The sequence below is a fragment of the Haliotis rufescens genome, unplaced genomic scaffold (assembly GCF_023055435.1).
Source record: "Haliotis rufescens isolate VD_foot unplaced genomic scaffold, xgHalRufe1.0.p SCAF_6, whole genome shotgun sequence".
Lineage (NCBI taxonomy): Eukaryota > Metazoa > Mollusca > Gastropoda > Lepetellida > Haliotidae > Haliotis > Haliotis rufescens.
Window position 1 is genome coordinate 8,795,702 of NW_025964334.1, and position 136,655 is coordinate 8,932,356.

Below are 136,655 nucleotides of genomic sequence, written 5' to 3' on the forward strand. Positions count from 1 at the left end.
CAATCTGGGCAACACGCGTCGTAAAATCTATTTATCACTTTGGGATATTACTGCGCAAACATGGTTCGGTAATCTTGAAATTTGTTAAACTGTACGAGTTCATTGGGTATGGTACCGTCCGGTTTAATAGGTGTCATTGTATATACATATCAGCTGTGCATATGCATGTAAAATGTGTCTGTGGGAATCTCAGAATGACGATTTTACTTCTTTAGACTGCCTCTGTTTTCTAGTGGTAGAGCGTCCGCCTGGAGAACGGAAGGTCCGGGGATTGATCCCCGGTCGCGTAATACCAAAAGACGTTAAAAGATGGTACTTGTTGTTACCCTGCCTGGCGCTCGGCATTAAGGGGCTAAAACAAGGACTGGTCAGCTCGGAGTCAGTATACTGTCTCTGAGTGGGGTATTCATGTTTAACTGCGGTATGGTATCTCAGTGGGCTGGCACTGTAAATCGGCACCAGTCCGGACAGACGTAGACACAGACACACACAAGGACACACACACACACACAGACACAGACACACACACACGTGCATGCAGGTCGCTATATAAGTGCAATAATCTTGGACGAAATATTAAACCCCATTCACCTCACCTCCTTTTTTAATTATCATATTGGTTGAACTCGCCCATGAGACAAGTGTACACGAATAGACTGAGTGAGTGAGTGAGTGAGTGAGTGAGTGAGTGAGTGAGTGAGTGAAACTCTGCTCAACCAACTAATGGCTTGGTTGGGTGGGGGGCGGAAAACCTTTTGTTTTGTAGAACACAGAGCATGTCCCAATGTCTTATGTTAACCGTGTCAGCTTTGAATATTGCAGAGTGCGGCGTGAAAAAAACATCAAAAATATAAAAAGAATGTATCTAAAGGTCCGGAAACCAACAAGCATACAGGCTAACTAGCTATGTAAAGATTTGACCCAACGTTAATGAGAATTCTTTTTAGACGAGGTCCAGTATTTTAGGAAAGGTGCAGATAATATCCAGACTTTTTAAAATTAATTTCATGCCTCCGTGACCCAGGGGATATAGCCCGAGGTCGGTGGTTCGATACCCGGTCGCCTCGCACCCAAATGCATACAAAATGGTACTACTTGGTTACCTTGCCTGGTTCTAAGCATTAAGGGGACAAAACTGGGGTATGCATGTTCAACTGTAGCATGGTATCTCAGTGGGCTAGCTCCATAAAACCGACTTAGTCCGGGCCACGTGAACTCGACGTGAAACACTCGGCTCGTTGTTTAAACATGAGACAGCACAATCATCCAAATTTCATCGCTTTTCCCATAAATGTTTCATGATGGCTGAAATTCCGGCTTTCGAGATATTAGTTTTCCTTGATGCATATTCATCACAGTATGTATAACTAAAATCCCTATGAAAAAACATACCAGCGTGTTTTGGTATCGTTTCAAAAATATATCTTATTGACCAGCATATCCAGTCTGATTCCTTCATACGTGAGTGAGTGAGTGAGTATAGTTTTACGCCGCTTTCAGCAATATTCCAGCAATATCACGGCGGGGGACACCAGAAATGGGCTTCACGTATTGTACCCATGTCGGGAATCGAACCCGGGTCTTCGGCGTGACGAGCGAACGCTTTAACCACTAGGCTACCCGACCGCCCTCATACGCTAGTAAGCTATAGCTGTGGATTGGGTGGTCAGGCATGGTGACTTAATTGTTTGCATGTCATCATGACCCGACAGCGCCGGACGTTGTGGATAATATTAATCACTGGTTTGTCTGGTCGAGACTCGGTTATAAACAGGCATTAAACAACAAGCATAAAATGTATGTTACATTTAACTTATCACCACTATACAGATGTATGGATGTATGCATGTTGAGCAATTGGTTTTGTATGTTTGTTTGTTGTTTAACGATCGATATTGTGAGCTACGATCGCCGTCGGTGTCGGAGTCCGTACAAACGAGGTTTGGCTGTATATCCCATTCTGCCTGTAAGGTACTTGATTAAGGCATTCAGCAAATAGAGCAGATAAAAATAGGAAATAAAGAGGTGACATGTCTGATCGTGTGTCATTGTGGCCTGATTGATGTTCTTGCTATCAACCACTCGTTTCCCTATTCCATGATACTTACTTGAGTATGTGATATCGATGTATTATTTTCCGCGGCGGCGTAAAACAACCTTCACTCTTCATTCACATATAACTTAAACAACAGGATAGTGCTCCATAGAAAATTTATTTCCTTTTAATCTCCTCACAAAGTCCTTAATATTGTCGGCATACATTTCATTGTGTCTACACTTCTGTTTTCATTACATTGTTAATATTTTGTTAATTTATGCCATCACCTACCTAGTATCTCCTACGCAAGACTTAATATCTCGAACGTAGGACTTGGTATGGCCTAGAATTACTATCTCCTACGTAGGACTTAGTATCTCCTACGAAGGACTTAATATCTCCTACGTAGGACTTAGTATCTCCTACGTAGGACTTAGTATCTCCTACGTAGGACTCACTATCCTTTACGTAGGACTTAATATCTCCAACGTTGGACTTAGTATCTACTACGCATGACTTACTATCTCTTACGTAGGACTTAGTATGGCATAGAATTACTATCTCCTACGTAGGACTTACTATCTCCTACGTAGGACTTAGTATCTCCTACGTAAGACTTAATATCTCAAACGTTGGACTTACTATCTCCTACGTAGGACTTAATATCTCCAACGTTGGACTTAGTGTGGCCTAGAATTACTATCTCCTACGTAGGACTTAATATCTACTACGCATGACTTAGTACCTCCTACGTGGGACTTAATATCTCCTACGTAGGAGATAGGAAGTCCTATGTAGGAGATACTTATTCCTACGTAAGAGAAACTAAGTCCTACGTAGGAGATACTAAGCCATAAGTAGGAGGTAATAAGTCCTACGTAGGAGATACTTAGACAAAAAGACATTTCACCTTGGCCCCACTACGCTTCCGTACTCATCTGCCATGGGTCATACGACTGGGTCATGCATCGGGTCATAGCTCTCACCAGTTTGCATTCATTGATGTTCTTGTACAGGAAGGGCGGTAGGGTAGCCTACCGGTTAAAGCGTTCACCTGTCACGCCGAAGGCCCATTTTCGATTCCTCACTTAGCGCAACCAGTACGTCTATATGTACCGTCTACCTGGTACAATCTGTAAAGCCTATAACTGGTGTATCCCGCTTTGTTATTGCCGGAACATTGCTGAAATCGGCGTACAATCATTATGTCACTCGCTCAGTCCTCTCTTGCAGTAAAAATACTTCTGAACTGCCACCCTCATTATACCAAACCCCTGCAGCACCGGGCAATACAATTGAAACGTTATTCCGCGTGTCACTTATTTATTGTATTTCTTTTTATTTCATAAGCATTCGAACCGATTTAACGGAGACAAATGAAATATATTAATACAAATTTCTTTTGATGACTGCCTTTTTAAATCATTTTTTGGGGGTGAGTATATTTTTACTTCTGAAGAAACATCTGGAGTTGTGTTACATTTATAAGACATTAATTTCTGAAGAAAATCCTGTACTATATTGCATTTGGAACATGCATACGTCTTAAGTAGATAATATAGCATTTGGAACATAATACCTTCTGAAGAGTGTTCAAGATTGTTTTGAATTTGGGACACATTTCCTTCTGAGGGAAATCTTGGAACTATTCTGCATGTGAAACAAATTTCCTTCTGAAGAATGTCCTTGCTTTATTTTGAATTTGGAACATATTTCCTTCTGAAGGAAATCCTGGAACTATTCTGCATTTGAAATATATTTCCTGCAGAAAAAATGTCATAGAATAATATTTAATTTGAAACAAATTACCTTCTGAAGAAAGTCCTAGAATTATATTGAATTTGAGACAAATTACCTTCTGAAGAATGTCCTAGATTTATATTGAATTTGGAGCATATTTCCTTCTGAGAGAAATCTTGGAACTATTCTGCATTTGAAATGTAGTTCCTTCTGAAGAATGTCCTAGAATTATTTTGAATTTGGAACATATTTCCTTCTGAAAGAAATCCTGAAGCTATTCTGCATTTGAAATATATTTACTTCTGAAGAAGGTATTTTTGCATTTGTGTCATGTTTACTTTTGAAGTAACTTCTAAAATTATATAACATTTGTATCATAACCAATATATATTTATACTTCAAATCCTGCAGCTCTCTCATGCACTATATATTATCTTCATCTATACAGTGAAACCCCGCTAATCCTGACTGTACCGTTCGAATGAAAATCTTCCGGATTACGAAAATTTGGGATCAATGAACCTTAACAGTAAAGCCCCCAGAAGCATATACAGACGTTCCCAACAATAATCGACCCGTGTAGATCTGGGTTACAATAGGCCCTATGGTTGTCTCAAGAGTCAACTAACGGAATCGGGTGGTCAGTCTCGCTGATTTGGTTGATACATGTCATTGTATCCAAATTGCGTGGATCGATGCTCATGGTATCAATCTCTGTATTGTCTGGTCCAGGTAGTCGATTATTTACTGAACGCCGTTACATAGCTGGAATATTGCTGAATGCGGCGTTAATCAACAACCAAACAACCAACCCAACAATAGTTGTCCAGACTGCGGTGTTCCGGATTAACGGTGTCCGGACTAACGAGGTTTCTCTATATTGTGCAAGGATAGCTAATGCTTCATATACTGCATGGACGTTCTCCGTCTCTGTGAGCAGCTGATCTACAGATAAGTCCTCGGTAGCCAAGGACATCTAACACGTAGCGGCGACGTGGAACTCATTGCATGTCTTCGGGGATTTGGAACAGAAAGACTTGAATGCAGATGCCTTGAATTTGGTGATATACACTTTCTTGGCGGCAGCCATGTCGGTTTGGTCCTGACAATCGGCGACAGCAGGGAGAACGTCGGGATTTGGGCGACTGGTCATCTCCTCTGAAGAACAAAATCACATGTGTCAGCGAGACATGTATTATGTCGGTTTAAGTAATATTCAAACAATTTTCAAATGATATTTTGGCGTGGATTCCCGGAATGGGTTGTACATATCCTACTGATTATAGGGAATCGAACCCGAGTTTATTGCGCAATGCGAACGAGGTAACCACTTCCCAAGTCTCACATGATAATACATCATTGCATACACCCATTCAATAAAAATTTGTCAATCTTATCTATTTGATCAGTGGAAGTTGGGCTTAACGCTGCTTTTAACATTATTCCAGTTATATCACGGCGTGTCAGCTTAATGTGGGAGGAAATCCCGAAGTGATGCAGGTCTCAGACGTTTACCACTTTGGTGAAACCACGAGCACGGGTATGGTGCTGACAAACCTAGAAACATAATCATTGCAAACCGTGTCCAAGGGATGCAACTCTGCACAGCGAATTGCGGCGCCTTAAACGATTGGACCATGTGCCCCAATACATTTCTTTTTAAAAATACTGAGTAACTGTTCCTCGCGAATGTTTACACCAAAGGAAAGGACCAATAATATAAGAAATGTTGTTTATCAACCCCTTTGATAACAATGGTTAAGCAAATATTAAAAATATTCTTTATTTCGTTTCGCGAATCACTCCAACATAATTTCACACTTGTACCAAACCAAAACAATAATTTAAAGAAGTATACGAGAAGAAGAGTTCCATGTGGCCTAAGTTACAAAATCTGAAAGAATTGCATCAGCACAGATTAGATCAAAAAGAGTGAATTCGTTGTTGAAAATAACTGTGGAACGGAAACAAAAGATAGCATGCCAAATATGAAAGAAATTGGGATAGGGACGATTTGTAGGTTCGGTCAGTGTTGAGAAACAAGAAATGCTTCATGTGGTTTAATCGATAAGTCCGTATTTCTGGTCATTCGCACCGACTGGACGATGCCAAATATGAAATAAATTAGGATGGGTCGACTTTTAGGGTCAGTTGGTGTTGAGAAACAAGAAAAATTTCATGTGGTTTGATCCGTTAGTCCGTATTTCTGGTCATTCGCACCGTGTATATGTACAGACAACTGGACACTCCTAGTCGATATATATTAGTTGAGCCTAAATTGAGAAGCAGTTGGGATTTCCGGTTAGAATTGGACCTTAGCAACCTACGCTGGTCGTAAGAGGCCATTTAATCTACAGGGTGGTCAGGCTAGGTGACTTGGTTGTCAACGCACCTCGGCGAGTAACGATGCTCACAATATCAATCACTGGATTGTCTGGTGCAACAAAAACTCAGGTGGTAGTAACGGACATACCCTCGCACATGTGGGGCAGTTGGCCGGGGGTCCAGTGTCCACTGCTGCCACACACGATCCACTCCCGCCCGTCAAAACTGTCCGGTAGGGTGAAGCCTCTGTTGCAGCCCACCAGACAGAACCGACCAAACTCCTTGCGCCAACTGTTGCACATGAGGTAGCCGTTTTGAGGGGGAGACAACCCTGGGCAGCTCATTGCTAGAATGACAAAGATCAGATTATAACAGCTGAAAATACAAATCATACATTTTGGGATTAATATTTTATTTCATGTATCCTTGAACAGTGTGTTGAATTGGTTTAATCTGTTGGGCTTTGACATTCCATTCATGGTATTATACAGGCCGTCGCTTTGTTGCTGGAATATTGCCGAGTGCGACGTTAAACAACAATTAAACCAAACATAAAATAGAGATCGTTTAAGTATGAAAGAAACACGGATAGATTTTTTAGGAAAGTTGGTTGTGGGGATGGTGTTTTTTTTGGCGTATGTTGTGGCATTTTGTTATCACACGTTAACCTGCAAAAGTTAGATAAATTATAATTTAAAATCATACATTAATATATATGTTTGTCAGAACCGTCTGTTGCTTAGTTACAGTGGTTGTGATGTTGGTGTTGAGTGTTTTTTTATGCGCACAATATGGATCAGAATTTGGAAACTATCGATTCGGACTGGTCAATCAGAGGTATCAAATCTTCATAAACACCTCTGATTGAAGCAGCCGATTTGAGATTTGAGACTACACCTTTAGTATTTGTGGCGAATGACTTAAGGACATCCTACATCAAATCAAGGTGCCCATAGTGTCCACTTGTTTCACAAGTATTCTTTTTTAATTCACTAAGAAAGCCTATAAGGTGAGGTGCGGTGAAATGGGGTTTAACGTCGCTTCCAAGATTACTGCACTTATATAGCGACGTGCATACACGTATATGTGTGTGTGGCTGCTTGTACCAGGCCGGACTGATGCCGATATATAGTGCTAGCTCCCTGAAATACCATGCCGCAGTTTAACATGAATACCCCACTCAGACACAGTATACTGACACCGAGCCGACTAGTCCTTTTTCAGCCCCTTAATGCCGAGCGCCCGACAGGCTACAAACATATTTTAAAGTCTTTCAGCATGACGCGGCCGGGGATCGAGCCGGGCGGACGCTCTACCGCTATATCACGGAGGCGGGCCAAGGGAGACTATTAGCAGTATATGTACATCAGACCTTGACCCATCTTACCGAAGCAAGGGAGTTAACTGACTTTAAAAGTCGATTTTCCACCCTTGCCGAACTAGGCTGTAATTCCTGGGCTCGATCGTAGCGCCACCAGTGGTTATTACGAGTCATGGACCTTCTGAGCCTCTCCTATGGACCAATCAGATTCCACCTCTCGCACCACTTGCATTTGTATCAAACAAAATGGCGGCGCCCAGTTAAGACGATCTGATCGATAATCAAGTTCTATAGTGTGATAAAACGGGTCTTACATCGCGAAGTGCATCAAAAAATGGGTGAGCACCTTGATTTAAAACATGAAAAGATTTGGAAAATATCTGTTGACAACGAGTTGGCGGTGTACATGCTTTGTAAATCCTGCAATCGACCGAAATCTACACGACAGTTTACCTACCGGATTTCGATTTCGTTGCACTATTTTGATTGGACTATTCATAGACTTGTTAGTCCAGCCAAAATGTAACTCCATTATACCAGCCTAGTTCGGCAAGGGTTGAAACTGGACTTTTATAGTCAGTTAACTCCCTTGCCTCGGGAAGATGACCTTGACCTCGAACTCTATATATCTGTCAAAAGAGGATTGAGATGTTTCCTCTTATTGTCTTGTTTCAGAGTTGAAGCGGAAAGCATCATACGTACGTCTGACCGTGACATTGAACTCGCATTTGGCCTTGAGTCCGTTGACCCTCTTTGTTCCCACGTACTGCACACCGAAGTCACCCCACGGGAAGTCAAACTTGTTGCCGGGGTAGTTGGAGGTGACGTCAACCTGCGTCCCCTGGGGGTCTGTGAAGGTGGGCACGACCCAGGTGTAAAACTTCTTCCGAGAAGTGATGTTGAGAGTGACGTCAGAGGAACAGTTCACAACTTCAGGGGGTGAATTGTCTGAAGGTAGAAATGTATGTTGCCTTAAGTCATTGTAAATTCTTACCCGGGAATGCGTTCAAATGAAAATGTCCCGATAAGGTAACATTGATGAATGTAATATTATCGCGAGTACAGCGGGTTTCTCAGAGTTCAGCTAGCGACAGTTCACTATACGTAAGTAAACATGGTTGAGCAAAACTGCAGTAATAACTATTATAAAGTGGAACCATTATTTGAAACGAAACCCGGGGCGGTCGGGTAGCCCAGTGGTTAAAGCGTCCGCTCGTCACGCCGAAGACCCGGGTTAGATTCCTGACATGGGTAAAATGTGTGAAGCCCATTTCTGGTATCCCCCGCCGTGATATTGCTGGAATATTGCTAAAAGCGGCGTAAAACCACACTCACTCACTCACTCACTCACTCACTCACTGAAATGAAACCCCGTTAATAACCGTTTTAGCATTTTAGATCGATTTTGAGACGCAATGCATGACATAAATTCGAATTTCGCTGACAAAATGTGTTTTTCATTAGGTCGGTGATTACATTTTTAGGATACTATAAGAGAACGTCTTTAAATAAACAGAGGATGGTACTGAGCCTCTCTTCAAATCACCGTAAGAGGCTTTTTTTTTGCAAAATGCCACAAAGAGGTTTTTGTGTGTGTCCTATTTCCAAAAAATTCTGAGAGAAAGTTTTGAGTAAAAAAACTTTTTTTATGATGACCACATAATAACTAGCAGCAGTGAAGTAGTAACGTTGATTGATTTACGAGATGAACATAATGTGTTTTGAAATTCGTGTGAAGGTTGAGTATTATACGCCTGTAAATGTAATTTGAAAACAACGGCATCGATAATGTCCCGTACGTTCATAAATTATATTGAGAAAAATATGCCTTTAAGAAATGTATTCATGCTCAATAAAAAGTATGAAATATTTCCTTGATCCAATCCCATTCATCAACGTTTTCCAACCAATCAGTTTACAGCACACACGCCCATTCATTTTATGTTTTATACACATCCATTACAAAATGATGTGAAGAAACAACACATCTTTTGTGACGTCAATACATATCACGTCGGAATGCCTGTTTGTACTACGTCAAATATGACATTCGCATTACGACTCCAATGTTGTACAGCGTGACATCTTCACGAAAAAAAGATAATATGCAGGCAAAAATTCAATTCTTTGCCTTCTTCTCTCAAAGAACTGTTTTGCATGTTTTGAAGCAGTGGCTGAAAAATATATCACACAAAATAAAAAATACCCCAAACAGATACGCCACACTCTACAGCCAATAGTGTTAAATTACACCATATTTGATATTAAATGATCTGTTCCTTTTAAATGTGGACCCAAATAGAGTAATACCTATCTGGCAATTGATTCCCGACAATCCTTCTGGACACTGACAATGATACCCCAGGTCATCCTCCACACAAGTCTGGCCCTTTGGGCAGGGGTTATTTTTGCACGGTCCTGTAGCTGTAACAGGAAGCAAATTTGAGACATGGCATTCATGGCTCATACAGTTTTACATACATTCATTATGTATGTCCTCTCAACTGACGCAGTAATGTAACTTGCACTGCGCGATATTTCGCAGTATCATAATGCCAACATGAAAAACAACCCACGTGGAATATAAAGTACAGCGAATTTATTTTTCCAAAACGTGATGATGACGTTTGCATAATTACCTTGATCAAGTCTGCGGTCAAACTTTCGGGATAAAATGCGGTGGGTGGCGGTGGATTATGGGTGGGGGGTTGGGGTGGGGGTGGGGGGGTGGGGGGGGGGGGGGGGGGGGTTTGTCAAATAAATGTCTAAGCTAATTGAGGTGAGTTTACTCAATTTAAATGTGGGACACTCATTTAAAGGTATCGGTAATCTGATTAATTAATTACTGGCTAGAGTAGGTGAATTGCACACAGGTTGTGGCTCAACCGGCTTGACACCGTTATAGGTATGACCTTATGCTGCACTGCAGGCGATAACGACATCTGGACGGAGACACCCTGTACGTACTAACGTAATCATGTCAAATAGTTTGATTAGCGTCATTTACATCTAGAAATAATATTAAAATGAATTGTGTATGTTTCATTCCATTTCATTTCACACACTGAATTCATCAAGCGTATAAACGTGAACACACTTGTACAAAGGTAAACAGTTGTTGTAAATACAATTTATAATTTTTAATAATAAATATTACATATATGTATGTCTAAATGAACATAAATTTATGTAAATACATGACCACCTTTACATACATTTCTACAAATGTATGCCAAATTACAACCTTGTATTTTTTTAAAATGTTATGTTTTCTTCAAGTGACGTCCCTACCGATGTCGTTTCACAATCGTAACGGTAAATTAAGTTCCTCACAGACACATCTGGGCACGACGCCCTCCCAGCCGGAGAGTCCACACGTCAGCTGAGTCTTCCCCACGAGTTTGTAGTTGTTGTTGCAGGTGAAGCTGATGCCGTCGCCGTACTTGTAGTCCGAGCCGCTCACGTTCCCGTTCTCGAATGTTGGTGTTCCGCATTTCACATCTGAAAAAAAGATGATGGGTGAGTTAGAGTTTTACGCCGCGGGGACTCCTGAAGAATTACGTCGGGGACACCATACACGAGCCTCGAACTTTTGTACCCATGTGGGATTGAACCCAGGCTGGGTGGAACTAAGTTTGGGGATGATGAGTGTTGCTTTTACTCTGATTTCATTATAGTCGCCCAGTTCGAATCCCGCTTTGCAATGATTATGTTTCTAGGTATGTCAGCACCATACCCGTGCTCGTGGGTTTCACCGAAGCGGTAAACGTCTGAGACCTGCATCACTTCGGGCTTTCCTCCCACATTAAGCTGACACGCCATGATATAACTGGAATACTGTTAAAAGCGGCGTTAAACCGAATTCACTCACTCACTCACTCGCTGGTTTCCCCAAAGTGGTAAACACCAGTCATTCTGGTACCTGCATCACTTCGGACTTTCCTCCCACATTAAGCTGACACTCCGTGATATAACTGGAATACTGTTAAAGTTAAATGCAACTCACTCACTCACTCATGAGTTCTATACTCCTCATGGAGCTGAGAATGACATCTTTACCACGCAACTCTATACTGCGACCTGGGCCACCCATACCTCCTCAAAGTATCGCCTACATAAGTAACTTCGCCTGTCACAGTGCTTGTTCACAATGGTAAATAGAGAAAGGCACCCGAGTGTCTTCGCATATTAAATATATTCTATTAAAGTAGGGATAGTACGCATCATCAAGACATATCTTCTGATCTAATTGGTATTGTCAAATGGAAATGATATGATCATATCTGCTGGGGAGTAGGCGATCAGATCTAATGGGTTCTAATGGTCGGTGTGATGTGATGGTGGCGCACTCGGACGTTAGAGAGGTCCAGGGTCAATTAGAAATTTGCATTTTGCAGCCAACGTCATCACTTCCGGGATCTAGTGGAACGAGCGTCCGCCCGTACAGCGGAATATGATAATTGTTTGATATTCCCACCAACTCATGTTCATACCCATCGGGCTCTTATATACTAGTATACTGGACAAAACAAGTTACGGATCATGAATAGCTCGGGCGATATTTTTTGCACAAAGGACGAGTAAAAAATATCCCCAAAATATTAATGATCCCTAACTCATATGCATATAGCCCTAACAGTATGTGTAACAGTATAAGCCAAATGGGCCGGAATGCTGCAGGATCCTTAAACAGTTAAACGCCAAAAGTCGACGAGGAATGACGACTCGGAAACAAATGACTGAACCTGCCCCCCTGCCCCTACCCATTTGAGTGGCCACTTACGACAGGCAGAGAAATTTATTGACTCACATATTGACATATGGCTAAGTCATATTTAACATGTCAAACGACCTTTTATTCAACTGACCTTTCAACGTCTTTAAATAATTGATGATTATCTTTAAAATTTCCATGGCACGAAAGGGTAGAAGTCAAGTTGGTTCTAATGCCTTTGTAGTTGTAGTTAGTAAAAAACCAACTCTAAATCGTATGCCAGTATGACCTTATTAACTGTTGCCAAAATCAATTGCTTATTTAATTCCACAATACAGAAGACATGCAACCCCAATTTTTAAGTTATTCATCATCTTCAGATACCAGGAATGTTCATACAAAAGGGAAAATATCCAAGATGAAACTGGGAATGCCTTTAAAACTTTCAAAGCATGTGATGCTCTGCAAACGTCAAATGCTAGCCTTACGTCATTGAATCCATCAGAATTTTATGAAGTCGTGAAGGAACTGGTATATTGCCCACTGCCGCGTCAAACAACATTCACTAACTTGTTGATAACTAGTTACAAGTAACCTGTAACTTTGTATTGTTTATAATGAACGGCAGTTAAAACGTTATACAGATTCATGGTGTTATTTCCGTCATGGCTGTATCGCTACAGGAATCTAATTTTAAATCGCATCCATGACGTCACTCTTTAGTTTAAACGACCCATAAGTATACACGAACACAAGTTGGTTATTAACTATTCATACCAAAATTATTTTGAACCCACAATGTACGTCTAGGAATTGACGGAACTATTTTGGACGCTCAAGTGATCGAGTTCAGATTTTATCGATAACGTATCGATCGTGGGGCAAGAACCGGCATCGAATGATTTGTGGAAATGTAATGGGCGACCTTCGCTACAGCGACACGGAATGGTGAAAAGTTGACGAACAGATATTTTAAATATTCATACAATCCTTAAGGCTTAGAAAGTAATATGTATAATGTTGTATTGCACCCAACTACCTCTATCGATGTTTATGTGAAAGTGAGTGAGTGTATGCCGGTAGTGGCACTATTTCAGCATTATCTCAGCTTCGGACACCAGAAAATGGGCTTCACACATTGTACACACTAAGGGAATCGAACCCGTGTCTTTGGCGTGACGATCGACTAACCCTACGACCATGTAAAATTATACTGAGGGATAAAAGAAACTATACCTCTCAGTTGATTTGTTTTATTATTTTTTTATATTAAGCGATAATATATCCAAAAAATGTGAGTACTGGCTATTAGAATATTTCTACATGGTTTTATTTTTTCAAAGAAATTATTTGATTATTAAAAATAACCAGTTATTAATTAATTTTTTTAATCGCATAATGCACAACTGCTGATGGGTATCTTTTAATCTTATCTTTGAAATAAATCAAATTGCTTTTTTTCGGCACACGTTAAAAACATTTCAAACGTGGTAGTGACCATGTTGTTGCAAATTTCTTACCATAGTCTTCGTTGAACCAACTTATGTTTTCACACACGTACCAGCCAAAGGTTACTTTTTACAAACTGTAGCAGAAATGATTTACAGTTAACACATAATCAAATTCAACAACGGTTCTTTCCCTTTTCAATTACATAAAAAATAAACCATCTCGGTAGAATTCTGTTGCCTCAAAGTTTAATTAGATAGCCCTTTGATGAGAAACACTAAACTACAGGAGAAACATACGCTGGTATGTTTTGATTCTATCTCTATGTTTCCCTATCCCCATGTTTCCCCGTCAAGAACCGACAGTTTCTTCTTTGATCACCCTCTACGCAATATCCGGTTAATTCCTATCCAGCTCCAACTTCCTGTATCAGTGATGACGTTTTCGGGAAGGCGATATTCAAGCGAGGCACCGTGACATTTGTAATCTCCAACGCTTGGTCTTGTGAAACAAGAGTTGGCATCATGACGATAAATATTCATAGTTGTCACGATATTCAAAGATACTGTTTGGTATTTAAGAGGAAGTAAAGCTATAACCATGTTCTTTATTGTAATATCTTTTGAACAGTTTGCAGAATTAATATTTCATGAAACCAACTCTGTGGAACGACGTCAATGGAGGCTTATTAGCATTTATTAAAAATATATTCCTAAAATGTCCCGTCCCGATGCGGCTTTTAAACTGACGATTTCTTCCTGAATAAACATGAATTATCCATGATAATCTATTGATTACCTTTGATGGCTACAGTAAACACTACAAATTTAAAATAACTCTCTGTTCCAGCTTCTTTGCGTTTTGGTCCAGTATCGCCACACTGTTTGTCTCGAACTACGGATGACTCGACTTCTAAAATCGATTCGCCCTTTGGATCTGGAACTAATGAGCTTTCACCATTTATATAACCAGTATGTTATTATTCACAGAGATCGTATTGTTCGGTGCTGACGTCATGGCACATGTGGCTCATACGTCTGAGGCGCCGCAATTCGCTGGGCAGAGTTGCGTCCCTTGGGCACGCCAAAGCGGTAAACGTCCTTCATCACTTCGGGATTTCTTTCCACATTAACATGACACGCCGTGATATAACTGGAATACTGTTTAAAGCGGCGTTAAACAAAGTCACTCACTAACTCACTGTACAGAATCGTTTTCGTCGGGCGTGCTAGAAACTTATGATTGTGGGATCGAATCCATGTTGGCCCTCCACATTGTTCATGTAAACTGAGTGAGTGAGTGAGTGAGTATGGTTTTACGCCGCTTTTAGCAATATTCCAGCAATATCACGGCGGGGGACACCAGAAATGGGCTTCACACATTGTACCCGTGTCGGGAATCGAACTCGGGTCTTCGGCGTGACGAGCGAACGCTTTAACCACTAGGCTACCCGACCGCCCCTCATGTAAACTGATTGTGAACATGTCTATAGCTAATAATGCTTCCCCACAGGCGATGTAACACTGCCATTGATCAAAGGAATGAGTAAGTGAGTATGGTTTTACGCCGCTTTTAGCAATATTCCAGCAATATCACGGCGGGGGAAACAAGAAATGGGCTTCACACATTGTACCCATGTCGGGAATCGAACCTGGGTCTTCGGCGTGACGACCGAACGCTTTAATCAGAAGGCAACCGACCGCCCCTTGATCAAAGGAACAGAACGTAAACAAAAATAAGGGCAAGGGAATACAAGGTATTGAATATTATGCACTTTGAATACAATTAAAGTCCCACCGTATATGGTCATATAAATTAGCCATTTAAAACAAACCAACCTGCCGAAGTACACTTGTTTCTGTTCACAAAGTGTCATATTCATATCAAAACACAGAAACGACAATTAATTACATGTATCTGATGACATACAGTAAACTACGTTTATAACGAACACGCTTATATCGAACTGACCGATATAACGACTTATTTTTTAGTCCCAGACATTTGTTGTATATATGCTGTAAATATGCTTATAACGAACTACGGTTAATACGAAGTAGAATTAGTGGTACATTTGAGTTCGTTATAATGGTACATGATTTTTGTGCTACAGAATCAAAGTACCGTTGTGCTACTTGTATATATTAGATGTTACGATGATGTGTCATTCCTTAATCAGTACGATGTATAGCATAAGTATATACACTTAAAACTAGACACATGGTAACGATAATAATGACAGAGAGATGAATAAACGCAGGTCGGGTCAGTATAAGTTCATTGGTTAATTATAAGTTGCCATTTTGTAAACAGTTGTTGAAAAGATGAAAGAAATGATGTTGCAGAAGAAAGACTAGCAATTAACACTATAACCGTGATGCAATCGCGTTACTCAATACAATCCACAAAGAACAATATATAGTTTTTACTATTTATTCCATATTTTATATCAATAATTCATTTTATGGGTACCAAAGAATGAATTTATATCACAAATATGATATTATTATACCATGAAATGTTTATTGATACCGCAAATCGATTTTTAGATATCAATAACAGAATTTATCAAATAATGTGTTTTATCATCTAAAAAATTGAATAAGGTGTGATATCTATAGCCTTCGTCTCCGTGACCTTATGCCCATTTTTTACAGTTCGTGTAGATAGGTACAGTATGTTAACATTTACATATATAGTCATATTCAGTCGATGTATCTACATATGTGTAAGGGCAAGCTTCTTCCCTTTATTTAATCAGTTTTCCGCCTGGCTCTGAATGTGGAACACAGGTTTTAGAATTACATATGTATCTTGTTATAATTGTATTTTTATGCGATTTGAATATTTATATTTACTATTGTACTTTCTACGTTTTACCTGAGACGTTTTATATTTACATGTCACCATATATTACCACTATTGCTTGTTAGCTAAACACAATTGACAAATACTCAAAAACAAATGACCCAAACCACATTATCTCATGTGGTAATATTATTTTTCACTCCTACCCCCTAACTGGTTGTGGATCATGTTGTCTATGTTTTAGACGGGCATATCAGTTGTAGGTACACTACACTTGGATTTACTCATGAAGGAGCAGTGCAAGATAATCGTACCAGTTAATTTAAGGATCAGTAAGCGAAATATATATAATTATATACAGACGAAATTAGAACAAACTAAATCTATTTTAGATATTTAATTCGCAAAAAGGAAAGGTTTGTCAACCACAAAAGCCAATGTTCAAAACATGCAATGTTTCATTCCCTGTTCCTTCCTTTCATACACAATCTCATATCCTAGTGCCATCATGAGTGTCATCAAGCGCATGCTATCGCCAAAAAGTATTACCGTATTGGACGTAATAAGCGCCCCTCTCTAATAAGCGCCCACTGCGATATTTGCTGATATATTGGCTGTTGAACAATCCCATTTAGCACCCCTTCCGATTGATCACTGTACACAAGACTTATTTATTCGCGTATAATACGCACTCGTGTGTTATATGCATTCTTAATTATGGGCAATTAAATTCTGGAAAAATATATCTGCGCATATAAACATTTTAGTCTGTCAGCATAAACCACGAAATTTATCTTTCAACTCTGTTTTTCCACCAATATAATATTCTAATAGGAGCCCCCTATTTCTAATTTTGGGAGCGCCCTGGGCGCTTATTACGTCGAATATGGTAATACAGTTTTCTAAGTGTCAGTGTTTTTCTCTCTCTCAATTTACTCTGTGTCAGACTCGGATGCATCGGTGTCTACTGGAGAAAGTGTCAAGGGATTTGCCCAGAACAATCAATCCTCATCAACCCAGGATGTGCAGGCACGGGCTGCAGTACATGGTTGTCCATTGTCCAAGCAGCTGCTCCACATCCACACTGAGTCATGGAAGTTCAAGATCTGTAAAGGGCCTTATGTGACCTCATTACTTGTATTTGTGACCCGTGAAGATCCGGGGTAGAATAGATCTTCAGCAACCCATGCTTGCCGTAAAAGGCGACTATGCTTGTCGTAAAAGGCGACCAACGGGATCGGGTGGTCAGGCTCGCTGACTTGGTTGATGCAAGTCATTGTTTCCCAATTGCGTGGATCGATGCTCATGTTGTTAATGACTGGATTGTCTGGTCCAGACTCGATTATTTACAGACCGCCGTCATATATATATATGTGGATATTGCTGAGTGCGGCGTTAAACAACAAATAAACAAACAAAACATGTATTTGTATTCTGGAACCGATGCTTCAGTCGACATGGATTTATAATAAACAAAGACTTCTCGAAGCTGTGGATCAACTATGAAACATTAATACCTTCGCGAGATGCGATTGCGTTTGCTCAACCATCCGTATGTAGTGCCTACAATAATTTATACAAAATTAACTCACAAATCATTTTTATTGACGTAAATGATTAGATTATGTACATAGTTTCAAAGGAAATGTAACAATTTTTACCGCTCATGTACACATTGACATTCAGACGGAAATAACATTTTAAATAATGAATAATCTCTGCCAAGGAGAACCTATGAATGTTGGTATGACTCATCTCGGGGAAGGTCAAATTTAAACTCAACACAGTTTGGTATTAATATTAACAATTTATCATCCAAAACTGGCTCCCGTGGGAGATATCGCTTGGGTGAGATCAAGCGATATCTAAGCTGTAGATATCGCTGCAATGAAATTGCATCACAATGCTTTGCAGACCATTGTGACGTCATTGTTACCATGACGTCACAATCAAATGACATCACATGGCTCTGCTATTGAAGCTGTTAGCAGTATTTTTTACACTTAAGACACTGCTTATTACTGTCTACAAACTGAAAAAGTTGGAAAAATGATGTTGGATGATAAATCAAATCTCACCCTCGTGTCTTTTGATATCACTCACACACTCATTGATAAAAATGGAAAAAGAATCCTCGGAAAGCCTCGGAGTTTTTTATCAACTCGTGTTGATATATTTGATTTCAAAAGACACTCGGGTGAGATTCTCTATATATACCATATGATAGTCGTAATATTTTGAGAACAGAGGCTTTCACATGTCGTTGTTTTGGGATGGTAAAATCCTGTATTGGAAATAAACATTGTATACAGCGGACACCTTGGCAAACACATGACACGACGCCGTGTTTGTTTGTTAACACTGAAATAAGCATCTACCTGACCTTTTTTATTTGCATATTTATCTGTAACTGACAGACACCGTTTGTCCAGAGGCTTTATGCTGACGACAACCTGGTACTCATTATGTAATACAAAACTAAGACTAACATCTAGTCTCTGAAATGAACAAATTTTACAGAAGAAAACAGTGGTTAAATAATACACTCTTAAAAAAAAGACACGCATAGGTGTTTTGAGAATTAAAATTAGATTTTTGTCCCCGCAATCGTCATAAAGACGATTCTTGTGTTTGATTCCAGTTAATCATGTCATGTTTGTTGTGCATTGCGTGCAAACACATCTCAAAATGTTTTTTTGTAAACCTTTATCAGCAATAATGAATTGAAAAAGGATGAACGGAAATTGCTTTCAGAAAAGGTTTTCAGCACAATACACGTGCAAAGTGTTGAAAACAAGAGTAGAGACATTGACTATAAAAGACCGTACAAAATTCATCAGTTCATCACGAGTTTTCTGGCGTGAACGGAGATCGAAAAATGCCACGATTAACTGCGGCTGACCGAAATATCACCATTGGACGTTTGGAAGCAGGGGAGTCCAAGTCGGCCGTTGCAAGACACTTCAACGTTCACCAAAGCACCATATCTCGACTATGGGATCGATATACCCGCACTAATTCGACTCAAGATCATCCAAGAAGTAGAAGACCAAGAGTAACCACCCCTGCTCAGGATCGGTACATCCGTTTGCATCACCTTCGGAATCGATTTGTTACAGCAACGGACACTGCAGGACAAGGGCCTGGTATGCGAAGAATTTCCGACCAAACCATCAGAAATCGTCTGAGCGAAGTGGGAATTCGAGCGAGACGACCAAAAGTTGGCCCTGTCTTGCGACGTCTACACCGTCAACGACGTGTCCGGTGGTGCAACATAGTTCAGGCATGGGATCTCAGGAACTGGCGACGAGTTTGGTTCAGCGATGAGTCACGTTTTCTTCTTCAACGACGGGATGGAAGACAACGTGTATACCGACGTCGACATGAACGCTTTGCGCCGAAATGCGTTCGACAGGTACACCGATTTGGTGGAGGGAGTGTCATGGTGTGGGGAGCCATATCCTACACGGGTAGATCACAGTTAATGGTTGTCCAGGGCAATCTTACAGCAAACCGATACATAGACCAAATCTTGCGTCCTCACCTCCTCCCAAATTTGGACCGCCAGAGGGAGCTGTTCCAACATGACAACGCTCGGCCCCACACAGCACGTGCAACAGTTAATTTCCATGTTAATGAGAACATCAATGTCCTTCCATGGCCGTCCAAATCGCCTGATCTCGACCCGATTAAACATTTGTGGGATGAACTTGATCGACGCGTCCGTCAACGTCACCAGCGTCCCCACACACTGGCACAACTCGCCAACGCCTTACAGGAGGAATGGCGAAGAATTCCCCACGAAAGAATCCGACGACTTGTGCAATCTGTGCCAAGGAGGTGTCGAGCAGTGACGGCTGCAAGAGGTGGTGTGACCAGGTACTGACCATGACGCCCCCTTGTGGCTACACATGTGCAATGACTGAACTGAATTAATGCTGACAACGACGACAATGCTTTTTGTCGATCTCTGTGTCTAATTTCATTTGATTGTGTTCACGCATATTCTGTGTAGATACTTTTACATCCACTTTATAAATATCCTTATGTTTTAACTATGCGTTTCTTGTTTTGAAGAGTGTAGTTATAAAATATATTGAAAAGGAGCCCAGAGACTTTGATACTGCAGCAAGCTAGACTTGCCAAACATTATAGTCTTGCATGGGCTGTATTGGATATATTTGTTTCAGGGTCTGTGTGACAGACTATACCAAACTATATCGGTCATTTTTCGAAGCAGTCTCTATGTGCACTCAAACAATCGCACTCAGCACTATTCCAACTATATATGACTGCGGTCTGTCAATAATCGAGTCTAGACCAAGCAATCCAGTGATTAAAATCATGAGGATCTATCCAAGCAATTGGAATACGATGACATGCATAAACCAAGTCAGCGAGTCTGACCACCCAATCCCGTTAGTCGCCTCTAACGACAAGCATAGTCGCCTTTTACGACAAGCATGGTGGCTGAAGACCTAGTCTACCCCGGATCTTCATGGATGACTCGGGGGCACGGGTGGCACAGTCGTCTAAAACGCCGCGATTCGCTGTGCAGAGTTGCGTCCCTTGTGCACGCCAGAAACCTGTGATTGTGGGTTCGAATCCCGGTTAGTCCCGATTATGTTTCTAGGTTTGTCAGCACCATACAACAACAATTGAAGGCATAAGCTTCCCACAAAACACTAAACTGAACTGTGTTTGATAAATATAACTGACGCGATACATCGTGGATGCGATATTCATATCGTCATGGTGAATGTCATGGCCTGTTTTTGAATCTCAATAACAGTATTAATAGCCAGTGATAAATACAAAAGATTTCCTGGCTTCAAATACCAATTAACAACGTTTACAAACCAATTATATTGCGGTAATGAATATTCATAGAGGCGATCAATAAATGATTATTTTTATCAAATAAAATAAAATGAAACTATTTAACGTGAAATCGTTTTAGTCGGACATGTTACTCGGTGATCAGCCCCAGCATTCGTGACCAACTCGTGTTATTCCGGGTCATCTTGCAGGTTACGGAAAGGGGCGAGTGGTGACGAATGCAGTCCCAGAAAACACTCGGCTCCCCTCGGGTCCACTCCGCCACCTTCATAACACCTCGGGATCTAGAGTATCGATATTGCTTGAAATCCCTGACAACTCATGGCCCATCCGCATATTATAGGAATAATATGACGGCCTATGTCGAAGACGGATTTATTCTGTGTTTTAACAGAAATTAGGCATACACTCTGATTCAAGGACACAACCAAACGTAAAACAGTTTGAGCTGTAACATCAAGCTCATATTACGCTGTGCCTTGTAATAGTCGCGCGCAGGAAACTAGTTCCGGTATGGTTTACTCCCAGTGTGAGTAGAGGTCCTGTTGGTCCAGGTCCAGCCGATTGCCCGTATGTACCATTAACATCCGCATTCGTACAACACGTTCAAAAGTCAACATAATGAAAAGAATCTAATTTCTAAATATAATGTCGACAATTAATAAAATAGAAGCAAATAACTGTGCCGAAAAGGAATTAAGTGGGTGAGTATGGTTTTACGCCGCTTTTAGCATTATTTCAGCAATATCATGGCGGAGGACACCAGAAATGGGCTTCAAACATTGTTCCCATGTCGGGAGTCGAACCCGGATCTTCGGCGTGACTATCGAACGCTTTAACTACTTGGCCCGACAATTGTTAAGATATAATATAGTCTTGTGCTATGAAAGACGTTAAGAAACCTTTCTTCATATTGGAGAAGAAAATATGAATGCATTCATAATTATGGATTTATATGTGTGCAGTGTGAAACTCATACTGTCGCGTAACGGGACTTGGGTGACATCATATGTTTGACGATCTATCGCGCCAATTGACGCGGGGTAATTAACAGATTTCTAAATGTTTAATTTTTCAAAAATGAAATAGATGAAGTACATGCAATTTGACTGCAAGATGTGATAGGACTTCCCATATAAATAATGATGTCCTCTCAGAAATGACCTTTGTACTTATATCAGGTCGAAAGATAACAGTTGTAAAGAAAGATAATAACTATTAATTATGCTGCAAAACCGTTATGACAGTGAATGATTTCAGTTTTGCCGGTTAAATTTGATACCCAGAAATGTTATTTGGAACTGACGGCGTCAGGCACGTTTTTCCAAATTGTGATTGCGGAAAAGATATTTATGAAGACAATTATTCACACGCAGTGAAAATCAGCAGAACAGTATTGTTAACATATCCTTACAAAGATGAATGTGACGTATTATATGACGGTCACCGAACACCACACTACTATCTATGACGTCACAATGCTCAATCAATTCAAAAGGAAACGAGCTGGCTATTTTAAACTGATAAACTGTATCTTTAATATTTTACGTATTTCTATTTGCCATATGAAGATAATTTAGAAATGGAAAACAGAAGGTCGTATAAAAATAAAATGTTCATATAAAGCCTAATAGTTCTGAAATAGGAAGTTGTCGATCACAGGTGGACCTTTTCTCCAAGGCGCTAAGGCGAAGCGATTCGCTGTGATGGTCGGTTCAAATTCCAGACTCGGCCACCATCACAAAGTGCCGTCAAACAACAAATAAACAACCATACATTTAAGCCTCGCCATACTTTTCAAATCGGTCTCAATCCTGTCTCGATAACTTTTGTCTTGTTTTTTTTATTTAAAGCAAAATTTTGACAGGGAACTTCAGTTCACTTACCTTCATCACAGCAAACGCCAAACTTCCCTTTCGGGCAATCGCATTTCTTCCGCTTGTCGTTCCACTGTCCGAATGTGCAGTTTTCGTTGCACCGTCTGGTTGCTCGTGAGTTTTCTCCAGCATCGCAAGCCGAGTAACCCGTACACTCCGGTTCGTTCCGCTTCCACACAGGCCTGTAGCGAATCTGATGTCCATAGCACTTCTTGTTGCATTTAGACCAAGCCGCCCAATCTGCCCATTTACATTGACACGAATCCCAAGTTTCTGCCTTTTGACTCATACACAATGGGAGAAAGACAATTAAGCTCAGCAACAACTTTATAAAAGTCATTACAAGTTTCTAATGCTCTTTAACGTGTAATATTTCACGTCTTGACACACCAAACGTACGCCTATGTATGACTGGTTCCAAGGTTATATTTCAGATCATTAAGGACATCTGGTATTCTTGGTATACATAAAGGTAGATATTAAGCCTTCGTCAAGCGTGGGTAGAAATCAATACGGAGTCAGCATCAGTTACCGCAATCGATATCTACCCGCCGGCTGACGTAGGACTTGACTGGTTTTGAAGACACACAAGAAGCAGAGAGATTAGCAAAGCACACAGGCTTCTGGGAGACAATTCAAGAGTACCCACCTAAAGACGATTTACCAATTACGACACCCAAAAGAGGTGAGTGTGCACTATTCCTAATATATTTGATGATCCGTGGAGCCATTGAACATTATTCCAAATTTGGAATTGAAAATGGTGAGAATGCAGTTATGATATGTTAGTTACAGGAATATAGGCAGATGTTCATGACAAAATACATGCCAGAAACACATATCCAGTTCGACATTTATTAAGAAGAATGGTCTAAAACGGTTCTAAACGGGCAGTATTGTTGTGTGTTACAAACTCTTTGAACCAGGAAGGATGATAATACTGTGTTCAAAGTTTAATTTTATCCATATAACGTATGTACTGGAGATCAATTTTATTTCATTTCCATCACTATCTTGCCTTTTACGCACAATGGAGTCTGTATCGGCAGATAATAGAGACTGGTGAAACTTTGCTGTTGACGTTTTATATTTTATACCTAAATTTTCAGTCGGTTGAAGATCGATGAATCGTTTTGATGTTAAGTAAGGATAAGAATTTATGGATGAACAACTTCTTTATTACAATCAAGAGCGACGTTTCGGTGTAGGTTCTAACACTGTTATCAAGCAAATGATATACAGAGTGTGGTTGGCACGTATATATACACGTAGGAGGCAATGTTTATACAGTAGAGTAGTAATTGTTATACTGTAGTAGAGAAGCCTGTTATGTACACACAAGGGTAGTGATGACAATCATCGGTGAAGTCAGTGACATAAACAAAGGATGGAGCCAGTAATATAAACAACGGGATTATGGCTGATTCGGGTAGTAGTATAGGTAATGATGGTTCTGCCGCAACTCCACTGGAACCGGATTTATATACCTATACTGCTACTACAGAGGGATTTTTTTATGTGTAAATGACTATGCGATTCAACGATCGTCATGAGATTAAACTAAATTGACTCTAGCTCACCACCACCTGGAGTCAATCAATGCTTCTATGATATAATTTTTTATAGGTAATAGGGGTTCTGGACCACTTCCACTGGAGCCAGATTTATATACCTATACTGCTACTACAGATGGATTTTTTTATGCCAAAATGATGATGTGATTCAACGATCGTCATGACATTAAACTAAATTGTAATGAAAATATTCTCTATTATTTTTACTAATACGTATACCATTATTTTTAACAAAGTGATAGTCACCATTTTTACTAAGTTCTTCGTTCATTTTACTAGGAGACCAGACTATATACTCTTCTTGGTAATTGGAAAGAAACAATTGATGACCATATTTGGTTGGTTTGACATCACAAATATAATATATACCTTGTGGTAATTCTCTCCATTTGATAATTTTGTCCCTGAGCATAAATGTTTCAATAGCTTTTTCGAGTTCTTCCTTTGTTGGTTTGTAATTCTCCATTATTATATACTTACGTAAGCATTCGTTTAAATGTGATCTAATGATAGTAAGCAATCTATTTTTAATCTCCCACCAGTTCTTTGGTTTTGGCACGGAATAATTGACGCGCTTGTTGTCTCCCCTGTTCTATGAACTTTTTTTTCTCGTCTTCGCTAATACCACTGGTCTTACGAGAATTAGATCGAATCTCCTGCTTCATTGCGTTGTATTTGGTGAGTTCCGACAACACTAAACGAAACTCCTCCTCGGATATCTTACAATCAGCCATTGCTGTTGAAATATGATCCTCAATGCTGTTCAACTTTGCTTTGGCGAGTATCCAAATATTATCGTGTTGTAATGCTTTCTTTTGCAACTTACGAGAAATGAATTTTATCGTTATTCCTGCCAGTCCTGAGACTCCAGCGGCTATTTCCATGCCAAGTACGATAGGCGCGGCGATTATAGTTGATAATAAACCAACACCGGCTACACTGAGTCCCATGCCAGCTGTCACAAGTGCGGTGTCAACTCCGTCGAGAGCATTCACGGCTCTGCGATACTTTTTAATCAATCCAAGTCTAAACTCCCTCTCCTTTTCTATTCAATGTTTTATGTCGCTTATTTGATGTAATCAAAATCCATCAACAGTATCCATCTTTTCAGATGCCTCATTGAGCGCTGGATATAAACTCATAGTGTATATTACGATCATATAATAGTCTTTAATTGATCTTGCTTAAATGATTTGAGAGTATACATCAACCTTATCAAATGTATATTATACGGCAAGAATATCTTAGTAAGAGAAATGCTGTCACTCTTAATAATTTGGACCCCCTCAAGGGTTGCAACGGGTGATGCTTCAATATGAATAATACTGCAACGTTGACGTTGGTGTTTCTTGAGCCATTTAATCGATAGACCTGGTAATATTTCGAAAGCATCTACCGGTGCATCTCCGAACAAGACTTCAATATTAAGCGTAGAAATACTAGGTATTGCACTCAAGTTCTGTTTAATATCATTGAATTCAGTAACCAAATTTAAACTAACATTTTTTTATGCTGGACGACTATATAACATATGACCTGGGTTTTCTGGCAGGGGAGAGACTAACACACTTGTTCGTTTTGACAGGATATAAGCCCCGAGTACGATGCCACTATTTATTTTCTTAGTTAAATTATGTGCCTTACCCATCATCACATACGGTGGGGTAATGACGATATTCAGTAGCCACTCGATGTTTGCTTCGACCATAGTCCATTTATTATCATCGCTGTGAGTGAGATTGTACGAGGTGTTTTTTTTAAGGAGTCTACTAACAACGTCGACATCGCTTAAATCACCTAGATTACCTGTGAATGTAACTTCTTTCCGCTTGTATACATTATCTTGTAAGTGTAAAGCGTATAACTTACCATCGGTACCTGGGTTTACCGAATCCTTCTGTGTCTCCGAGATCGAAATGCGCATTTGTATTACATTGTCTGAGCGTTCCAGGGCCTGATGAATCAACCATTATTTATAATATGGAGTGTTACACTTAAGTATCCTATATGTACAGGTTGGTGTTTTACATCTAATACAGAAATTTTGAGGTCTGAAATAATACCACACTTCAATTTTTTATATTGTAATGATGAGAAAGATTCCGTTCTACCGCTATTATATTTTTCATTTTTGACTGGAACAGCTCTGAGTAGAGTTGAAGGACTGTCTAGTTGAATATTATCCGTCGTACTTATCTGATCAAGATGGATGCACAACTCTTTATAGGGAGCTAAATCGGGTAATCTAGGTCCCTGTGCTGATGCATCGATTACTTTTATTTCTCCTCTCTATCCAATTGTAAATCCTAATTTCGATAAAATCTTTACACCCTTTTTCCAGCGCTTAAATTCACTGTCCCATTCGACTCATTTTCCATTAGGCTTAAATTTTTTATCATTGAGTGAGCATATACTGTAATACCCATCAGGTATAATAATGGGTTTGTCAATAACATTGTAGTCATTTTCATCTAATATATATACCTCATTATTTCTTTTCACAGCATTTATATTGGTCCACCGCGGGTAATAATTTACATTACATTGCATAGGGCGACTTCAAGTTGACCATCCGAGTTATTGATAGTATGAAGCAGTTGAATAGACTGACCATTTGTTATTCCCGGGAGTGTAACAAACATATTAAATATACAATGATACTATATCATAACTTAAATATGAAATCAACTTATATTACTAATCAGTCGATTTTAGTAAGTGCCTCTGGTGCTATTTTTTTTGTTAAATTCCCTGATATCTTTGAAAAATACAGGTTCACGGCAACTAGCGATAAAATGGTGCACGATTGGTTTCACAATCCAATGCAATTTTGGCAGAATCAGTTAAACTTTGCCATATGGTGTGCAACAACGGGATGTAGTGTATCTCTTTATGCTCCAGGATTTGAACTGAATAAGTCTGTTTTATCGTTTCACGTGTACTATCAGATTAGACGTATACTTAAAGAAATTAGTGCCCCATTACCGCAGGATCGAGCATGGAATGCATCAAATAATCCGTACAATAGGTGGGCATTCGAACGTATTCGTCAGGAATTTAATATTTCTATGAGTAAAGATTGGCATATTAAAGGAATTAACCATGGTCTAGGTGTTCCGTACAGCGGTCAAAAAACTGTTAAAGAAGAAAGCGATGATTTAGTTAATAAAAACTCATAAACCATTCGATCCATTTAAGTTGTTACAGAAAAAAAAATCTTTTTGTAAGATTGCATAATCTTAATCATGGCTGGGAACTTTCGAGTAACGATTGGAGATGTTCTCTTATGAGTTTTAAGGGTGGTTTGGCTTATATTGTTACAAAATTTGTACAACTGAACGATACCGTAAACACTTGGAAAGAATTTCTTAATGATAAAACGGAAAATAATTTTACTAACCCAGGAGTTGTAAGAGTTAATGAATCAATAAGAACTTATGTATGGGCAATTCTCGGTGCACAATCGCAAACACAAACGTCCATTATTGGTTCTGGGACGGCGCTCGATGCACAAAAACAGTTTGGCACAAATGTTGAGGACGCTATTAATTCACCAGTTGACATACGATCTTCTATAAAGCGTTATCAAGATGTATTACAGTACACTCAATCCAAAGTGGACTACGTTTATGCGCCGGGACTATACATATCTCCGAGTAATATGGAACTTAAGATCGGTAAAGTGATAGGCTATAATAATAAAATTGTTATTGCTGCCGATCAACAAAAACCAGGTATAAATTCAGATATTAACACCGAATTAATAACGCAAACAAACACAGGCGAAACGGGATTAGTCAAGCCACAGATATCTACTAATGCTCAACCATGTACTATCGCACAATCACAAGTGCCACCACATATTGCGGCTAAAAATCAACAACATATCGATGGAAAAACAGCGCTTGTAGTAGGTGGAGTCGCGGCTGGTTTACTCATGATTTGGTTAAATAGTCTTTAGCGGATACGTACAACAGCCCTGCAATTGCTACGATCAGTGCCCACAAGTTTTGACTAAGCCAAGTGGTGGTCTTAGCTAATAAATTCAAGAGCCAGGAAACTATACTCCCTATTATACCGGGAAGTGCAGATGCGGCTTTCCCAGCGAGCTTTCCCAGTGCTGAAGCTAATGCTTTTTATCAAGCATCCCTAGGCGATAGGTTAGAATAGGAACTCACTTTTAATGACTACAGCAGAGTAATCAAAGTCACTGGAAATGAAACGGCTAGCTATTCCATTGACAATATCTCGCTGGAGTATGATATGATAACAGATCCCGAATTAGCCAGACAAATTCGTAACCAGTATACAGGAAGTTTAGCCATTTTGTACGATCACGTGCTTCGACATCGAAAGATCACCAGGAACAAAAAAGATACGACACGGCACCGGTAGGAGAATAGAAAATGCCAGCGAGGGTGTCACTATACAGATAACAAAGCTGCAGGAAACGGCTGTGAATTAAACATATATTTGTACGTGATTATGGATGCGCAACTTAATATACAGAATGGACGATTCGTGCAAGCAATCTATTGATAATCTTTTACCTAAAGAACCACACTGCGCTATCATATGCGGGCAAATGGTTTGTGGAAAAACAGCTTTTATTCTAGATATTTTACAAAATCATTATCGGAACGTTTTCTATCATATTATTATTCTGTGCCTGACTATAAGCGTTAATAAAACATACCTATCGAGAGATTGGGTAATGAATGACGACGGGGTACACAGAGATGATCCGGGCGATCGTTTACAAGACTGTTTACGAGTATGTCATGAAAAATACAAAGGAGAATCAACCCTTTTCGTAATAGACGATTGCAGCGCGAGTAAAGAACTAACCAAAAAGAAACATATGCTTTCGTATTTAGCATTCTCCGGACGGCATACTCAGCATAGCGTTTGGGTACTTACTCAAAAATACAACTCTGTCCTGAAAGATCTCAGAGGGCAGACCAAATGGGTAGCCCTGTTTCATTGCAAAGACCGAGATTCATTCGAGGAATGTCTACGTGAAAATGATGTTATTTATACCAAGCTCGAGCGAGATAAAGTCAGAAAACTGTTTGCAGCAACGAAGCACTGTAAACTCGTATTAAAAACCGATCAACCAGCTGCTTATGCAATTGCTTAGTAAAATATGGCAAAATTATAGCAAATATAGCAACTGCTAGGCAAAATTATAGCAAATATAGCAAAAAGATAGCAAAATGTGGCAAAATTATAGCAAATATAGCAAAAAGATAGCAAAATGTGGCAAAATTATAGCAAAAATTGCAAATATAGCAAAAAAATATGATAAATTGAACATTAGCGGTTAATATGACATAATGTGGTTTGAAATCCTCATTCTTTCACAACAGTTTATTATTACGGGATGTATTGGATATGTCATACTATATTATGTTAGACTTAAATATCTCCTTAGGTATTACATTATGGAATGCGACGAACTCATCGAACAAATGATCAACATGCAGAAGAACCTATGACAGATAAATCTTTAGATAAACATAGAGAAAGACTCGTCGCTTTGGTAGCTGGGGGAAAATGTTCCCAATATTTTGGGGAAAATTATACCATCGAAAAAATTGATAACATGACCGACGAAGAAATTAAAAAACTGTACGTGCGTTATGAGTCTAGACTGGGAGCTTCCATGACTAAAACGATAGGTTCGGCTATATTACAACTATATACAGTCGTAGCTAGTACGTTTCTTCCTATCCCGGCAGAACATCGCATGTATTTATGCGAATCTCTCGAGAAAGACCCATTCTTCAAACACGCTATAAGCTCAGTGAGCTGTGAGTTTTATCATAGATACGGAATGTTCTTAGCTCCACTCACCACAGCTATATAACGGCTAGGTATTGTCAATTTAAACATACGTGCCCACTTAATAATAATGGAGACTCAACAGGTGACACCACAACAGATTGCGAACGAGGAAATAACCCCGATTGCACAAGAGATAGTGAATGAGGAAATACCACAACCACAAAAACAAGCCAGAGTTACAAGGAGGAACCCCAAAAAAATTGCGGCTGGAAGGATGGGCGGGCTCAAACGCAAAGCGAAACTAATGAATAATTCAAATATTGATCCGATTAAAACTTGGGCACTAGTAGGAGTTGTTGCTATAGCAGCTGTATGGTTGTTTTATAAGACCGGAGAAGAGAAAACGGCACCCCCGATGTCACAACAACAAGTTCAATTAGAGGTTAGCCCCCATATAATGCTATAAGTAGCATGGCTACTCCAGTTACAGACGGTCAAATGTTGGTAAATGCAACGTATCATTCAGCACTGGTCAGCAGCTTGGCCATTGGCTTTGCCCGTTTAGCTAAAATGATCACTAAAGCCACACCTCCCAAGCTAGATTTTAATGGTTATGATATGAGTATGATGATTCTTCATATAGGATTGGCTATGTCAACAAAAGATGTGCTCATCAAACAAGGGCTTATCCCGGAAGATATAATGAAGTAATTAAACATTTGAATATTTTATATTCATATAAACATGGCATCAATTGCAATGATGGTTGATTGAGCTGTTGTTAATGCTCTAGCCTTTTCGGGGAGTATTTTTTTATTTTCTAGTATGAGAGGTTCTGAGCAGAAAAGACATAATAAAGCATTAGAACAACTCGAAGCCGCCCAGTCACAATGGACCAGAAATAGGATATTAAGATTAGATTTTATTCATGAAGAACTACGTAAACAAGGACATTCAAATCAAACGTTTAAGGATGTCCAATCTGCCATGCACGAATACTTCCTCATTTATGGGAAAAAACTTGACCCAATGCCGAGACCAACAATGAGTCAGTTTTATACACCGTCAGAGGCTCAGAAAAACCGCGAGGTAAAATTTATAATATGTGGGTTGACTGCTGTATTGATTTTCAGCTACACAATAACTACGCATAAACCATGACCTAGTTAGAGCTGACTCGAGTGACTGCTAATCAATAAATCGCCATGACTGCTAATCTATAAATACCGTTGACTGCTGATGTTAGGCTGGCATGCATTTAGACAAATGATACTAGAAGTGTATATTTATCACAATGGTGAGAGGCACATCAACATGTAAATTCATACGCATGGGCCGATCACAAATTTGTGGAAAGAGCTGTATGTCGGATTTTTGTGGAATCCACTCCATTGCAATTAGAAAAGGGCACATTAATTATTCATGTTCTGTATGTGGGATTGGGATCAAAGGTAGTTACTGTTTATGGAAGAGTCACGGTGCTGACAAGAAACGGTTTCAAATTATTTATGAGAGGAAAAAGGCTTACCGAAATGAGATAAATAAATTTGGTAGAATTCAAACCAATTAGACATTAGTTCACATGTATTTATATATCACAATGACTTTTGGTGTCAGAGAGCTGAAAGCTTTAGCAAAGCAACATGGTCTACGTGGATATTCTCGAATGAGAAAAGCTGAATTGATCGATTTACTTAGTTTGGAATACAACAAACCCCAGACTGTTAGAGAACTCAAAGCTCAAGCAAACAAACAGTGGGCAGAGAGGTCATCTCGAATGAGAAAAGCTGAATTGATTGCTTTACTAGATAATGATAATAATCAACAAGATGATGTTGAGAAAAAACAACAAGAATTAAAATTTGTATCCACATCCGCCGGCATTGGTAAATATCTAAGAGGTTGGAAGATGGATATTAATTCCAACATGGATGTTAATGATGTTAAGCCCATCATATCGAGCAAAATTAACGAGGAGTTAGATGATTTACATAGTATAAAATACCAGCTGACAATTAAAATGTCATTGAGTAAAGTAACACAGACACTGAATATATCGAACCATATTTCCGAAGCAATCAAGAAGTTATAACCGAATCCGATACTATAAACGCATCATTAGATCATCAATTCAGAGGACACAGGAAACTTTAGAACTCTGAACTAATAGATGTTCGGGTTGGGGTGTGGATAAAATCGATAGTTTATATTTAGATATAGCAAATTAAATGGCCTTCAAAGGTGGATCTTATATAGATTTACCCCTGTATTATAAAAAGAAAAAAGACATAATTAATGTAAAAAATAAATCCGATGACTGTTTCAGAATGATGATAAGATCTGCATTGTTCCCCGTAGATTCTAAAATTGCAAATAGACCTTCGAGCTATCCTCAAAACGATGGATTCAACTTGGATGGCATAGACGGACCTACACCAATCTCACAAATTGATAAGGTGGAAAAGCAAAATAATTTAGCTATAAATGTTTTCGGACATTCTAAAGGATTTGTTGTACACAGGATAAGCTCCGCTCTTGGACATATTCCCAGAATCAATTCATTTCTGATCGAAAAAGATGGAAAATATCATTATACATGGATAAAGAGTTTAAACAGGCTATTATACGATCAAACAAAACATGCTAGAAAGAAATATTTCTGCGAAAGATGCCTGCATGGGTACAGCAGACAAGATCTATTACAAGTGCATAAAGAAGACTGCAGAAGTGTTGGACAGACTGCTATCAGGATCGATATGCCTAAAGAGGGACAAAATATATTAAAATTTGAACATTATTGTAATCAAATGTGAGTACCGTATGTAATTTACGCCGACTTCAAAGCGCTTATCAAACCTATAGAAAATAATCCAGATAATAATCAAGATAGTAGTTTTACGTACAAAACTCAAGAACATATTCCTTGTGGGTTCGGATATAATAGTTGTAAGGTATGATGGGAAAACAAACCCGCCCATGATTTACAGAGGTCCCGATGCAGCGGGAAAGTTCCTAGAATATCTACAAAATGAAGAGAGAATAATCAGGGAAAATTTATCGCGTAAGAAACCCATGTGTATGACGAGGGATAATTGGAGGGCCTATAAGAGGTCAACGAGTTGTCATGTTTGTAATAAACCCCTGAATGGGGATTCCGTAAGAGATTATTGCCACGTCACGGGTAATTATCGGGGAGCCGCGCATAACGAGTGTAACTTGAAACTAAAAATGAATTCTCAAACAATACCCATCCCCGTTGTCTTTCATAACCTTAGAGGATACGATTCTCATCTCATTATGCAAGCTATCTCAAAGACCGACGGCGGTTTAACATGCATTCCTATTAATATGGAAAAATACATATCGTTCTCGTTGACTAATACTATACATTATACGGACAAGGATGGGAAAGCCAGAATAAAGCAAAGTAATGGACTTAGATTCATAGACTCAGTACAGTTTCTGTTATCTTCCCTGGACAATTTAGCTAATGCGAACAATCCCGATGACTTTGCGATAACAAATCAATATACCGATAGGTTAACGCATCATTTGTTGCTGAGAAAAGGTGTATATCCTTACGAATATATGGATGATTGGTCTAGATTCGACGAAACTAAATTCCCACCCCTTGAATCATTCTATAGTAACTTAACAGAATCTTAAATAACCGATGCCGATTATGAACACGCTCTGACGGTGTGGGATAAATTAGGTTGTAAGAATTTAGATGATTATCACGATCTGTACTTAAAAACTGATATACTGTTACTCGCCGATATATTCGAGATATTTAGAAAGACATGTTTAAAACAATACGGCTTGGACCCGGCATGGTACTATTCCAGTCCCGGACTATCGTGGGATGCATTGTTGAAGAAGACCGTCGTAGAACTAAAACTACTCACCGATTACGATATTCACTTGTTTATTGAGAAAGGATTAAGAGGTGGTATATCGATGGCAGCGAAAAGGTATTCTAAGGCTAATAATAAATTAGTGGAAGGATATGATCCGAGTAAACCCGACAGGCATATATTATATCTCGATGCCAACAATTCGTACGGATGGGCTATGAGTCAACCTTTACCCACGGGTTGTTTTGAGTGGGTCGATGATATTGAAGTGAATGATATCCATGATATCAATGCGAATAATGCGAATGATGCGAATAAAGGGTACATACTAGAAGTTGATTTGAAATATCCAAATTCGTTACATAAAGACCATAACAGTTGTCCCCTAGCTCCCGAAAGATTAATGGTTAATAAAGATTGGATGTCGGAATATCAACTCTCCTTGATGGGTAATACAAGGTTAGCTAACGTAGAAAAACTCGTACCAAATTTGATGGATAAGACAAAATATATAGTTCACTACAGAAATCTCCAGTTATATCTATCGTTAGGTATGAAACTAAAGAAAATACATAGAGTTCTAAAGTTTAATCAAAGCCCTTGGATGGAGTCCTATATAAGGCTGAACACAGATTTAAGAAAGATAGCTACCAGCGATTTTGAAAAGAATCTATATTAGCTCATGAATAACTCAGTACTTGGTAAATTATGGAGAATCTAAGGAAGCGTGTTGATGTTAAATTAGTCAGATCTAATGAGGAAGAAAGACTCAGGAAACTCATAGCCAGTCCGGCTTTTAACAGAAGCAAGATATTCAATAACGACTTAGCCGCGTTGCATATGCAGAAGAGTAATATAAAATTCAACAGACCGGTGTATGTCGGTATGAGTATTCTCGACTTGTCAAAACACTAAATGTATGACTTTTATTACAACAAACTTAAGAAGCAATACGGCGATAGATGCGAGGTGTTATATACTGACACAGATTTTTTGTTGATGGAAATACAAACCGAGGATGTGTATAAAGATATGGCAGAAAAAATAGATATGTACGATACTGCACAGCGTAGTAAATAAAAAGGTGTTAGGTAAGATAGGGATGACTGTGCTGGGACCCTTATAGCGGAGTATGTTGGATTAAGACTTAAGATGTATTCTATAAAGAAGTCCGATAATGGAGAGATAAGAAAAGCTAAGGGTGTTAAAAAGTATGTCGTAAAAAAGCATATCAAACATGAACAGTATAAAGAAGCATTATTCAACGGTAGAACTCTTTAAAAAGTTACAATCACAGGATATATGGATTAAGAATGAACAAGACATCATTATCCCCTTTAGATACAAAGAGATGGATTGATGAGGATGCTGTAACTACCTATGCTTATGGTTATTTAGGGCGGTAATACTGTATCGTCGGGAACTATGAACAACTCTTCTCGTACAAATGCCCTTCCCGGTCCATCTCTAAGATAATAAAGAATAGGCTCTCCTTCTTTCATAACCAATCGACTAATATTATATGTCTTAAGAGACCAAATCGGATCTGTTGCGCGACGTAGGCCTCCTTCGAGTTCACCGGGCTGGTATAAATATCTTACGCTTATTTCATTTTAATCGCATCAGATGGTTTATTCCCGATTAATCTCGTTACTTCATTATTCAGCGCTGATACAACAGCTGATAATCGTGTCACCCATTCGGTTGATCTCAATCGTTCGGATTTCATTTCGATCCCATACTGATAGCCAAACAAACGTTCCGCTAATGTCCTGTTAAATCTTTCAACGATAGCTTGACTACGGTGGGCCTCTCTTTCACCACGCCTGATTTCGACATCGTGCTTTTTTAACAGTTTAGTTACCGATCCCATAAACTCACGACCAGGATCTACTTGAAATAGCTTAGGCCATTTTAGTGGTCCCCGTTTATATATGCGACTCAGTGCATTAGCTACTTCTGTTGAATCTTTCGAGGTTAATGGCTCAGCCTCTTTGTATCGACTAGCCACATCCAGTACGGTTAAAGCGTATTTATACATTTTGCGCCTAACCTTATCATGGGGAAGAAACAAGAGGTCAGCCTGATGAACTTCATTCGTTGTAAAAATATCAAACTTCTTCCTCGGTATATAACGCGGTGCTGGTAAGTATATTTGCCACATAGCTTGTTTCTTTAGCCAATCCTTGGCCACATCTTTAGATACCTTAGCCGCGGTGGCTATTTTCTTTAATGCTCCTATACCTTTCCAATATCCTCGTGGAGTATAGTAAATTTTATCCATTATTAATTAATATTGATGTTTCTTTTAATACGACTCATGACGATCGTTGAATCACATCAGCGTTTTGGCATAAAAAATTCCATCTGTAGTAACAGTATAGGTATATAAATCTGGCTCCAGTGGAAGTGGTCCAGAACCCCTATTACCTATAAAAAATTATATCATAGAAGCATTTATTGATTCCAGGTGGTGGTGATCTAGAGTCAATTTAGTTTAATCTCATGACGATCGTTGAATCGCATAGTCATTTACACATACAAAATTCCCTCTGTAGTAGCAGTATAGGTATATAAATCCGGCTCCAGCGGAGTTGCGGCAGAACCATCATTACCTATACTACTGGGGTCTTTGATGAGTTGATGGTACCCCGGGGGTATGTTATAGCCTTGGTCACGGTTGATTGACGGGGCACGTTTTAATGTTTTTTTGCTGGTAAATTATGCTGAACCATCTTACCACGTGGTATTTATATGTCTTAGCTACTGCATCGGGAGGGTAAGATCGCTTTGTGCCCAGTAGGGTTAAATATGAACTCTCGTCGGTCCTGACCTCGTTAATCTGGACTGCGCTGATACGGACACAATTCAGTCCGCATAATTATTAATCTGGACGTCTTGTAACCGGTACTGCTCACGGTTTTTCAATACTGAAAATACTGACTTACATCGTACTAAGAAGTGTATCGATTTTAGTTGATAATGATATTTTTAACTTGACTTCAATGTGTAACACCGAATTCTGGGCACTTGCGATGCTTCGATATACCGTTCATTAAGTCGTTAAACCCCCAAATAGTATTTTTTAAATTTTAAAATTCACCTGTCTATAAGTTTATTTAAATACTATTTCTTTCGTAGCTATATTTTCAAAGTGTACATTATGTCCTCAACGTTTGCAAAGGTTCTTTCTGATGTTTAATCAAGATAATTTAACAATATGTAAGTAAAGCAATTAACTGCCTCATAGATGATATTAATGCAGTATTTGTGTGTGAAAAGAGAAATATGATACATCACGAAAATAATTTAAATTTAAATATTTATCACATCACATGTTACCATGGTATCCAAAAAAGAAGCATTTATTATTCCATTTCCCTTCTTGTATGTAGTAGGTGATAACGCTTATCATATATATCAAGGCATTGGAGAATAGATATTTCGACATTTGTAGCCATCCTACGTTAATTTTAAGCTATGCTTAATCTCATGTGGAGGCTGGCAGTGAATATCTGACTACGAACTTGCATAATTTTAGCTTTGTGCAATGTCGAAACCCACATCCTCATGGTGTTAGACACGTGAAGATCCGAGCTAGAATAGGTCTTCAGCAATCAATGCTTGCCGTAAAAGGTGACTATGCTTGGCGTAAAAGGCGACTAACGGGATCGGGTGGTCAGGCTCGCTGACTTGGTTGATGCATGTCATCGATCCCACTTGCGTGGATCGATGCTCATGATATTAATCACTAGATTGTCTGGTCCAGACTCGATTATTTACAGACAGCCGTCATATAGCTGGAATGTTGCTGAGTGCGGCGTAAAACAACCAACCAACCAACCACCAACCCTGAATTTTGACAACTGTAGAACAAACTTAACATTATGAGGACAGTCAATTCTGTTTACTTCTGAGTCTGTTGTATATTTAACAAAATGACAGTGTCACAGGTGTACGTTTAGGCATAGATTTGAGGCCCGTAAACGCAATGTTTGTTTGTTTGTCGTTTAACGCCGCACTCAGCAATATTCCAGCTATATGACGGCGGTCTGTAAATAATCGAGTCTGGACCAGACAATCGAGTGATTTGCATCATGAGCATTGATCCACTCAATTGGGATACGATGACATGCATCAACCAAGTCATCGAGCCTGACCACCCGATCCCGTTTATCGCCTTTAGCCGTTAGTCGTCTTTTACGGCAAGCATGGGTTGCTGAAGACCTATTCTACCCTGGATCTTCACGGGTCCGTGACATGGTATAAGTGAGTGAGTATATATGGTTTTACGCTCCTTTTAGCAATATTCCAGCAATATCACGGCGGGGGACATCAGAAATGGGCTTCACACATTGTACCCATGTTGGGAATTGAACCCGGATCTTCGCATTTAACCACTGGGCTAGTGATTGAATAGCTTCCCATCCGATCTTGTGCGGAGGTAGACTCAGTCGGTCGAGGGTTCAAAGCATGCTTCATCATGACTGCGAAGACGATTCTAAGTTCCAACAGGGTAGGAATAGGTAGTACACAGCCCTGCCTTACTGAACTGTGGCTGGCGAAAGCTTCAGAGGACGGGCCGTCAAACCGCAAGATGCAATTTACGTCAGCGTGGCCTGATTTTCGAGATTTGGTTCCAGGGTTTTCATGCGTGTAAACAATTACTCAAGGATTTGATTCAAATCTATTTTACGGGTCTCTGAATGACTAATATGCAAGTTGAGCTGGGCCTCTGGGCCCGTTTTCAGAAAACTGTTAATGAAACGACGACACCGTTTCTTGTTAATGTATCAATATAACCCCCTGTCTGTTCTATCCACGACGTCTTTAGTTCTGGTCAAGCAAGATCTTCGCTACTGATACAAGTCGGAGGCAAATTGTTAAGAAATATCTGCTCACTCACAACTGAAGCTAATCAGGATGTCTATGGAATTGTTTCGGAAGGGATTCTTAAGAAATATTCTACCTTTATTTTCTGTCGGTGAAAGATGAATTGTATGAGGAAGGAGCTAATGACAACTGATTTCCAGTTGCCATTCCATTCTCTAGACAGGCAATAAGTGTATCGCCTGCATATTTCTTAAGCCTTAGGAGTCACAATTCATGGGTAAGGATGAGTACCGTGTTGCTGCACCTGATACTGACTGTATGGCATGTGTATGATATGTCTTGAAGTTGGGTCATCTTGCCACCAAATGTATAATAATATATTCATATAATTAATCTCTCATATCCCAAGTTGAGCAGAGTTCATTTTGTATTTACTTACACATGTTAGTGTGACAACAATGATCACATAGTTACTACTACTACTACTACTACTACTACCACTACTACTACTACTACTACTACTACTGCTACTTCTACACTACTACTACTACCACCGCTTCTACTACTACTACTACTACTACGACTACTATTACTACTACCACTTCTACTACTACTACCACTACTACTACTACTACTACTACTACTACTACTACTTCTACTCTGCTAGTACTGCTGTTGCTACTGCTACTGCTACTACCTCGACTACTATTAGTTATAATAATAATAATAATAATAATAATTCAGCTGCCGGTAGACATTGAATATATGACTTGCGCGCAAAAGAAACGCCCCCAATATAAATAATGGTCCTCAGTTTTCAACAAATTTGACAAATAGTACGAAAACAGTGGGGAACAATTAGCTTGAATGCAACTTACCTATTCACCGAACATGTGCACGCGCTTCACGTGATTTGCGAGAAAAGTGAATTTAATGACTGAAAATGCAAAATGTCCGTATGACATTCTGGTATAAAACATGAGCAGGATTGTACTCTCTCACCACATGAAACCGTTTAAAACAACGAACATGCATATGGCTCGACTAACCGCAGAGCAGAGGGAGGAAGCCATCGGTATGTTGGGAGCGATGCAGGAGCATGTTGCCAGGATCATGGGCTGCTTCAAGTGCACCATCGCCAGACTTGTCACACGTCACAGGCAAACTGTCAGGACTGCAGACAGGCCGAGGAGTGGAAGACCCAAGGTCACGACCCCACATGAAGACCGGTATTTACGGGTGCTTCCCCTAAAGTCCAGGTTCCTAACTGTGACATCATCATCCGCAAACAGCCTTGGACATCCGGTCAGCAGAAGGACCGTTGCTAGACGACTCCGCCTGTATGGTCTCCGTGCCTATCGACCCTTCAAGGGCATGAAGTTAACGTTTCTACACCGACGTCACAGACTGAGATGGGCCAGGACTGTAAAGCAGTGGCAGTAGAGACATTGGCGAAGAGTGCTCTTCAGCGACGAGAGTAGGTGCCAGCTCTTCAAGTCTGATGGACGGGTTCGACGACGACGTGGTTAACGGACGGCACGTTGTTGCGTCCAAGAAGTGGAGCCTTATGGAGGTGGTAGTGTCGTGGTTTGGGGTGGCAGCCGCGGGGACCAGAAGACAGATCTGGTCGTCATCGACGGAAATCTCACTGCTCGTGGAAGCACGGGTGGCCCAGTCGTCTAAAGCGCCGTTGCGGAGTTGCGTCCCATGGTCGCGCCAGAAACCTATGATTGTGGGTTCGAATCCCGGTTCGCCCCGATTATGTTTCTAGGTTTGTCAGCACCATACCCGTGTTCGTGGGTTTCACCGGAGTGGTAAACGTCTGAGACCTGCATCACTTCGGGCTTTCCTCCCACGTTAAGCTGACGCGCCGTGATATAACTGGAATAATGTGAAAAGCGGCGTTAAACCCAACTCACTCACTAACTCACTCTCACTGCTCGTCGTTACATTGATGGCGGCCTTTGGTACTGCCTTTCCTGCAACGACACCCACGGACAACGGTTTCAGCAGGACAACGCCGAGTCACAAAATGACCGTATTACAGCGACCAGCCAGATCACCGGACCTGTCGCCCATAGAGCACCTCTGGGACCAACTTGGAGGCAGGATTCGGAAACGTCAACAGCCGCCATTGACGAGGGATGCCTGGGCAATTACCCTGCAGGAAGAATGGCGTAGGATCCCTTATCTGGATGTCAGGAGACTCGTGTAGTCAGTTCGACTTTGTGTCTGGGCCTGCATCGTAACTGAAGGGGGTCACATCTGATACTGAGCCATGTATGTAGCACAGGAGAGATCGACGTCGATTCTGCGGGTGTGATCGAATACTGGACAATGCACCCAGCCCGATAAACCTGTCTGCAGAACTATAAGTACAAGGTTTTTGATCTTGTAATTTTCTAATACCGTTTTTACATAATTGTTTGTTTTTTCTAATAAAACATCAACTGTTACTAAGTTTTGCGTCTGTTTTGTTTTCGACCAGAAAAGTGTTTGGTTGCGTTTCTTCTGCCCGTTAATTTAAAATGGAAAGGACAAGGCATGGCCCACACCATCTGCATAAATAAGGAATTGGACAAATAATAGAAATTGTTATACAGTAAACTACGGTTATAACGAACTCAAAGGGACCACTAATTTTAGTTCGTAATAACCGTAGTTCGTTATATGCATATATACAGCATATATTCATTAAATGGCCGGGACTAAAAAATAAGTTCGTTGTATCGGCCAGTTCGTTATAAGCGTGTTCGTTATAAACGTTGTTTACTGTAAAAGGTATTAGATATGTTCATTAGATAGGAACTTGACTTTGTTTATTTCATTTCAGTCCTAATAACAACACTATATGCAAATGTGCCAATATAGATCATTAAAGGTTTTGAGAGGCGTTTACCCAAAAGCTAAACATAATCAAGTCCTTGACTAAAAGTAATTGTCATAGAAGATGCAGATTACAGCATTACAGAGATATATTATAAATATTCATCTTGGGTCAGGGACTTGCTCATACTTACAGAGCTATTTTGTACTTGTACCAGATGATCCCGTGTTTTTAAGGTGAAGAATTGACTTGCCTTTGCATGTGTTTGTGACGGTTGTCACCGGTAGGGAAGAATAATTATGCTCACCTTTTCGCAAACACCTGGCATCATTACTATTTGATAGTGCTTCATGAACACAGCTTGTGATATAATCGGAATCGTCGGAATCGTGCAATGGGGATTTCTTGTGGCAAAGGAAAGTTTCTGAAAAGCGATATGGGTTTTATATTATTAGTTTTCTAAACAACATACACACAGTTTTAGACTCTCTATTAAGCTTAGTGAAGATATTAATGCCCGTCACGGGTTGAACAAGAAAATATCTCAAAGAATGTCAACATGTCAAAGAATTATATAAATTTGTGGAGAAATGGACTTGTAAAACTTGCCAGACAGTGTATTATTACCTTTATGACACTTGAACCTCGCCCCAAACAAGAATTAAAAAAATTGGAAATATCAGAGATATTCTAACTAAATCTGATTATCAAAGATGGAACAGAGAATGGTGGAATGACCGAAATAATGTAAATGACAGAAATCTTCGAACTTACAGGTAATTTAAGACGCAAAATGTTGTTGAATCGTATGTTTAAACTTTGAACGTTAGGGACCACCGTCGAATTTAAGCTTTGTTTAGATGTGGATCTTTACCCACTGAAATAGAAACTGCACGTTTTAACAAACCACAACATATATTCCAGATAGAATTTGTCCACAATGTTTTAACCAGTTTAAAACAGAATTATTCGAGATGGATGACCTTATTTAAATATCATTTTCCCTGTACGAAGATTTAAAATAGGCACATTCTAAAATATGTATGTTGTTAAAGCCTACCTTTACAAATCTGACTGATTTCAACCAACTTGTATTGATTCTATATGTTAAATTTTTAATTATAAAATACATAAACGAAATCAATTATTTAATTCACTACATTATACTAACGCGATACGTATATTACCATGTATAATATTGTTTTGTGCAGGATGCAAAAAGTATCCTTCTTATGTTCTATGTATGCATGTAATTATTGTCTTATTGTTTCTTATAAGCCTTATGACTGGTAATTCCTTTTAAATTATATGTCCAGTTAGTGTATATACACAGCTAATTATGTAATTTGCGACGCATATTCCTCTATCTAATTAGTACAGTATCAAACGCGATTTACGTGTTCATAGTAGCATTTACACGGCGAATGTCCTCATCCCTGAGAATTATTCCTGTGAATATTTATGTGTCATCTGTGATGTGTGAATTTAAGAAAACAAAGACGAGTGGGAGTTGTTTATCGTACAATAAAACACAGCAGGGAGAATAAGCATGAGGGGCCCAATTTGCCCGTTGCACCTGATGGAATCGATTGCGGCGGATAATCGAGACTGGTTATTTTCTGGCCTTGACGTTATATGTTACATTCATTTTGGCATTTTTGGTAACTCTGGGATACGACCCCACGCTCAAAGGTTTATGACACGCCTAATGTGTGTAACTCGGCAAAGCGAATTGCGATTATTTAAAGGGAGTCTTCATATCCCGAATGAGGCACTAAACAACAAAAAAGACAATAATTTCATTTTACAATTAGTTAAATTCTAAAATGTTTTATCGTTCTTATACATAATCTCCATTAACCGACCTTCACCTGGGACGTATGTACCTGTAGCGTTTTAAAGTAAACTGACATAGCCATAAAGGACATCCGATAGGAACGACATCTAGGAATCATTGAATATTAATAGGGTATTGAACAAAAGATATTTAAGGCATGACCTTCAAAGACCAACTTGTCAAACCTCTCATTGCCCGCACACAATACACTTACAAAGGTGGTGGCCCAAAAGAAGCTTAAATATGTATGTGTAAAACTATCCTGATTCATTTTAGACTATTTTCACATTTGAAAATCCCTTATGAATCGTATATCAAGCAAATTGAAACCGAAAACCGAAAGATAAACGTTTTGTGTAAAAAGGATCTGAAAGGAAAGACCCTGGCGATAAAAAAGCAGCCATCACCACAAAAAGCAGGCCTATTGAAATTGGAAAAAAACATTTTCACATTGACCTTTTTCAAGTCATAATCTGCATAAAACTGAGGTTCGAATCAGACATGAAGTTACTTACCAAAATGTCATGTACAAAAAAAATATGAATGACTAATGGACCTGATCTCCCTCATTCCTTAACCTTTGTATTTTATAATACAAATCCTCTCCTAAATGAAGCACAGTCTTATATTACACGGCATTCAGATATATATTTGTTTAAACATATGATGATGCTTGTTGAAACTACCATTATCAATTAAGTATCAAATCCAATTGCAAATTCTGTGTAAACTGACTGAACTGATCGGTGATGAGAGAGGGAGAGAGAGATTTTTTATTTCCTCCAGAAGTTAATCCGAAGATTATACATAATTAGTCAAACGTATTCACACAATCTCATATTACCTGTGTATATACAATACAAGACAGTAGCACCAGTGTTATGCCATTCACACAGTACAAAAGGTTAGATCAGATGACATAATCAAGGTAAGGCTTTAGTGTAAGTACATAAGCGGAAAATATCAGTATAACAGATTCCCGTGTAACTATATCAATACATTGTGAGAAGTGAGTATCAGCGCAAAAGAAAAATGACAACATATCTTCTTCATCTTGTAATTCCAACTGGACATAGGTTTCAGCATCAAGCAGATAAATGAAAGTTGAAAACAGTTCATTTCTTTCCTGCAGTAGAGCTTCACAATGTAATATGATGTGATTATCATAATCAAAAGCATGCTTGTTACACAATAAACAATCCCTGGAAGTTTTGTTTCGTGATGAAACTCTAACACAAACTTTTAAACTTGACCTCTGTTCTTGGTACAGATATGCTAGTTGCCATAATATATGGTGAGTAAGCTTTGTGTGTATTAGCATGAAGCGTGAAAGACCTGTATTGACAGAAACTTTTCTGCGCACATTTTTTCTTCATATTCATAAATGGATTTATTAACCAGTTGCTTCCAGTGTCTCTTTGTAGGAAATACACCACAGCTTACATATGTACAAAGGTTGTTTCGTAGGTTGTACTTGTTAAGAAGTGATAATAAATCTCCAGATACTGATTTAGGAGTAGTTGGATTTGCAATGTATGCCAGAATAAGATGTTTAGCAAAATTGTTACAGTTACATAAGCGGCCAATCAGCTGAAGTTTACACTTGTCGATATAGCCGATCATTGTCCAATACTTTACTTTATCAAAAACAAAACAGGTAAAACAATACCAATTTCAATTGCGTTCTTCAGGCAGATCAAATACCTGTCCTTTGCGATACAATGAGGATGCTGGTTGCCCATATTATGCAATATGTGGGGAATTACATTTCATACATAACTATCGCACATTGCATTCAATGAGCTGATAATTGTTTGCACATTGCGTGCATTGGGCAAACGGCCCGCCCTGTGAACGCAAAGGGCAGTTGCACAGATTGGGTGTAACATACATATGTATCAAAACAGCTTAACAGCTGAATAGGACAACTGAAGTCAAATTTGTAGCATTTAGTGCCGCTACCAGAAGTCAAGTAAATTCCAGAAATATTTAATATTATAAGCACTGATTAAATTGAGGTTTCTGCCAACAAATAGATAAAATCAGAATGTCTTGAATCTTCTTGAAATAGGACAGAAGATCGAAGTACGCTCTGTTGAGAAGTTTAATTGTGTTAACAGCCTGGCACGTTTTGGATCGGTTTCGTTTACAGTTGTATGAAGTATGACATGACAAATATACGTACGATCACATGGAATCACAGTAAATGTTCCAAATTGGCTTTTTGACAAGTGAACCAGACGTATTGGGTGATGAAAGGAAGTTTGGACAGTCTGTGTTGCTTGCAATCAAGCTTTCTGTGGAACAAAGTCACTTTAACTCTCTTATCGCTGAGAGAATCCCAGAAGGACGTAGTCATGAGGTTTTCAAAAGTGGTAGTTTTGTCTGCTTCAATGACCAAGCTTGTACCAACCCCGAACTTGCCAAATAAAAGAGAGGCCCGTCTGTTTGATTGACATACCTGGCTTTCTCACACATCAACTTAATCCCTCGCTGTAAAGTATAGCCGAAGCGAATCCCATTAATAACACAGAAATACAACTAGCCAAAAGCTGCTTTCATTCCAATTTTCAAAAGTTCACTTCAAGAACGCACACTATTATTAATATGTTTTCAAAACACGTTTTATTTGTGAAACTTGATACGATTTTCAAAAGGCGGCATACAAATACAAATGGACAGCGAATAATTCAGGATTAAAAAAATACTTTGTTTTTTTCGTCTGAAGGGAAATGATGCGGCGGAAGATGAGAAACACAAAACTAAGTAAGGACGCCCTAATACTAACACAGATCTATAAAACATCGGATAGCAATATCACTTCTTTGGAAGAATTCGTTTAAAAGAATATATATTTCAATGTTTCGCGTACAATTTCTTAAGTATATTTGAAGACCATGCGCTCGTATGTTTGGGCAGGATCTTGAAGGACACCAAGGAACAGGGAGATGCTCGAGGCTAGATGGAGAGTACAGCTTCTCCAGATTCTCCTGTGCTTCATCATCTGTGGCTGCACCCCAGACAGCGATGTACTACAGAAAGTCGTGAGTACACAAAACTGTTCGTTGCACCTGTTCAGAGAAATATATATATTTAAAGGCAATGGCCGGAAAGGAATAACTTGTATGTTGAGATGTTCTTTTCCTCTCAACTTGTTGTACTTGTTGTACTCCTTCAGTGCGGAATGAAAAACAAAGTCAGACACTTCCAGAATAGCTTTATATTAAAAAAAAACACAGAACATTTACGAGGCAGATCTGAATCTGAAATTATTTTCTAATTTAATATTTATAAAATGCATAAAGATATAAAAAAGAGATGCGTTTATATTTCCATGCTTCTAGACATCACATCCGGATCATAAGAACAGGACCGCAGTTACGTTTGTGTTTAAGTATATCATTTGAAAATGCCATGGAAGATTTATTTGGAGAAGACATATGTTTGAAACTGGCCATATGGGAGATTTGAAAGATTCACAATTTTTTACCAATGGTTTTTCCAATCCATGATTTGTTTCAGCACTAATAAATAGTTATTCATAAATACATCATTATGATATAGACCCGTGACGATTGGTTTTCAGCAACCCATGCTTGTCGGAAGAGGTGTCTAACGGGATCGGGTGGTCAGGATCGCTGACTTGGTTGATACATGTCATCGTATCCCAATTGCGTAGATATATGCTCGTGGTGTCAATCACAGGACTGTCTGTCCAGATTCGATTACTTTCAGACCGCCGTCATATAGCTTGAAAATTGCTGACTACGGCGTTAAACAAAAAAACAAACCAACAAACTCATGATATAGTCGCAGTTTTACAAATGAGATTGCTGGTGATTATAGAAATGGTTTCAACGCTTTTATTGTCATACCTATGCTTGTGTGTACCTATGTCATACCTATGCTTGTGTGTACCTATGTCATACCTATGCTTGTGTGTACCTATGTCATACCTATGCTTGTGTGTACCTATGTCATACCTATGCTTGTGTGTACCTTTGTCATACCTATGCTTGTGTGTTGCACGTAAGCGACAATGCCTATGATCTGGGCCATGTTGGACTTTCACTCCATTGGTATGAAGTCACAAACCTGGAACGCTGTTCCAAGGTCCGTTAAATCACACTCACACTCACTCACTCACCCGTTCGCAATGGAGACCTTCGTGGGGTTGAAAGTGTCCCCAGGACCCCATTGCAAGTCGTAAGGTGACAAAAGACGTGGGGATTCCTGGTCAGAATTGATCTCTAGCCATCAAGACTGGCCGTAAAATGTGCAATGTTTCAACAATACCACGGCGTGGGACACCAGAAAGTGGCTTCAAAAATCGAACACGAGCCTTCGGCGTGACGAACTAAAGCTTTTAGCACAACATGTAGACTACCCAGTGTAACTAAATTATCGGTTTAATCTATACAGGTCGGTTTTACTTAAACTAGCATTTACCCTTAAAGTGAGTGAGTTGTTTTTAACGCCGCTTTGAGTGAGTGAGTGAGTTGGGTTTTACGCCGCTTTGAACAGTATTCCAGTCATATCACGGCATGTCAGTTTAATGTGGGAGGAAATCCCGAAGTGAAGTGATTCAGGTCTTAGACGTTTACCACTTCGGTGAAACCCACGAGCACGGGTATGGTGCTTATAAACCTAGTAACATAATCGGGGCAAACCGGGATTCGAACCCACAAGCATAGGTTTCTGGCGTGCCCACGGTACGCAACTCTGCACAGCGAATCGCGGAGCTTTAGACGACTGGGCCACCCGTGCCCCCTTACCCTTAAAGAAGATCATTCTAAAACAATAAGCAATTATTAATTATGAATGTATTGAAATCCGATAATAGAAACCTAGTTAACTCACGAAAAGGTTACAGCAACCTGGTACAAGTAATTACTGAAAGTGGATGTCCAATCTTCTATTTCTGGAGTTATTTCTCCGCCATTGTCTTCCAACCATTCAAGCAGCTATGACAATACACTTCATGCGACAGCATGTGGGTTATGACTGACCAATTGTATGCCGTTCCTCCAAGCAACTGTTGTGTGGTAGTTTCACTGTATAATCCTGATTCTATCCATGTATCGTCAAGCCCAGATGACTCGGTTTTTTTTGTCAGGTGACCAATTGACTTGCCTTTGCACGTGTTTGTGACGGGTGCCACCGGTGGGACGGGATACGCTTCTATTGTCGCGAACACATGGTATTATCACTGTTTGATACTGAATCACAAACACATACTCATGATATAGTCGGTATCGTAACATCGATTCTGTTTTTGGCAGAGATTCCTTACTGATATAGAAAGGGTTTTGTTGCTGCAGCCCTCCAAGTCTGACTATGACTACTGAAAGCCTCTTTTCAGAGCCAAAGTAACTCCCTCAGTTTACAAATCAATGCCAGATCTGCAGGTATTAGAGTGTATCTCTGTCCTATCTTCCGTGAAATGTCTATACATTGTAGGGCGGTCGGGTAGCCTAGTGGTTAAAGCGTTCACTCGTCGCGCCGAAGACCCGGGTTCTATTCCCGACATGGGTACAATGTGTGAAGCCCGTTTCTCGTGACCCAAGCCGTGATATTGCTGGAATATTGCTAAAAGCGGCGTAAAACCAAACTCACTCACTCACTATACATTGTATGGTGGCAGTATTCAAAGTATCCTATTCATGGGCAGGCTGTTGTATGATGGGAAGAACGCCAGAATTAGTTATCTGTGAACAAACCAATGTATGTATTTATGCATGCATGCATTCATGCATGTATGTAAGATAAGAAAAATAGTCAGGACAATTGTCAGAAAAAAAGTGTTTGGCTCACAATGAATACTTTTAATTTATATTGATAAATTTCAAGAACTTTGGTCATTCGTTCATACAGTTTAGCCCTCATTCTATGCAGGTTAATACTCCAATAAAACTCACACAAAGCGAAAGTATATTCACACATGTGTAAGTAAGTGATAGACTCGCTTGTTTACAGCCGGTCGTCATATGTCAGGAGTATTGCTGAATACGGGTTACAAAACAATCAAAACACTTACTTTTTGGACCTAAAATTCCATTAAGTGTCGGATGATGCTTCTCATGGAGCAGGACATGCTTACCCTTTACGTTGACACCAGGTGTCATCACTCCTTTTTAGGGATCCATCCATATAATTTTTATCTCTTTTCCATTTACGCCCCATGGAACCAGTCGCGGCAGATTATCCCTGATAGAGTAGTGGCCAGACCCCCAAACTGCAGAAGTACCCCTCCCCATAGTAAAACAACGCAAACTGAGATTTTTAAAATGTTTTTTTTTTATCCAACGCACTAGAACATGGTGGTTGTGGTTAAGGATTTTGGTGGCAGATACTGTCTTTGGGTCTAAATGCACATTTCTGTTGTACAAAAAGTCAAAATGAAATAAGATCCTCTTAATAAGCATTGTATCCTCTTTCTATCATTAATATGACTATTTACACATAGACGACGTGAACAATATATATTTTTAAACTATTGCCTCGAACAAATTGTGTTATCAGCAAAAATAACTTTGGTTCTATTTTCGTTTTTCAGTTATTGTAAAATGAACTGCAATGTACTTTCGGCTTTATCAACCGAGCTACTTGATATCTCAAAATGTACCGACACGTTTTTATAATGAATTGGCAGCGTTCAAACTCCACATAACTTTTTTTCTGTTGAAAATATTGGTGATATGTTATCCCACCAGCCATTCTGTCAAAAAGTACCATTTTTGGCGCCATTGTTGATTTAATTAAGAATAGCTTTATACAACGCATACATGTCACCGCTTGTGGTGAGTGAGTTAAAATTTTAAGTCACATCGGCAGTATTTCAGCCATATCGTGACTAACAATAGTTAAACATAATACATATTGAAATTGATATAAAAACCTGTCAACGAAGGACAGTAAAATAACTTGATTTATCACAGAAAAAGATATAAAACTAGTACGAATCATAAAAAAATAGCACTCTACATAACGATACAAGATAAAAACGGACAATAGATCGTCAGCAACTGAAGGTAGACCACCATACTGGGGACCATGGGGACTTACAGTACCTTTGCTACCTGCATTGACCCCAGCACGATTTCCATCATCCTTTCAGCAACTGGCGATGTATGCAAAGTTAGTCACAAGTAAAAATACAAAAAAATCTACGTTTAAAAGAGAATGACATGGACTTACGATATCCTTTCAATAATTGTACACTACGTCAACCCCCTTTTAGGATTCAGCCAGTAACAAACTCAGATATAATTCATTCTACCAATTTTAAAAGGTCATTCATATTATAGCAGACATATTATCAAAATTTATTGTACAATTCTATTTGCTTTAAAAAAAGCAAAAATTAAATGAGAATTAATATTATTAAAAAAATCCTTGAGAGATGATGATTTGAAATATTTATCCCTTGTGATGGCAAAATCAATACCGTCAAGCAGGACATGCTTGACCGTGATTCTCTCATCACAAGGGATACAAAATGGAGGATCTTCACCATTTAATAAATACTCGTGAGTATATCTATTATGGCCAATACGACATCGTCGTAAAATGACCTCTTCAAATCTGGACTGACAAGGTGTAGGTGTAACCTATATTTGGTTTAATTTCATGTAATTTATTGATATTGATACCTACTTGGGTGTCCCACTTCCTTTGCATCAGATCTCGGATGTATCATCTGATAACAGGCCTATAATCACTGTATGGGATGAGAAGTGGTGTCACTGATTTGTTGAATGCTGCTTCTGCAGCAGCATGGGCCATTGTGTTACCAATGATACCAACATGGCTGGGGATCGAACAAAAGACGATGTCATATTAGCCAGCAGCAAGATCATTAAATAATTCAAGAATTTGGATTACAAGTGGATGTTTATATGACATATTTTTATTGCCTAAATGCATGAAAGAGAATTTGAAAAAAATGGACTGTTTATGTTTAGGTTGGTTTTTGATATATTTTAGTGCGGTAAAAATGGCGTTTGCTTCTGCTGTAAAGATGAAACTGTTATCTGGTAATCGTAAAGATATTGTTCTGGATCCAATGACAGTGGCACTAGCAACAGCACCACCATCCTTGGATCCATCAGTAAATATAGATGTGTCATAAGTGTTTCTTAATTGATTGTATTCTTGTTGGTAAATTAGTTGTTTAGTATATCTGATTTCTTTAATTTGGTTAATGTAAAGTCTACCTCTGGCGTTACCATTTGCCAAGGAGGTGATGAAAACAGTTGAGGGGGAGCTATATTATGCAGTTTAAGATTAGAATCAAACATGGCAGACTGGATTCTGATTCCGAGTGGTGGAACAAGAGATGATGTTTTATTGTAAATATCTTGGTTAAGAGGATTAAAGACGCAATTAAAAGCTGGATTTGACTGATTAGAATCTAATTTAGTGACGTATTTATAAAGATAATTTCAGACGTAATCACGTTTTGAACGGATCAGTGACCTGTACAAGTGTAAGAGGGTTGTTTGATTCCCTACATATTTTGATTATTAGAAACTACTTTCAATAAATCGAGTGCCTTCAGACATTTAACTTTAAGGTAATTAATATGCGGAAGGAAAGTTAAATGTCTATCGAAAAAGAAGGCCCAAGAACTTGGCCTCTTTTACAACTTTGATAAGGTGGCCATTTAAAAATAGTTCAGGGTCCTTATGTGGCTTATGTTTTCTGCTGCAGAAATGAAGACAGTTTTTGATTTGGAAAATTTAAACCCGTTTTCATGGGACTATTTATGAATTTTATTGAGACAGATTTCTAACTGCCTCCCCATTGTATGCATATTTTTTCAACAAGAAACATTAAAATAATCCACAAAAAGTTATCCATCTACTGAACCACTTAAAACCTTTGAAAGACTACTTATTTTTATACTAAATAAAGTGACAGACAAAATACTGCCTTTTGGGACAACCTGATCCTGATGATAATCATCCGACAGGGTAGAACCCACGCGGACCTGAAATTGTCTGTCGTTAAAAACTTGGATATAAATTGAGGCAAACGCCCTGTTAGGACGTAAATTGTAATAAAAAGGTAAATAGAGGTTATCACGCGAGTGTGTTTGGGGATGATAAATATCCTGCATTAGGAATAAACATTGTATTTAGCGGGCCTTGGCGAGCTAAATACATAGTGGTTATTCCTAATACAGGATATTTACCATCCCCAAACACACAAGCGTGATAACCTCTTTATCATGTGATGTCATTCTTTAATTCTCTGCATGAAAAGCGCTTTCCCTCTCTCATAAACATTACCGAAACATTGCGAGTTTTCCTGGAATGCGCGCATTAATATTTATTACGTCACTTATTTAGTGATGTGTCAGTCGGACAGTGACAGTAGCCAATATAGTTCCAACTGAAATAGGTTTCTTATACAGTGGCGAAGTAACATATACGCAAAACAACAATTGTTTTTACTTGCCTATCGCGGCAATCCATCGATCTGTCCGCTAGAGTAACCGCCCTTTGTCAAAGGGAAACTACTCTAACGCTAGTCTATGAGACGTCACGGCCACGTTCATACGTTGTTGACAATCGACCTGTCCTGTCAATCGAAGTGCAATCAGATGTACACACAGCGACAAAACAAAAAAGGTAACAATTCAAACATATTTTGGCTAAATCCAACTATTTTAATTTGTGGAAAAGGTTTCAAGCCGCAGGGGTCTACAAGCACAGATATGGCTTCTGATCCCGCTTGGCTAGGCCTCGTGCCCTCGCAAAACTGTTTCGAAATTTATATCTCCAAAGTTGCCAAAACTTATAAAATGCCTTAGCTACGTCACAGTTAGACACTGATTTTCAGTATATTAGACTGTTCTTTTGATAATGATAGCAATTATCCCTATAGTTTATCCAGATTCCCGATGGTTAATTCTGACTCGTTCGCCGAATGACGAGGGCGACGCCATGTTTGTTTATAAACAGTGAAAGTAGTCCCTACATGACCTTTAATATTTGCATCACTATCCGCATATGACCCTAACGGATATCTTTTTTATCCGTTGGCTTTATCCTGCCGAGAAACCTACCCATTAAATGATAAATTGTAATACTTGCAGCAAATTGTAATAATTTTGACGTAAATTGTAATACTTTTGACGTAAATTGTAATAACAACGTAAATTGTAAAAAGATTTGACGTAAATTGTAATACGCAAATTGTAATAAAAATTGACGTAAATTGTAATAATCTCAACTTGCGGTAAAATGTAATAACTTTTTACGTAAATTGTAATAACCTTATAAGTTTAGTGTCAAAGGCGTTAAATGACTAGAACCTATACTTGTAAGGGTTGGTACAGGGTTTATCGTACAATCGTCATTAAAGTATGGGTGTGTGGGAGGATTGAGGTCTTTATCGTACATTGTTGTATAATTATATGTATATATAAACGCATTGGAATTTCATTTCTATGGTTGTCCAGAAGAGGATTAATTACTAGAATGAACTTAGTTTTCTTATTTAATTGAGAAATACTTTGTGTGTTTTGTACTTAATTGTAATATATCCTATTGACGATTTTCATCATAATTGTTCATATTTAACCTAATGGAATCATATTTCAATTGGTAAAGTAGGGTATATATACACTATGGAATAATTATAACGTAACAATCTTCCACAAATATATTGATGTGTAAATGTGGAAAGTCTGACTTTTACTGACTGAAGCAAATGTATTTATTTTGCAACTGTATATTTGTACATATTTTATGCGGAGAGGGGTTTACTAAGTTGCAAGAACTTGTCCCCAATACAATTCTCATTTTGTTCTGTGAATGGAATATGTTTAAACTAAACTAAACTAGCAAATGGATGACATGTCATTCTGCAGTAGTCTGTGTGCAAGCTGATTTATACATGTTCATATACATAATATCAATTTATTATCATTCAAGTTTCAATTTTTTTAACGTTGCTCGGAGGATGTAAAGGAATTAATGACAATGTCCTTGGCGATGTACATGTAGGTATGTGAACCTATATGATTTAGTTTCTTAGATAGTTACTAGTCTTTTCATCAGAATTTTAACAAAGTATGTTGTAATTTCATTACAGAATGAAAAACGTATTATCTACGAAGAATATACTTATGTCTTCGTTGGACATACTTTTATCTACGTAGAAGATCTATCTAATGTATTTGCTACATTTTAATTCGTATATCTGCAGGTTTGTGTTTCTATCATATAGTTTCTATATTTTAAAATATATTACTTTGTTCATTTGTTACATTTTGTATAACCTTTAATTGCTCATATCAGCATTTTTGTGGGACCTCTCACAAAGTAGTGTCACTCATCTTTCACTTGGAACTATATGTAGAAGTGCAGTCATAGATCTGATACCAATGACATATAGAGGTCGTATTTACTTGCATACATACATACATACATACATACATACATACATACATACATACATACATACATACATACATACATACATACATACATACATACATAAACACACACACAAACACACATACAACCATACCTATGTGTGTTTGTGTTTGTATGTATGTGTGTGTATATGTGTCTTTGTGTGCATGTGTGTATGTATGTGTGTGTGTGTGTGTGTGTGTGTGTGTGTGTGTGTGTGTGTGTGTGTGTGTGTGTGTGTGTGTGTGTGTGTGTGTGTGTGTGTGTGTGTGTGTGTGTGTGTGTGGTGATGAGGGCATAGTATCGGAGATAAATATAATTTGGTTTCTTAGTTAGTCACTATTCTTTTCATTGGAATGTTAAGAAGGTATGCTATAATTTCAATATTTTATTACAGTGCTTGATGTTAGCTGGAATTATTTTAATCCTCTTAAACCCCCAGAGAAGATTATCTTCTGAGGTACTTTTTGTCCGTATATATACACAGTAAAAAAAGTGTTGCACCCCCTATACTTTTTCATGGAGGGGTGTTTTGAAAGGGTGTAAAGATAACCGAATTAATATTATAACCAGGATTTCGTGTATACCAACAAACCAGTGTATTGTCTATACAATGAACTTAAATGGGGTATTCCATGACCTTATGGCATGTAATAATCTCATGCTGAACTTTTACGAAAAATGAACGAACAACGAAGACGCATTAAGTATGGTGACATCTCAATAATTTTTAGTGACCAAATTCATCCAATAGGGTAAGAATGTCATATGGAGATTTGACGAACACAGTAAGTCAATATCGAGAACTTCCACCAAGCACTTGGATCACAGCTTGAAGTCTTCGTCTCATACTCCTCACCAGACGTTGGAATCGCTCCATGGGCAGCTGCTGCCACTCCTCGTGTAATGCTGCTTCCAATTCACGCAAGTTCTGTGGAGGAGGGTCCCGACGATAAATCAGGCGTCCCAAAATGTCCCATACATGTTCCAGAGGATTCAGATCTGGACTCATTGCTGGCCATGGAATCTGCGTCAGAGCATTGTTGTGGATAACCTGGGTCACAGCTCGTGAACGATGTGGTCTGGCATTGTCATCCATGAATATCGGTCTGGTGGCCAGTGGATGATTGTCAAAATGGGGCGTCACAACTGGATTCAGCACCTCTTGGATGTAGCGCTCCCCTGTCAAGTTGCCTCGTATGGTCACTAAATCAAGCTTACAATCAAATGAGAAGCATCCCCAGACCATAACAGATCCACCTCCATATGGTACAGTTGGCATGATGTTTCTTGCAGTGTAAGCTGTTCCAGGACGCCTCCATACTCTCACTCTGCCATCCACAACATGCAGAAGGAACCTGCTTTCGTCCGACCAGTGGACTCTTCTCCAGGACCTCAAGTTCCAGTTCTGTCTCAGTCTACACCAGGCTAGACGTAGTCGTTTGTGGTTGTCTGTGAGTTTAGGTCGCTTGATAACCCTTCTGGACTTCAACCCTGCAGCTTTAAGACGATTTCTCACGGTCTGGGTACTGAACTGTTGACGAGGAAGCCAAAGACGTTTCAAGGTTGTGCTTGTAGCAAATGGATGACGCCTTACCACCCTCAACAACGCTCTGTCATCTCTAACTGTGGTCTTACGTGGTCTGCCAGAGGGTCTGCGATTCCTTACATCATTAGTTTGTGCGTGTTTTCTGACCAAACGGCTTATTGTTGAGTAGTGATGTCCGGTTCTTCTGCCAATCTCCTTGAACGAATGCCTGCTCCATGAAGGCCAATAATCTGCCACTTGACTGCTTCTGACAATCGTCTACCCGGCATTGTGGGTTACAATAAACTGGGCTGTCAGAGAACATCTTTTATAGGCGATGTTGAGCTTAAGAAGATACTGCAATCTGCAAATGTCATGCACCATGCAATTCACGTGCTGATTGCTACGTTTTGGTGATCATCTTCCCTCCGAAAACATTACACATTTAACATCAGATCCCCAAGGAATACCTACCATTAAAACCAGAGTCGGGCGTTTTAAATGTTGTGATGTATCAAACGTATTAATGTGGGGGTGCAACACTTTTTTTACTGTGTATATGTCACAAATTAGTCATAACTTATGAAAACGTAATTATCTGTTTCGACAATTATGTACCGCATTACACGTGAGGTACCAAATTTGGTATCAAGGTTGCTTGGCGCAATCCACCAACGATTGCCGAGTTTAATGATCTTAGAATACTCTTCGTATAAGGTCAAAGAGAATATTTACGTTAGTGACAAAACCCTTTTCATTATAGATTTTCCATCTTTTCAATTTTGATCAAAACAGATATATTTCAGCAAATATACAAAATTATTATACATTCTGATGCTCTTTGAAACTCAACAAGACATGCCCGAAGATACCGGATATTATTTGTGTATGGTTTGAATTATGATTCCGTGCCGTTATCATGATGGATTCTGTTTTTATTGTTTGGGCAAGGAGTTATTATCCCAACAAAAGTTGTCAGTAAGTTGTTGTTAGTTCTTCATGACATAAGAAAGGAATCCAGACAGTTACATTTATTCATTTATTTCATTAAATATACTTCTTCCCATGAAAGGAAATATTTTATGTTATATTAATGATCCATATGTTAATCATACATTGCTACAAATATTGCATAAGTTAACATGGTTTGCATTTATTTATTATTATTGCTTTATCTGTGAGAAGTTCACAGAGATCGAGAATACACAATATCTAATAGTATATGCAATGTAGGTAAAGAATATCCACGCCCCTCTTTTGATATTAATAAAAACATTGTATATAATGTTATGTATTAAGTATTCTCCTTTCCCATGCAGGGGAAATCTATGCTGCATTTGCTGACGACTGGTTTTTTTCCTTTGACATTGCACAGGAGATCTGTCACTCATTTGTAGTATTTGAATTCTTCGTCAAAATATAACGTATAAATACAATTGAATTGTCTCGTTTGTTTCAAGGAAACGGTCATGTGCTCCTTGCAAATCGACATAATTTCAGGGTCCGGTTGCACAGAGCTCTCTTCGGTAACTCGTAACTCAATGTTATTGCAATGGACTCCTAGCTAAGCTACTATTGGATGAGGGGCGGTCGGGTAGCCTAGTGGTTAACGCGTTCGTTCGTCACGCCGAAGACCCGGGTTCGAATCCCGACATGGGTACAATGTGTGAAGCCCATTCCTGGTGTCCCCCACCGTGATATTGCTGGAATATTGCTAAAAGCGGCGTAAAACCAAACTCACTCACTCACTCACTCACTACTATTGGATGATAAATCAATTAAGCTATTTGTCGAATAGACGTACCTAATGTAATCCATCATTTTTAACCAGAGGATGGATCTTTCAGTCATAAATTTCGATGTGTACAGATGCTAGAGTATCATTCTAAAAATACAGACATAACACAAGCTGCACGTAAGATAATTGATAAGGGTAGTCCTTGCGGGTTCACATACCTACATGTACATCGCCAAGGACATTGTCATTAATTCCTTTACATCCTCCGAGCAACGTTAAAAAAAATGAAACTTGAATGATAATAAATTGATATTATGTATATGAACATGTATAAATCAGCTTGCACACAGACTACTGCAGAATGACATGTCATCCATTTGCTAGTTTAGTTTAGTTTAAACATATTCCATTCACAGAACAAAATGAGAATTGTATTGGGGACAAGTTCTTGCAACTTAGTAAACCCCTCTCCGCATAAAATATGTACAAATATACAGTTGCAAAATAAATACATTTGCTTCAGTCAGTAAAAGTCAGACTTTCCACATTTACACATCAATATATTTGTGGAAGTTTGTTACTTTATAATTATTCCATTGTGTATATTACTACCTACTTTGCCAATTGAAATATGATTCCATTAGGTTAAATATGAACAATTATGATGAAAATCGTCAATAGGATATATTACAATTAAGTACAAAACACACAAAGTATTTCTCAAATAAATAAGAAAACTAAGTTCATTCTAGTAATTAATCCTCTTCTGGACAACCATAGAAATGAAATTCCAATGCGTTTATATATACATATAATTATACAACAATGTACGATAACGACCTCAATCCTCCCACACACCCATACTTTAATGACGATTGTGCGATAAACCCTGTACTAACCCTGACAAGTATAGGTTCTAGTCATTTAACGCCTTTGACACTAAACTTATAAGGTTATTACAATTTACGTAAAAAGTTATTACATTTTACCGCAAGTTGAGTTTATTACAATTTACGTCAATTTTTATTACAATTTGCGTATTACAATTTACGTCAAATCTTTTTACAATTTACATTGTTATTACAATTTACGTCCAAATTATTACAATTTGCTGCAAGTATTACAATTTACCTTTTTATTACAATTTACGTCGTAACACGCCCTCTCCATCCAAAATCATCTAAATCCTTTAAAATCCCGTGTTTCCACGTTGTGTCATACGCTTTTTCTAAATCGAAAAAGATAGACACTGCGTGCTGTTTATTAATTATTGCATTTTTCACAAATGATTCTAACAGAACTAAATGGTCAACGGTACTAAAATTCTTTCGAAAGCCACACTGAATATTTGTATTTAAATTATTTGATTCTAAGTACCATGTTAATCTATTGTTGACCATGCTTGTCGCCCTTGTAAATACCAGTTCTATATAGGATATAATGAAGGATTTGCCTGAAGTTAATGATTTTATAACCTCCGTGGAGGTCAATTTGAAAGTCAATGTCAGTTTGAAGGTCACTACATAAACATTGTAAAATGCTACAATTGCACCCACAACTATCATAAATGGTTGTAGTTATGCAAGGTAAATCCTATGGAATATACATAAAAAAAAACAAAGTGTGTACAACGAAATAATAACTCCTCACTCCCACACATGGCTACAAACTGTGTACTCAGTCTCAAGACACATACGGTTATGTTAACCTTAGAATATGACATTTAAACCAGAATACTTTGGAATACAATATTGCTGTCAATACCCAAGGTATGCGCTATTATGATTATGTGTAAGTACATTAACTATTCAAAAGAGAAAGTCAAACCACAAAACGCGTACAGTCCGGTATGACTAGACGGTAGGGCATTCACAAGTAACAACGAATGAATATGTCTCGAGGAAAGCCAACTGAGAAATATAATTACTCATAGCATAAACGGATAGTGTGGTCATGTCGCGTTCCAGACACACTTCTCCACCTGTACACAACAGACGTAATTCAAAATTAACGTGTATTTTGGCTTTCAACTAAAAGAGGAAATGCCCGATGATGTCATTTGATTTTCTGGTTTGTTTAAAGTCCACTGTCGCATGGGAGAAGTGCTGCTATGCGGCGTCAAGCACAAATAACACTTTATTATGTGCCAAGCACAAACAACACATTGTTATGCAAAGTGTGTGGATGGCTGTTGTTAGGGCAGGACATGCTTCCCCTTATCATTGATTTTCAGTGATCCATTCATATGATTTTCACCGCCTTTTTGCCTTTACGCCCATTTGAATCAACATCGGCGGATAATCGTGACTGGTTGTTTTTTGTGTGTTGATGTTCTATATTTTAGGAATTGGTGAGTGTGAGAGTGAGTTGGGTTTTAACGCCGCTTTGAACAGTATTCTAGTTATATCGCGGCGTGTCAGCTTCATGTGGGAGGAAAGCCCGAAGTGATGCAGGTTTCAGACGTTTACCACTTCGGTGAAACCCACGAGCACGGGTATGGTGCTGACAAAGCTAGAAACATAATCGGGCCGAACCGGGATTCGAACCCACAATCATAGGTTTCTGGCGTGCCCAAGGGACGCAACATTTCAGGAGTGATACACTTAAAGTGAACGGCTTAATAGAACCGTAATGAGTAATGAATGTTTGTTTTGTTTGTTTGTCTGTTGTTTAACGCCACACTCAGCAATATCCCAGATATATGACGGCGGATTTTAAATAATCGAGTCTGGACCAGACAATATAGTGATTGATATCATGCGCATCGATCCACGCAATTGTGATCGATGACATACTACCCCGGATCTTCACGGGTCGAGTAATGAATGTAATGAATGTGGCTACAGCAACTAGACCTTCACGACTGTGCTAACTATAGCCTAACCGGTTATAGAGAAAATTATAAGTATGAATATACCAAATGCATTCATCATTTGACGATTTTTCATTTCATTGTAATATATCTGAAGGTCAGATTTGATCATGCTAGAAGCAGTTTACAAAAATTTCAGATACTATTATGAACGTAATATAATTATTATGACCATAGTAATAGGTTTAGTCTGTATTTTCCTCTTTCTACATATATATTACCCTTCCTAGTGTACGTGGATACTATAATGAACGTAATAGAATTATTATGACCATAGTAATAGGTTAAGTCTGTGTTTTTCTCTTTCTACATATATATTACCCTTCCTAGAGCGAGTGAGTGGGTTGGGTTTAACGCCGCTTTTTAACAGTATTCCAGTTATATCGCGGCGTGTCAGCTTAATGTGGGAGGAAATCCCGAAGTGATGCAGGTCTTAGACGTTTACCACTTCGGTGAAACCCACGAGCACGGGTATGGTGCTGACAAAGCTAGAAACATAATCGGGGCGAACCGGGATTCGAACCCACAATCATAGGTTTCTGGCGCGACCAAGGGACGCAACTGTGCACAGCGAATCGCGGCGCCTTAAATGACTGGGCCACCCTACCCCCGAACGTAATAGAATTATTATGACCATAGTAATAGGTTTAGTCTGTATTTTACTCTTTCTACATATATATTACCCTTCTTAGAGTGCGTGGATATGTTGTAATGTTCCCATTATCAAATGACCCGTGAAGATCCGGGATAGAATAGGTCTTCAGCAACCCATGCTTGCTGTAAAAGGCGACTATGCTTGTCGTAAGAGGCGACTAACGGGATCGGGTGGTCAGGCTCGCTGACTTGCTTGATGCATGTCATCGTATCCCAATTGCGTGGATCGATGCTCATGATGTCAATCACTGGATTGTCTGGTCCAGACTCGATTATTTACAGACCGCCGTCATATAATTGGAATATTGCTGAGTGGGGCGTTAAACAACAAACCAAACCAAAACCAGAGTAACATTATCTTTATGATCATTCCTTTCACCTTAAAATGTAGTATATTCTATAATATATAAACGTCTATTTTATTCTGTTACCAGCTGCATTACTAAATTTTAAGAGTCGTGTCAATACGACATATCACATTTCTTCACTGTATAATGTGTTTAAGTATGAAACAAGCGCCAAAAATATCTATCTCATAACGTGCTTTGGATTAATGTTTAATAGCAAAAGCACTCAGCACATAAATTTCAGGGGCTCAATATCCCACAATATTAACATATTCAGAACATAAATATGTGAGTGAGTTGGGTTTAACGCCGCTTTTAACACTATTCAAGTTATATCAGGGCGTGTCAGCTTAATGTGGGAGGAAAGCCCGAAGTGATGCAGGTCAGACGTTTACCACTTCGGCGAAACCAACGAGCACGGGTATGATGCTGACAAACCTAGTAACAGAATCGGGGCAAACCGGGATTCAAACCCACGATCATAGGTTACTGGCGTGCCCAAGGGACGCAACTCTGCACAGCGAATTGCGGCGCCTTAGACGACTGGGCCACCCGTGCCCCCACATACATATGTGCATGAAAAGTGTGGAATATAGTTATTGTTGTCATTTCTTAATTACGCCCTCTTTTGAGTCAACACAAGGTACATTTACATATATCTACAGTCGTTATACCAGACTCACGAACACTCGTGAGAAATTTAATCACAGGGCAATGAAATCGAGAATCAGTCAGAAGAGAAATGTCGGCCTTGGTGAGTTTCCATTAATTCTTTATTTTGTAATATAATCCAATCGAAACACATTTATACAATAAATACTTGATTATCTAAATACTTAATCTCTTTGCGTTGATGTAGAAATGTACACATTTGAAAGGACATGCCAGTGCTCTTGCTTGGTGTTGAGTGAGTGAGTGAGTATGGTTTTACGCCGCTTGTAGCAATATTCCAGCAATATCACGGCGGGGGACACCAGAAATGGGCTTCAGAAATCGAACCCGGGTCTTCGGCGAGACGAGCGAACGCTTTAACCACTTGGCTACCCGACCATCGTAAGGTGAGATACACCCAGTAAAAAGACTAAATGGGGGGGGGGGGGGGGGGGGGGGGATTGGGAGTGGAGCACTACTAAAATAAATACAACAATCATATTAGATTAGTAATTATTAGCTGAGATAATGATAAGGCTCTGATCTTATGAAAAGTATTTGAACTCACAGTTATAATCACAAAACGATACACTGCATGGGACCCCAGCTTCAATGGCGTTTGTGCCATAGTCAACTGGACTAAATACATCAGCACATATTCTTTGAATACGAACCACAATTGTACAGAGGTGAGATAACTGAGACTGGTTATTATCTGTTCATATATAAGTGAATCGAGAAAGGTAAGTGCATGCTGGTAATTGTGATCTGGAAAAAAACAATTAAAACATTACTTAAATTCTTATGGTGGTGTTAGGTTATAAATTCAAAATAAACAGCTTTCTCAACATTGCTGACACATGTTGAAATGTTGAAGAACTTGTTCGAGTTTGGATGGAACTTCATTGAATTGTTCCTAAACTCTGCTGGATCATTCGTCCTCCTGCTATACAAGTAAATCGATTCCGACACCGTGGATGGCCAAGGCTGTGTCCAGGCTTCCAACACTGACAGCCATGCAGCTACAATGCTTCCTCCAACAGAAGATGCTTTCAAGGAAGACTTGTTGAGAGCTGTTTCAGACGGCAATATGGCTGCACATTTATGTACCAAACTCTAATGGAGAGAGTCCAGTGGGCCATGGGTGGAGTGGGAGTGGTTTTACGCCGCTTTTAGCAATATTCGAGCAATATCACGGCGGGGTACACCAGAAATGGGCTTCACACATTGTACCCATGTCGGGAATCGAACCCGGGTCTTCGGCGTGACCAGCGAACGCTTTAACCACTAGGCTACCCCATCCCCTAGGACATGGGTGGAAACGGGGTGATGATGAATATAAACCCGTGAGCACCCGTCCAAGTCAGACACATCACTCATCTCATCTGCAGTGACAGATTATGTGTCGTCTCCAGAAAGTGTCCTTTCCCTATGGTTGTGTCCTTTCTTCATGGCTGGACTACCAAGCACTGAACACTGCTCCTGCAATGGCTGCCATAAGTCTGCAGCATTCGTGACCAACTCATGTTATTCCGGGACAAGCCGAATAGAGACTCGTGGCCCCCTCGTGGCCATTTTTGTGACCGGGTTCCGTCTTAGCGCAAACGGGCATACCTAAAACAATTGTCAACTCGTTGTGTAATGGTTCACATAGATTTCCCAATATATTATATATATTTCAGATGCAATTTAAAGCACATCGGGACATGCGGAATTATACAGCATGACTGAACACATTTAACTGTGTCTTGGGTATATTTTTAGATGCATTACATATGTAAAATCAAAAATTATTTCTGAGGGATCCTTTGACGAAGAACTTGAAATCATACGCGCATTCTGATTGGTTTGTCGTATTTTCGCACATAACATTCATCGATAGGGGGACGAGTCTTCTTGCAGGTTACGGAAAGGGGCGAGGGGTGACGAATGAAGTTGCAGATGACGAGCCTAAAGGCTTGGGTAAAAGTGACTTTGACTGAACATGTCTTACTGTATTGGAGAATAATATTGGATTGTTAAAGGTAATTTTATATTTGTAGATAAGTGCTTCACATTGACACTTCAAAGTAGGCAAGCCAATAGGATCGGCCATTATAATATATAACACCGCATATGATTATCTTATATATGACAATAACGTGTTAGATGGACTTCCTGCCTCGAGTCGCTATATGACTGAAATAATGCTGACGCAACGTTAATTGTTTTACTCACGTGTTTTTTACTCACATCACATGTATTGGCGGCCATCTTGTTGGCCATATTGGATACATAAAATTTCTGAAGATGATATATAGAGTATAGTGCACTCATTCTCGTTAGATACCATATTTACGAAACGAGTGGAGTTTCTAAGGTATCTGGCCGAGCTAAAGCGAGGTCAAGTACCATAGAAAGTGCACGAGTTTCGTAAAAATGGTATCTAACGAGAATAGGTGTGGTATTTGATCTATTACCCACGTTAACTATATATTTAAGTGTAAATACATAACAATTTTCGTTCGTTGACAGATCAAACTGAAACCGGTTGCGAAATCTGATTGCGCATGAATATTGATACATGCCCAAATATGGGCATTTTTTTTACATTTCTATGCATTCGCATTAACAACATGCTCTTACTGTTGTGTTTGCAAACATAACAGCACCGACGCTCAAGATACTTTTGAAGAATTTCTTCAACTTATGGTAATTCAAGCGTATTGTTGTTAGTACACAGGACACGTATAAAAAAAAATTTAAAGTCACATTAGCGCCGAGCTTTGAATACCGGACCAACAGTCGGTCACTCGTACTGTCGCTGTCTCGGTTGTGCAATCAAAATGGTTCGGTTTCCTTGATCTATCAGCTGAATTTATATCCTGTCCGTACTATTTTGGAAGAGAAGAGGGAAATCAGTGTTCGCCAAAGACATTCATGTTAAATTGCGGCATGGTATCTCAGTGAGCTAGCACTATAAACCGGCATCAGTCCGGACTAGTACAAGCAGCCACACACACACACACATACACGTGCATGCACGTCGCTATATAAGCGCAATAATCTTGGACGCGACGTTAAACCCAATTTCACCTCACCTCATTTCCCCACGCTTAACCTTTTACGAAAAATCAAATTGAAAGTCCCGAAAGTAGTCGGATGCATCACGCTCATTGGGACCCTTGATCCATTTGTAGACATTGCATATGGAAACGGTTCTATTATATAATGTTGCAGTAGTTCTATGCATAACTTATATAGAATGCAAAGCGAGTTTGACGATCTTGTGTGTGAAGATCTTGTTTGGTTTAATAAAGTGTGTGTAAATGTCGCTGGCTTTCGTGAGATTCCTTCAGTTCTGCCTTGTAGTTGTAAAACTGAAAGACGTCTCGCGATTTTTTAGGAATGAAAAAAGTAGTCCCGGTGTGACAGAGGTGGGTAATGATATGGAGGATAAAATGACCATTCATGTGTTGTGTTGTGTTCAGAATGTTTTATATGTTCGGCATATAAAAAATAAAAATTATAAAAATATATGTTCGGCATAAAAAAAATGTGCTTACTGTTTTTTATTATTGTTTTGGTTTCCTGAGTCAGCACTTTGATATTGTGATAAGCTGAGCATTCCAATGTACATGTCTGCCACCAAACGAAATTACCACCCCAAACATTTTCTTATGGGTAAATGTCATGTTGTGTAGAAAAATGTGGTTAAGCTTTTTTTCTACTGTGAGGAGGGGTTGCTCCTTAAAAATCCGCCCTCTAACCCCCTAGATGCCAGAGAAACATATATGTCCCTCCTCTTCAACCACCACTTTGAAGTCGAATAAAATTCAAACTACATCACGCACACAGATACACTTCACACTTTAGAATAATGTGAGCAATTCCCTTTTCTGTGATATCATCCACTAGCATTTTAGGCCAGGCAAAAACACTGAAAATGACATCTAAAAATTAGGTACATCGTAAATGTCGCCATTTTTTACACACTACTAAATCACCACTCACAGCGTTATTTACAGCATGTTTTGAAATCTAAATTTCGGATATTTACCCAGAGAAATTAATTTCAAAAATAGCATATTAGTGATCACGGGTAGCTGTCTTTTATGGAATCACCAATGATCATTCAAAAACGTCGCCGATTACCCTAGAATCGTTAAGAGAGTTTTGGAAAATACGCGAACGCCGAAGTCAACTTTCCGCCATATTGGATAATGTTTACAAAATCACGTTTCCGTTATGAGACGCCTGTAACATCACGTATATTTCAAACTCAGCTGCGATACATACATCCTTGAATCGCTAAGTCATTTCAGAATCAAATGACAAATGGTCTTTGTCCCCATTACAAAGTGTCTAGATGAAATCAAGCGAAATAAATTAGGTGTGAAAACGAACGCTGTGCTCGGAAAATTGCACTTGTCAGATTTCACACAGTGTAGCATATTCTCCTATTTCGAGCTATCCATGTTTCTATTCGTTTCATACATTGGTCCAACATTTTCAGAATATGCATTGGTAGAGAATCTTAGGAATTATTAGGGAATTAAAAATAGAAACATTGCAATGAATTGATATATTTAACAGAAATAGTCAAAGTTTCCGTCCTGCCTAACGCCATGACTGACGTGGTCTGGTACCGTTGCCGGAGCCTGTATATGGTCCTTAAGTGGACTTGAAATGCATTGCCTACTTGCCGGGCGGTTTTCCAGTTTGCAATCGTCCAAGGGCTTGGTGTCGCTGATTTCTTGTCAATCTTGGCATGTGGTAGCAATTTAATAACGAATGAATGTTATCTGATCTGTGTGGATTTTTATAGGTCAAGAAATGGGGGAACGCATGTGCATTTCGCCAAGGCTCCCTAAATACAATGTTTATTCCTAATACGGGCAAATTTACCATCCCCAAGCACACTCGCGTGATAACCTCTTTTTAACAAAATGGATATAATATTTTTGGTTTAAATATGTGCGCAATGTTAGAAGAATTGTCTTGGTCTTGCGATTGTTTTTTATTTCGTAATTGATATACAGAAAGGTGATACCTATAACGACACGTACGCCAGGTGCGCGTTTTAGTCACAAACGTTTTACGAATTATTCCTCTCGTTTTGTATTATATAATCAATGGGTTCACCCTTTTTAAAATATTGTGATCACAAGATTTTGAACTGTTTACTATATTTCTCCAAGAATTGTGAAAAATATTTTAAAAAATTATAAACCGTGTCATTATCCCGTTGGTAGAGCCGCATACGATTCTCCTGATAAGTCTATACCAAAGGAACATTCTTCGCATCTATTGTATGATTCTGAGACGAGATGAATAGAAGAAATCACACAATAATGAACAAATACATGTCCAATATTGAATATAATTTTGGTTGTTTTTAAATATTCTTTTGGGTATTTGATTATGTAAAATTGATGCCAAACAAGATACACGGTGAACTATCAAATTGTTTATATATTCAAGACATTATTTACATTGTAAAAGCAGTCATTTTATGTTGTGTCGAAAAAGCGTCAAATTCCGTTTTAAACATCGATATTTTCCATACCATGAACGAAAAGTAGGGGAGATATATATCAATCAAAATTCCAGCGTCACCCTTCTCCGTTGTTGTAAATGCCATAAAAACCAGCCATGACGTCAAATAGAATGGTGTCAGTTTTTTAGTAATTCATTACATTTGATGAAAAGGCTAGTGCTCCATTAATAATGGCACAACATTGGTCAAACTACACTTGCACAATCAGGAGAATGTTGTAATCTAAGGACTAATTTATAGGTTAGAAAGGGCCATCTATTTCGCTTTTAATTCCTCTTTTATGAAGTACGATTTCATCATTTCTTGCTGGTTTGTTTATACCTAAACGCTTCCTACAGTTTCAATATCGATATTTGTGTAGGAATACGTTGCTTCCCCGTAAACAAATCACTACGAACATATATTGTCCTTATCCGCAGCTAATTCTTACCAAGTGTTACAAGTGAGTTACAATAAACTAGTGCTAGGTATAGCGGAGTTATGCCCCATTGTCTTTGTACGTGTGTAACCTCTCTGTCGTCTTTTGACGTCATAGAGGAAAATCAGTTTTCGTCATTTACGGCAGGCTATTTTTTGTATTGAATGTATTACTTTATACATAAGCATATAAATCCATTGGATATATATTTATGGCGTTCAGATATAAGGCAGTATTTTGTGTGTTCGCACACATTTTCTGTAAAACAGCTAAATTAAAAAATCGTCGCTCAGTACTTTTATCGGTGTACGATAGAAAGCGTGGAAATTTGCTGTTTTTCAACGCAGAATAAATTCTCGGACAACACTTAGCAGTGTCTTTTTTCCAAACTGATTTAATATTTGCAGTTAAATTTACACCATCAGATAGGAAATATAATAGACTAGATCCCTGTGTAATTTTATAGCCGGAGATAGATCAAGTGCCGTGTGAGTGCACTTCTCGGACAACTTTTCAGATCATAGGAAAATGTTCGTCAGAAACATGGCATCAAGAGGGTTAAGAATTGGACGCTACTCTATAATTACTCTCTCTTTAAGGTTAGAATAAACGAATCAGGAACATTGATATATTATTAGTAAGAATAGACTTGCTACAATGACAACGTACTGCATTCGAGCACTTTATCGACATATATCCATGAATAACGAGCGAATTCCTAAGTGGCTGCTGCTGTTTGAGAATCGCATCCTATTTAAGATGAGCTTGTCTGTATGATGGATTGAGTTGAAAACGATAAGTGTTATCAGCTTTGGCAGATCCGATCGCCGGAGTGATCAGGTTACCACAGAAATATAAGGCCCCATAAGTCATTGAAAACATTTACCATTGAGCATAATAGGCTCCAGATGAATTATAATAGAACAACAGTCTCCTGGCATTTATATATTATTAAATAGAAAGTCAGAGGCAAAAGAATGCATAGGTCGGATTTTAACGAATATGTGAAAGGAAATCAATGTCTTTAAGCATTTATTCTGTATGTTATGAATCAATCTTACAACTAGTAACGTGTGAGAGCTCCCGCTGCGTTAATACATGCAATCACACGTCTTCTCATGGATGGCGTCAAACGTGTGATGACGTGATTTGGTATTCACTGCCAGTCTTCCCTGAGTGGTTGTTCCAGCTCTGGTGGGGGGCACGGGTGGCCCAGTCGTCTAAAGCGCCACGAATTGCCGTGCAGAGTTGCGTCCCTTGGGCACGCCAGAAACCTAGGATTGTGGGTTCGAATCCCGGTTCGCCCCGATTATGTTTCTAGGTTTGTCAGCACCATACCCGTGCTCGTGGGTTTCACCGAAGTGGTAAACGTCTGAGACCTGCATCACTTCGGGCTTTCCTCCCACATAAAGCTGACACGTCGTGATATAACTCGAAAACTGTTTAAAGCGGCGTTAAACCCAACTCACTCACTCACTCAAACTCTTGTGGGTTCTGTGAAACGTGAGGACGATAACATATTCGTGTGCCAAGCTGATCCCACACATGTTCTTTCGGATGCATATCCATATAACATGCTTGCAAGGGAAGAATATTGACGTTCTGATTAACAAAGTCTTGCGTCGCTCTGGCAGTATGGCTTTTTGGCGTTATCGTGCCAAAGAATTATCCCCTGTGATTAGTTCTGTAAGAAAGGATGTACGACTGGTTGCAAAACTTGATGCCTGTACTCAATGGCATTCATATTGCCCTGAATTATCACAAAGTTCGTCTTCTTGTTGATACAAATGTCACCTCATACCACATCGCTTCCCTCTCCGTATGGAAGCACTTCTCGAACGCATGCTGGTGCCAAACGTTCTCCCCGACGTCTGTAAAGTCTCTGTCTACGGTCATTACGAAATAAACAAATCCGACTTTTATTGGTTTTAACTTGCCATCTACGGACCTGTCTTGTCCAACGTAGGCTGGCAGTCGATGCTGTTGAGTTAAAGCCATGCCTCGTAAGGGACCATATACTCGGATTCCTGCAGACCTTGGTCTTCGCAACACTTTGCGCGGACTGATGCGACGGCGTAACGCCGTTGATGTTGACGTCACGCATCTGCATCTGCGGAGATGTATCGTGCGACTATAGCGGTCTTCTGAAGCTGGTGTGACACGTGGTCTACCAATTTGCGGCCTGCCTTGGGTCCCTACTGTCTGCCTTTGTCGTTGTAACAATTCCGCTACCGTCAGTGGGGTTCATCCAAACGTTTGGGAAATATGGGCTTGCATAGCATCCATTTGTGCCATACCAATAGCCCTCTCTCGGCACCAATCAATCTGGCCATCATTTGTGTGCTTTCCTTGACTGTAATACTAAAGCTTAAGATAAGCCAATTTACACCCGATATCACGTGTATTTCATGCTACGACCGGAAGACATGGTTTACACATTTTTCATGACGTCAGCTGTACGGTAACGCGTTGTGTGTTTAAATGATGTGTTTTTATTATCTTTGTTTGGACGATTCTAGTGAACCAATTTACTCTACATTGACTATTTAATAATTACTGTTTTTAAGAATTGAAAAAGAAAAACCAGTATTTTCCTTTGCCTTTTAGTTCAGATAGCTGTACGGATATACAATACTGATGAGGTAACGGGTAGCCCCGTCGTCTAGGTCGCCTTATTACGATGTGGTGAATTGTGTCCCTTTAGCCTATAATAGTTGGTTCGAATCCTAGATTCGACATGATTATGGTTTTTTTATTTGTCACCACATCACCAATGCTCGATGGTTTCACCAAAGTGATAAACGTCTAAGACCTGCATCACTTTCGGGGTTAACTCCCACGTTGAGCTGACAGGCCATGATATAACTGAAAAACTGTTAAATACATAGTGTTAAATACATAGTGTCAAATATAACGGACCCAATCTCAATCTCCCAAATACAGTTCAGTTTACAGGAGTCGTGCCCTGTTTGTGTATGTAAATTGCAAATTATGAATATTGTTTTCATTCCCGTGTCCGTCGTAAAGAAGGAACTGCACCAAATGGGACACGCCATGCAAAACCTATTCATGCTATGAAATAAAAAAAGCGACAAAACCCTTTCAATATCCAAAATAAATCTCTGAATAAAGCAGAGTCGATTGTACAATTCCGACTTTATCATGAACATATCGAATAGTAATGATACCAGGTGTTCGCGAAAAGGTGAACGTATCCTGCCTCTCCGGTGACACCTGTCACAAACACATGCAAAGGCAAATCAATTGTTCACCTAAAACAACATGGGTACATTTAGTATAAGTCAAAATAGGGAATTGCATCGGACATCATTTTTTACTGATGCGTCAAACTTGGAAATGTCCTCCAGGAAGCAATTAAGCCACGCTCCCCCCTACTATACATTCTTCGCAATGTTCTCACAAACGGCAGTAGCTAGCTGACTCTCAAGTGTCATAACCCCGATCATAACTTACACTGAGGCCCAACACATACAGCTGTGTAATCAACTTCTTTGACCTGGTCTGCTTGTGGATACTTAGTCCTATGAATTGGTTGGTTGGTTGGTTTGTTGTTTAACGCCGCACTCAGCAATATTCCAGCTATATGACGGCGGTCTGTAAATAATCGAGTCTGGACCAGACAATCCAGTGATTGATATCATGAGCATCCATCCACGCAATTGGGATCGATGACATGCATCAACCAGCCTGACCACCCGATCCCGTTAGTCGCCTTTTACGACAAGCATAGTCACCTTTTACGGCAAGCAAGGGTTGCTGAAGACCTATTCTACTCCGGATCTTCACGGGTCTAGTCCTGTGAATAGTGGCAAGGCTGGTTCGTAATCCAATGAATGCCGAGAGTTGCCAGTTGGTGCCCTCTTAAACAGGATGGTATGCGAGACAGTGAGGCAGGCCAGGGAGTCAGCAGAGCTCTGATCATTTAGATTGGCTCCGACCAGCATCATGGCCACCCGGGACTTGGGATTGGAGGGAACGGAGTCCTACTGGCATTTAGATAAGAATGGGGCATTAAAGTTGAACCCATTGGACTGGAATATATCATCCCGAACAATTTTGGCAGCCTTGGCCAGAATCAGTGCATCTTCTTCATAGTCACACTTCAAAGCCTGCTTCAGCCCTTCCTGCATTCCCTGTTCGAAAACAAGTATCACATTCTTTCCATCAATCTGCGCCTGGACATTGGGAAGTTACTTTAGGACTTGTTCCTTGAAGCGAACTTTGTTGATTTCCTTGCGGATACCAAGATCGAGCAGGCGGTTTTCATTCAGTTCGCGCAGGGATGAAAACCTGTAGAGAATTGACCACCTTCCACAAAATCTTCCACAGGCTTGACAAGCTCAGCAAAGGATCTGGATTGGATTATGTTCTCTTGCTTCTGACTGTCAGAGGAGTCTTGACGTTGCCTCATTAGCGAACTATGTCGATTTCGGAGGCCAGACAAGCAAGCCAGGTGATATTTTGCATCTATTGTAATGAGGTCAGCATCCTCATCTGGACAATAACCTGGACAATAACCTGCAAGAAATTGAACTTACGCTTCAGGCATATCGATAATCTGATATGGTTGAAGAAAATGGTCTACTAGCCAACTCCCTTCTACGGATTCCCCCACCTAAACTAGAAATAAAAGAAACCAGTGAACCCGCCTCATCCGTGTCATATTTCGATTTATCCCTAAGGATTCAAAGTGATAATAAAGTATACATGATCAGGATGACTAAATAGTCAACTTTCCCTTTGTCGAGTAAGATTCCAGCAGTTAAAGCCTTTGGTGACCACGTAGATACCTGGCTTCATGCCTCAGTGATCGTGATATCGTCGAAAGGGTACAGCGGATTTCTTATGATTATGGAAATGGCTTTGTTGCTTATAGGCGGATAGGTTTGATATTCAACAGCGTGTGTGCATTCCTGTGTGTATCTGTGTGTGTGTGTGTGTGCGTGCGCGTGTGTGTGTGCGCGTAACCATACAAACCGTGATTTGACTAGAAATATTGTGCAAAACGGCGTTAATCCCAGCTCCATCACGTTTCGATTCATCTTTTCAGATTTCAAAACTTTCTGACGATAAGCCCGGATGTGAACTACCGGAAACTGTAGATGAACCCGAGTGTAGTACCGGCATGCAACAAGAAGCCAGTCAACTTCCGTTTCGAACTGTGCCACATGGCGTAGTGTGTAGTTTCAACAGCAACGATGAATTCACATACACATGTACAGAGAAAGGTATCTGGGTTCAAGGTGAGATCATTACACAGCAGAAACAAGGGCGTTTTGCGATGCATTAAAAGTAAGAGACAAGAATATATACATACTGAGACACCTTGAAAACGCATATTGTAATATTTGGCAAAATGACCTTAACAATCATATTAAGTTATTATGGGTATTAAGGTATAACGTACTCAAACACAACATTAGCGTCGTACGGGTTCGAATCTAATCCGATGTGTTTGGAGATGAACAGATTTTTTCTGATTTTGAGTTATGAGTATGCGTTTCTGTTTCAACGTTTAAGCACATTTCGTGACATCTCACACATTTATCCACATGTTCAAAGGATACATGGTAGTTCGGTTATGTTAAAGCTTGGGGTGGATAAAAGTAACATAACATATTTGAGAATATTTGATAATAGATATGATAATATACAAAAGCAATGTCAACATTAAATATTCTTGATATCTTCGAGATTGCTGTCTGAAGCGAAAGAATACCTGCTGATCAAGTAAAAAAAAATGGCGCTTTGCGAAACGAACAGTCTCGATTAACGAGTTAAATGAGAAATTTACAGTTTATACCGAATCGTTTTCAAATGAATAACATACGTCAAGTGGCCATTATTTTGCCTTGTCAATGTAGAGCGAGCTTAAAAAAGAAAAACAGTTTGTGTAAGGTCCAGACACTTACCATAAAAAGGGGAGACAATTTGCAGGGAGGTAACTCTTGTAAGACAATAGTTCCGTCAAAGTGTTATGCTCGCTGCAGTGAAATATAAAGTGATATGTTCACTGCAATGAAAATAAAACTTTTCTCAACTTAAGAAAGCTTTCACACTGAAGTATTTAATATTTATGTGCGTGTGTCGAGGGCTTTCAGCTCCAACAAGCCTATGAAAGATTAATTCACACCAATTCAAGTGTTTATTTTAATTTTAATTTTATAACCTTTGTATATATCACTAAAAGAAGTGAATGAAGGTATATGTCGAATGCTATGATTCCGGCTGGTCGTCCTTAGTGCTGACCAGTCTTAATACTCAGCAGTGATTGTGGCCAACACATGATTATTCTAGTCTCACGACAGGCACGTGTCATATACAGTGCACGGATATATTTTGTTTCAGATATATACATAAGAGTTGGGATATGTGCATATTAAAAATAAGATTGTAATCTATAAAGTTATTTATAATGCGCCAATCCACACTCCACATCGTGATCAAAGCGCTACACTATAACCCAGGTCATGGATCAGTGTGCACTCGAATTGCATTCACAGCTCCCTGGGAAGTATACAACCCATTTATACAACTCATGAGGCGCTAGAAAGGTAACATTCACGTTACCACCTCACCCTACTTGGTACCCATTCACTGATGGCTTTACAGAGGCACTAAATCATTTGCCTTGGGGGACACCACATGTGCTACATGTGCTTCAACAGGTCAGGTGCCCCAGAAACTCCCAGGAGCTAAATTGCCTCAAGGTCACATTCCCCCTTCATTTCAACAGAAACACGTCACTGCTCTAAAACAATTAATACAAATTTAAAGAATAATGTTTATCTATGAAACTGACCCATTCTATTATTCTCGGATAATAATGGAAAAAATCATATTGCCTCAGATTTAACCCCGATCACAACCATTCACGTACACGTGGGTTTGACAAGGTCAGCGTTATCTCACTTACTCTTGTTCCAGATCACCGTCCTGCGACACTTCGGCGTCCATCTCACATCAAGCTGCCACGTTGTCATATTACACAAACACTCTTCACAACCAGCGTTATCTCACTTACTCTTGTTCCAGATCACCGTCCTGCGACACCTCGGCGTCCATCTCACCTCAAGCTGCCACGTTGTCATATTACACAAACACTCTTCACAACCAGCGTTATCTCACTTACTCTTGTTCCAGATCACCGTCCTGCGACACTTCGGCGTCCATCTCACATCAAGCTGCCACGTTGTCATATAACACAAACACTCTTCACAACCAGCGTTATCTCACTTACTCTTGTTCCAGATCACCGTCCTGCGACACTTCGGCGTCCATCTCACATCAAGCTGCCACGTTGATAACACAAACACTCTTCACAACCAGTGTTATCTCACTTACTCTTGTTCCAGATCACAGTCCTGCGACACTTCGGTGTCCATCTCACATCAAGCTGCCACGTTGTCATATTACACAAACACTCTTCACAACCAGTGTTATCGCACTTACTCTTGTTCCAGATCACCGTCCTGCGACACTTCGGCGTCCATCTCACATCAAGCTGCCACGTTGTCATATTACACAAACACTCTTCACAACCAGCGTTATCTCACTTACTCTTGTTCCGGATCACCGTCCTGCGACACTTCGGCGTCCATCTCACATCAAGCTGCCACGTTGTCATATTACACAAACACTCTTCACAACCAGTGTTATCTCACTTACTCTTGTTCCAGATCACAGTCCTGCGACACTTCGGCGTCCATCTCACATCCCCACGTTGTCATATAACACAAACACTCTTCACAACCAGTGTTATCGCACTTACTCTTGTTCCAGATCACAGTCCTGCGACAATTCGGCGTCCATCTCACACCAAGCTGCCACGTTGTCATATTACACAAACACTCTTCACAACCAGTGTTATCTCACTCACTCTTGTTCCAGATCACCGTCCTTCTCCGGGTACATCTGTCGGGCATCACCGAGAAAAGCGCTGGATATTGCTGCTTCTTGCTAGAGGGGGGAAGAGTTTACTGAAAGATCTTGGACTCCTTAAGAAGCTCCTGTGTCTTATCCTGTGTAAAAAACGTCGTGAGTACAGATTTATATCGATATCTCAAACCTTAGTGTTGCAACGTTGATGATGCTATATTTGAATAAGCCTCCCCTTTAATAGGCTCAAGGGTCAACGTACCCGTGCTCAGTGATAAGTGAAAAGCAATAATAAGTATAAAGTTTCGGATTTGTTCTTCTGGGCTTGGGGGCCCAGTCGTCTGAGAGGCCGCAACTCGCTCTGCAGAGTTGCGTCCCTTAGGCACACCAGGAACCTATGATCCTAGATTCGCCCTGATTATGCTACTATGTGTGTCAGCACGGTACCTGTGCCCGTAGATTTCACTCAAGGGGTAAACGTCTGAAACCTGCATCATTTGCGACCCCCCCCCCATTAAGCTGATACGCCCTGATATAACGTGGATATTGTTTAAGGCGGCGTTAAACCTAACTGAGTCGCTCAGTCATATTTCTTACTTTAATTGAGAATACAATTAGTCAGACATGCCATCTTGATATGTGAATTGATCACAAGAAAATAGTCATGCGGAATTTAAATGTAAAAGGCTCATTTGTTTCACATTTTATTTTAACTAATACAAGATATTTCCATTTTCATTTGTGAGTTTTTGAGCAACTTGTGCGCACAAGATGAAACTTTTTATGTTTGTGACCTTAGTTTGACAGAGTACCATTTTACTTACCTTATTACTTTAGCTCAAAGTTTGCCAAAGAAACAAATGAACAAATGTTAATTGTTTCGTGTATGAATGTTTTATATTCTCCTTTGACAAATGGGCCTTATCTTGACATCTATACAACAAACGCCATTAGGCATATATCATCGGCAATTGATGGCATCAGTTAAATGTCGATCGCTGTGTCAGAAACACTGACTTATAGCAATGGCATACATGTTCAGACAAAGCGTGTTGTCCTCAAATTACTTGAAGGCATAAAACAAGTCATCTGATTTCACGCAAAACTTCATATGTTTTCTCCTGCAGGAGATATACGCAGAATAATATTTCTTTTAATTCTCCAGTTTCTTTTTATATGTAGACTGATCGATTGAGGTAAGCTTTAGCATGAGGCATAAAGATTCAAAACCAACATAAGAGGTTCCAGTTGAGACTACATTTAACACATGAGTAAAATTGTTTTTCCAACCGCTCTTCGAGGTGTCGACTTTGTTCAAAATAAAAAACGTCCATGATTCAGACTGATAATTGATAAGAAATATCACCTCTTCGAATCCTCGTCGTTTGTAAATTGTATCGGTTATAGTACTGACAAGTTAGATGTCAAAAGAAGCGCACTTTGTGAGTGAGTGAGTTGGGTTTAACGCCGCTCTTAACATTATTCCAGTTTTATCACGGCGTGTCAGCCTAATGTGGGAGGAAAGCTCGAAGTGTGCAAATTGTAACTTTTGAATGTAGGAGACGACGTCACCCAATGTTCTAGACGTCGCAGAAAATTAACATATTGACATTCCGATAATAAATTGAATCCTGTTTATGGTCACTGGTTCGAATCCCAGACATATCCGATTACGTTTCTGCTTGTCTGCGCCATACCACCAGACACGTCGGTTTCACCAAAGTGTTAACGTCTAAAACCTGCTTTCACTTCGGGCCCCCCTCCACATCACGCTAACATGCCATGATAAATGAATTGCTGCTGAAAGCCGCGTGAAATCAAACTCGCTTATTCGATACATTTTTCAGCAAACAAGGCACCATCCCTGATCCCCCCGAAACTGACATGCCCCAACGTGACATCCCCCCAGACCGCCATCACGGGGAAGTCAGCCCGAGTAACATGGGAAGAACCGTTTGCGTCAGACAGAATGGAAGGACCAATTGAGTGAGTTACCGCCCTTGATATTACCGTCTACCTTAATGTCTGTTATTTAACGTTCACTCAGCAAACTCAGCCTGGTAAAGGTATCCTATTGTTAATCAATCTCTGTCATACGTGAACATTGGTATAGCCTTAATCATTTAAAAAGAAATGTTTGTTCCTCGTAAAACAAATAAATAAATACCAGGCTCCTTCTTCCCCGTATTATTGAAAGATCTGTCCTTGAACCACCACAGGGGACACGGATGGCCCAGTCGTCTAAGGCGCCGCGATTCGCTGTGCTGAGTTGCGTCCCTTTGGCACGCCAGAAACCTATGATTGTGGGTTCGAATCCCGGTTCACCCCGATTATGTTTGTAGGTTTGTCAGCATCATACCCGTGCTCGTGGGTTTCACCGAAGTGGTAAACGTCTGAGACCTGCATCACTTCGGGCTTTCCTCCCACATTAAGCTGTCACGCCGCGATATAACTGGAATACTGTTAAAAGCGGCATTAAACCCAACTCACTCACTCACTTGAACAACCACAGAGCGACGCTTGTGAAGGGACAGCCATCAGGGAGTATGTTCGACGAAGGCAAGAATTACGTCTATTACAAGGCAATGAACAGGAAAGGACTTGCCACGTACTGCACCATATCCTTTGTTGTGGAAGGTAAGTACGATCACCCTTGATTATCTGGTGTATCAAGTCTTCATTTTATTACGATTTATACTCTGGACCCGTTCACCACTAGGGCTTTGATTTGAGTACGGTTCGAATGACACGCAAACCTTCCCTGGCAAGCGGTGGTATCACCAGTACTCAACACCACTGTTGTGACTCGTTCAGCTTGACCGTTACATAGGTGGTCTGCCTTGACCTTGCTCTCACGAATATCCTGACCTTTACAGATCCGATCTAACTTGACCTTGCTCTTTCGTGTATCTTGACCTTTACAGAACCGATCTACCTTGACCTTGCTCTTTCGTGTATCTTGACCTTTACAGAACCGATCTACCTTGACCTGTTGTTTATCTTGACCTTAAAATATAAAGCTCTACCTTGACCTTGCTTTTTCGTTGATCATGACCTTAATACATTGCCCGTCTACCTTGACCTTGCTATTAGGTATCTTGACCTTTCCATCCATTGATTTATAACATTATATCATTCAATTAAATATATCGAAGCTCGCTCGGCAAGGCTATTTTGAATGTGGATCGAAGCCATCAGATGATACATTTTGTACGTTTGATATTTCAATCCTCTGGGAAAGATTCTGTGTTTGTGTGTCAGGAGAGATGGGGTTTGAAGCGTGACACTCGAAACGAAATGGTGGTTGTGAGTGGGTCCAGGGTATTTGTCATAATAGCATGGAGATTTAGGTGAGGTGAAAGAGGGTTTAACGTCGCGTCCAAGATTATTGCACTTATGTAGCGACGTGCATGTACATGTGTGTACGTGTGTACGTGTGTGTGTGTGGCTGCTTGTACTAGTCCGGACAAATGCCGATTTCATAGTGCTAGCCCACTGAGATACCATGTGGCAGTTTAACATGAATACCCCACTTACACACAGTATACTGACTCAGAGCTGACCAGTCCTTGAATTAGCCCCTGAATGCCGAGCGCCAGGAAGGACAACAACAAGTACCATCTTAAAATGGGGTTTGGTATGACGCGGCCGGGAATCGAACCCCGGACCTTCAGCTCTCCGGGCGGACGCTCTACCACTAGGCCACGGCTGTAAATGGAGATTTAATTCATTGGATAATTAAAGATTGTTGATCGATTTCCCTCATTTGATTATTAATCCATATCGAATCCATATCGAGGCTAAGTTTTAAGAGAGAAGAGAGGACATTATACAATTGATAAATTTTAGCATACGCGAACAGTGGACAATCACAAACGAAGAGATAGATCATCCTAAATAGATATATGTATGTACCAACAAGCAGATATATACCGATCATGAATAGACAGGATATACTCGTGCACACAAAACGTAAGGCCTTGCAAATAAATAATAGCTACTGGTATGTCATTATATTCATGTAATGGTAAAGATACATACCCCGTCTACGTTGACCTTTACATAGACGGTCCGTCGTGACCTTGCTTTCGTGTATATCTTAACCTTAACATAGCCCGTCGACCTTGATTTTGCTCGTTCGTTTAGCGTGACCTTTACATAGCCCTTCAACCTTGACCTTGCTCTTTCGTTTACCTTGACCTTGACCTGTCCCGGTCCCACTCCCCGGGACCAAGTTAATATTCATACTGAAATATCCAGAACTTCTCACCTTACCTGACCTTTACCATGACCCTCAGTATCCCGATGCCTTCGACCGAAGTGGCCCTGGAATGGCCGGATGAAATGTGATGATGAACAGGTGTCTGGCTCTGTGTGCACCTTTTCCTGTAACTTCGGCTATGAGATGAAAGGCGAGAATCAGATCATGTGCCTCAATCAGAAGTGGATTGGAGCAATGCCAAAGTGTGTCAGTAAGTTGCCATTGCGTAACCTATCATTGGTAAACACGGATTTGAAAGTTTTAAACAGGCGTACCTGAAGCCGACTTGAAATGGGGTTTAAGGTCGCGTCCGACAATATGACCGTGATCCTTGGAAGGTACATCCCCTTTGGATATATAAATTGCGGATCATGCAAGCACCATGCCGAGTGTGTGTGCGTGTGTGTGTGCGTGCGTGGGTGCGTGCGTGGGTACGTGCGTGCGTGTGTGTGTTTAAAAGTGCTGGTCCACATAGATATCATGCCGCAGTTTAACATGAATACCCAACTCAGGGTACGGATTCCGAGCCGGTCAGTTTTATCCCGTTAATACCGAGCGCCAGGCAGGGTAACAAGTACCACATTTTAACGTCTATCCACTAAACCATGGAGGCTGAACTTGCCCCACGATGTCCACCAATTCGCCTTGATTAGGTCAGCAATAGTTATTTTTTTAACAATATTGATGTTAAGTTGCAGGCGTCGTTTGCCTGACACATAGAACTATAATTAAACGCCAAAGAGATTAATCGCAACTGGTACCCTATGGAAATACGTTGCTGATAATAGCAGCCATTGTTTTTTGCCAGGACTTGATAAGTTCCATGCCGTCATGATAAACATTTCTGACCACCGAATTAAGATACCCTCACTTACTCAGTGTCAGCCTTGTCTTATCTCCTTGGGGGCACGGGTCGCCCAGTCTTCTAGGGTGCCGCAATTTTCTGCGCAGAGCTGCAATCCGTAGTGCGTGCTCGACACATGATCGTGGGTTCGAATCCGAGATTGAGCCTGATTGTGTTTCTATGTTTGTCAGCACAATGCTGTCCTCGAGGGTTTCATGTGTGATAAACATCTAGGACCTGTAGAACTTCGGGCGTTCCTCACACATCAAGACCTGTGAAGATCAGGGGTAGAATAGGTCTTCAGCAACCCATGCTTGCCGTAAAAGGCGACTATGCTTGTCGTAAAAGGCGGCTAACGGGATCGGGTGCTCAGGCTCGCTGGCTTGGTTGATGAATGTCATCGATCCCAATTGCGTGGATCGATGCTCATTATGTAAATTACTGGATTGTCTGGTCCAAACTCGATTATTTACAGACCGACGTCATATAGCTGGAATATTGCTGAGTGTGGCGTAAAACAACAAACCAAACCAAACCAAACCTCACACATCAAGTTGACACGCACATGTATAACTGAAGAATAATTTTCAAAACGACGTTAAACCCAACTCACTCGGTTCTCTTCTTCTAGTTAAGACATGCCCCACTGTGCCGAAGATCTCTCACGGCGCCTTGGAATGCAAGTCCAAGACTTTGGAGTACAAGACAATCTGTATCCTGAAATGCATAAAGGGGTACTTGCAAGCTGGCTCTGCCATGATGATGTGTAACGGAACAGGAACGTGGACCAAACCCGGATTCTGCAGAGGTTCGTCAAATTTGTTTGTTTGTTGTTTAACGCCGCACTGAGCAATATTACAGCTATATGACGGCGGTTTCTAAATAGTCTAAACCAGACAATCCAGTGACTGACATCATGAGCATCTGTACACGCAATTGGGATGCGATGACATGCATCAACAAAGACGACCATCCGATTCCGTTAGTCGCCTATTACGACAAGCATAGTCGCCTTTTACAACAAGCATGGGTTCGTCAAAGGGTGTTCCGCTAAACATAAACAAAATGTTTCTATTAACAGTCTTGATATGCCGTTGAAGATGGGTATTTTTCAGGCTGAAAAAACTAATCTACCTTTTTGTCAAGAATGTTCCGATTTAAAAAAAACGCTATGTCTTGTCAATGCAGCCATGGTAGGTAACGGGATTTACACTGTTTTCTGCATATTGTTAAAATAACACACTGGCGAACCATTTTGAAAATGTTATGAAAGATATTTGCTGACAGAACAACAGGTGAGCAATATAGATGTATTTAACATTCATGTTGCAATTGTGAGAAGCAAGGTCACATCGTCACTTTTGACATCGTTTAGATTACCGAGCACCATCGTTTACCTCCGGCTGCGTGGATGACCAACGCGCACTAGCGGGGCCTCGAGATAAACCGGTTATGGTCACATGGACAGATCCAAACGTCACCGACAACTCTGGGGGCCATGTCAAACTTTCCTACAGCAAGGAGAAGGGTTCTCGATTCCCACTTGGTCGAACCACCATCGTAGTTAAAGCTGAGGATGCTGACAAAAACGTCATGAAATGTTCCTTCAGTATTTACATTGAAGGTATTTTAAACCCTTTCCTTATGTATCTGTGCACATTTAGCACTATTGCTATTTCGCATAATGCGATCCTTCTTTCGCATAATACACACCAGCCTTGTTTGTTCATTGTTTAACGCCACACACGGCAATATTACAGCTATATGTCGGAGGTCTGTAAATAATCGAGTCTGGACCAGACTATCCAGTGATTGACATCATGAGCATCGATCGACGCAGTTGGGATGCCATGATCTGAATCAACCCAGTCAGCGAGCCTGACAACCCGATCCCCGCCTCTTACGACAGGAATTGTCACCTTTTACGGCAAGAATGGGTTACCTCGGATCTTCACGGGTCTATGTTAATATGACTCGCCTTAATATACTTGTGAGTGGCCATCTAATTGACATTGAGGTTTTCCAAAATGAAACCGTTCACATGCTTGTTGCTCTGGAAAATGTATGTTGGGCCCCCCCAAAAAATTTATTTGTCTGTCACTTTCAAGGAAATATAAATTTTTATTTTGGGTCAAACATTTGCTCAAAACGCTATCGTCTTTTCTACTTACAGCCCAGGTCTGCAAGGACCCCGCCCTCGGCAACACGCTGGACCGAGAGCTAATCATTTACGATTGCCCCAACGGGACATCCCTCGGGTACTCCTGTCTCGTGTCCTGCAAATCCGACTATCCTCTTGTTGGGGCTTCAAGGATCACATGCTCCAAGGATTCGAACACAGAAAAACTTCGATGGACATGGGGAAGCGGCAAGAGCAAACCCTTCTGTAAATGTAAGTCTAGTTAACAAAGAGGTTGCCATCAGACATTTGACCTTCAGCGCCGCAATTTGCTCTGCTGAGTTGCGTGCCTTTGTTGTACTAGTATCCGCAGAAAAATGGGGGTCGCGAATAAAAGTATTGTTTGAGTTGCCTTCCTTGAACTTCGGGGGCGGTTGGGTAGACCAGTAGTTAAAGCGTTCGCTTGTAAAGTCAAAGACCTGGGTTCGATTCCCCACATGGGTACAATGTGTAAAGCCCATTTCTGGTACCCCCCGTATTGAAACAGTGCTAAATATGATGTAAATCACATATCACTCATTCATCTTGGATTTTAGTGTTAAAAAACCCAGTGTCAATAACAACACGATAATTGAAGCCTCATTTTGAGATTAAGCAGCGTTTGGAAAGTGTGATCGATGACAACCTTTATTGAATTGAGTGTTACACAACATACAATACTCGTGAAATAGTCTATGTGACCTAATTTATGTAACCCAACGCCACACAGAGGATGTATATTTCCCAGAGGGTTTTATTAGACCCATCATCATTAATCAATATTCTGAACATATACACGCACATTATTTCCATGTCACCTTTTCTCTTGAAGCCACCGACTGCCCAAAACTGAGGTCACCGATCAATGGCGCCATCGTGTGCGACAAATGGAATCATGGCCGCATGTGCAGCATGCAGTGCAACCACAACTACGACGTCCCAAGACGGGTGCCCAGTCAGTACGTGTGCGGGATGTCCACTGGGAAATGGCGTCCCCACAGTGTCATCCAGGACTGCATTGGTAAGTAAGGCTCAGTCTAAAACGGCATCGACATTGCCATGCGAAAACGCCACCAATGCAAATTTGGTAACACGGCACCAGAATGCGTCCGGAAAATGGCATCATATGATATTATAGATGTACACATAGCTGAAATATTGTCATGAACATAAAGCATAAACTCACTCACCCACTCGCCCACAGATGTACACCTTGCTTCAATTCGCGATGTACATGTAAACGGTGCTGTTTTCGCAAAGCCCGGTGACATTTTCACTTCATGCCGTTTGAACCCCAACAACTGAACATCACATTGACAATATTCCAGCCATACAGTGACGACAGACGATGAAGAACTTGGAGTTTAGTTGTCTGAAATGAAATATGATCAGATTTTCAAGGAGAATACGGTAGTGGATGAATTTGATATTTACAACCTCTATTTCCCACCTTTACACTGCCTTAATTTACCACCTTAATTTACCACTTTACTTTACCATAATTTTTTCACCACCTTTACTTACCATCTTAATTTACCACCTTACTTTACCATCATTTTTTACCACCATCACTTTCCACCTTAATTTACCACCTTAATTTACCATCATTTTTTACCACCTTTACTGACCACCTTAACTTACCACCTTTGTTTACCACCTTTATTGACTACCTTTATTTACCACCGTTACCTATCACCTTAACTTACCACCTTTATTGACTACCTTTATTTACCACCTTTCGTTACCACCTTAATTTACCACCTTTATTGACTTCTTTTATTTACCACCTTTACTTACCACCTTAACTTACCAACTTTATCTACCACCTTTATTTACCAACTATATTGACTACCTTTATTCACCACCTTTACTTACTAACTTTACTTACTACCTTAACTTACCACCTTCATTTACCACCTTAATTTAATACCTTTACTAACCACCTTTATTTACCATCTTTTTAACCACCTTTACTTACCACCTTATCTTACCACCCTAATTTACCACAATTATTTACCGCCGTTACCTACCACCTTAAGTTACGACCCTTATATACCACCTTAACGTACCAACTTACTTACCACCTTTATTTACCACCTTAATTTAGCACCTCCACTTAACACCTTTACTTAACACCTTCATTTACAATCTTCAGTTAGCACCTTTATTTAGCACCTTTACTTACCTATTTTATTGACCACCTTTACTTACCACCTTTATTTACCATCTTCATTTACCACCTTTATTTGGCACCTTTACTTAACACCTTTATTCATTATCTTTACTCAACATCTTTATTTACCATCTTCATTTACCACCTTTACTTATCATCTTTATTTACCACCTTTACTTACCACCTTAATTTAATCATCATACTTGGGATTCCTGGTAAACACAGGACACAAATTACCTATGCTGTTCGTAAAAGACCTTAAATGATTCGGGTGGTCAGGATCGGTGACTTTGTTGATTGAGTTCATGGTATCCAATTGGTGTGGTTGGTTGCTCATGATATCAATCACTGGATTGCTTGGTCCAGTCTCGATTAACAGACTACCGCCAAAAAGCTTGCATATCTCTGAAGAAAGAAACAAACAAAAACAAACAATCCGTGTTACGGACGTAATAATAGTCTTCAACAAAAGTAAGGGATTCTCGGAAATATCTGTCACAAGAACTTTCCAAAACTGTAAGAGATACTAGTTTCTAGTAATAGTTGTATGCTAATTATAAACGAGAACGGGACACATTACAACCGGATGTGACGTATGACAGTTGAAGTTATGACCGCCATCGATCTTGAAGAAGGAGTAAGATGGGAAGTTTCAAATTTGATGCTTCTGGAGCAGTAGTGCGTAACACCGTCACGATTTGTCAAACATTGTCTCCCAATGGCAACTTGAGGGAGTCTTTCTCTCTCCTATTGCAGTGGCCAGGTTCAGTGAACGTGGTCGGCGGCCTATGACGTTGACGCACGTCTCCCTATCATTTCCCAGACGTGTTTACTGGGGGAAATGTCTAGGCTCATTGCTGGCCATTACATTCCATGAATACTGTGCTGCTGGAGGTGAACATTGACGATTTGTGCAAGGTGAGCCTAGGCGTTGTCGTCTTGAAAGACAAAACGTCGACATACGCCTTTGAAACGAGACAACAAAGGGTGGCAATATTATTGTTGTTTCGACAGTACTGTCCAGTGACCATGCGTGAAAAATATGGAATGGGTTTCAGTTCAGTCATCGTGATGCCACCCCACACAATACCCGGCCACCGCCAAATGAGTCATGTGGTCTCAGGTCGATATTGGCTTGACGTTCATTTCGACGTCGCCAGACACGACCACGCCTATCAAAGTAGTGCAAAGTGAATCAGAACTCGTCTGAAAACATGACACGTGACCAGCGATGATTACCCCACGTTTCGACGTTGTGTACACCATTGACACAACAAATGGCAGTCGGGCATGGAGATTAACTGCATGTAGACGATTTCTAATCGTCTGACCCGTAACTCGTACTCCAGTAGACTGATGAAAGTTTGCAGCAATTTGATTCGCCGTTTTGGCGCGATTTCGTAGAGCCTTGTTTCGGATCAATCGATTCTGTACTCACGTCGTTGACATGGAACACCCTGAAATGTATGGAATTGTTGGTACCTGTTCCATAGTAATGTAATCACAGACTGAATATATTGGCCAATGCACGCCAGTTTCCAGCATGACAATAACCCGTAGGCGGTTCTCGCGTTGCAAACGCCGTATCACTAGTTCATACACAGAAAATGAACGAAATCAAGCAGAATCAATAAAATTGTCAGAAATAAAGGTCCACAGACATTAGTCAAAATCAGGAATGACACCCTACGCACGTGTGTGGCGCTACTTCGTGCGGCACGTGAAAACTGTAGGATGTGTTTTGGTGTTATGTTTTACAAATATAAACGTTCTTGCATACGATGTTTGTCAACACTTATCTTTGTTCAAATACTTGGTATCAACATTTATATTTCTTGATCCGCTACTTTTTTTAAAGAGTATATCTAATATTTCAGTGCGGAGAAAACCGTCGAAAATGCGCCTCCCAGCAGAAATGTATTACTACGCATCAAATTGCCCCACGAAAACTTCGATGAAAAACATCAGTAACAACTTCATTAAAATGTTGTCCTCGAATGAATTGTTTAAGGAAGAATGTGGCGAGAAGGTTCCAGACTGCAAAGCGGAAATGGTAGATGTTAGATGTGGGGAAGTTCGCACAAAGCGTGACGTCATTTCCGTCAGGGGACATAACCATGTTTACAAGCGGAGCGCCGACAAGTGTGTGGAGATAGAATTCAATATTGAAATGCCGTACGATGACTTGTCGATGGATGGCAGTGATGTTGCCGTTATTTACAAGAAAACATTCAACAGGATAACAAGCGTTATCGAACATATGTCTACCATTGGTGAGCTGGAGGTGAAAGGGATGGAGACGCGGGAGTCTTCCTTCGCCCCAGGTGTAGCGACAATCGTTTGTCCGAAAGGAACGCTGCCCCGTTTTGATAAAGGTTCATGCTGTGAGTATTACCTTCATGAGATCTTATATAAGAGAGAGAGTAAGAAAGAAAGAAGAGAGAGAGAGAGAGAGAGAGAGAGAGAGAGAGAGAGAGAGAGAGAGAGGGAGAGAGAGAGAGAGAAGCTTGTGTTACGTGTCAATTTCCGATTTGAACCATTATGTTAATCCAGGAATCTGTACCTAATAGAATTTAGTGTGAACCCGACACCCAACCAACATGTGGTTTACAATCAACAATGTGTTACTAAATTAACTTGGTTTACAAATCAATATAAATTACTGCACAGCAATTACAATGGCAGTTTGCAATAGAGTGGTAGTGCAATATTCAATGGCAGTATAAATACAGAATATGGTTGCAGTGGTGGTCAAAATGTTCAGTGATAATAATATTCACCTATCATCTTCCGTGATGGGTGTAGGCTGGGAATCCGGGGTCACACAAAAGCTGGTCTTGATGTAATGTCAGAGGAAATATGTGAGTTGATACCGCTCCTTTTATATAGTCCAAACAGCTTCCAGTACTTTCCACTCATTGCCAGACCAGTCCAGTGTCTCTTGAACATCCCAGAATATTCCACGTTTCATTTATGCTTGACATGCATCCATGCTATTCCGGAAGTTTACGGATAATTCGAACATCTAAATACTATAACTTCCTCACCACTGCCTACATGAAATAGTACTATATTCCGGACAACTAAGCATTGTACATATACAGTCCAGTGAACCTCTTCTGAATCTCAACAGAAACAATGTGATACAGTTGCAATCATTGTTTAACACTAAATTACACTGCCATATAATACTTGATTCGTTTAGATTATGTTATGTAATTATGTAATTTGTTCTCTTATTATCCGAAATATTAACATCTATGACACATACCGTATTCGACGTAATAAGCGCCCATGGCGCTCTCAAAATTAGAAATAGGGGGCGCTTATTAGAATATTATTTTGAGTTGAAAGATCGTAAATTTCGTGGTTTATGCTAACAGCCTGAAATGTTTACATACGACAGATATATTTTTCAAGAATTTAATTGCTCATAATTAAGGGTGCATTTAACACACGAGTGCGTATTATGCACGAATAAATAAGTCTTCTGTACATTGATCAATCGGAAAGGGTGCTGATTGGGATTGTTCACTAGCCAATATATTAGCAAATATCGCCTTGGGCGCTTATTAGAGCGGGGCGCTTATTACGTTGAATACGGTATGTAGTTATGATATGATATAATACATTTTAAGGATATCGGCTTACAAAAATTGTCATCGCAAACTTTAGGTTCAGAAAAATGCAATTACTACATGTTTTTAAGACAATTATTTCTATTTCTTTGATATCAATTTTATAAGGTTTAGAGCAGCTTTAGCACAATTTAGATCAGGCTTTCGTAGACTTGAGTGAGTGGGTATGGGTTTTACGCCGCTTTTAGCAATATTCCAACAATATCACGGCGGGGGACACCGGAAATTGGCTCCACACATTATACCCATGTCAGGAATCGAACCCAGGTCTTCGACGTGACACGGGAATGCTTTCACCACAAGGCTACCCGACCTCCCCACATAGACTTAAAGTAGGCATATGTTGAAAAACCTAGCTAGAGAATTGAGAATGTGTGAGCCATATAATTTAAATGTGATTTACGATGTCCAAAGTACGACTATCTAAGACGTACATATATAGTATTACCTTTTTATGTACATCCCACTCGCAAACAAATTATATCGAGCATATCACAACTGATAATCATACCCTTAAAAACTATCAATGTTTATTTATCATGCTATGTTAATTAGAATATGATCTGTGAAACATAACTACAACCACCACCAAATAGTGTTGTAATATGGGCCTGTGGTCATTCAGTGTGGAATAAAACTTATCCTCACAGATAAAGGGCCTGGGATGCTTGCATCAATATATCAGTGTTTCTTGATAAAGTGTTTCTAAGTATCCCTACAATGAGCAAGGAAAGTTACTTTGTTGATAACGTGTTTATCAACTGTATAAATGAAGTAACACAAAGGCGTAAAGTAATTGTGGTGGATTTCTTGCATTGGTATACAATTTGGTTGTATGTGGTGTTTCCATGTAGATGTGTGTGGGCGTTCCTCCACCTGTCTTTATACATTATATTTCTGCCATTTTGGTGGTGCCCCCCCTCCTCCCCACTGGTACATTGCGTTGTAAAACGATACTCTGCCAGTTGGTAATATGGGTGAATAGATGTCAGTTTTGTTGTACCTGTACACCGTCGGGGTATCTGCAATCGGACCCCAACTTGTGCTGGTCGTAAAAGGGACTGAATAGATCGGGGGGTCAGGCTCAGTGACTTGGTTCATTTGCGAGTCATCCTTGTCCGACAGCGTTGATCGCTGATCATAATATCAGTCACTTGACTCTCCGATCAGAATCAACTATTTGTCGTAAAGCTGTAATATCGCTTAGAGCGGCGAAGTCAAGACGTTTTCCAGCAAACTATTTTTTGTGTGCGACGAGTACATTTTGAGTATATTTAAAGACTGATGCCAAGCACAATAGGGTTTACATATCAACAAACTATGTACACTTTGAATTGATCACAGGCAAAACCAGATAAAGTTTGATAAATTGGATACTTACTAAAATGGATGACAGGTTTGAGTGTCGGAGCTCAACCACTTTATTCTTTCACTGCGACGTTTCGGTACATGTTCAAGGACCTTTCTTAAGCAAGCTTGCACCTGTCGAGGTCTGGATAAACGAGGTTTTCTGTATGTAAATGACTTGCTTTGTGCATTCCCCCAGCTGGTTGTCCAACTGGTACATTCCTGAACAAGACGGACGAGTGTGAGGACTGCCCCAAGGGGACCTACCAGGCCACTTCCCACGCCTCCTCCTGCACCAGGTGCCCTGCAGGAACATCCACCCCTTCTACCGGGTCCCGCACAGCCGCCAATTGCACAGGTACGGCCATACTTTCCCCTGTACCATCCTTAATCCTTTACATGGGTCAACCTTCACTCCACATTGCCATTCGACCAAAACCATGCCTCACCCTATACCAACCTTCACCCTATACCAGCCCCCTTCCCAATACCATCCCACACCCGACACCATCCTTCACGTTATACCATCCTTCACCCTATACCATCCTTGACGTTATACCATCCTTCACCCAACACCATCCTTCACCCTATACCATCCTTCACCCAACACCATCATTCACTCTATACCATCCTTCATCCTATACCATCATTCACCCTATACCATCCTTCACGTTATACCATCCTTCACCCTATACCATCCTTCACCCAACACCATCCTTCACCCAACACCATCCTTCACCCTATACCATCCTTCACCCAACACCATCCTTCACCCAACACCATCCTTCACGTTATACCATCCTTCACCCAACACCATCCTTCACGTTATACCATCCTTCACCCAACACCATCCTTCACGTTATACCATCCTTCACCCTATACCATCATTCACCCTATACCATCCTTCACCCAACACCATCATTCACTCCATACCATCCTTCACGTTATACCATCCTTCACCCAACACCATCATTCACCCAACACCATCCTTCACGTTATACCATCATTCACCCAACACCATCCTTCACGTTATACCATCCTTCACCCAACACCATCCTTCACGTTATGCCATCCTTCACCCAACACCATCCTTCACGTTATACCATCCTTCACCCAACACCATCCTTCACGTTATACCATCCTTCACCCAACACCATCCTTCACGTTATACCATCCTTCACCCTATACCATCATTCACCCTATACCATCCTTCACCCAACACCATCCTTCACGTTATACCATCCTTCACCCTATACCATCCTTCACCCAACACCATCATTCACTCTATACCATCCTTCACCCTACACCAACCTTCACCCTATACCAGCCCCCTTCCCAATACCATCCCACACCCGACACCATCCTTCACGTTATACCATCCTTCACCCTATACCATCCTTCACCCTATACCATCCTTCACCCAACACCATCATTCACTCTATACCATCCTTCACCCTATACCAACCTTCACCCTATACCAGCCCCCTTCCCAATACCATCCCACACCCGACACCATCCTTCACGTTATACCATCCTTCACCCTATACCATCCTTCACCCAACACCATCCTTCACTCTATACCATCCTTCACCCTATACCATCCTTCACCCAACACCATCATTCACCCTATACCATCATTCACCCTATACCTACCTTTACCCAACACCATCATTCACTCTATACCATCCTTCACCCTATACCATCCTTCACCCTAAACCATTCTTCACCCTATACCATCATTCACCCTATACCATCCTTTACCCAACACCATCATTCACTCTATACCATCCTTCACCCTATACCATCATTCACCCTATACCATCATTCACCCTATACCATCCTTTACCCAACACCATCATTCACTCTATACCATCCTTCACGTTTTACCATCCTTCACCCTAAACCATCCTTCACCCAACACCATCCTTCACACTATACCATCCTTCACCCTATACCATCCTTCACCCTATACCATTCTTCACCCTATACCATCATTCACCCTATACCATCCTTTACCCAACACCATCATTCACTCTATACCATCCTTCACACTATACCATCCTTCACCCTATACCATCCTTCACCCTATACCATCCTTCACCCTATACCATCATTCACCCTATACCATCCTTCACCCAACACCATCATTCACTCTATACCATCATTCACCCTATACCATCCTTCACCCTATACCAACCTTCACCCTGTACCAACCTTCACCCTGTACCAACCTTCACCCTATACCATCCTTCACCCTATACCATCCTTCACCCTATACCAACCTTCACCCTATACCATCCTTCACCCTATACCATCCTTCACCCTATACCAACCTTCACCCTGTACCAACCTTCACCCTATACCAACCTTTACCCTATACCATCCTTTACCCTATACCATCCTTTACTCTATACCAACCTTCACCCTACACCAACCTTCACCCTATACCATCCTTCACCCTATACCAACCTTCACCCTATACCAACCTTCACCCTATGCCATCCTTCACCCTATACCATCCTTCACCCTATACCAACCTTCACCCTATACCATCCTTCACCCTATACCAACCTTCACCCAACACCATCATTTACTCTATTCCATCCTTCACCCTATACCGTCCTTCACCCTATACCAACCTTCACCCTATACCATCCTTCACCCTATACCATCATTCACCCTATACCATCCTTCACCCTATACCATCCTTCACCCTATACCATCCTTTCCTCTTTACCAACCTTCACCCTATACCAACCTTCACCCTTTACCATCCTTTACTCTATACCATCCTTCACCCTATACAATCCTATACCCTACAACATCCTTCACCCTTAACCAACCTTCACCCTATACCATCCTTCACCCTATACCAACCTTCACCCTATACCAACCTTCACCCTATACCATCCTTCACTCTATACCATCCTTCACCCTATACCATCCTTCACCCTATACCATCCTTCACCCTATACCAACATTCAACCTATACCAACCTTCACCCTATACCAACCTTCACCCTATACCATCCTTTACTCTATACCATCCTTCACCCTATACCAACCTTCACCCCATACCAACCTTCACCCTATACCATCCTTCACTCTATACCATCCTTCACCCTATACCATCCTTCACCCTATACCAACCTTCACCCTATACCATCCTTCACCCTATACCATCCTTTACTCTATACCAATCTTCACCCTATACCAACCTTCACCCTATACCAACCTTCACCCTATACCATCCTTTACTCTATACCATCCTTCACCCTATACCAACCTTCACCCTATACCATCCTTCACCCTATACCAACCTTCACCCTATACCAACCTTCACACTATACCAACCTTCATCCTATACCATCCTTCACCCAATACCATCCTTTACTCTATACCAACCTTCACCCTATACCATCCTTTACTCTATACTAACCCTCACCATCCTTCACCCTATACCATCCTTCAAGGGGGAGGAGGAGGAGGATAATCCCATTTATACGAATGCCAAGACATTGTGTTCAAATATTAATAAGTAATATATGAAGCGTACTCGTTTCAGAAATGTGTCAAGTCGGGACATATTCCAAAAATGGTGTCATCCCATGCATCAAGTGCCCAATAGGAACGTACCAAGACATCAATGGGAGCAGCACGTGCAAGATGTGTCCGCCTGGACTGACCACGTTGGAGTATGGGGTCACAACGTCGGACGAATGTTCTGGTATTTTTCTGTTTCCGGCCTTTAAGGGGACTAATCCCTGGAAAAAGGGCAGTGTCAGCAACTTTGATTCAAGAACTGAAAAACTTACTTTGTTAGTCTGCTCACGCAAATATAATGATTACCGAAATCAAATGTTTTAACAAATGGCCCTCGTTAGAACGTCAAAACACATTTCATAACCATGGTAAAAAGAAAAGTTTTATGATAATCACAAAATACACAGCTGAGAATCACGTTTTCAATGTCAATGTTGATCCTTCTGACCCCGGGTGGGCGTGGTTGAAGACTTGATTGATGCTTGTAAGATATATGTTTCTTGTTATTTCTTCAAAGACGGAGGCAGAAAGGATCTTTAAGGACGCAGGGAAGTGGCAAACAAAATTTTCACTACACAATTCTTTTGAAGAAATCCTCAATGTTAAGCAAACGATGTTTGTGTTGTTAATGCTGAGACAAAATGACGTTATTCTGGGTATTTTTGGAAACAAATTATTCAGTTATTTTGGAAATTCTTGAACAGCCCTCAAAATCACATTGATGTTCCGTAAACAAATGTATAACAGGCCACTGACCGAGGCATATCAACAAAATCACAAAACGGAACATTGATACCGGCATGTTGCATGTCTTGCAGGGTACGACATGAAACTAGCTCCTGCTGTCAACACGGTGCTCGGGAAAACAACTGCAGTGGTCAAGTCCTTTTCCGTATATTCTTGGTTTTTTATTTCTCCTGGGGAGGTCAAAGCAACGCTACTTAAGTTTATCACTGACAACAACGCAGTCTTCGCTGTTCGATGGAGGTCCGACAAATTGACCATGACCTTTGGAAGGTATATGTGAATCGTGTGTGCGTGTGTGCGTGTATGAATGGTGCGTGTGCACATGTGTTTGTGTGTCTGTGTCTGTATGAGTGTCTGTTTGAGTTTGTGTTTGTGTGACTGTGTGTCTCTGTGTGAGTGTGAGTGTGAGGGACTGTGTGTGTCTCTGTGTGTCTCTGTGTTAGAGCGGGTATGTTGATGAGATTAAACTAAATTCAGTTTCCGGAACCGGATGGTCATTTTCATACACAAAACACTGAAATGCACACAAAATTGTCCCACTTACCCGGACAATACACTTCCGCTGGTGGTAATCCTTTGATTCGTGAGAAGTCAATTAACCAAGTGACACTGAGTTACGTTTGAGACGAGCTTGTTTATTGTACACGTAGTCCCATTCGATAAATATGGCGTCTGTGGAGCGAAACGTAAGTGACACGCAGTTACAGCACCCGAAAAAAGAGAAAATTTGTCTGTTTAAGGAAAAACACCCGTCAGCAAGTTTGGAAACCCACTACAGTCACTCACAAGGAAGCTTGTGCTTGTATAAAGACCTTGATTACATATTACGAGAACACAGGCGATCTGGACAATTTGGAATTATTGTTTAAAATTCAAACCTCAAAATATGATAAGTTCAAACTTCCATGACAGATTTGTTGAAACGTGTATGTCTTGAATAAAGATTGAGTGGATGTATCTGTTTGCTCTGTCATCTGTCATGAGTTGCATAATTGAAGGGAAGTAACCTTTCCAGTAAGAAGCTGGTTTCAGTTATACGGAAATTCGTTTATACGAACGAATTGTGAAATGACGCAAGTGTCCGTATAAACGAGGCACGACTGTATATATGTTTGAGAAAGTGACGTCAAATCAAACGTCGTGACGTCAATATGTCCGTCCAGCTGACTTGTGAAGACCTATAATACGACTGGCCAGGGAGATAGCTGGATTACCTTACGGCCAATGACAAGGATACTCATATAAATGTACCTACCATTTTTGTCAAAGCAGATATGGTCATACATGGAGCAATAAACACTAATAAACATATATTTTACTTCCATAGTAACGCTATAGACGTTATGGCTGAGGTTGCAGTAAACAGCTGGTACCAACTAACCTTGACCTTCGATGCACCGTCCTTGACCATTAAGGCGTACGTTAATGGAACAGCCGCTCTCTCAAAAACCACGTCGAGGTTTCCACAAATACGAAGTACAGTAACGCTAACCTGCTCGACCAACAGTGCAGGTAATTTGAATTTCTAATTGACAAATTGATTCTCTGGAGTTAATAACATGAACCCTTGTGTACGGTGTGAATTTTTTTATAGTGACCCACTATGTTGTTTTAGATAATAACGAATTAGGGTAGTTCTTATTTATTGTTTGTATAGGGTATGAGACATTGTACTTTTTGTAACTTTTCTAAATGTTTCATGTTAACTTAGTTTGATCTTCGTAAAATTTCCCCAGTGGTGAATCCGGGTTTGTTGACTTGCCTTTGCATGTGATTGTGACGGTCCAACCGGTGGGGCACGATACGTTAACTTTTTGGTCCAGGGCGCTGTTGTACAATACGATCTTAGCGCTAAGGTGATCTTAACTCCCATACCTTAACATAGACTTACGACAGTCGTAGCGCTGAGGTTGTTTTGTACAACGGCACCCTGGTATCCCTAATTTGATATCGATTCATAAACACATGCTCATGATACAGTCGGAATCGTAGGCTCCAAACCATTGGTTTGTTAAGACTAGAGTTGTTACAGGCCCCGCTATGGAGCTGAAATATTGCTGAATGCGCAAAATAACATTCACTCACTCACGTGACTCATAAAGACAACTGTTGTAGTTGGGCAGAAATGAGACTGAAAGTGGTTTGGCTGACCGATGACTGTAAATAATACGAGGTCAAGACTAGTTGTTTCATGACGAAACGGCTAAGGAGATGAGTGAGTATGGTATTACGCCGCTTTTAGCAACATTCCAGCAATATCACGGCGCTGAACACTACAAATGGGCTTCACTCATTGTGGGGAATCGAACCAGGCTCTTCGGAGTGACGAGCGAACGCTTTAACCACCAGGCTACCCCACAGCCCTGAAAATAATGATGAGGACTTATTTGAATAATGATTTTAAAATATTACTGACACTGCTTTCAGCGCTGACTTTCTCCGGACTAAATGTCGTTGACAAGGTACTGGGCGAGAGTGAAATTCAGGCCATGTCACGCACGTGCAACTCGACCATCACACGTTCCATGTTCAAGGCCAACATGACCGCCGGACAAATGATCTCCCCCAGCCGCTGTGACGGTAGGCAGTTGTCATACAGGATTTACCGTGGGCATTATAGAGCAGAGCCTGCTACGTGTACCAGGGTGATTTCAAAATTGTAATGTAGAGCTTAACCAAGAAATCGGCTCGCACAGTACTAAATCGTGAAATTAGTGAATGACCACAATGAATAACCATTAAATAATATTCAAGCACACACAGTTTCAGCTTAACAATCAAAAGGTAATTACATTGGGTCGGATAGGTGGCAACAATCATAAGTAACAGGCCCTAGAAATAATGTTTCAAATGTTCATTGTATGATAGGCCGTAGGCCCCAATTCCTGAAGTGGAAACAATACAGTACAGGGTACTTTTACAAGTAGAAACACATGTTTCATGTCTGTACATTTCTGACCTTGAAGGCATAGTTGAAGTAAAACATAACAGATTTTAAATCTTAATAATTTGAGGTTGCCATAAGACGTATAAATTGTTGGACTGACGATCGAGTTACATATTTATTTGGTATATATAATTGCTTTCGAATTTCTTTAAAGGATGGTGAAATGATACACATCTTCGATATTGTTTAGATGACAATATGTACATAATCTTCCAAATTTTGGAATTTTGTGGTGTCCGCGAATCACTATAAACCCTTCTACATCCAACTCGAGCACGAGCAATAACGGAAGCAAATGTACACAGGGTCGAATCTCTGAAATATTTCTCTGCTTCTAGTACTAAATGATAATATGATGGTCCAATCTTGGCTGTACATATCTTTCAAACGGATTTGAAAAAGGTTAACCTAATGTAAGTGCACTCAGAATGTCACTGTTGATTGTCTTGAAATAGGCTAGTCTCCGTACTTGAACCCAGATTAGTGTTGGAAGCAGGCATGTATTCGCTGTTTCCAGACAGGTATCCAATTCTTACTTGGCAAGTTGGTATGACACAAATCAGATCGAAAAGGTTCGGAATCGTCCTCTTGTCGATCTTAGCTACGGACAGACTTTCGAAAATTATCGAACGACCATGTCTGCCACGTTTATGTTTACAAGAAGGGAGATAACCCAAATAATAATAGCAATAGCCCAGCAAAATATCACTGCAGTGGACACCAGAAATGAGCTTCAAACTTTGAGCCCGTGTGGTGATTGAAACCTGGATGAGGGGACGCTTTAACCACTCACCTACCCCACCGCCGTGAACGTAAAAGTGTAAGAAGGAAGAAAAGGCATTGTCAGTCATATGTCTCATAATTGTCTTACCAATATTTGGTTTCCCACAAATTTATGATTTGACATCCCCGTTGGGACCTTATCACACTCAGTCCTTTCAGCTAAATACAGCTAATACACCAAGTAAGGCGCACTGCTTCCTTTCAGCATACGACGCATGCGTAACCAATCCATGTGGAGGACATGAGTGCATCGACACGATCAGTGGCTACGATTGCGCATGTGCTGACGGATACAAGGGAGACAACTGTGAAATCGCCCCAGATCATTGTGCAGAAAACATGTGCGAGAACGGTGCTCGATGCGTTGGGAACAGCGTCAACTACACGTGCGAGTGTGCCACTGGTTACAAGGGGGATCTTTGTGATTATGAAATAGGTAACGGTTTATCAAATATCATCCACGTGGGAGCTGCTGATAGTTGGGTAATTAGTGCAATACATTATCTCTTATATTTAAGCGTCATGCTCACTGGAGTATGCCAACAACTGTTTGATTGTTTGACAAAGTGATCCTTATGAGCGTTTGGTTGTTTGACAAAGTGATCCTTACAAGCTTTTGATTGTTTGACAAAGTGATCCTTACAAGCTTTTGATTGTTTGAAAAATTGATCCTTATTAGCGTTTGATTGTTTGACAAATTGATCCTTGTTAGCGTTTGATTGTTTGACAAAGTGATCCTGATAAGCTTTTGATTGTTTGACAAAGTGATCCTGATAAGATGATGATTGTTTGACAAAGTGATCCTGATAAGCTTTTGATTGTTTGACAAAGTGATCCTGATAAGCTTTTGATTGTTTGACAAAGTGATCCTTATGAGTGTTTGGTTGTTTGACAGTGATCCTTCTAAGCTTTTGATTGTTTGACAAAGTGATCCTGATAAGCTTTTGATTGTTTGACAAAGTGATCCTGATAAGCGTTTGATTGTTTGACAAAGTGATACTCATAAGCTTTTGATTGTTTGACAAAGTGATCCTGATCAGCTTTTGATTGTTAGACAAAGTGATCCTAATCAGCGTTTGATTGTTTGACAAAGTGATCCTAATCAGCGTTTGATTGTTTGACAAAGGGATCCTTATCAGCGTTTGATTGTTTGACAAAGTGATCCTTACAAGCTTTTGATTGTTTGACAAATTGATCCTAATCAGCGTTTGATTGTTTGACAAAGTGATCCTTACAAGCTTTTGATTGTTTGACAAAGTGATCCTGATGAGCCTTTGATTGTTTTACAAAGTGATCCTGTTGAGCTTTTGATTCTTTGACAAAGTAATCCTCATCAGCGTTTGATTGTTTGACAAAGTGATCCTAATCAGCGTTTGATTGTTTGACAAAGGGATCCTTATCAGCGTTTGATTGTTTGACAAAGTGATCCTTACAAGCTTTTGATTGTTTGACAAAGTGATCCTGATGAGTCTTTGATTGTTTTACAAAGTGATCCTGTTGAGCTTTTGATTCTTTGACAAAGTAATCCTCATCAGCGTTTGATTCTTTGACAAAGTGATCCTTATCGGTGAGACGAATTATTGGCTCATTATAGCGAAAAACCTCGTCAGTACTTAACGGGCTTGTATACACCCAACATATCGGCCGTGTGTCTTCACGAGTAATGGTGGTAGGGAGTGTATCTTAAAACGTGAAGTATTGCTGGAAGCTTATATGTCGATTCTGATTCTCAGTACATGGTGAGTGGAGTTCATGGTCCAAGTGGTCATTCTGCAGCCAGATCTGTGACGGAGGGGTCAGAACCAGGACTCGCCAGTGTGACAACCCCCCGCCGGACCCTGACGGGTCCCCATGCAAAGGGAATACTACTGAATCAGCGAGTTGCAACACCAATCAATGCAGAGGTAAAATTACTCATAAAAAAATGGGTGTACGGATTCTGATCAAAGCCAAACAAAGAATCAGGATATAAAAGGAAAACAGTTCGAGTAATTTAATTATGATCATAATAACTAGCTCCATGTAGCGCCAATTTATCAACACCAACAAAGACTTTCTCATAATGTCGATTCAATGTGAATTAAATGGGTGTTTGTACTACGAGTGTAGTATCCTCTATGTACATGTAACAGGAAATCATATCATTCTGACTGACTGACTGACTGACTGACTGACTGACTGACTGAAACCTATGATTGTGGGTTGGAATCCCGGTTCGCCCCGATTATATTTCTAGGTTTGTCAGCACCATACCCGTGCTCGTGGGTTTTACCAAAGTAGTAAACGTCTGAGACTTGCATCACTTCGGCGTTTCCACCCAAATTAAGCTGACACGCCGTGATATAACTGGAATACTGTTAAAAGCGGGGTTAAACCCAACTCACTCACTCACTCACTCACTCACTCACTGACGCGCTCGCTCACTCACTCACTCACTCACTCCATTCCAGAATGCCCCACCCTGAGGCGCTCCTATGGCGTGGTCCCTTCCTGTCACAGGACAGGTGACCTGACCCAGTGCACCATCAAGTGTCGCGATGACCTGGTATTCGCAGAGGAGCCACTTCCTGTGTACGAGTGTGGAGCCAAGACAGAATACAAGTGGAGCCATTGGACTGAAGATCACCCGGAGGGACGACTTCCGCCATGTACTCGTGAGTTGTTTGCTATGTTAAACAACTTTATTTTGACCGTGGAATAGCTCCCAGGCCCAAATTGATTGTTTAAGGTGTTTTTATTTAATGTGACGTATTTCCTGACGCCATCCTTTCAGTTCAGTGCGTACGCAAGGTTATAAGATCCCCACCCCACAAAGATATTTTATACCCTAACGAATTAACAACTCGGTTTGGATTCCAGGTGAGAATACGTCCACAGCAACCAACGCTGGGCGTAAAAGGCGAATAAATTATTATTCTTATTATTACTATTGTTATTCAACATTATGTTCATGTAAATAGCAAACGAAGTGATTATAAGCGGCTTCGTCCCTCTTTCCTCACAATCAGAGTTAATTGTTCACGTGATCATAGGTATAGAAATCCAGATACGTATCACGATGTTAACGGACCAACCATTACATATTCTGGGTCCTGGTATTATTAAAAAAATGGTTCCAGAAAAATGAATAAAAAATTGCCTCAGGTTGTGGCGTACGTGCTGAGCGTCCTTAAAACATGTGTTGTGAAAAAACATTGTTCGTCTCTTTTCAAAGAAGAATATGTCTGAACAAAATTCCCAGCCCCCACAAAAACTTGTCGGTTACAAAAGTTCCCTTGTATATTATATGCAGAGTGTAATTTTATTATCTCTTTACCATCTTATCTCCTAGCTGTGAAGTCGGCCAACGGCTTCACAATGACACGTAAGGTCGACCTGCCGACTCTTCCTTGCACACCCGACGGGAAGTCACATGACTCCGTGACGTCACAAGTTGCCAGCCAATCATCTGATTTGACTTGTATCAAACAGAAATTGTGCAAACCCGTTGTTGACGTGAGGAAGTGTCCAAGTGGGCGTCGACGTCGAGGTGCTGGGACATCTGTTACCATGACGATTAAAACAACAATGGGAAGCGACGCCTCGTTCGACATTGGGAGACTCGTCAATAACAACACAAGTAATTATTCATTTGTTTAATATTATAATCATTACTGGTAACTGGTAACATCCTAGTTATATACGCATTGATCAATATTAACATACTACAAAGCACTTCCCAATGTTAACATCCCCTATGTCAAAGCACTTTCCCATGTTAATATCCTTCAGAGCGAACGCCTTGCCAATGTTAACATCTTCTTTGTCAAAGCACTTTCCCATGTTAATATCCTTCAGAGCGAACGCCTTGCCAATGTTAACATCTTCTTTGTCAAAGCACTTTCTTGTGTTAATATCCTTCAGAGCGAACGCCTTGCTAATGTTAACATCTTCTTTGTCAAAGCACTTTCCCATGTTAATATCCTTCAGAGCGAACGCCTTGCCAATGTTAACATCTTCTTTGTCAAAGCACTTTCCCATGTTAATATCCTTCTGAGCGAACGCTTTGCCAATGTTAACATCTTCTTTGTCAAAGCACTTTCCAATAATAACATCCTCCTGAGCGAACGCCTAACATTCTCTTGATCAAAGCAAGTCCCAATACAAACATCCTTCTGAAGGAACTACACTGCCAGACAAAAGGATCATTACGCTTGAAAACTGGATTTGACCAAACAAATACAAATGTTATCAAAACGATAATCGGCTGAAAACATGAACCGAAACAACGATACTCGTATCAAATACATCACCATCGAATAACCTTCTTTGTTTCACATTAAACCATCATCAAACTTGGGTGTATACTTTCTTTTGCCTGGCACTTTACTTCCTAATGATAACATCATTTATATAGGTATCAAAGCCTTGTTGCATTTTCTACTAGAAACAACCAACAGTGTCACAATTTCGTGGCCGACATTTGAGCATATGGAGCTTACGAAGAGCCTCCAATTCATCCCCCTGAACATATGTATTGTCATGGGAGATATAATACACCGAATATCAGAGGACTGTTTTACTGTCTCTTTCAGTGACCATGGGAATGCGGAAATATCTGAAGGCGATGCTGACATTTGAGCAGTCGGCACAACAGGTGGTTAACAACACCGGCAAGGTCTTCTCCGTTGTCGTCAACGGCGTGACGTTCAAGCCCGACGTCAACTCCGCCACGTCCGAAGTTGAAGTTGAGTGCAACCCAGGAGAGGTGGACTCGGGTGGCGCCTGCAGTAAGTGGAATAATTTCCTGTAGATTTTAGTTTTGGGGATGGGATATGTGTTAAGATTTTTTCGGTCACTGTTTCAAAATATACATTTTTTGTTTGTGTTCGGAGGAGCCGAACGACGTTTTTTGTTTGTTTGTTTTTTACATTTTTAAAGATTTTTAAGTACTTCTTTTTTATAATCATTTTCTGGAAAAAAAGATTTTCTGATCACGCTCCTCCTCCAACGAATATTAAATGATGATTCTGTGGAAAAAAAACTCCGATGTAATGTGAATGCATCAGTATTTACACTGAAAATAATTTAAATGTTATTTACATGTCACGTAAAAAATCAGATGAATCCACTCTCGAGCCAGGTCATATTGTAATGCTGGATATACATGCTCTTTATAATTTTTATAATTTCTTTAAAGGATTATACCTCTGTATTATCTGTATCTTTTACATGTGTTGCCTTATTCACATCTGAGTGAATTGAGTCAGGGTTGACTAGATTCAATCTGAATTAACCTGCGTCAATTAAACATAGCGCATAAAATGCTGCCTCAGATACAAAACAAAATGGCTGCCAGGAGAAGGGAAAACACAACAGACATGTTTATTGCCACATCACACAACTGTGAGTCGTTAACACGTGTTTTATTGCTTGACAAGGATGTGATTGTACCTTTCCTAGTCAATGCAACAACAAGTTATAACCAACGGGTAAGACATCAACCTGAGACGAAGTTGCATTATTGATTCTGATGTATTTTATTTTATCAACAGTGAAGTTATAGAGGATATTTGATGTGTCGAGTAAATATCATGTTTCTCTCACCGAGTGACGGTGAGCGAAACATGATATTTCACTCGACACATGAAATATCCTATTTATTAAATACTTTTGGTGTAGTTGTCTGCAGGAAGATTAAATTATTTCATTACAAATGTAAAACTTTCAAGCGTAAATTCTCCCTACATAACACACATGGACGGTTTTCCACCCCCTGTAAGTACGACTAAAACTGTAGTTCCGTCTTTGCTAAATCTTAAAAAATATATAAAAAAGTAACCAAAGATATTTGATGTCACTAAAATTCTTTAGTATACATTTGGATATGATTATATACAAAATCAACTTCATCAAAAAATAAATTTCAAATCAATGAGACAGTTGTTCGAAGCGAAAGAATACACGCAATTCAAGTAACAAAATGGCGCTTTGCGAAACGTAAAGTATCGGCTAACAAATCAGAATAGAAATTCACAGTTTAATACAAATCATTTTCAACAAAATAACAAACGGTAAGAATCGGTATTAACTACATAAATGACCATCTGTCATTATATGACTTGTCAACGTTGAACTGACGTAAATCGACAGTTTGTGTACGAGCTGTCTCGTGTAGGCCAACATAGTTCCGTCAACCTCTTATGTTCACTGCAGTGAAATATCAAGTGTCCCATATCAAGTGTTATGTTCACTGCAATGAAAATATCACTTTTCTCAACTTCAGAAAACTCAGTCTTTCACACTGAAGTATATAATAAAAATTACCCTGACGCATATCAGTCAATTTTTTATTTCTTAATACTAAGAAGGGCATAGACCTATAATATATGTATACAAAGTAGTGGAGCGTACATTTATGAATAATTGCCGTAGACGTGTATCACATCGTGTTTGGATGATGTGTTTTGAACTGATTAAGTTTGAACTAGTGTTTAAAATATTTGTTTCATTTCTAAAGTGGTAACGTTTCTTTTGGATATCTGGGGATACGGGTGGCGCGGTCGGCTAAGGCGCCGCCATTCGCTGTGCAGAGTTGCGTCCCTTGGGCACTCCAGAAACCTATGATTGTGGTTTCGAATCCCGGTTCGCTCCGATTATGTTTCATGAATTTGTCAGTACCATACCCGTGCTCGTGGGTTTCACCGAGGTGGTAACGTCTGAGACCTGTATCACTTCGGGCTTTCCTCCCACATTAAGCTGACACCCCGTGATATAACTGGAATACTGAGCAAAACTTGGGCAAGTGACTTACACTCTTCAGAAAACGAAACGCACAGGTAGTATATATTGGACATATGTTATTGGAAAATGTTGGTGGCCTGATATTCGACAAACGGTGCGTCTAAACGCAGCCATTGTCGATTTGCAATGTATTAAACGGCATTGTTTTCACACTTGTTCAAATATGTCATGGAGGAAAACAGTAAAGCAAAATCTACGACGTGCAAGTTATGACATTCGTAATACGTGGTAGTGGCTACAAAATTGCAAGCATAAGCCAATGATTTGCCATTCAATAGTCAACATTTTTCGAGTTCGGAAATGGCGAGAACCGGCCGACCAAGAGTTAACGCCCCTGCACAGGATCGCTACATTCGACTGTTCCACCTACGTCATCGCAATGCCAGATCTCAACCCAATCGAACACCTCTGGGATAACTCGATCGACGTGTACGTCAACGCCAAGACACGCCGCAAAGCTCCCACAACTGTCCAACGCGTTACAAGCAGAATGGCGCAGAATTCCGAAGGACAGAATTCGTACACTTATCAAGTCAGTGCCGAGGAGATGCAGAGCCGTGATTACTGGCCAGGGTGGTCACACGAAATACTGAGTTCAGCGCAACCTTATAATTATAGCCTTTTGTGACAAAACAATAAACATTTGTCAATCCCTTCGTGCAACGACAACGTGTGACTATCGAGTTCCAAAATGTTATATTTGTATCTATGATATTAGATTAGATATATCGACTTTATTAGGTACAATAAATTTACTAAAAATCTACCTGTGCGTTTCTTTTTTTGAAGAGTGTAGTTCAAATGTGCCTCTGTTCACCCAGCAGGGAATGGGTACCCGATATGTGAGGCGGATGTACAAACCTTCTAGAGCCCCATGGGCAGCTTGGGTTGTATACTCCCAAGGGAGTTGAGAATAATAAATGGAATGCAAACGGATCCACTGGTCGGGGAACAAATAAAACCGCATTTGAGCAGATACTAGTACCTAGATACCTGCGGTATATAAATGTATAGTTTAGTTAATTAATTTAATAAATGAATCTTTTCAATAGCTACAATATTCCCGAATCATCACATTTCGGTTCCATACATCAAAATTCGCGAGAAGTTTCTTAGCTTGTTTTCCTTAGACCATGACAATCTCTTGATAAAATAAATATCAAAATATTTTTAAAAAGTAACGACATCTAGACGCATATCCGAATACGTATATACCAGAGTGTCGCATCCCATGGGATATAGCTTTGTCAACGCGTGTACGCCAAGGTTGTCCACGGTTTTGAAATTGAACACGAGCAGTTATAAATCACGGCGTGGGAACTTCATGAGAGAGGAAAGACCAAAGTGATGCATGTCTTAGACGTTAAGTCTTTGGTAAACCCACGAGCACGGGTATGGTGCTGACAAACCGAGAAACACAATCAGGGAGAATCTAGGATCCCTTCTAATACAGGAAGGAAGACCACCCGTCGTGGTAGTTGGTTGGTTTGTTTGTTGTTTAACGCTGCACTCAGCAATATTCCAGCTATATGACGGCGGTCGGTAAATAATCGAGTCTGGACCAGACAATCCAGTGATTAATATCATGAGCATCGATCCACGCAATTGGGATCGATGACATGCATCAACCAAGTCAGCGAGCCTGACCACCCGATCCCGTTAGTCGCCTTTTACGGCAAGCATGGCGTCGCGGTAGTAGTGAGGACATTACGCACGTAACTGGAAACCAGTTTTCTCGAAATGCTTTTTAATGGTGGCGGGTAGCCAAGTGGTTAAAGTGTTCCATGAAGTCCGGGGTTCGAATCTCTAAATGACGTAAACATGAAGGCACGGGTTGCCTGGCAAACAACTGACAATATGTATTTATTTTGTAAACCTTGAGGTAAATTTAGTTTTAATTTCTCAACCCATGCAAGGCCTTCACGTCACATTCGCCATCAAACATATAACACTATCTCGCAAAAATGTATATTACAATGCTTAGGATATCTGTTTATTCTACTCAAAAGAAGTCAAATAACACTCGATTCTTTCATATCACTATCGGGGGCGCGGTGGCCCAGTCACCTGTGAAGAATAGCGTCCCTTAGGCACGCCAGAATCCTATGATCGTGGGTTCGAATCCCGGTTTGCCCTGATTATGTTTCTTGGTATGTCAGCATCATACCCGTCTCGAGGGTTTCGTGACAAACGTGAAAGCTAACGTCACGTCGTGCTTTCCGCCCACATTCAGCTTACACACCGTGATATAACTGTAATAATGTTCAAAGCGGCGTAAAACTAAACTCACTCACTCACTCATAACATATTAACTATATTCATGTTAAAGAATCGGGTGATCTTTATCTTCTTTTGAATAGTATATACATTAACGTATGTAGAACCATACAGTAGATATACCCTTCGTGTAACCGTACTGAAATGTTGAACTTGCAAAAATGATGTCGCATGTTATATTATGTTACAGTGCATATCAAGTGTCAAGACCTCGGTCATGACATTTCTTCAATAATTGACATCAAACTTAAATTTCACATTAAGATTGCAAAGACCACATTCCGTCATTATAGAATGCGCAATATAACGTCATCCTAGATAATACTTTATTCATGTGAAATGTTCAAACCGACCTCAAACAGCGTTTCCGATATCGCTGACATATACTTCGTATTGATCGCGTATCAATTATTTATTTAGATGACCTAGACAATAGAAACTTAATACTTCGGAAACACAAAACGTATATGGCTGTTTTGAACAATGGAAAACATACGTTGTGACCTGTAGAATATACCGGTGAATATTTTTAAACTGTAATTTATAACTGTGCGAAAATCGATAGGAATATTTCTTTCATTTTAATGTAATATGATGTTGTTGTGAAAAAGGTTCATTTTGGTGCTTGTATTAATTTAGTGACACCGAAGACCTCCATCTACACCTCAAAAGAGATGGCCATATTATATAAGTAGTCTCAAAAAGCAAAATAGCCCATCCAAAATATAAAACATATTGTTGAATATAGTTTTGAAATATACAAACCTTTCCCATTTTCACTCTATTAAATCATTCATGACAACTTTTTTAGGCAGCGCAATGAACAGATAAGATAATTAATAATTTAAACTAAAAGAATAAAAATATCCTACATACAATCTAACCTTTCAAATGAAAGATGCCGGATAAATCTTTGGAAGGAACACGAACCGTGCACATATAACAAAAAAATATATATTTAAAAAAAAAAAATCAATATGTTGTTTTCCACAATATCATGTTTCGTCTATCAACGACCCGTGAAGATCCGGGTTAGAATAGGCCTTCAGCAACCCATGCTTGTCGTCAGAGGCGACTAACGGGATCGGGTGGTCAGGCTCGCTGACTTGGTTGATGCATGTCATCGTATCCCAATTGTGTAGATCGATGCACATGATGTTAAACACTGGATTGTCTGGTCCAGACTCGATTATTTACAGACCGCCTTCATATAGCTGTAGTATTGCTGAGTGCAGCGTCAAACAAACAAACAAACAAATATACGCACAATACCTATCCCTTGAATCACCCTTACAATACCCGCATTGTGTACATGGGAGACGTTCCCACTCAACTGTGACCCGAATCTGTTCAATTGTATAAACACTAACTCATACATGTACTTGTATATATGCTAGTCCATACTCGGTACACCTCTTGCTTGATAACGGTGTTAGAACCTACACCGAAACATCGTTCCATATTGTTGTTCATCCATATATGTTATCCTCACTTTGTTCTCCATCTTCTGTATGCCCCTCAAAGGCTTATCTGTCTGTACATGTCATTTTCCTTGCAAATAAAATATGTTATAGTTTCATGAGGGTATGTGGCACAGTTTGTCGCTGTGCAGAGTTGCGTCCCTTAGACGTGCCAGGAACCAATAATGGGTTCGATTCCCAGACTCGCCCTGATTATGTTTTATAGGTTTGTCAGTACCATATCCATGCTCGTGGAATTCATCAACGTTTTAGATATCTTAGACCTGCATCACTTAGGGCTTTCCTCCCACATCAAGCTGACACGCTGTGATATAACCGAAATCAAAGCGGCGTTAAGCCAAACTCAATCACAGATATTCAAGACTAGCGCACCTGCCAAGTCACGAGATCCCACTTCCGCTCATTGAGAACCAGTCGTAAATCCGTGTAGAAATTATTATTCAACACAGTCAGCCGTATTACGAGAAAGATACCAACAGTTGAACAAATGAAGTCAGTATATAATTATTGAAACTACCGTCGTCCGGTTGTCCCGCCTAAACTTAAAGGGGAATTACTACTCACCCATGGTTCGAGTCCATGCTGAATTGGGCGATGGTACTTAACTCGCCAGTTTCCTTATATACTGAAGCGCGTAGAACCGGGGCAGTAGCCTAGCGGTTAAAGCTTTCGCCCGTCACCCCGATTGCCCGGGGTCAATTCCCCACATGGGTACAATGTGTGAAGCCCATGTCTGGTGTCCCTTGCCGTGTCACTTTGTAAATGGAGGCGGTCGGGTAGACTAGTGGTTAAAGCGTTAGCCCGTCACGCCGAAGACCCGGGTTCGATTCGGGAGTATCACTTTGTAAATGGAGGTGGTCGGGTAGACTAGTGGTTAAAGCGTTAGCCCGTCACGCCGAAGACCCGGGTTCGATTCGGGAGTATCACTTTGTAAATGGAGGTGGTCGGGTAGACTAGTGGTTAAAGCGTTAGCCCGTCATGCCGAAGACCCGGGTTCGATTCCCGACATGGGTACAATGTGTAAAGCCCATTTCTGGTGTCCTCCATCGTGATATTGCTTGAATATTGTTGAAAGCGGCGTAAAACCATACTCAATCACTCACTCACTTTGTAAATGGGGAGATAGGTTAAGCCCGTCATGGCCCACGCAAAATGACAAGTAACAAAGTTGCAGAAACGTTTGAAATATTGATAAAAAACGATCAGCCATTTTCCTTCTTACACTTACAAGTTTTGGACTTTTTAAATATACAAATGTAGCTAAAATGATGATAAAAGCTGATTTTGTAACTGTAAATGGAAATCATGTTAAAGTCCGTTACCCAACAAAATGAACTTTTTTTATTTCCTGTGAAATCTGCTTGGGTAAAAGAATTAGTCTTTTTTAAATATTTCCCCTCTAAAATCAGCCTTTTAGACACATTTTAGCCTGAATTATGCACTTGTGTTGTCGTTTCAAACATGTAATAGTTGAAATGAACAAATTTTATTTTTTATGATCTTATTTCTTTTTTGGAGTACACAAACAATTTCTTGTTTGATGTGTGGGAAATGTGGTATGGAGTTGGGAATGTTTGATCTGAATATTATTTGCATTGTTACAGTTATAATATGATTTAATACTTCATTTCGTTTTTGTTGAAATGAACAAATGCCTATAAGCACATCTGATAACTTTCATTAATAATGCTGTAAGAGGCGACTAACGGGATCGGGTGGTCAGGCTCGCTGACTTGGTTGATGCATGTTCCAATTGCGTGGATCGATGCTCTTGATATCAATCACTGGTTTGTCTGGTCCAGACTCGATTATTTACAGACCGCCGTCATATAGCTGGAATATTGCTGAGTGCGGCGTTAACAAAAAAACAATCAACCAACCAATAATGCCAAATATTTTACACATTATACAGATCCTGTTGTTCAAATACTACCTCGTTCTTTGTATCGTATCTCACAAACAACAACATGTGAATAGGTGTGGTATGCCGTATTCACATTTTTTTGCAGTTGATTTTGCTTTTGAAAAAGGGTGAAAAAAGTACTTTCTTTTTAAGGTGAATGTCCCGCCGGAAGCAGCGAGAACAATGGCGCATGCGTACCATGTGAGCAGGGCAGTTTCCAGGAAGCAACGGGTTCAACTTCCTGTAAACAATGCCCTAAAGGGAAGACAACTCTGGACGTTGGTGCGAAGAGCAAAGCGGAATGTACCACTGGTATGATTCGTCACAACTCGCTTGTTGTTTTATTAACCCGCTTGGCCCACTTTATCCGTTTTGTGTGCGAGAGCGAAAAATCAACCAGGGAGCGCGTATAGCTATAAGGGACCGACCGTCTGATATTCTTGGGAGAGCCAGGGATTTGTATGGAGAGTAGATTTTTTTAAGCCGCAGCTGCAAAACCAGATATTTTTTTTAAGATTATAACTATGCGCCCAGTTATTTTTGTCTCTAAAAACAATGTAATTTATGTGACAGCCAAAGTTCTTTATTTTTCAACAGTCTAAAGCATATTTATTTTTTTCAAGAATTTCCTGGAGCAATAAATATTTTCGAAAAAAAAACCCAGTCTGTTGTGACGTTGCTCAGTGTAGCGTTAAACAACGAACAAACCAACATAAAACGCCAAGCCGCAATTGAGTTGTTATATAAACATTAACTTAATGTTCGATCTCTCTGCTTATATTTTGGACATTACGGAAAGCTTCTTAATGGTGAATAGAAATGAGTAATACTTTTTTATCCCCCGCCCCAACGAAGTTGGCGGGGGATATAGAAATGGGTTCCGTGTGCGTGCGTGGGTGCGTGGGTGCGTGGGTGCGTGCGTGCGTGCGTGTGTGTGTGCGTGCGTGCGTGCGTCCCGAAATCGTTTCCGGAGCATAACTCAGAAACCGTTAAATATTTCTCTACGAAACTTTGCATGTCTATCAGACTCATGCTGAACTGCTGCCTTTTGCTATTAAGGAATTTTGTAAATTTTTATTTTTTACGTTTCCAATGCAACAGGTTGGACTTAGGTTCCATAATGGTGCTGTTCGTTTCCGGAGCGTAACTCAAAAACCGTTAAATATGTCCTGACAAAACTTTGCATGTTTACCAGAAACATACTGAACTGGTGCCTTTCGCTATTTAGGAGTTTTATAAATTTTTATGTTTTACGTTTCCATGGCAACAAGTTGGACTTAGGTTCTATTATAGGGTGGGTTCACTTATGGAGTATAACGAATAAACTGTTTAATTTTCCCTGCATCACTTCGGGCTTTCCTCCCACATTAAGCTGACACGCCGCGATATAACTGGAATACTGTTAAAAGCGGCGTTAAACCCAACTCACTCACTCACTCCAAATCATTGTATGTTTTTGTGTTATAGATCCCAGTAGCCACAGTGACAACCGGGACACCACTCAAGGTACGGAGATGTTCGCTGAACGCTTGATTCAAAGATCTTTGTTAGTTGTGAGGTCACTCTTGTTACATCTTACCGAGGAAAAGGAGCTTACAGACTATAAAAGACCAGTTTCCAACCTTGCCGAACTAGGCTGGAATTATGGAGTTATATTTTGGCTTGACTTTTTTTCTGTTGATTGCAGGATTTGCAAAGCATGTTAACGCCGGCTCGGCGTCAACAGATATTTTCCACATCTTTTCATGTTTTTAATCAAGGTGCTCACGTGTTTTAATGCACTTCATTAGATTAACGGATTAGACCCGTTTTATTACAATATAGATTTTGATTATCAACCAGATCGTCTTGACTCGGCGCCACCATAATTGCTTGAAGCAAATGCAAGTTATGTGAGAGGTGGAATCCCTGATTGTTTAATAGGAGAGGCATAGAAGGGACATACAATGTAACTCGTAATTGCCACTGGTGGCGCTACGATCGAGCCAAGAAATTCCAGCCCTGTTCGGCAAGGGTGGAAACTGGACTTTAAGTCAGTTATCCCCCTTGCCTCTGGAGATGCTCTTGTTATCACTCTGACGGTGAATCATGTATGTCGAAATATATTGCTGGGAAAAGGTCATTATGATTATAGTGTTTGTTTGTTTCTTTGTTGTTTTACGCCGCACTCAGCAATATTCCAGCTGTATGACGGCGGTCTGTAAATAACCGAGTCCGGACCAGACAGTCCAGTGATTGACATCATGGGCATCGATCCACGTAATATGGACACGGTGACATCCATCACCTAATACAGCGAGTCTGACCGACCGATCCTGTCAGTCGCCTCTTACCACAAACATGTGTTGTTGAACACCACGTCTATCCCGTAATCTTCACGGGGCTATTGATTAAAGTACTTGAATGAGTAACATACTGCCTTCAATAGAAACGATAGTAACAACCCTTTTATATTGTTTTGCAGAAGCTCCAGTGGAAGATAAATCAGGTAATCCATTTGACATACAGAGAGAAACATCAATGAATAATGTTTACATGTAGCTATGTGTTGTTGTTGTTAACGTACTCGGCGGTATGTAATTTACAGAGTATGAGGTGAGGTGAAATGGGGTTTAACGTCGCGTCCAAGATTATTGCACTTATATAGCGACGTGCATGCACGTGTATGTGTGTGGCTGTTTGTACTAGTCCGGACTGATGCCGATTTATAGTGCTACCACAGTATACTGACTCCGAGCCGACCAGTCCTTGTTTTAGCCCCTTAATGCCGAGCGCCAGACATGGTAAGAACAAGCACCATCTTTTAACGTATTTTGGTGTGACGCAGCCGGGGATCGAACCCCGGACCTTCCGCTCTCCGGGCGGACGCTCTACCATTAGACCACGGAGGCGGTCTACAGAGTATCAGAGTATGAACCAGGTAACTCAATGATTGATATTACGAAGATTTATCGCCCAGGGGGGCGGGGAGGAGGTGGGGGGTGCTTTATTCTAACCGGGATACCTATGTGGTCTCTGTCAGTGAGAGCGAAGTGAATGAGCGTAGGTGTGCCAAGTTACAATGTTACAACAACGTCATAGTTCTAAATGTATAATCTGGTCAAGTTAAACCAGAGGCTGATAGCATGAGTGTGTGAATATGGTTTTAGCCCGCGCATATCATTATTCCGCGTTACTTCATACGCTGACACATAGCATTGTTTTGTTCAGGTTCGGATCGCACAATGATCATCGTCCTCTCCGTCATGATCACTGCCATGGTGTTCTCCATCACCGCTGCTGCTGTACTCTGGATTGTCAAGATGAAGAAGTAAGTTTTGCCCATGTTATATGCCTAGGAGAGTGAGTGCGTTGGGTTTTACCCCGATCTGCATGGTTTGTCCGTTGCCAGAAATGACTGGACGCCCTTTCAGACTCCACGGCTCCACTTAATCATTTATGTCCTGCGTCATGATCTTGGTATTTATAGATATACAGTAAACTACGGTTATAACGAACACGCTTATAACGAAATGACGGATATAACGAACTTACTTTTTTGGTCCCGACTATTTGCTGTGCTTATGCTGTATATATGCTTATAACGAACTAATGTTATATCGAACTAACATTAGTAGTCCCTTTGAGTTCGTTATAACCGTAGTTTACTGTATTTTACTAAACGCTAAGGCAAGTCTAGACTTAACCAAGTCTAGTTTCCTTGATTTCATATGAAATCAGCAGAAGAGGGAAGGTACGTTTGAAGAAAAATAATTTCAATTGTTTTAAAGGAATGTTTTCATAGACTGTGTAACAGCAGAAGAGGAAAGGTTTTTGAAGAAGAAAATACAATTATTTAAAAGAAATGTTTTCATAGACTAGGTGTTAGTCTTAGCATCAGTCTACCTAAACTATTTCTTGTATACACGGGTGGCCCAGTCGTCTAAGGCGCCGCGATTCGCTGTGCAGAGTTGCGTCCCTTGGGCACGCCAGAAACCTATGATTGTGGGTTCGAATCCCGGTTCGCCCCGATTATGTTTCTAGGTTTTTCAGCACCATACCCGTGCTCGTGGGTTTCACCAAAGTGGTAAACGTCTGAGACCTGCAACACTTCGGGCTTTCCTCCCACATTAAGCTGACACGCCGTGATATAACTGGAATACTGTTAAAAGCGGCGTTAAACCCAATTCACTCACTCACTCACTATTTCTTGTATTTCTTCGTCATTGTCTGTGAGTGAGTGAGTTGGGTTTTACGCCCCTTTGATTGGCATGTTAGTGGCCAGAAATGATTGGACACATTTTCCAGACTCCAAGGCTCCAAAACATCTGTCTACCTGAATCTAAGTCACTGACTGTGAGTGAGTGAGGGTTAACGCCGCTTTGAAAAGTAAAGTGGAATCTGTCAAACCCTGATCAAATTCACTGAGTCTAATTTTCTACGTTAATTTATCATCAAGTCAAATCTGCCTTAGACAGGTTTCCTTCACTGCCAATGTCGTACAGAAATTGTGAGACAATGGACCAATCATTTAAACCCAAATCATTCACTGACGTAGACAAGTGAGGCTCAGCATTTCATTATGTTTCCTATGTCTATTACTGTTTTATCCCGTCCTGAATGTCTTAATGTCGAATCTATGACCAGGTGAGCTTTAGATTCACGGCGCCTTTGCTTCGTTAAATAATACCATGTACTTTGTCATTATTACAGAGTGCCAAATGGAAGCGTATTATGGGGCGATTCGGGGCGTAACAAAGTGAACCCTGACCCCGAGGTTGAGAACGCCCCACCGCCTTACCCCGCCGTCTACATCCCTCCCCCTCCCCCTCCCCCATACACCGCAATGGACGCTCTCAACGCACCTGCAGCGTCTTTCCGCCCCAACACGGCGAGTGACGTCCAGCTCCGCGTCATGCCCGCAACCAACTCCCCTCTGATTAACAGGACCGTCCCCGCTGCCACTCAGACCAGCCTTGGCCCGACCCCTTCTACCACCCCCCGGAGTTCCAGAAACGCCTCCCCAAATAGGTCCCCCTCCCCTACCCCCTCCCAAAATAACTCCCGGGGTTCCTCCCCAAACCCATCCCCGGTCCCTGGTCGTCACCTCTCCAGCAACGTCAACAGCCAGGCACGTTCCAGGTCGTCATCGCCGGTCACAGGTTCAGCGAATGACACCCCAGCCATCCAAACCCGATTCATTGCTGAAGGAACGACCGTGGCTGGCAACACAGCGCACTGCTCTAAAATGATTCGTAGTCGATCAGCCTCTCCGAATCATCGTCTGCCGTCACGGAGCCCGTCTCCTGCCAGAAGCTTGGCGGATTTCGTTGGAACCTGCCAATCCGGAGCCCCGAGCACCCCTCCTCCCCCGGCTGCAATCTACAACCTCCCCGCCCCATGTGCACAGGAGCCTGTCCTCTCACCCATCAAGAGAATCAACACCGGGGACTCGGGGGAGATCCACCCACGGGTCAAGTCCGCTCACCGCGTCATATCCTCATCATAACTCTGTCCAATCATGACGTCGACGTTTGGCTTGCGGATTGTAATATTTATCATTTATTTTAATATCGCAAGATCAATGGGAATGACAATTTCGCATATCTAGCGTTCAAATACATCTACGCAAAAATGCTTTAGAAACCATATACAAAACTTCACTCAGTGAAGTATAAACAGTCGAGGAACATCATTCCCACCCTTATAGAACTTTACAATCACAGTGATCGTTGTAGGTACGCATTCGATAAGGTGACCCGAATAAGAGTGTAAACTCTGACGTTTTTCTATATGAAATTATTATTTTTAAATCGATTGTTTAAGTTTCGGAGCATGCATGTTTCGCCCCGTTGGTCGGCAAAAAATGACGGCTGAGCGATGTGGAACATGATTTTAACCTCTGGTGTTCAAAACTTTCAAACAATTATCTTATCGAAGTGACCCTTTCTGAACTCGTGCCATTCATGATCACTTGTGACACGGTGACAAGTCGAATCGCCACTCGTATCTCAGTGCACGATTCGGAAATACACTCACATGTGACGAATACACTCACATTCCATTAACATGTACTGTGCTTACTGTACACAACTCATCATTTGAAAGGCATACTAAGATACTGCAGAAGATGCACTTTTATCTGTTCCATAACAAAGTCGAATACTATGTGTATGTCGAATACTATGTGTATGTCGAATTCGAATACTATCCGTATGTCGAATGATATATGTATGTCGAATACTATATGTATGTCCCATACTATCTGTATGTCGAATTCGAATACTATCTGTATGTCGAATACTATATGTATGTCGAATAATATCTGTATGGCAACAATCCTTCCTGCATACACACAATGCCTATCAAAAGTTGACTAATATATTAGATCTTCATCGCTATCCAGAAAAATGGCAATATGATATAACTGGATAATCGAGGGTAGAGGTCCTGATTCGATTTGTAATGCACGCATGCCTAATATGAATTTTTTTATCTCAAATTTCTCTTTACTTCGTGACACGCCAGTCAAATGATATTGACATGTATGTATATTTTAAATGAAATACAGTGAAACGTCGATATTTCTGCCAATATCCCGGTCAATAATTATCGATATTTGAAATCGGCTTCTAAAATGTTTGATGTTTTCTTTTAAAAGGAAAGTTCTCATTTATGTTAAGTGTTCTATACACACTGGTAAGATTTGAGTAAATGGTTTGTGTGTATTTAAGTTTTCGGTTCTTAGAAGTCAACGATGACATTTCACATATCACGTGACTGATCGTTCATTGGTTACTGTACATTGTACACTGTACACTGAGTTAATTCATGACATAAGTGTTATAAGTTGTCAGCACAGTTGCTCATCTCTTGGTGTTAATAGTTTACCGTCCGACTTCAGAATTAAATTAAAATGTCCTTTATTTCCACTCTTCACCTGCCTGAATAAAAACATCTTACCGGAATTGTTTTGTTTAAGTCTCGAAATTTTATCGGTAGGATACTGGAAGAAGGGAAATAACTCTGGCTATAGCTTCGTTTTTTTCCGTCCCCACATTTTCCGTCTTAAAAAACAATCCACACATACGACAACCGCGGCACTCGGTATATCCACTGGTGCCGTTAGGTTACGCTCAAAATTCAGTTTCGAACTCTTGTAAAGACCAAAATGTAAGCCATAGTTGCACATATTGTATGCAGGCAGCAGGCAACCTATGTTATATCGTCCCGTGAAGATCCGGGGTAGAATAGGTCTTCAGCAACCCATGCTTGCCGTGAAGATCCGGGGTAGAATAGGTCTTCAGCAACCCATGCTTGCCGTGAAGATCCGGGGTAGAATAGGTCTTCAGCAACCCATGCTTGCCGTGAAGATCCGGGGTAGAATAGGACTTCAGCAACCCATGCTTGCCGTGAAGATCCGGGGTAGAATAGGTCTTCAGCAACCCATGCTTGCCGTGAAGATCCGGGGTAGAATAGGTCTTCAGCAACCCATGCTTGCCGTGAAGATCCGGGGTAGAATAGGACTTCAGCAACCCATGCTTGCCGTGAAGATCCGGGGTAGAATAGGTCTTCAGCAACCCATGCTTGCCGTGAAGATCCGGGGTAGAATAGGTCTTCAGCAACCCATGCTTACCGTAATAAGGTGACTATGCTTATCGAAAGAGGCGACTAACGGGACCGGGTGGTCAGGCTCGCTGACTTGGTTGATGCATGTCATCAAGTATATACTTTAATCAATAGCCCCGTGAAGATTACGGGATAGACGTGGTGTTCAACAACACATGTTTGTGGTAAGAGGCGGCTGACGGGATCGGTCGGTCAGACTCGCTGTATTAGGTGATGGATGTCACCGTGTCCATATTACGTGGATCGATGCTCATGATATTAATCACTGGATTGTCTGGTCCAGACTCGATTATTTACAGACCGCCGTCATATAGCTTGAATATTGCTGAGTACGGCGTAAAACAACAAACCAACCAACCAGCCTATGTTATATCAGATGTATTCTAAAGCAAGCCATGTGTATGTTTTAATGGTCTTCTTCGCCCCTAAAGATGAACACGGAAGTGAGAAACACTCACAATAATATTGATGGTCATCATGCATAATACTGGTCGACACTAAAAGTCTTGCAGACAACTAACGTCGCATTTAGCAGTAATCCGATCGGCCTTATCAAGGGATACTAAGAAATGAGTATTGTTTTACGCCGCTTTAAGCAATATCCAGCAATATCACGGCGGGGACACCAGAAATGGGCTACACACATCTTCACCCATTGTTTCTATGTGGTGAATCAGCTGATCGAACCCTAGTCTCCGAGATTCGCTCATTTATTAAAAATCAGACATTTTATTTTTTCATACGATACGATCCCCATGTGCGTGAAGGACCCGTCCCGTTAGGTGAACTTTGACCACCCTGTCTGAATGAAAGATTTAGTTCTTGAGCCAATCAGATGTGAGTTTTCTTAAACGGCTTCATTTCTTTACCATCTCGAGATTGAACATATGAAAACACAAATATTCATTCGATGTTACTCCCTTTGGAATTTAGAAAACGACGGCGCTCAGAAACGACAGGATGAGTAGAGTATCGACAAAATTCTTATATTGCGGCCTCATCTCAGCATTAGAAGACACAACGCTGATTGGCTGAATAAAAAGTTCACCTAACGAAATTGGTCGAACCGTTAACTGAAAATAATTTTTCGCCATACTAGAGACCATTTTTTGTAATTCCTGTTGATTTCGGTGTATACTTGGTGGTTGATTACGTAATCGATACCTAGCAATACTAATCTTGATTGAAACCTCTTGCGTCTCGTATAAAACGCATTTTCTTCAAACTGTAAATACGAACATTTTGTACAAAGAGTAATGCAATGCTTCTTTCATGTTGCAGTGTGTATTGCTAGGTAAGGACTTCGTTATTCGTTATGCTCATGATGTCATTCACTGGATTGTCTGGTCCAGACTCCATTATATACAGACCGCCGTCATATAATTAGAATATTGCTAATTGCAGCGTTAAACAACAAACAATGAAACATATGCGGAGGCTGAGTTGAAGGAAGTGTGTGTTTGTGTGTGTGGAGTGGGGTGGGGGTGTGGGGGTGAGGGGGGGGGGGGGTGGGGGGGGTGGGGTGTCCAAGTGATTGTCCTCCTACCTAGCAAATTTGGACGTTATTCGTTTTCATCTCCTTTCATTGTGTTTTTGTTGTTACTTTAAGTTACACTAACATAGCAATCGGAGGCATGTTTTGATTCAAATACAAACAGTCACAATAGTTGCAAGAGACATGAATTACAAACAAAGTCAAAACTCTCGCGAATACCGCAAATATGATGAGAATGCATCGCTTCGTCAAAGGGACATAACTCCACTAGCCATGACCTCACAGCAGATCAAACGATGACGCTACTGGGTATATGTTACGGGCGCTTCAAGCAGTAACGTGATCGTCTCGCGTGACCGCCCGTTCAGCGAGAAGATACAGTAAACTACGGTTATAACGAACACTCTTATAACGAACTGACCCATATTACGAACTTATTTTTTAGTCCCGGTCATTTGTTGTATATGCTGTATATATGCTTAAAACGAACTACGGTTATAACGAACTAAAATAAGCGGTCCATTTGAGTTCGTTATAACCGTAGTTTACTGTACTGGATATTTCCAGACCGTGTATGAAGAAAGTCATCGTAACGCGAAAATGGAGACATGTGTGGCCCAGTTTTATAACTTGTGAAAAGTTGAGTCCCTTAAACGTGCCATGATCCGCAGATCATTGGTTCGCATCTTGTACTGATTCTCGGTAACCGTGCTCAGACCTGCATCATTCTCTTCCCGCATGACACGTCATGATATAACTCATATAATGATCACAGCGGTGTCTGTAATTGCAATATTCACATTAACGAGTTTAAACAAGAAGTTAGGTCACTCAAACTTTGGTATTCTCAAAACAAACTCTGTCTTATTGGATAAAGATTTGAACCCACAGGTCCTCTCCACCCTCAGTGATCGACCATGATGCGTTTCGCGTATTCACGACGGTGCACATCCATAATTTGGGTTCACACGTCCGCTGTATGCATGCCTAGTGCACCTTACATCGTGAAGGCTGCTTTCCCCCCCTCCCCCCCCCCCCCCCCCCCCCCCCCCCTCCCTTCCCAATTCGGTGGTAGATGGGGAAGCCCAGAGGTGATTCCCAACATGGGTGCACCATGATATTTATTTATTTGTTTTCTCTCTCTCTCTCTCTCTCTCTCTTCTCTCTCTCTCTCTCTCTCTCTCTCTCTCTCTCCAATCGAGTCTGGACCAGACAATCCAGTGATTGACACCATATGAATCGATCTACGAAATTGTCATACGTCAATTAAGTCAGGGACCCTGACCACCCAATCCCGTTAGTCGCCTCTTACGAATTATAACGAACCCCGAGGGACTGTTATGTGTGGTCGTTATAACCGTTAGAAGTTGATATTCGTATATTGCACACATAATTCGTATTTGTCAAGGTTCAACTGAAGAGCTGAATAATGTAAAGGTAGGCATCAAGCGGTCAATGGTTAAGCGCTGTCGTACATCATAAGCATCGATCTACGCAATTGGGACACGATGACATGCATCAACCACCCGATCGCCTCATATAATGAAAGGTACTACCGCACGATAATAATGCTTGCCCTCACACCTTTAAACGAGCAGAGTAAAAGTTCAATGTTGGCTAAAATTCTGATTTCCTTCAATTTAAAAATAAAACCTAAGTGTGAATATGTTGACAAACTTAAAGAGAGTATCAGTAAGCAAACACAGAAGTCGCGGGACCAATACATAAATGTTATCATGTGTTTTTTCACATGGCCCGCGTTCACTTGTGTTTCATCTCAAATTATCTACGATAGAAATGCTATTTATTTTCAATCATTACATACAATCATGATGATTTCAGTCATTATTCATTGACTTTAATCTGCGATACAACTGGAATACTGTCAAAAGCGGCGTTAAACCCAACTCACTCATTGACTTTAACAGTTACACTCCTGACAATGTTATTTCGAATGGACAATTTTTTACAACGTGAATTATTTTTTACGAATTATCGAATTATTAATTACGTATTATCATTCGGGCCCCGCGTCAAGGTGGCACAGATATGTATTTCTTATTGATGAAATAACGATTCCAGACGGAAGGCGTTATCTTGTCCCAGAGCCTGAATTCTTGCTTGACCAATTCCATTACTGACCATGCAGTTGAAACTGAGCAGGCGGGCCACGTGGGGGCTTGCACGGATGCAGGTGTCAGACATGCAGTAAACAACAGCAATGTTTACTTGTCAATATCATCCGGCACGGTCACTGTCGTACACACTCTGTACACTATCTGGGGGATGTTGGAAGTTTATAAGCGGATAGAGCGTTTAGAATATTTGAGATTTGACACTTCCGGTCCTCGACATTACCATCTTTAGGGGCCAAACGTTTCATCTCTTCTCGGAAATGCTGGAAGAAATAATTTGTACTCAAGTTTGACAAATCTAAAAATATTTCCCTTACATGCTGGGGGGCTGTTAAAAATTTTTTCGCTTCCCCTTTGGGAGAAACGTAATTGTAGGTCTTGAACCGCTGACTGGAAAAGTATTCTGTCCCAAGTTATTTGATCCATGAGTTCCAGGGGCGGTCGGGTAGCCTAGTGGTTAAAGCGTTCACTCGTTACGCAGAAGACCCGGGTTCGATTCCCGACATGGGTACAATGTGTGAAGCTCATTTCTGGTGTCCCCCGCCGTGATATTGCTGGAATATTGCTAAAAGCGGCGTAAATTATACTCGCTCACTCGCGCCATGAGTTCCAGGATTTATCTTTGATTTGTTTTGACCTTCATTAAATACTATTACAAATGCAACCTTTCCCAATCCATCGTTTCAACATTGAAGTGAATGTTATTAGCATTGGTCTATTGTGCGTGAGTGAGTTGGATTTTACGCCGTATTAATAATATTCCAGAAACATCAAGGCGGTGGGCACCAGACATCGGCTTCACACATTTCTCATGTGGGGACTCGAACCCGGATCTTTGGCGTGAGGAGAGAACGCTTTAACCACTAGGCTAGCGTATCGACCCAGTCAGCACTACTTCAGCTGTATTGCGGCGGTCTGTAAAGCATTGGGTCTGAATCCTGCAAACCAGTGATTGAAAGCATGAGCATTGCACATTACCACCAGGGCACAAGGACATTTAGCCTTGTTTCAAGACTGTACTGAAAGAGAAGTCCATGGATGTGCAGTAATTCTATCCTCCTAATAGGCAAGCCGAGATATGTTGACAAGAACTTAATCTTAATAAAAAAATTATGATTTGAACTAATTAAAATAAGTATTGCCTTAGAGACTTGTGCAAGTCTAACCGCCATGCAATTCACCAAGATACACATTCTGACCATCACGTCTAAACGCTTCTGACGACAAGCATGTGCGTGTGTGCGTGTGTATATGTGTGTGCGTGCGTGCGTGCGTGCTTGTGGGTGGGGGTGGGGGGTGGGGGGGGGGGGGGGGGGTGGGTGGGGGGTCGTGCGTGATGGTTAATGGCCGCACTCAACAATATTCCAGCTATAGTCCAGGTGTACCCGTGTCCCCGGTCTCAATGAACGTTTTCAAGGGCTTGAGTGAAGTGATATCATATCGTGGCTGTCACACAGCGTGGGAATCTGCATGTCATGTATGAGTCATTGGACAGGAGATGATAGCCGAGACAGGAGTTAAACAGCGAGTCAAGATCACATAGAAACACCGGTATATAGAAGTATTTCGGGGTGGACTGATTCTTGCTCTGAATCCTTAGTGAAACCTACGTCGCATCTGTATGAACTAGAAAGAGTATGGACCCATGAACATCCGGGGTAGAATAGTAATATTTTAGCTATGTGACAGAGGTCTGTAATAATCGAGTCTGGAACAGAGAGTCCAATCATTGACACCATGTGAATCGATCTACTCAATTGGGATACGATGACATGCATCAACCAAGTCAGCGAGCCTGACCACCCGATCCCGTTAGTCGGCTCTTGCGACAAACATAGTCACCACCGCAAGCATGGGTTGCTGAAGATCTACTCTCTACCTGGATCTTCACGGGTCTAGAGTGATGGGTGGGCCAGCTGTGATACAGTAGAGAACTGTTTGTTTGTTTGTATATTTGTTGTTGTTGTTTTCTGTGACGTATATATGTGAAATATGTCAGTTTATTTGACGTCGTTTTGGTCTGTATATCAGTACACATCACGCGTGACAGTAAGCTTGGAGGTAGTGAGTGAGCTGGTTTAACGCCGCATTGAACGGTATACATATATTTCGGTCATTTATCAAATCGTGCCTGCTAAAATTTACGTTGAAACCAAAGAACATGGGTGTGGTGCTGACAAACCAAGGATCAGGGATCACAACCAGGGTGAATCTGGGATTCGAACCTGTGATATAGTCTGACACAAGGGAGACAACTCACTGCGAACTGCTTGAGCCCAGGTGTTTTTTATTTGATTGTTTGTTTGTTCTTAAACGCCACACTTACGCAATATTCCAGGTATATCACAGAGACTCGTAAATATTCGAGTCTGCACCAGGCAATCCAGTGACCGATATTATGAGCACCACGCCGTTGGGATACAATGACACGCCAACCAAGTGACCAGCCTGAACACCCGATCCACTGAGTGGTCTGATACTAGAATATGAAACACGCCAAACAGAATTTTTCTTATGATAACGTGGGGCGGTGGGGTAGCCTAGTGGTAACAGCAGCCGAGTTCGATTTCCCACATGGATACAATGTGTATATTCCTGGTGTCTGCCGCCGTAATATTGCAGAAATATTGATAAATGCGGCGTAAAACCATACTCGCTCACTCCTCAATGTTCGGCGCACAACGCTGCCTGTGTATCTTGCTTCTTTCATATTGGACGTGCAAACCATGCACTTGGTTTGATGCATATTACCCAAAAGGTGTGATTTGCGTTAAAAAAGAATATACATGTTGTTGTTTCCCCGACAATAATGTTTCACATATGAATATACTTAACTTCTCGTTTCACATCATCGACCGTCCCTCAAGTGATTCTTGTATATGTTTGTGAATGCTACTTATAGAGTTTATATTTTATTATATTTACCTATATTTTACTTTCCGCAGTTTCACATTTTGATGTTACCCGTCATGACGATCGTGATGCGTTCGTGATGTATTTTCTCACAAAGGCCACAAAACACACTCTGTATTCTCTGTTACATTAAACAAATTCATTCGGGAATTTAGCTTGGAGATGTTGGGATATCGTAATAATACTGAAAATTCGACCAAGCCTTCTTTAAAAGTGAAGAGAAACAAATTTGATTTAAAACATCACCAAACTATCACTTAATAATTACTTAATTATCACACATCTTTTAATGTCAATCTTATCACTCATTACACTTGAACGTAGGTGTTGAATATTAAACAGTTCTCATTTCTAGAATCCAACCAGCTGTCTGCATAATCATGATATCTACCAAACACGTATTGCGTATTTCCCAAACATGACATCTTGTCTGCGAGTTCAACAAGTAAAACTACACTACATTCGGACCGCGTATACTTCAGTGCCTATTATGTCTACATGTCGCCTCGGGCGGAACGTCCATGGCTGACATAGCCGGCGACAGCGCATGCCCGGCAAAGGTGACCAAGTACGTCGGAACATGTGTTTTGAAAACTCTTGACAGCGCCGGTTGACAATTCACCGCCTGTGTTCCCTGACACGTGTTGAAATTTTAAACTGATTGGCGTAATGAGAGTGTTCATCTCTGAACGTCCTTCGTGTATTATTTCGCTGTGTGGTCGCTGTTTTCGCGACAGGTGGAACACGACGCCGTGTCTCTCACAATGAACAAGAGGTAATATCGTTGTTTTGTGTGGCGTGGACGCAATATCCATTTACATTTCTACTCATTAAAAGGAGTTGTGACATGATGTAAAACATATCCAAGGTTTTCGAGTTTTTTCAAGGTCATTTGTGTTCGTGACAATTTTCCGTTATGTCAGTTTTGGAACGGTCAAATTTGATGGGAATCTCACTAATCATGTTGAAAAAGTGACTGTTGCCAAATTTATTTTAGTTTTATTGTCAAACAAAACGTTCATGAAGCGAACCCAACTCACATTGCAGCTGAAAGTAAGAGGCGACTAACGAGATCGGGTTGTCAGGCTCGCTGACTTGGTTGATGCATGTCATCGGTCCAAATTACGTGGATCGATGCTCATGTTGTCAATCACTGAATTGTCTGGTCCAGACTCGATTATTTACAGACCGCTGTCATAAAGCTGGAATATTGCTGATTGCGGCGTAAAACAACACGCAAACAAACAAACAAAACCGTTTCTTTTAGCAATATCCCAGCAATATCAAAGATGTGAAGCAAGAATAGGCTTAAGATATGTCCATATTGGGAACCTTTCCTGACCGACCTTTTGGGCCCTCTTGGCAGCGCTGGGCGGCACGATAACTCGCCTCAAAGAAAACCATCGAGCGATACCCAAAGGCTGTAAGATTTAAAGTAACACGTGACCAAAAAGTGGTACCAATGGAATTCCCTTCCTCACAGGACATCATTGTTATAACCAGCTATTGCATTGCAAACGTCTTTACGAACTTTACATTATTCGACTCTCTGGTTGAACCTTGACAAATACTCATTATGTCAGCAGTATACGGATATCACCTACTAACTGTAGAAGATCCGGGGTAAAATAGGTCTTCGGCAACCCATGCTTGCTGTAAAAGGCGACTATGTTTGTCGTAACAGGCGACTAACGGGATCGGGTGGTCAGACTCGCTGACTTGGTTGATGTATGTCATCGATTATTTACAGACCGCCGTCATATAGATGGAATGTTGCTGAGTGCTTCGTTTAACAAACACACAAACGGTTATAACGGCCACATTTAACAGTCTCACGGAGTTCGTTTTATCCGCTACACTGAACCTGAGGCAAACTTATTTTTTAATTTTACTTTTTTTTACAATTTCATCTGACCTCAAAATGTCAGTTTCGAACACAAAATCGCCAACGATTTAAATATGAAATTTACACTGGAAATCATGTAATTTACATGACAGCTTCAGAATAACGTGAATTCAGCCTGGGTTGTCCTACAGGCGAGACAAGGTCATATTGTAGAGTGGGACGTAATGTACATGTGTATTCTGAAAGGTTACACCTCACCAGCATCAGCTTGATGCACGGCAAGGGATCTGGTGTATGAACTGTTACAGTATCCCAACTCTGTGAAGGTCAATTACATAACGTCAGTGAAAAAAGGCTGAAACTCGACACAAAGCCTTTCTCTCGAACAACCCCTTTGTTTAACCCATCCTTCAAAGCTACTTTCATTGCGTTCCTCTTATGTGAGTGAGTGAGTGAGTGAGTGAGTGAGTGAGTGAGTGAGTGAACAGTATTTTTTTTATATCGGAGTTTCATTTTGATGTTTTGTTTATTTGTTTGTTGTTTAACGCCGTTCTGAGCAATATATGGCAGCGGTAAATAATCGAGTCTGGACCAGACAACACAGTGACATTATAAGCAATCGATCTACGCAATTGGGATACGATAACACGCCATCAACTAAGTCACCAGCCTGAACACCCGATCCACTGAGTGGTCTGATACTAGAATACGAAACATGCCAAACAGAATTTTCCTTATTTTAACGTGGGGCGGTGGGGTAGCCTAGTGGTAACAGCAGCCGAGTTCGATTTCCCACATGGATACAATGTGTAAATTCCTGGTGTCTGCCGCCGTAATATTGCAGAAATATTGCTAAATAAGGCGTAAAACCAGTCCTCAACGTTCGGCGTACAACGCTGCCCGTGTATCCTGCTAAGTTAGCGAGCCTGACCACCCGATCCCGTTAGTGGCCTCTAACGGCAAGCATAGTCGCCTTTTATGGCAAGCATGGGTTGCTAAAGATCTATTCTGACCCAGATCTTCAAGGGTCTCGGTGTGATGTGGGAGGAAAGCTCGAATTAATAAATGCAGGTCTCAGACCTTTACCACTATAGCGAAATCCAGGAGTATGGTACTGACACATCTGGGTTTCGAACCAACGATCACAGAATTCCCACACGCCTAAGGGACGCAACTCTGCACAGAGAACTCCGGAGCCATATGCGACTGGGCCACCCATGCCAACCGATCAAGTGATTGAGTTAGTACTGTTAACGCGACAGTCATCTATATCCCATCTATATAACGCCATCCTGTAAATACTCAAGTCGGAACATGGCAAACCAGTAGTTGACAGCATGAGCAACGATACACACTGACTGGGCGCGGAGATAAACATTGTGACCAACCCATCCTCACGTTAGACGTCTCTTAAAAACATCATGGAACACATTATTTACCGGAATCATCAAGGGACAACGGCATACAGGGAGCATTGCCGCATCAGTTCTGTTTAAATATGATTATCGTAAAAATAATTCACGAATTATAACGGATATAACGAATTGGTTTCTGTAACTTAGAATTCGTATTAAGCGGGAAATATTGATCACAACAAAACAATGTTCACTATTCACTGGCATGATCTGAATTGTGGAATCTGTTGTATTAGTTGCCGTTTTTTTGTTGCTTTTTATAATTACATTTACTTATCTATTTTTATTATTTTAATTGTGTATGCGTGTCATGTTTAAAATACGAATTGGAACTTCATTGGTTGAAATATTTCGCTGAAAATGGTAAATATTGAAACAATGATACTAAAATACATATTTTCAAATCATTGCAGGACTTTCTCCTCGAATTATTATCAGCACTCTGCAATATTCCAGCTATATGACAGCGGTATGTAATTAATCAAGTCTGGACCAGACAATCCAGTGATTGACATCATGAGCATCAATCCACGCAATTGGGATACGATGACATGCATCAACCAAGTCAGCGAGCCTGACCACCCGATCCCGTTAGTCGCAACTTACGGCAAGCACAGTCGCCATTTACGGCAAGCATGGGTTGCTGAAGACCTATCCCACCCCGGATCTTCACTGGTCTTTCTTCTTGGAAACAGTCTTTCGTGACAGTTTTCCTGACAGCGTGTATAACGGCGTAGATCCTCAGTACTGTAGGAATATATATATTTGAAATAGAAAAAAGCATCTGGTTTATCGAAAACGGCGACACTTTAACACAGGCGCTGTTCAGTAACATGGATGTGTATATTCTAAACCCATCAATATGTTCTCCGTTCCTCATTAATAAAACGACAGAGGCAGCCCAATGGATGAAGGGAGTGTTTATATTACACGAAAGCAATGATTATTCTAACACAAACACAGTCTAGAATCTAAACAATAACTCCCCTACCAGAAACTAGCCCTTGAGCGTGCGTGGTCAGTGACGCCATGCTGAAATAAACAGAGATGCTATCTGCGACGTAAATGCCGAACATTTGAGCCCATGTTATTTCCAGGCTGACCACCGGGTATGGGAATGGTCAGTGTCGTTTATACATCAAGCACGACAGCGTTAAACACAGCTAATTAAAGTCGTCCTTTATCACGGAGATCGCACTCCGGTTTCAAGGCCTCACTCCGACACTTCATGGATACCACACGCGATTGAACAATAATGTAGACTTTCATCTGATATCATAAAAGGCGGGTAAATTAACTCTATTAAAGAGGATAATTATTTATTCTGATAGTTTAGGTGGAGGCTTTTATATGTAAGTTTTTAAAAGGCACTGGGAAGTGATACACATGAGGTAGAGAATTTATGGACTTCTTTATTTTGAGGAACACGTTTCGGTGTATATGCTTACTCCTTCATCATCATTCTCTCCTTTTTTAGATTTGTTCATTTCTATATGTGTTTATACAACTGGGTGATCTGAACAATGTGAAAGGGAACGGGTAGTCCAGCGGTTAAAGCGTTCGCTAGCTCGCTAGTAACATTCGGGTTTGAACCCCGCCGAGAAATGGCTATAATGGTTTAATAATGAAAACGATGCTAATAATAATAATGATAATAAATCAAACTGAATCATTTATATTACTGAATTTTTCTGTCCCTTTTGACACCATTGTGATTGACAAGATTCCGGAAAACATGGCAAATATGCGGACCTCTCTTTCGAAATGTCACGCTTGCAACCCAAGTACCAAGTTGTCCGACTCCCCATTGTTCGCATGGCTGCGTGTAGAGGGGGCAAGGGCCCTGAGCTGATGGTGAGAGCCTAACCAGCCTGACTGTGCCAGGATCACCCATACCCTCTTTGGTGCTTTTTTGTATTTTAATCTGTAAATAATAATAATAATAATAATAATGATAATAATAATAATGAGACCAGAGCCTTTGGGCTGCTTTATTCGCAGTCTTCAATGCCCTATTACATATGTAGTAGAGTAGCACTTACTCTCTGAAAGAACATATTGATTTTGATAGAAACAAACATTTTCATTTAAATTGAAAAGGCGCCCCAATGATATGTGAGATTCAGAAGCGAACCTGTGGAAAATCTAGACTTGCTTCATTTAGACCTTTACAATTAAGTGCTGGGCGGAAGGGAAAATAGTATAGTTCAGGGACTGTGGGACAACTGTAGTTGTGTTGTCAATCTCGATGTCAGATCGAGTCTACCTTGCTGTCCCTCAAATCCGTCCTTTATACATTGACCGTGATCTTGACCTCTCGGGGGTGACAGCGGCTATTAAAACTGGCAATGATATAATTGACACACAAGTTGCCTGAAATATCAGCCATTAATTCTGGATGTAGTCGAGGGGTAATTAAAACGTGCTCAAGTATTAGCCTGTTAAATGGACATAATAAACCTCTGCACTTACGCTACACGGGCGGTGGGGTAGCCTAGTGGTTATAAAGCGTTCGCTCGTCGCGCCGAAGGCCCGGATTCGTTTCCCGGCATGGGTACAATGTGTAAAGCCCATTTCTGGTGTCCCCGCCGTGATATTGCTGGAATTGTGCTAAAAGCGGCGTAAAACTAAACTCACTCTCTCACGCTACAGGCGAGCTGGCATATTGTGTTACTTTTGGTAGCTGGGTGTAAGACATGACTTTGTGAACTCGCATTCACTCATTCAACGTAGTAGAAATATCATGTCATTGTCAAATAGTGCAGTTGTAAGTTAAAAGATTCAACGACTATTTCAGAAGCAAGGAAAACTGGACCCAGAAGAATAGTTGCAGAAGCTCGAGATGAAATGTTATGGCGCTGATGGACATTGGAGGATACGCAGTGACTATGTTACCGCTCAGCGCCATGTTTGCACACGCCATGTACGGCAACTCGACTCGCCACCAGCAGCATGCAGGTTAAGACATTGTATGTGACCAACGTCTACATCCTAACGTTCAGACGTCGGACCTGAAGCCTAGGTTTGGACGGTGCTTTCCAAATTAAAAAAAATCTCGTCCAGGCAATGTTGAATCTCAAACCAGTGCTTCAAGTTGGGTAAAAGGTTTCATAAGCTTATATTTCTGTCAGAGTTACGTCCCTTTAGTATGCCATCAACCTCTTATTGAGGGTTCGAATCCCAGATTCCCCTTGATTATGGTTCCAGTCGATATAACTGAATGCTGACTTTTAAAGAGGTTCAAACCCAATTCACACACAAAACAGTACCAAATCAATTTATTTCATGTGTGATAAGATCCCCGTCATCTGTTCCGATACAGTCTCAGTTCATTCAACAGATCTCTTGCAATACGTCTAGTTAAACTGATCCTAGTCAGGTAAAACACTAGAAAAGGGAAATTTTCCTCGGGCATCACTTTAAATCCAGCGCGTCAACCATTTGTACAACCAATCCCCAAAATAATCTCAAACTTCCGCGTCATATGAAACAGACTCTGTTATCCATACAATGATCACAACTGTATTAAAGAGCTGAGTTCAGTGGGTGCAGTGTTGTGTTTGTTGCTGGTATTCGTGGTAGTGAAAATATAAAAACAACAACAACTAAAATGTCCTACCCCTCCTCACCTTTGAAAACAATGTGCCCGAGAAACATATATTTTTTATACGACAGCCTTACCTATCAGAACGTATGGATAAGAGAAATCCATATCCGGCACTACAATATGACCTGGTTGCACTGGTGGGACCAGAGTTATTTTCCACGTTGTACCTGACATGAACATGTCATGGGTTTCCGTGTTAATGTTGATCAACATGCATTCATAGTTAAAATCCTTTCTATTTTTATTTGGATACAGGCCGTTGATGTTCAGGGGTGTATGGGGGTAATTGTGCTTCAAATAGTTTAATTGTGACATGCTAATATATTTATTTGTAACAATAATGATACTGTTCGATTTCAACTTATAAAGAAATTGTTCTTGCCCTTAAAATGAGGCCAAAACGATAATCAGGCTCGAACAAAAGTCCCAGAAAAAAACTTATAAATATTGAATGATCGGTGTCCTATTGGTATGTACATATTGCAGACAGATTGGGATTGAAATTAAACACACATGCGTTTTTCGTTTTTAAATCAACCAAATGCGTAGTACGAGCATTCTATCCAAGGGGACCGCCTCCGTGGTCTTGTGGTAGAGCGTCCGCCCGGAGAGCGGAAGGTCCGGGGTTCGATCCCCGGCCGCGTCATACAAAAAGACGTTAAAAGATTGTACTTGTTGTTACCCTGTCTGGCGCTCGACATTAAGGGGCTAAAACAAGGACTGGTCGGCTCGGAGTCAGTATACTGTGTCTGAGTGGGTTTCCTGTGAAACTGCGGCATGGTATCTCAGTGAGCTAGCATTATAAATCGGCATCAGTCCGGACTAGTACAAGCAGCTGTACACACACATACACGTGCATGCACGTCGCTATATAAGTGCAATAATCTTGGACGCGACGTTAAACCCAATTTCACCTCACCTCACCTATCCAAGGGTGTTTAAAGGGTAATATTCATTAATGTGTGAATGTGCTCACAAACACATGCGGAGAAATGAACCAACCCTTATTATAGCTGTATACTAGATAACGAAAACAGGGTCATTGGGTTTTGGCCTAAAATAGATAAATAGCCCTGTTTATCATTGCTCTTATCAGACCACTGTGTCATTGGGGTGCATTTGTTCACTGTCAGCAGGATACCTGTCAACTCTGTCTGATTCGAAGACCCTACGGGTACGTGGTTGGCTGCCAGTCTGATTTAAACCAGCAAAGAATTGTAATATGTGACAATATATTCAGCATAAATTGGTGACCGTGAAGATCCGGGGTAGAATAGGTCTTGAGCAACCCAAGCTTGCCGCAAATGACGACTATGCTTGTCGAAAGAGGCGACTAACGGGATCGGGTGGTCAGGCTCGCTGACTTGGTTGAGCATGTCATCGTATCCCAATAGCGTAGATCGATGCTCATAATGTCAATCACTGGATTGTCTGGTCACGACTGGATTATTTACAGACCGCCGTCATACAGATGTAATATTGCTGTGTGCGGCGTTAACTAACAAACAAACAAACAAACAAACTTAAATTGGTGATATGTGGTTGAGTGCAAGAACTATATTGGAGCTGTCAATGACAAAGCAGCCATCAGCATTATGTACGCCGTCGGGGAACGATGACACACAATCAACCAGGTCACAGAGAACGATCCATTTAGTCTCCTCGTGAGGCTGCTAGGGACCTCCTCTAAACTGGAATCCCCACGAGCGTAAAATACGTTTATATCATAAAGTCATTTATGACATTTTGACATAAATTTTGATATAAATAGATAAAAGCTATATATCGTTTCCAAGACACCCTTGTTATAATAAATAATCCCCCAAAACCCCTAGTTATAATAAATAACCCCCCAAAACCCTTTGTTATATTAAATAACCCCACAAATCCAATGATTGTCGTAAGATTCGACAAGTATATAATTGGCCATATCGCCGAAATGCAAAACCCTCAGGACCTACATGCCACCAAGCTGACACGCCGTGATAAATTGAAATACTTTCAGTGCGGCGTCAAACAAACTCACTCATATTATTCACTAATATGAACCCTATCATACTGGAGAGCAACATAGAAATGTTTGATGGTGGCTAAAAATTAAGATGGTTATTCGATGGTGATGTATTTGATGCTTATATCATGGTTGTATTTTGGACATTAAGTTTGTATTTGTTCGTCGACTGTTTTCAGCCAAGTAACGTTTTGATAACGTTTGTAATTTTTTGGTCAATTCTAATTTTCAAACGTATACTTTCTTTTGCCCGGCAGTTTATAAATGTTTATTTCCAGTAAGACAAAAACATTTACACAAGTCTCCTGACATTGTAACTGCACTTCCTGGGTATTAGACTCATGCAATTGAATTCCTATATTGTTTATGTATGATGTCAGCGTCGCCCTAACAATCATTATTAACGCATTTGTCAGGAAACAGCAAGACACGCCGAGACGCTCATGTGTAGCCGCTCAGCGTATGGGGATGTTAAGCTGTGGACGGGGATCTGACGTGAGGAGGATATGAGCGGCTCAATGTCACTGACTCTCATCCCCAGTCAGCTGATGCTGTGGCGTTTCCGCATCTTGACAAATGTATGTAAATAAAAGTGACAAAGGGGCGTTGGGGTTGTCTTATATCCTTAGCCTTAAAGGAGGCCTGTGAGGTCAAATATACGGCTTCCCTGGTCTCAAATCTGGATATCTCGGCACTTGTTTATCATAAACTGCGGTGCAGAGTTGCAGATGTGCAGAGTTGCCGATGTGCAGAGTTGCCTCCCCTCAGTATACCAGAATCTTGTGGTCAGGCGACTCACAGGAAACTTATTGACAGCGGAACACCGTCGTCAGAGATTGAGATGGGCCCGGACTGTACGTCGTTGGGAGCGTCGTGACTGGCAGAGGGTCGTCTTCAGTGATGAAAGTCGGTTCTGTCTGTCCAGAGCTAATGGAAGGACAGCGTGTTTACCGCCGAAGGGGAGAACGAACGGCGGTATGTTGCGTTCAGGAGGTCGGTCAGGTGGAGCGGGTTTTATGGTGAGGGGAGGAATTTGTTGGCAGGAGAGAACACCACTGGTTATCTAGACTAACATCTAGTCTCTGAAAAATATCTTCCAGAAAAAAAACAGTTGTTAAATTATCTTAATAAAGATATAATAAAAAGGAGCCCGGAGATTCTTCATTTTCCGATACTGCAGTAATCTAGACTTGCCTGCAAATATAGACTTGCATGGGTTTTATTGGATATATTTGTTTGAGGGTCTGTATGACAAACAACTGGTCATCGTTAAATCCCATACAGCCCGAATCGTACAGAACGTCCTTGCAGCAAACAACGTCAACGTATTGCCGTGGCCTGCACGCTCCCCAGACATGTACCCCATAGAACTTTTCTGGGATGTCAAGGATATTCGTGTTCGACAGGGATCACATCCTCCAGGCAAACGATAAGAACTGATTAAGGCCCTCCAAGAAGAATGGCGACGTATCCTACGTGACGGCATCAGGCGACTGACGTTTAATTTCTGGGCGCCGGAGTGTTTTTGCGTGTCCTGAAGCAGGGGGTGGTCAGACACGCTATTAATGTGACATGTCATTGAACTTAGATGTGTTGAGCTTTGTCCATGACATTGAAAGCTTGTTTTTGCAACCCTGCCTCATTTCGGGCAACTGTCATGCCAATATCGGATGTTGTATGACTGTCATTTTAAATGTTGAATCGTTGAGATTTTGATACAGTTTACTTCATGCGTCTATCGTTTGTGGTTTAAACTATGGCAAACCTTCCTTTGACCGTCATTTTAATGGATTATCATTCGATGAAAATGTTTATACAATTGAAATCAACTATATTAACTGTC

The 136,655-nt window shown here is 40.5% G+C and overlaps 2 protein-coding genes across 2 annotated transcripts; one reads left to right on the top strand and one right to left on the bottom strand.

Annotated features, from left to right (window-relative positions):
• Nucleotides 1-2,213: 2,213 nt before the first annotated feature.
• Nucleotides 2,214-23,496, bottom strand: LOC124144005 (sushi, von Willebrand factor type A, EGF and pentraxin domain-containing protein 1-like). The gene is made up of 6 exons (XM_046513213.2): nt 23,121-23,496; nt 10,758-10,925; nt 9,735-9,848; nt 8,127-8,372; nt 6,252-6,449; nt 2,214-4,936 (listed from the first exon to the last, which is right to left on the bottom strand). The coding sequence occupies exons 1-6, from the start codon at nt 23,449-23,451 to the stop codon at nt 4,755-4,757; spliced, it is 1,239 nt and encodes a 412-aa protein (XP_046369169.1). The 5' UTR covers nt 23,452-23,496; the 3' UTR covers nt 2,214-4,754.
• A 198-nt stretch (nt 23,497-23,694) lies between these two features.
• Nucleotides 23,695-118,721, top strand: LOC124144002. Its single transcript, XM_048385919.1, has 27 exons — nt 23,695-23,796; nt 46,746-46,870; nt 74,071-74,263; nt 76,911-77,057; nt 78,746-78,884; nt 79,411-79,535; nt 81,197-81,370; nt 82,635-82,811; nt 83,379-83,627; nt 84,177-84,395; nt 84,994-85,182; nt 88,212-88,718; nt 91,519-91,677; nt 94,884-95,045; nt 95,680-95,878; nt 96,936-97,120; nt 98,036-98,188; nt 99,544-99,774; nt 101,072-101,242; nt 101,789-101,992; nt 102,670-102,957; nt 103,913-104,107; nt 111,936-112,094; nt 113,250-113,288; nt 114,247-114,270; nt 114,993-115,092; nt 116,475-118,721. The coding sequence occupies exons 2-27, from the start codon at nt 46,775-46,777 to the stop codon at nt 117,268-117,270; spliced, it is 5,280 nt and encodes a 1,759-aa protein (XP_048241876.1). The 5' UTR covers nt 23,695-23,796; nt 46,746-46,774; the 3' UTR covers nt 117,271-118,721.
• The last annotated feature ends 17,934 nt before the right edge of the window (nt 118,722-136,655 follow it).

Bases quoted from the DNA above. Each gene is read 5' to 3' on its own strand.
- LOC124144005 (XM_046513213.2), bottom strand. From the start codon at position 23,451: ATGACTTTTATAAAGTTGTTGCTGAGCTTAATTGTCTTTCTCCCATTG. The intron at 9,849-10,757 runs GTGAGGAACTTA...TTCCTGTTACAG, and splicing joins CGTCGTGCCCAGATGTGTCT to CTACAGGACCGTGCAAAAAT. The intron at 8,373-9,734 runs GTATTACTCTAT...TTCTACCTTCAG, and splicing joins GGGAATCAATTGCCAGATAG to ACAATTCACCCCCTGAAGTT.
- LOC124144002 (XM_048385919.1), top strand. From the start codon at position 46,775: ATGCTCGAGGCTAGATGGAGAGTACAGCTTCTCCAGATTCTCCTGTGC. The intron at 98,189-99,543 runs GTAGGCAGTTGT...GCTTCCTTTCAG, and splicing joins CTCCCCCAGCCGCTGTGACG to CATACGACGCATGCGTAACC. The intron at 101,243-101,788 runs GTAAAATTACTC...ACTCCATTCCAG, and splicing joins CAACACCAATCAATGCAGAG to AATGCCCCACCCTGAGGCGC.